This window comes from Henckelia pumila, chromosome 2 (assembly GCF_033568475.1).
Source record: "Henckelia pumila isolate YLH828 chromosome 2, ASM3356847v2, whole genome shotgun sequence".
NCBI classification, from domain to species: domain Eukaryota; kingdom Viridiplantae; phylum Streptophyta; class Magnoliopsida; order Lamiales; family Gesneriaceae; genus Henckelia; species Henckelia pumila.
In genome coordinates this window covers 189928670-190072848 of record NC_133121.1, presented here as the reverse complement: position 1 = coordinate 190072848, position 144179 = coordinate 189928670, and the positions used below count along the sequence as shown (strand labels likewise).

Genomic DNA, 144179 nt, shown 5'->3' with positions numbered 1-144179 from the left:
TCTCTAACTCACACAAGAGAACCCTTAAGAAAATACCTAGAAACCTTTTTCTTTTGTTTCTTATTTCCTATGTTCTCTGATTTTGGGATATATAAACAGAAGAACGAATGACCCTATTTATAGGCATCATCCTCCAATGTGAAAGCCTTCAGAAAAGAAATCAATTTTGATTTCTTTTGCCACGTTTAGACAATGCATGTGAACACATTAAAATGGTTGGTGGGCTGTCGTCAACAATTTCCAACTTTCAACAGGATAATAGGGACGACCATTTCCTGGTTAATGCGGAAAAAATAGCGAACCGATATGAGACACATCATAATTTTCTCAACCCACTCCGCTGCAAAGCCCAACCGAATCATAATATCCAGAAAGTCTCATTCCACTCGATCATAGGCTTTGATCATATCCAAATTAAGCGTAGCATAACCACTACGCCCCGAACTCCTACTGCACATACAGTGGATAGTTTCAAAACCCACAATAATGTTGTCTGTAATCAGTCTGTTCGGCACAAAATCACTCTAGAACTCATCAATAACTTTTGAGAGTATAGGCCGAAGCCTATTGGTAAACGTCTGGGATACAATTTTGTAGCATACATTGCATAAACTGATGGGTCTAACTCCTTCGTTAGCACCGGGTTCTTGGTTTTAGGGTTTATAGTGACAATAGTTTCATTCCAAGCATCAAACGGGGATCTATTATTGAGGATTTGGATTGCAGCCATAGTAACATCCTCGCCCACCACATGCCAGAATTTTTGATAGAAAATAGGGGGTATACCATCTGGCCCGGGAGTTTTACCCGGATGCACATCGAAAAGGGCTCAATGGACCTCATTCGTTGTAGAGGGGGAACAAAGGGTTGCATTCATATGGCTGTCCACTTTTGGCTCCAGAACCACCAGTATCGGTCGCATGTCCATCCATCTCATTTGGATAATCTGATGTAAACAAAGATTCAAAGTAATCCAGGACAATTTTTTGACATTTCGTTGTTGTATGTACACCAATCACCATGTGCCAACACCAGTCCATTTATTGAGTTCAGCTCTTCGTTTAGATGCCGATAGGTGAAAGAATCGTGAGTTACGATCACCTTCCTTTAGCCAAGTAACTCTACTACGCTTCTTCCAATAAGTCTCCTTCTGTGATGCCAAACTTTCTACTTAAATATCCAAATCGCGGATATGGTCCCTAGAGTCATGCCACATACTTATTGTGTGCATACTTGTTAAGCGCTCTCTTTTCGCCTTTAGTTGCTTAGGGATACTATGGAAGCGGGTACTGGCTGGACCAAACCTGTAGATCATGTTTGCATGAATGAGTTCGATTCTGAACTGTCTTGGTGTGATTTGGACCACCCCGTCCTGACTTAACCACCTCGATGCAGTCCTCTTCCAAAAAACAATATTTTTCAATACGAAAAAGTGTGTTCGCAAGCCTCTGCATTGGCTTGTGAGATGGACGGTCTCCTTTCATCTCGAGATATATAGGGCGGTGATCAGAGTGGTAAAATTCAAGAGAAGAAGCTTTGGCATTCGGAAACCGCAATCTCCATTCCAAATTCCCCACAAATCTATCAAGCCATTCAAAAATTAAATTGTTTGAGCTCCGACGGTTGGCCCAAGTGAAAAGAACACCATGACAATGAATATCCTTGAGTTCACAAAACTCCATAATATCACGAAAATCTTGCATTTGAGCTGTAGCTCTCCTACTTCGACCTATCTTTTCACTATCATAACAAATTGCATTAAAATCTCATCCAACTGACCATGGAACACCAAGAAAATTCGACATACCACTAAACCGATGGAGTAGGTCCCAAGAGGATGGGTGCAAGGAGACAATAGGGTGTCCATAAAAGCCTGTAAATCTCCAAGTATCGTCAGAATCCTGGATATTGCAAACAACGTGTCCGGAGGAGAAAGATTTTCTAGAGACTGAAAGTGAATCCTTCCAAATCATCACCACTCTTTCCTCTACTGTCAATCGCAAAGTGTCCAGAAAAGCCTGGCAAATTTTTCCACAATATACAAATCACCTCTCTCATCTTAGTTTCATGAAGAGATACTAGTATATAATGCAATACTTAACTAAACTGATCTAGGTAAGTCGTTTTTTATGTTTTAGACATCAAAACTTGAAAATATTTCCATGAGACATCTTAAAAATATTTAAAACACCTTAGAAAACTTTAAAATGAATTTAGACCCTTGAAAACCTGAAAATCAATTTCTAGGACAGAAACCGTAGCTCTGCCTACGCGACCCTCGACCTCGAAATTGGTTCTTTTCAGTGTTTTTCTCGCAATTACACACTCAACCATTGAAACTTTTGATCATACACATGAAAAACTTCAAAACTTGAAAAGGATTCACCCAAAAACTTTCAACTTCAAAAGATTTGAGTCAAAATCTGCATATCACGTACACACACACACAAAAAAATCTAAGTTTTCAACATCTATGATCCTCTTTTGACATAAAAATTAAACACGTAATATCAAGAACGATTCATGCTTTACGAATCGACAGCATGCTCTTCAAAATCTCTCAATAATCATGCATTATACAATACATACATATCAACACACATGTTTTTATATAAAAATACATATACCCTTTGAATAGTGATTTTAAAAGCGTTCAAAACTAGTCTGATCGTCGTAGCTAGGGATAATATTGTAGTGACCCGCACCGTGATTACATACGAATCAGAACTTAAGCATGCAATTTAAAACAGTAATCGATCATAGTCAGAGTTATACTGCGGAAACTTAAACTTAAATAAATAAAGTAATACCAGCATGGTAAAATCTAGTGGCTGACCCTGCTATCCTGTCTTGGTCATCACCCAATCTCCAGATCCCTAAGAGAACTACCTACAACTGCCTCGTCGAATGGGGTGTCCAAAAACAGTATGAAGACGTGAGCATAAAACACTCGGCACGAGAGGATGATTAGACAAATATTATATGTGCTTGAATGCAAGTGATCTGGATACCAAGACACGAGGGTCAAGAAACAAACTCACAAGCTGGGCATAGGGTATATAGCACGTTGCGTCGTCGCATCAGGAGGTGACTCCTATACCCAATGGATAATGATGACCTGATATTAGTACTAGTATCCAACAATAACGGTGAATTGATAGAAGACTTATGTATCCAACCATTCACTATTCGTAGGGTAAGCGCCCTACTACAGATATCTCAAGAATACATGATCAATATGCTCATGGATGCAGCATAATATCATGACAGGTATATGCAGATAAAATCATGCCATATAATCAAATAAACCATGCAAACACATAATACATGTATACTCAGTCTGGATATCTCAAAGAGTACTTTCGTACCTTTTTAAGGCAGATCCTAGAAGCTCCCGTCTAAGTCTGGATATCATCACCATTATTATTATTATTACTAGCGGGATAGGCTAACGCGTTGCGTGTAAAAATATTAATAAACGTGTTGTGGTTCAGTTTTTTTTAGAAATGTTGATGGTTCAATAACTGAATTTCACTTTTTGGGGATGGTGGGGTGTAAAGGGTAAAATGGGCAAAAAACTTGGTGTCCCCAGATTAGGTCAGAAGAAACAGTTATTATACATATCTCAACTTTAATAAAATACTAGCAACAAATACGCACGCTCATGCGTGTGTAAAATAGATGTTATTTTTATATGTATTTTTTTGTGGGTAGAGTTCAGAGACGTAGCCAGAAAATTTATCGGCACTGGGCTATAATGAAAAATCCGTTGATCAATCTGGAGGTTCGGCCAAGCAACGAAGCCGAAGAGTGAAGTTTCATCGGCAACAAGAAGCTGCCATTTTTAGCGTAGAAGAAGACAAATGACAAATCCATTTTGAAAATGCGTGAACTAATATATTTTACAAGTGGGCTGAACAACATTTTAAAAAAAAACAAGTGGACTAAACAAATTCAAACACAGAGAATCAAAATATTTATGTAAGGGCTAATCCCAATAATAAAAACAAAAGCCCATATATACTACTAACTTAAAAAAAAGTGGACTGGGCTGGAGCCCACCCTAACCTTTGGGATAGCTCCGTCCTGGTAGAGTTGGTGGGAGGTTTAGTGGGATAATGGATAGGAAAGAAAAAAAAGGGTAAAATCGGAACAAAAGTTGGTGTCCTCTTGAGAGCAGTTTTTAAGAGTTTCTCAACTATTATTAAATAGTAGAGATAATAGAGATTATTATTATTATTATTATTATTATTATTATTATTATTATTATTATTATTATTTGATTTGTCGGGTCGATTATAATTGTAGGGATTTTTATATGATTTTTCAATTGCATTCGAACGGCTCTTCAAACTCCTATTAGTGCATTTTAATTAAATTACACATTGACGTTCAAATGGAATTTCATATAATTAACCCTAAAAAATAAAATGGGAGTGGTATTTAAACTCCAAAAATTGTTAATCACACTCTATTTTATATTTTTATTATTTTGTTTGACAAAAATGCCCTTATATATGACTTTCTTTATATACATAATATTTGATTGATTGACATTCCAAACTTAAACTTTCTCATATTAACTATTATAATTTTTATTTTATTTTATAAATTTTTAATTATACGTTTAATTAAATAAAATAATAATAAATCTACACATTAAGTTTACAATATAATTTATTTTTATTTAGATCTCGACTTTATTGAAAATATATAAAGTTTTATTTATGAAGTTTTCATTAAATAAAATCTGACATAAAATATTAAATAAATTTACATTTATTTAGTTATCTTACTTTGTTTTTTAATTTTTAAATACATGTTATTTTATTTTTATTCATTATTTTTTCTCAAGAATTGAATAAGAAATCAAATAAAGTTCGAAATGAAAATAGTTTTAATTAGATTATTTTTTAAAAAAATCAATTATCTTGATTTACTTATATTATTAACTTGATTTTATTTGTTCGAAATAAATTCACCTAATTTCATTTCATTAATAGTAGAGCCGTCAATTTGGGTTAGGCCCGTCGGGTCTGCCCGGCCCGTCACATAATTTAAGTGGGTTGGGTTGAAATTTTTTTTACCCAACAAAAGGTGGGCCTAGATGGAACAACCCGGCTAGGCCCGCGGGCCTGAAGAATTAATAATTTATTTTTATTTTTATTGTGATAGATGTATTTTTTAATAAAAGTTGTGAATTTTTTTGTATTAATTACTTTATATAAAATTTACACACATGAAATCAATAATTAAAATTTTTATTTATATGTTTCTATTAATATTTATTTATGAAATGATATTTATAATTAATTATAATACTATTTATTTATTTTTATTTGTCATGAGCCAACTCGCGGGCCGGCCTGCCTAACCCGCAACCCACCTTGGGTTGGGTTGGGTTGAGAATTTTCAGCCCGCTAGGATGGTGGGTCGGCCCGCTATCAACCCGCCAAAAAGTGGGTTTTTGGTGGGCCGGCCCGCCCCACCATGGGTTGGCCCTTTTGACAGCTCTAATTAATAGTCAAATCAAGTAATATACATAACCATGTAATTATATCATACAGACTTGAGGACAATATTACAAAATCACAAAAAAACTTAAAAAACTTATAAAAATATAATATCACGATTGATATTTCACTGAATCAAAAAAAAAAAAAAAAACTAATAGTGTATAACTATATACTTTTGCATATAATATCCTTTTAAAAAAAATCATAAAATTAGTTTTATAATTAAAATATTTTGTGACATAATTTTTAAAGTTATTTTAAATTAACATTTTTTAAAATCAACTTTATATATTATAATAATATGATATTTTTTTATGTTGTAAAATAATTTTATTAAAAAATTATTAACATTTATGTATATATTATATATGGAAGTTGTATTTTATATTCATGCTAATATATCTAATAAATAAAAAAATATGTAAAATTTAAATAGATCAATTGGCTTTACAAAATAAGAAAGAACATGTAGGGATATAAATGTCAATTTATAAAATAACATATTTTATTAGTGTGATTAATGGTTGGGGTAACATAGACTTTCCCGTGATTAACATATTTTGGAGTGTAAATATCATTTGCTCAAAATAAAAACCAAACTACTTTCAATATTTAATCCAAATATCAAAATTCCAAAATTTTGTCTTTTTTGCAAAATTTTGTTAACTTTGGATATGGTTTCTTTTTTTATAATTTTCCACATTCCTGATAGAATTCAAATTCCGGAGAAACTTAACAAACACCTCTTCTCTCTTTATAAAATCCAGCGTCAAAACTCAGAAACAAAAGTTTGTAAAATCTTGGAGATTGATTCCCTTTAATTTTCTTTGATCGAAGATGGCACTGCAGCAACACCCAACCTCCCTGGATATTTCCAAAGATAATAATTATTCCATTACAATCTTTTGCAGACCACAATTTTCGCACGTTGAGAACAAATCCATGCCGTATACGAGGTTACCCCACCAAGTTACGTTTAAACTCGACGTTCAAATATTGGTGGTATCATCCTCCAACTCCAAAAACGCCATCCATTACCAGCGGACAGATGAAATGATATCGTTGCCTTCCCATGAAGTATTTTCCGATACCGATGATTGCCGAAAAAGTATGAAGAAGTTGATTATAGACCTGAGGGCCGGCCCTCTAGTCTCTCTCAACAAGAGAAAACTCCAATGGACCGCGGAGGAACATGACGACTCGTCCGGAAGTGTTTTCCACGGCGAAAAGTCGCTGGACGACTCGGAAGGAGTGATATCTGAGTTGGTGGAGTACGTGAAGTAGACGAGGGATTCTCCGCCGTTGGCGGTGGAGCAACTGTGTTTCAATATAACGATCAAGAAACTAGTGACTCAACCAGAAAGTGTGATCCAGACGTGGAGATCTTGGTGTTCGACCTCCTGGGGCGAGTATCACGATTCGTTTACTGTAAGCCGATGAAGTATGTGTGTGGGCTGCGAAGGGGATTGAAGGCGTTGGAGAAGATGAGGCAGCGGAGAGGCGACTTTGATGAAGCTGATAAGTGTTGTATTTGCTTGGACAAGCTGTCGGAGAGCGGCCGCAACGGTGGTTCGGAGGTTACGAGGCTCCCTTGCCGCCATGTTTACCATGAATCTTGCCTTCTGGAGTGGCTCAATGTTACCTTCTCCTGCCCCTACTGTCGAGCCCAAGTGCCACCACCAATTCACCATTAATTTTCGTTTTTTCATTTGGGTATAGCTATAAGTTTTAACTTTGAAGTCTATATATATTGTTAATTAGTATTGAAAGGAATATTTATTCCTTAAATCTTGTCTTATTTTGAAAGATTAAATATGATTTTTTGTTTTTTATTTATTTTCTTGAATAAGTAGATTTGAGATATTATTATGCTTAATTATAATATTTACTTATCTCATATCTAACTAATCTTTTATTATTGTGTAGATTTGATATGAACAAATCTTGAGGGATCTCACGCCTACAAGGAAACCAAGACAAAAATGATTCTTGTCTATATATGTGGTTAGGCGTGTAAACCAAGGGAGATAGATCGACCGAGAGAGTTTATCAAAAAGCTTCATACACGTACGTTAAGAGAAGATCTTCTAAAGTCAGTATCGGTCGTGTTCACTTGATGCTTGAAGAACACTTGAAGATCATTGATCAAAAAAAGTGTTTTTGTCTCTACATGTTTTGGCGTCGATATTTTCAACTCCTTGCTCCATTTTCTTTATTTTATTTCATATAGAATTTTTAGGATTTATTTTTATTCGTTTTATTTTCTCATATGTTGGAGAAAATTGATTTTACAATAATCACCAGTTTTAGGGTTTGTAAAACTCTTTGAATTATTTTCTAGTGAAGTTTTGCCCTGATGCGTTGCAAGAGTATTTTATACTCTTGCTTAAATCATTCGAGTCTATTTATTTGGTTGTTTGTTTATTTTATTTACGTTTAAATTATATTCCGCTGTAAATTACTCTAGGTGTTATTGTAGGTGTTGTCAACACCTTGTGACAACACCTCAAACCGTTTATGTGCAACCCTAATTCCCTTACAAGTATCTTGTTGCTAAAAAAATTACAAAAGTTTTATCCTATATATATATTAGTCCATCTTACGATTTTAGCTTGTGAAATTTCAGTTTTATTCATTTGTAATTTTAGTGTTTTTTCGATATCATCTCAAGTCAATTCGTGTAATTTAAATATATCATATTAATGATACACCTAGCTAAATCAAATTGAGATATCCAAGTAGCGATGTAATCGAGCAAAACCGAACTGTGAATGTTTGAGTTTGATTCATTCATTATCGTTGTGGGGACCTCGGGTTGCTAATCTCTTCTTAGGGCAATTATCGATTAATAAACAATTAATCATGTATTTAAAAGAATACTCAAACCAAATAAAAAAAATATTTTTTTTAAAATATTGCACCTCGCTCGATCGGTAAAATCCTACCGATCGAGCGGGCAAGGGATCTCATCCCTTGGGTCTGGGCAAATCACGGCCTCGCTCGATTGGTCAAATCTTACCGATCGAGCGAGCAAGAAAATTGAAGTTTCTGTTTAAGAAAAACAGGCCTCGCTCGATCGGTGAAATCCTACCGATCGAGCGGCCACTCTACCCAGAAAATCTGCAGAAAAGTTGTGCTGTCAAAACTTGAGCATTCAATCTAAATCACCTCAAAATGATACAGAACATGGTTGAATATATTAAGGAACATGCATATAATGATAGTACTAAACATGAAGCATAAATCCATGCCTTTATTACATCAAACTAATAATATCAAAGGCAATAAACCATAGACTACACAATGTGTACTTCAAGACATAATTCTTTCACAAGTTTGATGCTAGTTCAACTATCATATATCCTCTAAAACCCGAGTCCTCACTTGCTAGATCTCGTTCCCAAGCTATCAATGACGTCGTTGACTAGCTCCTGCCCCCTCTGTTGCCATGCACACTGATAAGTGCATTTTGTGTGCATTATTTCATGTTATTTTTATGTCTATTTTATGTGCATTCATATTGCTTTTATGTGTTTTTATGTGTTTTAGTTCACGTGTGTGTATTTCACTCCTCGGGTTAATTTTGTAGGAAAATGGATTTTTGAAGAGTAAATTACGGAGCAGCCTTGATCGAAAAATCATATTTAATTTTAGAGAGATCGAAATCCGATCTTCACTATTCAGAATGAAGTTTAAGATGTTTTAAAGCTGTTGTCAAAATTTTAGCTTGACGACGGCTAAAACTTAAGATATGAATTTTTCAAAATTGTCGCGCGGAGCAGAAAAATCCAATCTACAAACACTAATTGTGAGGCCTTAAAACCGGAGGCTTCACCGTTCATAAATGTGGGGTTTTATCATATTTTTTCAAAAAAAAAAAAAGTTTTCGTTTTTTTACATTTGTTTAAAAAATTTTAAAATTTAAAATATTTAGTTAAAAAAAACCCAAATATATTGGGACGGGCAATTTTTTTCAAAATAAAAAAAAAAAATTGAATGAGCTATATGAAAAGGTCCATATTATTTATATATTCGTGAAATTTTTTTTTTTTTTTTTATCAATTAATCAAATTATGTATAGCTTGTATTTTATCTTACGAAATAATTAAATATTATACTTCGTATTAAATAATTTTCAATTAATTTGATTAAGTTTAAATAAAATTTATAATTATATCCTCATATTTAAAGATCATAAAGTAACAAATTTATTTATGATTTATCTATAATTATAATATTTTGTAGTGACATAGTTTATAGTCACCTACTAATCAAAACTTAAGTTTGCAATAAATCTTAAATAATACTAATCAGATAAATCAGCGAAAAGTGGAATACATAGAAAAATCCAAATTGAAATTATCAATCTGAAATACTGGTTAAGGTAAACCATATCAAAAATCATTGTATCATAATACAACCCAAGTAAACAACAGAACTGTAGTGACCCTACCCAGATCACGTACTACTAGCCTTATTAAGCATGCAAACAAGATACTTAAGCAACATATTAAACAACGGAAACTAAAACCAGTTTACCAACCAAACCGGCGGTATACAACCGATGACTAAAACCAAAGGTAATAACTATTTAATCAGATAAATCAGCGAAAAGTGGAATAAAAAAAAACCCAAATTGAAATTATCAATCTGAAATACTGGTTAAGGTACAACCATATCAAAAATCATTGTATCATAATACAACCCAAGTAAAACAACTGAATTGTAGTGACCTACTCGGATCACCTACTAGTCTACTACTAGCCTTATTAATCATGCAAACAAGATACTTAGTAATAGATTAAACAGTGGAAACTAAAACCAGTTTACAAACCAAACCAACGGTATACAACTGATGATGAAAACCAAAGGTAATAATGGTTTAAACAACCATATCGAAATAAGTAATAACAATACTGAACTAATGAAAACTTACTACATCCACAGCACCAGCTCTCAACCCTATCTCGACTCACCGGCGTCGTCCAACCTGAGACCTTCACCATAGAATAGGGTGTCCAAGAAACAAAACACTAAAAATTTATAGATAGTCTTTTTGAATATTGGGATATTCATTGATATTTTTTAATGGATCTAGGAGAAGTAGTTGATCTTTTAAGAGCATATTTATTTGACTTTCAGTTTTTTCACTGGTTGTGTTTAATTCATCAATCTGTAAAGATTTATCTGAATTATAATTCTCAAGTAATGTATTTTCATAAGAGTTAGAGGAATCGATTAAGAGATTATAAATTTTATTTAATAATTCTTCATCTAGTATAGTTCTAATTCATTCAAATTTTTGTTTAGTCTATAAGATTAATTTGCAGTATGACTCATTAGCATTTATAAAATTGAATATCTTTAAAAGATTTTTCAGAACTTTGTTTGGAATTATTTGCTTTTCTGAAAGGTACTTTTCTATAAGGTTTTTTGTAAGATTTTCTATAATATTCTTCTTTTGATTTATTAAATTTTTGGTTTCTCCTAACATTATTTCTATATGATTTTTTGTAAGTTTTTTTGACAATCTCCTGAGCATTTTGAAGACGATAGTTTATTAGTATTTATATCAAAATGTTTACAAAATGTTCCTAATTCTTGTTTTATTTTTTTCATTTCCCATTTTAAATGTTTTTGTAGTTTTAAATCTTGATAGATTTTTAAGTTTTCCTGTTGAGTCAAACTTATTAATTGACGATAAGTAAATTCATGGTAAGATATGTAACACCCGGAAATTTTAATACGTAAATTCGCATGCATAATTAGGGAAAATAATTATTTAAAAATTTATATTTGGGTTAAATGACATTTATGTGTTATTATGTGAATTATATGCATGATTTAAATTTATTTTAGCATTTAACCCGCGATTTTAGAATTTCTAAATTTTTCAGAATTTTATTGATTTGATCGCGTAGACGGGACCGTGAACGGATGAGATATCAACTTTTGAGCCAAAAATATTTTATGAGATTTTATGAGCTTTAAAAAAATAATATTTTATGGTATTTTGTCAAGAAAATTTTAGTATTTAATTATATATTTATTTAAGGGTTGATTTTTAGCCAAAATAAGTCATTTTAATGACTTTTATTAATTTTTAAAAATAGGCTATTTATTTATTTCGGGATTTTGGTCTATTTATCAGATTGGTAGGTATTTTAAGAGTTTAAAATTTTAAGTTTATGATATATTATCTTTTTAAATAAATTATATTAGTTATTATCCTAATCTACCCAACATTACACCCAAAATCTCTCCCTACCCTACGCTCAAACCCCATCAGCCGCCAATCCCATCTCCTCCACCTCCTCCCTCACGATTTTCAGCAGATAGCAGCCTCCTTAGCCGAGTTCTTCAAGGATTATTCAAGTTTTTGGCCCGTTCGTCGTCTCGGAGCCCCGTATACGCATAAATCTTCGTTATAATTAACAAGGCATGTTTAATTCCTTTCCTTTACCACCATATAAGCTACTACTCACGTTTTTCATTAGACTATATGGATTTGACATGATATTTACTGAACTTCTTCTGAAAAATTTCATAGACTCCTTCACGTGCATGAATTTTCTTGTTTTCTTCAAGGTTTGATCACGTTTTTCTCATGTGGCTCGGGTCCAGGCTGTTGGCTGTGGTTAGGATCGTGTCTTAGGTTCTGTAGGATTGAGTGAGGCAGGGGGTTTGTGCCAAGAAGGGCCGGAACCGAAGCCAAAGAAGTTGGGTGCAGCAGATCGCGCAGATTGCGCAGCGTTGGGAGATTGGCTCGTTCTCGGTCCATAGGGCGTATTTTAGGTTTATTCCAGTGGGGTTAGAACCCCAAGACCTTGGGGAAGATATTTCAGGTGGTGCTCCGGCCGGTGGTTGCCGGATATGGGCGGCCGAATGGCCTGAAGTTTCTGGTCGCGTTCTGCGCGTGAGCAGAAACTAGGGGTAGATTGTTTTGGTTCGTTCTCCTTCTACAGAGCTCCGTTTGAGGTAAAATTTGTTGGGTTAGAACCGTCTGGATGTTGGCTAAGTATGGGAATTGGTTTCACGGCCAAAGGTTGCCGGAGTAGGCGGCACGGTCAGTTTTTCCAAAGTCGCTCAGGGCTGCCGTGAGTTAGGATTAAGGAAAAAAAGGCTAAGGTTGTGTCTAGGCTTTAGGCGGGTCGGGTTATGGGTCAGGGTTGAGTGCTGGGTCGGGTCGGGTAGTCATGGGTCGGGTTAAGTCGGTCCGGGTCCGGGTTAGGTGGGCCGGGCTTGAGTATTTTAATTTTTAAATGTTTAATGTTTTAATTGGTTTTTGGGCCAATTAATTAGAAATAAAATTATTTGGACCTCTAAATAATTTTATTTGGGCCTTAAATAATTTATTTAAGTTAGCACAATGATTTTTATGGGCTTGGGAGTCCATGAGAATATTTGGGCCAGTCAGTGGATTTTGGACCAGTCTAGAGTTTTATTGGGCTTAAGTTAAGTAATTGGGCTTAAATATTTTATTTAGGTCAAGTTAAGTTTAATTAAGTTATTTGGGCTAAAATATGATTATTGGATTTTATTTAAGTTTAATGGGCTTAGAGTGAGTGATCAGCAGTTTGGACCAACCCATGAAAATAAACTAAGTCCGTAATATATATTTAATTATTTTTATGCATGAAGTCTATTTTAAGTAAAAGTATATTTATTATTAAAATTAATTAAATATATATTACGGACATATTTTAAGTGCATGCATACATGAAATATTTTATGATGTGTTTATGATTAAGAATTGAGCATGAAAAATATTTTTATGGAAATTGAAGTGATGTGACAGCATAGAAGTGGTTTTACCACTGACACAGAGGTAGTTCTACTACCGGCATAGAAGTGGTTTTACCACTGGCACAGAGGTAGTTTACTACCAGCATAGAGGTGGATTTATCCACCGCCACGTACGATGGTTCTTTAGACTGATCAGTCGGCACAGTTATTAGTCACATTCATGGATATGACCATACTCAATTTTTATGTTTATGACATGCTCAATTATGTTATGTATGATGAAGAAAGTTATGTTATGTTTATGATTTATGATTCAGCATTTATGTTATGAAAAATGTTTCCATGCATGCTCATGTACATGTATATGTATTAGTATCTACGTGATGCATTATTTTTAACCTTGTTATAAAGGATTAGACATGTTGAGCCCCTAGGCTCACTACGCTTATATGGTGCAGGTGAGCATGATGACATTTATGTAGCTCCTACCGGTGGTGAGGACGTATGAGCTCACGGAGCAGTGGACCCCGTGACCGTCGCAGTTATTTAGTCTATTATGATGGAATTTTGAAACATGTTTTATTTTATTATTATTCCGCATATGAGATTTTTCAGCAGCATTGTTTATCATTTTAAATTGATGCATGAAATATTCTTAAGGACTTATTTATTTATTTAATATTTTTCAGGTTATTTAAGAAATATATGTTATTTTTATATACATATATGTATGGGCGTATATGTATAGTATTATAAAAAAAAAAAGTTTTTCCGCATTTTATTAGTAGTAGGCGTTTCAATTGGTATCAGAGCGCGGTCCTTGGAGGGTGTCTACTGTCACGTGAAGCTCAGAAATCCTGCTACCGGTCTGTAAGTTTTAAATGTTTTCTTATGAATTATAAGAAGCATATATAATGATTTAAGATTTTCATGTTAGTAAAGTTTTAGAACCCTTAAGTTATGCATTGCGATTTACGTTTAAATAAATAGATTTGGGAAGGATAAAATATTTTGTTTATCAGAGTGCGCAACAGAAGCATGACTTTTGGGATACCGAAACTTGGGAACTAGATATGTAATAGTGGATTTAGTAAATTGGATTTTTTTAGAGACTTCGTTATTAGAATTTGATGAGTCAAATTTCGAGGACGAAATTCAATTTAAGGGGGGGAGAATTGTAACACCCGGAAATTTTAATACGTAAATTCGCATGCATAATTAGAAAATAATTATTTAAAAATTTATATTTGGGTTAAATGACATTTATGTGTTATTATGTGAATTATATGCATGATTTAAATTTATTTTAGCATTTAACCCGTGATTTTAGAATTTCTAAATTTTTCAGAATTTTATTGATTTGATCGCGTAGACGGGACCGTGGACGGATGAGATATCAACTTTTGAGCCAAAAATATTTTATGAGATTTTATGAGCTTTAAAAAAATAATATTTTATGGTATTTTGTCAAGAAAATTTTAGTATTTAATTATATATTTATTTAAGGGTTGATTTTTAGCCAAAATAAGTCATTTTAATGACTTTTATTAATTTTTAAAAATAGGCTATTTATTTATTTCGGGATTTTGGTCTATTTATCAGATTGGTAGGTATTTTAAGAGTTTAAAATTTTAAGTTTATGATATATTATCTTTTTAAATAAATTATATTAGTTATTATCCTAATCTACCCAACATTACACCCAAAATCTCTCCCTACCCTACGCTCAAACCCCATCAGCCGCCAACCCCATCTCCTCCACCTCCTCCCTCACGATTTTCAGCAGATAACAGCCTCCTTAGCCGAGTTCTTCAAGGATTATTCAAGTTTTTGGCCCGTTCGTCGTCTCGGAGCCCCGTATACGCATAAATCTTCGTTATAATTAACAAGGCATGTTTAATTCCTTTCCTTTACCACCATATAAGCTACTACTCACGTTTTTCATTAGACTATATGGATTTGACATGATATTTACTGAACTTCTTCTGAAAAATCTCATAGACTCCTTCACGTGCATGAATTTTCTTGTTTTCTTCAAGGTTTGATCACGTTTTTCTCATGTGGCTCAGGTCCAGGCTGTTGGCTGTGGTTAGGATCGTGTCTTAGGTTCTGTAGGATTGAGTAAGGCAGGGGGTTTGTGCCAAGAAGGGCCGGAACCGAAGCCAAAGAAGTTGGGTGCAGCAGATCGCGCAGATTGCGCAGCGTTGGGAGATTGGCTCGTTCTCGGTCCACAGGGCGTATTTTAGGTTTATTCCAGTGGGGTTAGAACCCCAAGACCTTGGGGAAGATATTTCAGGTGGTGCTCCAGCCGGTGGTTTCCGGATATGGGCGGCCGAATGGCCTGAAGTTTCTGATCGCGTTCTGCGCGTGAGCAGAAACTAGGGGTAGATTGTTTTGGTTCGTTCTCCTTCTACAGAGCTCCGTTTGAGGTAAAATTTGTTGGGTTAGAACTGTCTGGATGTTGGCTAAGTATGGGAATTGGTTTCACGGCCAAAGGTTTCCGGAGTAGGCAGCACGGTCAGTTTTTCCAAAGTCGCTCAGGGCTGCCGTGAGTTAGGATTAAGGAAAAAAAGGCTAAGGTTGTGTCTAGGCTTTAGGCGGGTCGGGTTATGGGTCAGGGTTGAGTGCTGGGTCGGTTCGGGTAGTCATGGGTCGGGTTAAGTCGGTCCGGGTCCGGGTTAGGTGGGCCGGGCTTGAGTATTTTAATTTTTAAATGTTTAATGTTTTAATTGGTTTTTGGGCCAATTAATTAGAAATAAAATTATTTGGACCTCCAAATAATTTTATTTGGGCCTTAAATAATTTATTTAAGTTAGCACAATGATTTTTATGGGCTTGGGAGTCCATGAGAATATTTGGGCCAGTCAGTGGATTTTGGGCCAGTCTAGAGTTTTATTGGGCTTAAGTTAAGTAATTGGGCTTAAATATTTTATTTAGGTCAAGTTAAGTTTAATTAAGTTATTTGGGCTAAAATATGATTATTGGATTTTATTTAAGTTTAATGGGCTTAGAGTGAGTGATCAGCAGTTTGGACCAACCCATGAAAATAAACTAAGTCCGTAATATATATTTAATTATTTTTATGCATGAAGTCTATTTTAAGTAAAAGTATATTTATTATTAAAATTAATTAAATATATATTACGGACATATTTTAAGTGCATGCATACATGAAATATTTTATGATGTGTTTATGATTAAGAATTGAGAATGAAAAATATTTTTATGGAAATTGAAGTGATGTGACAGCATAGAAGTGGTTTTACCACTGACACAGAGGTAGTTCTACTACCGGCATAGAAGTGGTTTTACCACTGGCACAGAGGTAGTTTACTACCAGCATAGAGGTGGATTTATCCACCGCCACGTACGATGGTTCTTTAGACTGATCAGTCGGCACAGTTATTAGTCACATTCATGGATATGACCATACTCAGTTTTTATGTTTATGACATGCTCAATTATGTTATGTATGATGAAGAAAGTTATGTTATGTTTATGATTTATGATTCAGCATTTATGTTATGAAAAATATTTCCATGCATGCTCATGTACATGTATATGTATTAGTATCTACGTGATGCATTATTTTTAACCTTGTTATAAAGGATTAGACATGTTGAGCCCCTAGGCTCACTACGCTTATATGGTGCAGGTGAGCATGATGACATTTATGTAGCTCCTACCGGTGGTGAGGACGTATGAGCTCACGGAGCAGTGGACCCCGTGACCGTCGCAGTTATTTAGTCTATTATGATGGAATTTTGAAACATGTTTTATTTTATTATTATTCCGCATATGAGATTTTTCAGCAGCATTGTTTATCATTTTAAATTGATGCATGAAACATTTTTAAGGACTTATTTATTTATTTAATATTTTTCAGGTTATTTAAGAAATATATGTTATTTTTATATACATATATGTATGGGCGTATATGTATAGTATTATAAAAAAAAAGTTTTTCCGCATTTTATTAGTATTAGGCGTTTCAAGATATTATTTGATTACTATTATTTTCCCTAATCATATTTCTTACTTTTTCTCCTAAAAGAGTAAGTAAACCTGCAAGGAATTTTTCTTTTTAAAAAGGTTGATTAGAGTCTTCTCTGAACATTATTCTAGTTAAGAAAGTATTTTTGTACAATTGAAAATCGCTTAATTTCTTACATTTTAGATTTGATAGTAATTCAGAATTTTTATCTCTTAAATGTATGGCGTCACTTATAAAATGTAAGGAAATTGTTAATATTAAAGTTGTTACAACATCTTGTTGAGGATTACCATATTCATCAAGAATTGGTATTCCTTCTTCATCTGTTTTTATGGAATTTAAAATATCTTCTTGTTGATGGCTTATGAGATAATAATCACACTTATCTTTTATCTGAACAGAGAACCCTGAGAAGTTCCACAATGATTTTATCATGGGTCTCAATTTGAGTTTTATAAGCATTTGCAGTAATAATCATTTGTTGTAAAAGACTATGAATATTATATTATGTCATTCCATCTATGTTCCAATCATAAACGAAAAAGGCATTGAAACGATATTGTGTTAAAGTTTTAACTATCCCTAAGTCTGAAGCAGTGATTATTTGTAATGGTTGTTGTATGGGTTGATTCCAAGTTATTTTATTAACTTTTGTAGGGTTTTGAAATTTTTCTAAGGCTTCACTAATATCGGATTCATTACTAAATACATTTACTCTTAAATTGGAAATAGGGTAACCAGAAGTTATTTGATCTATTGGTTCATTAGAACTACTAGTTGTAGCTGTTAAATAACTCAACTGATCTTGAATGGTTTTATAAATTCAGTTTTATTATCTTGAATATTTAACACTATTTTTAGATATTTGAAATGGTTTAAAAACTGAAATTTTAAGTTTAATGTCCATTTTATTAGGGTTTTCTATATTAACTATAGGTTGTTTTTGTAAATGTTTTTCTATCCTAAGTTATTGTTTTCCTATGGTATTTAGATTTGTATTAGTAAAATTATTTTGTGGTACAATATTTTTAATATTATTTTATCATTTTCTCCTGGATTTTTTTATCGGAATGACTTCAATTTATTGAATTTGAATATTTATTTTAATTTTTTGTAGAGGAGGATGATTTGATTTTATTTTACTAGCATTAAAAATAGTTTCTCATTCTGTTATTTTAGTAAGGGGATTTATATTTTTAGAGAAAGGATAATCTAAGGAATTCTGAGAAACATAGATTTCAAACCAATCAAAAATAGGATATGTATTTTATTAGCATTAATAAATTCATAAAATCGTTCTTGGATAATTTTTATATAATTTAATAATTTTTCAAAAAAATATAATTTTTTTTTAAAATTATATTTAGCATAAAAATCATCATGTAAGAATTTGTTTTTTACTTCAAAATCTTTTTCTATAACATTTAATTCATTAAACATATTTTTTGTAATTGAAGAGAATGTAGGACTAGTTGGTTTTTGGTCTTGATTATTAGATTGAGTCGAATAGCTTTCTAATCTAGTACGGTTATAAACTGGTCTAGCAATTTCTGAAGTATAATCGACATTTCTTAAAATTGAATTTAGTAGATATACAATTCAATATCTATGTTGGTTTTTACAAGGAGTGTTTATGACTGAAATAATTTATGATATTCTACCTAGATCTATTGTATTTGGGAAAATGCTATGTGTACATGGAGGGTTACACGTTGGGTTACACACTACACATGAAATTACAAAAGTATCCCTCCACTTTATTTGAAAAAATTCTTTCCAAAATACATTTATGTAATTTCAAGTACTACGTGTAACCCAACGTGTAACCTTTCGTGTACATGTAGCATCACCCTTGTATTTGAGGTAGATGAATTATTGGATTTATCACTACTATATTTTCTATCAAATGATAGTTTAACTCTTCTATAGGTTCGGGCTAGCAACTCCTTCCAAAACTCATTCTTCTGGCAAAGTTATATATTTTCATTGAATTGGTTTAAGAATTACAGTATTGGATCTAGCTAAATTTGTTTGTAATAAAAAGATTTCGCTTTTTCTATTATGGTGTTTTACTTTTGTAGAAAAACCAAAAATCATTGTTTTATAATATATTTTAAAGATTATTGCTACTGGAATTCATCCTTTAAGAATATAATTATGAGTTTTTTTTTTTACATATATATATATATATATATATATATATATATATATTATAATATGTACCTATGAACTGAATAAAAAAAATTCAAATTTTATGTACTGATATTGAAACGGAGTAAATGAATATAATAACGTAGAAGTTTTATTAGGAGAACCTAACAAATTATGTACATACCTCTTGGTTTTTCTGATTTTAAAACAAAGTTTGGACTTAGAAAATTTTTCTAGTACTCCAATATTCCAATTCAGATTGTGCAAAATGTAAATGGACCCTGCTCAATGATATGAACTAAAAGTAAATAAGCCATTACTAATACACAATTTCATATTCAATTGGACCTTACCTAAAAACCAACGTGGATTGAGTTAATTTTTATCAAAAAAATAATATCCAAACTGATAACCTGAGCTCTAGACTAATGATGTTAGTAATATTAATTGTTTAACAATTAAATTACAAAATAGTGTTAATATTTCATTTATAATATAAAAAAATATTAGGTGTTAAAAATAATTTGTATAAACTGGGTAGATTAATTATTTAAAATCAAGTAGTCTTTTTATATGAATATATATATGATTCTGATTTCGATATCTGATTTTTAGGAACAACTGAACAAGAACTAATCCTGAACTACAACTCCTTGGTGCGATTCCGGTTTAGAAAAATTACCGGAAAACTGTTGTAACTTTGATTTTAAAAATTTCCCGTAAGAAACTCATCTGCTGTAAAATAAAATCATGTGAAATTCCCAATGAAATAACCAACAATCTCCATTTTTTCCGTACGATTAAGCATGAACATATCCATCATTTTGAAGGAAAAAATAGAAAACAAAAAACAAAAAACAAAAAACAAAACCTCTACAATCCTAGAACGTAACTTAAAAGATCATTTCTAATATGGCATCAAGAAAGCAGAAGAATCTGAATTTTCAAAGAACGACCATCAATCAATCTTTGGTTCAATGGCAGCATCGAAACGCGACCCCATTGTCATCATAACCTTAAACTCATCGAAACTGATGGTCCCATTCCCATCGGAGTCCACCCCACTTATCATTTTCTTGCACTCAGCCAAGGTGCATTCCTCACCCAGACTCATCAGCACATCCTTCAATTCCTCGGCGGAGATTGACCCATTCTTATCGATGTCAAATACCTGAAATGCATCCCTAAGACTATCCAAAATCTCGTTGTAATCGACGTCTTTCGTGTTCAACTCCACGAATTCCTGCAGGTTGATGAAACCGTCCCCGTCAGAATCAACCTCACGAATCATTATGCTCAGCTCCTCCTCCGTGGCAGGGCTTCCGAGGCTGCCCATGATAGAGCCGAGCTCAGAAGCAGAGATCTTACCGTCGCCATTCACGTCGAATTTCTTGAAGACTTGCTCCAATTCTTCCTCGATTCGTGCACGTGAGGTCTGAGATGAGGATCTAGAGTGCACGGATGCTTCCAATGCCGACGTCAGCGGCAGGCCACCGTCAATTACTTTCTTCTTCCGGTTGAAAAATTGCTTGAATCCCATTACAATAATTTAATCGAAAATTATCAAAGCAAACAAAGGGTTGTTATTAGTTATGGAATTAGATGAGCCTGTGAAATGAAAATGGGAGGAAGAAACAACATGGGGTGAAGAAGGATTGGAGGAAGCTTAGCCAAGAGAACGTTCGGTATAACGTGGGAGATTGAAAGTATACTTAATTTGGGCCAGACAAACGAAGGTCGAAGAGTCAGTGCTAGTTTGTTTAACTCACTACAATCTCAAACCATTGAAATTATTCATGACAAATACATGTCAGAATAAATACATAAAAATAAATAAATAATTATAAAAACGAGAATTCTTACATTTCAAGACACAAACAGGATTCAAACAAATGTTGGTTTGGTCACCCACCATAATCTTTTTGCTATTTACTTCCGACTAGTTTCGACTTTGCCATGCATAATTAAAAAGAAAAAGAAAACCTTAGAACAGAGACCTTTTTGAAGCATTCTTCCCAAGAATAGCCTCCCAAACCATAGGCGAAAAAGGTCCTTTCTTATCCAAGTACTCCCTAACCGTTTTCTCTTCGACGAAGAAACCCTTCTCTTTCATTGAAGCAATCACACTCCGAGACTCCTCCAGGCCCTTCTCCCGGCAATACCCATCAACCAAACCCGTAAAAGTTGCTAGATTCAGTGAATGCCCAGCCTCGAGCATTTCAATAGAGAAAGTGTACCCATCCTCCAACCTATTCCCTCTGCAAAGCCCTCCAACCAGCACCCCATAGCTAAATGCATTCGGAACAATCCCATTACTCTGCATTTTCCTGAATATTCTGACTGCATCATCGAACTTGTGTGCTTTACAGAAGCCATCGACCACAGCAGTGTACACAACCACCTCAGGAATCGAACCCTTCTCACGCATCAACCCAAAGAGCTTCATTGCCTCTTGCACCAATCCATCTTTACACAAACCGTCAAGCATAGCCACTGCATTAGGGATCAGCCCTGTCTCCTTCATCCTCTTAAATATCTCATCTGCATCCTTTGGAGACGAAAATGACTCAGCCTTTTCATTTTCTGATGACTTGCTACCATTATCTGTGGATTCAAGTTTAGGGTCATCCGATTTGCGATCAACCCGAAGTTTAAATCTTTCAAGAAACTCGTCATCACCTATGCTTCTCGATGAATTCATACTTGCATTTTCACTACCGCCATTGAATTTCGGAAATCTATTATTTCTAGAAGGCGGTGACTGCCTTCTCAAAGGCCTGTTCGGGATTGGATCTGGAGGATGATCATAAGCCCCGCCATCACCTACAGAGGAGAATGAGCGCAAATGCAGCAATAGGCGACCATTGGAAAGCGATTTATCGCAACGAAATTTGTTCCTGAGCAAAGTGGACATTGTATCTGATATCCTGCAGGAAAGCCAACAAAACCATCTCCTTTTGTCACTTGCACCCATAAGTCAAAAAAAAAAAAAAAAGTTTCATCAACAAAATGAGCATGACTTGAGGTCTGATGAGAGGACTCTTACACGTGCAGTGTTGCAAGTGAGACTCTACGCAGTAAGGTATGCAAGCAGCGTCTTTATACCTGTAGTGGCATCAAAAAGAATTGTATCACATTGCCAGAGAAGTCGATTCATAGGAATCCTTTCAAACTTATCTCTTGGACGAAATAATAGCAATCATATTCCCTCCCAGACATTTGATCGAACATATTGGGTACAACCATAATCTCACACAGTCAACCATCCACACCTCACTGTAACATAACAAAACAAAAGCTCCAACCAACTCATCAACTGTAATAATTTCCATACATCGACCAAAACCCAAAACCCAAAACCCAACAAATTCGAGCAACTAAACAACAGGTACCTTCAATTCAGACATCTAAAACCAAAATTTGAAATCAATATCTAACTGAAGGACGAAAAAAGACTGTAGCAGCTATCAAATTATACTACCTTAGGGAAATGGAAGAGTTCAAACTCTTTACTGTTTTTTTTCACGAAGCTTGCTCCAATTTCATTCGAGGGTACAAGTTTCTTTGATTCTGCTTCGTTTTGGTTTTTGCCTCTCTGTGTGAAAGGTTCAGACACTGTTAAATGTAAACGGGCCTTTTAAAAATTTCCTAGGTCCCGCTAACTCCATCCCACGTTGAAGTACGACCCAAGTTGGCCCAAACTTGAATCTAGGCCCACTAGAGTTGGCGTACATTAAGAATCGACTAACCAACCTCTTTTCTTTCTTTTTTTTCCCTCTGAAATAAAGGTCATAACTTTAAACTGAGTCAACCAAAATAGCATCCGAAATAAAAAAAAAAAAAAAAATATTACGAAAGGGTAACTCGATCTTTCAAATCAGATATAAAACCTACTGTTCTGGTTTAAACGTGAACAATTTGGTTCGTTGATATCTTAGCAAAAATAAACAAACAAGATTCAAATCATTCGACAAGGAATTGACAATCTTCAAATAATAAACTCATGTGTATTTAAAGCATCTAAGACATGTTTCGATTCTAACAAAATGTTCTGGCCAAGGGCGGACCTACTCTATGGGTAAGAGTAGGCTCTTGCCCAGAAGACATTGTCCAGAAATGCATTGAGTTAATGCTTTTACATGCTGATTTCAAGATTGTACTTGCTAATTTGAATTAAAAAATTAGTGAAAGTGTACATTCTCATTCCTAATTAATAATAAAAATGTAATATGTTTCAATAAATTAAAAAAAATGTATTATGTATCATGTCAAGATGTCAATATGAGTAAATAAAATCACTCTAGGTTTAATAAATATATGCTATTTTTTTAAATAAACTTTTTATCATATAATATTTCAAAGTAAATAGTATACATTACGAAATTTTGACTCAAAATTTTACGATACTTGCTTTTATGCTTACATATTTTAAAAAAAAAAATGTTTATATTTTAAATTGATTGAGATCATCAAATTTGATATGCTATATATATCCAATCATTTCATTTATATACTAAACGAATGAATTTTGAGCAAAATTTTAGAATAAGTTGCCACAAGAATGACACACTTCACTAAAAAAGATGAAAAGAAAGAAAAAAGAAAGAAAGAATGACACTCGTAATAAAAATGGGATATCATCTCCAAATAACATATTTAAACATTTATAATGTCACGTTTTATGTTCCAAACAAATTCACCCACCAGATTTAAAATCTCTTGCTACGCCCTGCTACTTCAATTCTTTAAAGCCAGCTCAAAGCCTCCCGGATTCCCAAAGTTTCCGCTAGAGTAGAGGATCTTGTATCCCTGGAATACTACCTTGAATAGCTCCTACAATTTTCCCACGATGATCCCTGAGAATGCACCCATAACCCATGCGAGGAGGATTGTGAAACAGCGCTGCATCAACACTACACTTGACATAGGAAGCTGAAGGTGTTTTCCAATGTACAATCTACTAATGGCTGAGATGGAGCGGGGGTTGAATCGTGCTATTATGCGCCGCAAACCATTTAGAATGAATATCCATAGCAAAAGAGAAAATGAAAGCTGCTGGTTTGCTCTTTCCATTCCATACCACATCGTTTCGATTTTGTACGTCAAATACTCCACATTAACACTGATGCCATCTCGATCTCGAATGGATCTCGAGTCCACCATTCAGAAAGAGTATCCACGGACCCAATATTTCTCCATTCGAAGTAAGATGCCAAATATTTATCACTAGAGGGTAGGAAACCAAAGCACTTATTCCATCTTCTTCTTCATGGCGGCAAAGAGGACACCACGCAGGGACTTAATTGACTCTACGTTTTTGAAGTGTCTTCATAGTTGGCAATTATTATTAGATAATCTTTTCGAAAGAAAATTCCGTATTTTTCCTGTAACATTTAGCTTCCAAATCTGACTCCAATTTACACCTACAATGGGAGATGTCTAAACTCGGCGCTTCATAAAGTGTACCCACTTTTAACATATAACAACCTCTCCTATCATCCCCCAAATCCAACAATCATCATGCACATGCCTACTCAATGGAATAGAAAGAATTAGATGTTGATCTCTTTCATTGAAAAGTTCACGTAAAAGATCCAAATTCCAATTGTCACCCTCATTTAAGCGCAAAGAGCTAACTATGGCCATTCGTAGCTCTGAAGGACCTTCGAATTCAATATACATATTTTCAATATTTGGCGACCAATGATCACCCCATATATTTTTTTTGTAAACCAGATCCTATTCGCATTACATAGCTAGGATTTGGACCATCATTTGCATCAAAAAAATTCACTTGTGGGTAGTATCGAGCCTTTATGAGAAACCAGAGATTGCGGTTCAGACACAAGTCTCCAACTTTGCTTTGCCAATAAGACCATGTTTAATTCATGGATTTTTTGAAAACCCAATCCACCTTCACTCTTATGCCAGCTTAACTTCTCCAAAATTTTCCAACGTATACAACCTCTCCTGTCACTTGTCTTTCCCCACCAAAAAGAGTTCATCACTCGCTCTAATTCCTCACACAATAACAAAGGTAAAGCAAATACACTCATAACATTCGAGGGAAGATCTTGAACAACTGACTTTAATAAAATTTCTTTCCCTGCACGAGATAATAATTTATGCTTCCACCCATTCATCTTGTTCCAAGTATTTTGATTAATAAATGCAAAAACATAATGCTTATTACGACCAATAAGAGAGGGGAGGTCAATATAGTTTCCATGATTGTTAGTATATCACACTCCCGGCAATGTGCAAGGTTTATGCTTCATCTCCGAGGTCACATTCAAGATGAAGGAACCAGAGGATTTTACAAGATTCACCAATTGGCCCGAATATAGGAATATCGGAACTTTCGAAAGTTAGGCCATGCGCACTATTGACGTGTCAAGTGTAAGTAGACATGTGGGAAAACATGCAGATCGGAACTTTCGGAGTAGGTGTATAGACAATTAAATTTGTCTAGCTTAAATTTATGGAAAATATCAAAAGAAATATATATATTAAATATCAATAAAAAAATAATTGACTATTTATTTATTGGAAATTAAATTCTTAAAAAAAATAAATAGTTAATTAAATTGATATTTTAATATATTGTATGATCAAATCAAGATTTTTAAATCAAGATTGTATCTTGCAATAAATGAAATGAAATATTAATATTTTTATTATTTCAAATCAAATTTTGAATCAAATGGGAAAAAAAATACTAATATTTTTAGTATTTAAAATCAAATATTGTGATTAATGGAAAATAATCACCAAATGAATTAAGAGAAGCCAATCAAATTATGACACCTCATCAAATGAAAATAGAAGGAATCTGCATCCTTCAGCTATAAATAGGGGCAGGTGACCAAGAAAAAAAACACAACACATAAGACTGAAGCAAATGAGTAGAAGAATTTAAGATTTTTCTCTCAAATCATCTTCAAAAAGTTCAAATAAATCAACGAAGATCAAGACGAAATTCAAGGCGTTCTTCGTCAAATTCATCAAATTCAAGAAGATCAAGGCGTGATTAAAGAAATTAATTACGTTATTCTTCAACATATTCAAATACAAGAAGATTTTGTTCTTCACCAAATTCAAGATCAACAAAATTCAAGGCACGATTCAAGGCATTCATCGCATTCTTCTCAAATTTTGAAGGTTAATTCGATAACAAGGTGTGAACCCATCAAATTAACGTTATCAAGATATCAAATCATCTTCCACGAAGATCAAATACTCAATAAATTGTCATTGAAGAGGAAAATCAAGGGATTATCTAGAGATCGCATCCACGAATCTTTATTTAATTTCTCAAATTCACTTTGTATCAATTTTCTATTTCTTAATTTTAAGAAATAAAGAATTTTGCGCTACAAGTTTTGGCACACCCAGTGAGACCATCTCTACCCTTCATCTTTTCTCTTCACCAAAAGTTCTAAGTCATCATGTCCACCAATGAAAAGATCTCCAACATAAAGATTTATACTACGAAGTCAACTGAAAGTCTTGGAGTCATCACAAGAAGTATGTCGAAGAAATTACAAGAATCTTCTGAGCGAGCTCGTTTCCTAGAAACCCATCAAAGCTCGCACATAGCAACAGTGATGGTAACAAATGCCACAACTTTAGAAGATCAAATAGCAAATGTGACGAAGGAAATTGAGGGACTCTCGAGACATGTTCAAGAACAAGACTCCCAAATTATGAAGTTGATGGATAGACCATACTGATGCAAGTCACATAGACAAACAAGGTGAAACTAATGGTGAAACTGAGTCATCGTTGAAGAAAAAGGGAAAGGAACATACCCAAGATTTACATTTTTCTCCTGATGGGTCAGTTCATGTAGACCAGTTAAAAGACTTCATCATGGGTACTATCAAAGAAAAACTTTACAGAAGCTCCAAGTCATCTCTCACCTATGCCAAGCCATACTCGCAAAATATTGATGACTTGAGGATGCCCAGTGGTTACCAACCTCCAAAGTTTCAGCAATTCGATGGCAAAGGAAATCAAAAGCAACATGTGGCACATTTCGTCGAGACATGTAACAATGTTGGGACATACGGAGATTACCTGGTCAAACAATTTGTCCGATCACTAAAAGGGAATGTGTTTGATTGGTACACTGATTTGGAGCCATGCTCGATTAATAGTTGGAAACAGCTAGAAAAAAAATTTCTCAATCGATTCTACAGTACTCAACGAATAGTTAGCATGATCGAGCTAACAAACTCGCGAGAATGGAAGAAGAACCCGTCATTGACTATATCAATCTTTGGAGAAATTTGAGTCTTAACTGCAAAGATCGATTGTCGGAATCTTCCGTCATTGAGATGTGCATCCAAGGTATGCATTGGGGGCTTTGATACATACTTCAAGGAATCCAGCCAAAGACATTCGAGGATCTAGCTACGCGAGCTCATGATATGGAATTGAGCATGGCTGCAAGTGGAGCAGAGGGACCTCCATCTCATGAATCTCATAAAAGCAAAAGAAAAGGAAGACTTCAAGAAAGGAAGCAAGCCTTTCACAAAGACCCCGACCAAAGAATCAATGACATTTAATGCCACACCTATCAAATTCAAGGGAAATATAAGTGATAAAAGCAATGACAAGAAAGAAATATATCAAGAAAAAGAGCGAAAAAATTTGAGTTTAAAGGAGATGCAATCAAAATAGTACCCTTTTCTTGACTCTGATGACCCAAAATATTGCAAATATCAACGGTTGATCGGGCATCCTATTCACGACTGATTCATATTCAAGGATAAAATCATGCAGTTGGCTCGCCAAGGAAAAATATCACTTGAAGAGGATAATGCGACTGCCAATCAAATCGAAATACATAACCATGATATTGCATCATGCTACGTAACAGGTTTGCAAGGAAGTCTCTTCAACCAGATCGGTCAGTCTGAAATAAGAAAGATTGTGCGGCGACCTTAGCATTCACTGACGAAGATATACCGTTTGGTTCTGACTTTCACAATCGGCCTTTATTCGTCACGGGCTATAGTCGCGAGCAAAAGGTGAATAGGATATTAATTTATGGATGCTCTGCAGTTAATATTATGCCTTTGCGCACGATGAAGGAGTTGAATATTGCCACAGAAAAACTTGAAAATATCCGCCTGATGATCCAAGGATTCAATCAAGGAGGACAAAGGGCTCTTGGGGCCATAAGATTAGAACTAATAATGGGTGACATGAACTCAAGTGCATTCTTTCATGTCATAGACTCCAGGACATCATACAACATGTTGCTTGGTCGACCATGGCTTCATGAAAATGGGGTAGTTCCTTCTACATGGCATCAATGTTTTAAATACTGTCGAGACGGAGTGGTAAGAAAAGTACTTGGAGATGAGAGACCATTTATCGAAGCCGAGTCACACTTTGCTGATGCCAAGTATTACTTTGAGAATGATAAGATATCGAGAATTGAAGAGTGTTCACCTCATAGTGAACCCGAAAGACAATATGACAAAGAAAGTAAGATCAAAGAAATCTTGGAAGTTCATAAAGACCAATCAAAAGGTAAATTGCCTGTCCAAGAAGAAAATCCTTTGAAGAAGATGGTATTTCCTTTGACAAAGCTTGATGAAAAGCGACCATCTGTCATCGAATTTGTCCGTCCAACTCAAGGAGCCAAGGTAGAACATGGGGAATACTCAGAACTTTAGGATGCAAAGGGCTTTGATCCAAAAGCTTACAAACTGCTCGTTAAAGCCGGATACAACCCAAATGAAAACCTCACCTTGGATAAACTCCCCTCAAAAATTTCTAACAAACAAACTAACTGCCAAAACGGCTCTTGAAAAAAGTGTGCGTACTGCTCAAAAAACTCGATCAGGCCTTGGGTTCATTCCACAAAGTCACATCTGTTTTACCATCAAAAGAGTCAGCCTTAACTATATTGCTGAAGATGAATACTCGTCAAACAACGTTGTTGACGAACGTAACAAAAAGGATCGACGAGTGTCTCTCTTTGATAGGCTGGGCCAACATAAAAGGCAAAGGAATATGAGCAAGGATCGACAAAGATGGAACTTTCCCAAGCATTTGCATGAGACACATAATCAGCAAACCTCGGAAAGATTGCGAAGTTTGATTCCATCCGCATGAAGCGATGCACCACATTGATTATATCATGTGATAAGATCCTGAAGGCTAAGATGCAAACAATGGTTTACACTCGAACTCAAAAAGATGAGGATGATATAGAAAGTGTGGCTTCATGTCACATCACTTCAAATTAAGAAGAAACTCCATCAGAGGAAGATGCTGGAATCGCCCCTCTTGAACTCGATGAAGGGGTAAAAGCCACTGTGGATGAACTGAAAGAGATTAATCTTGGCGACGATGATAACCCGAGACCAATATACCTCAACGCCCTATTGGCCATCCATGAAAAGAATAATATATCAAGTTACTGCGTGAGTTCAAAGATATATTTTTATGGTCTTACAAAGAGATGCCTGGGCGGGATCCAAAAGTGGATGTCCATCAATTAGCTGTTAAAAAGGGAGTTCGTCCTATCAAGCAAGCTCAAAGAAGGTTCCACCCTGAGTTAATCCCGCCAATCGAAACCAAGATTAACAAACTCATTGAGGTTGGATTCATCCGCGAAGTCAAGTATCCTACATGGATATCCAGCATAGTTCCTGTAAAGAAAAAGAATGGACAAATTCGAGTTTGTGTTGACTTTCAAGATCTGAATGATGTATGCCCAAAAGATGACTTTCCATTACCTATCACCGAACTCATGATTGACGCCACTATGGGTCACGAAGCATTGTATTTCATGGATGGATCTTTTGGATATAATCAGATTCTCATGGCTCCTAAAGATGAAGAGTTAACTGCATTTCGCACCCCGAAGGGCATATATTGCTACAAAGTGATGCCATTTGGATTAAAGAATGTTGGAGCCACATATCAAAGGGCGATGCAGAATATTTTTGATGACATGTTGCACAAAAATGTTGAATGTTATGTTGATGATGTTGTTGTCAAATCAAAACTGAGAAATAATCATTTGTAAGATTTAAAAAGCATTTTTTAGCACCTAAGAAAGTACCAACTTAAGATGAATCCATTGAAATGCGCATTCGGTGTCACATCAAAAAATTCCTTGGATTTATTGTCCGACATCGAGAGATTGAAATCGAGCAAGCCAGAATTGATGCAATCTTAAAAATGTTTGGACCTCGAAATATCCACGAGCTGAAAAGTTTGCAAGGAAAATTGGCATATATCAGGAGGTTCATCTCAAATTTGGCTGGGCGTTGTTAACCATTTAGCCGCCTCATGAAAAAAGGAGTTCCATTTACGTGGGATGAATCTTGAAAGAATGCTTTTGAGAGCATTAAGTCTTATTTGATTAAGCCTCCCATGTTGGCCGCCTCGGTGCCTGGACGCCCATTAACCCTCTATATCACTGCTCAAGAGCGTTCTGTTGGAGCTATATTAGCTCAAGATAATGATGATGGGAAGGAAACTGCACTATACTATTTGAGTAGAATGATGGCGCTAAATGAATTAAACTACTCACCAATAGAGAAGTTATGCTTAGCCCTTATATTCGTCATTCAGAAACTAAAACACTACTTTCAAGCCCACACTATTCGGCTTGTCTCAAAAGCAAACCCGCTAAAATATGTGATGTCAAGACCGGTTATTTTTGATAGGCTTGCAAGATGGTATCTCCAATTGCAGCAATTTGAAATCCTATATGTTCCTCAGAAGGCTGTCAAAGGGAAAGAATTAGCTGACTTCTTAGCTGACCACCCAATCCCTGCCGATTGGGAGCTATCTAATGAATTTCCAGATGAAGATGTTCTTGTAATTGAAGTTAAACCTCCATGGAAATGTATTTCGATGGAGCTTCGCATAAGGAAGGAGCCGGTGCTGGAGTTATATTTGTGACATCTGACGGGGAAGTGTTGCCATACTCGTTCACCTTGACTCAAAATTGCTCCAATAATGTTGCTGAATATCAAGCTCTAATCCTTGGACTATAAATGGCGGTCGAGATAAATCAATTACATCTTCAAGTATATGGGGACTCAGCTCTGGTGATTAATCAGTTACTCGGATCATATGAAGTCAGAAAGCCTGAATTACTCCCATATCATAATTAAGCTATGAGGCTTATGGGGTGACTCGGTGATGTGGAGATTGAGAATGTGCCGAGAAAGGACAATAAACAAGCTGATGCACTGACCAAACTTTCTTCTACAATTTCCATGCCAAACAACGAAGCTCTTGTGCCAATCTGTAAAAATTGGGTAGTACCACCACTTTTTGAGGATGAGAGTGATGAAAAAAAAAGATGATAATTACACTGTTGAAGTACTCGAAATTGAGAAAGAAGATTGGCGTCAAATATTTGTTGATTACTTGAAGCATGAAAAGTTGCCAAATGATCCGCGTCAAAGGATAGACATTCGAAGGCGCGCAACACGCTTTATATACTACAAAGATACCCTGTATAGGCGCCCATTTGATGGAGTTTTCTTACGGTGTTTAGGGGATGAGGAAACCATCCAAGCGATGGAAGAAGCTCATTCTGGAATTTGCGGAGCCCATCAGTCAGGTCCAAAGCTACATTTTCGAATAAAAAGAATGGGTTATTACTGGTCAACAATGGTGAAATATTGCATAGATTATGCACAAAGGTTTTAAGCTTGCCAGTACCATGCAAATTTCATTCACCAACCACCCGAGGTGTTGCATCCTGCAGTAGCCTCTTGGTCATTTGACGCGTGGGATTTAGACGTAGTCAGACCGCTGACTAAATCTTCAAGTAGACATTTGTATATCTTGGCTGCAACAGACTACTTTTCAAAATGGGCTGAAGCGGTGCCTCTCAAAGAAGTGAAGAAGGAAAATGTTGCTGATTTCATTCGCACCCACATTATATATCGATATGGGATTCCTCGGTACATGATCACAGATAATGGAAAACTTTTTTGCAACACTTTGATTGATAAACTCTGCGAAAAGTTTGGCTTTAAGCAAAGGAATTCTTCTATGTACTACGCTGATGCTAATGGTTTGGCCGAAGCTTTCAACAAAACCTTGTGTAATCTCCTGAAAAAGATAATTGCAAAATCAAAGAATGGCTGGCATGAAAGGATCGGAGAGGCTCTATGAGCATATAGAACCACTTACAGAACGCCTACTCAAGCAACTCCTTATGCATTGGTATATGGTGTGGAAGCCGTCGTGCCACTCGAGCAACAAATTCCATCACTAAGGATATCTATACAAGAATGCTTGACAGAAGAAGAGAATGCACGCTTGCGCCTCGAGGAGTTAGAAGCTATCGATTAGAAAAGTCTGGAAGAGCAAAAAAGACTTGAATGTTACCAAGCTCGTCTCTCTAGAGCATTCAACAAGAAAGTGCGAGCGCGCTCATTTCAAGTCGGTGATTTAGTACTCGCAATAAGAAGACCCATCATCACAACCCATCGAATCGGGAACAAGTTTACATCAAAGTGGGATGACCCGTATGTTGTCAAAGAGGTTTATACTAATGGCGCATACAGATTAGTGGCCGAAAATGGTTTAAGGATTGGTACCATAAATGGGAAATTCTTGAAGCGTTACTATGCATAAAAAAAAATCAAGCAAAAAAAAAAAAAACTCCTGACCCACAAGAGTATAAACTGTGAAAGGTACCCACCGAAGGTATTACATGTGGTTAAACTGTTATGTCCCCACCAATAGTGAATTCATATGGTTAAACTGTATGTCGCCCACTTATGACATTTTATGTGGTTAAAATATTAAATCCCCACCTAGTCTAGGGTGGTTAAAAAATAGATACTCCTGGCCCGCATAAGTATAAACTGTGCACGGCACCCCCCAAACAATCAATTTTTTTTTTTGAACTACGTTATGAATTGATCTCTATATTGGGTACGTAGGCAACTTAGATATTTTTTAAATACAGTCATAAATTTGTTGTTTTATTTTCACATGAAATAATAATTTATTTTATATTTCAAGTGGAATATAAACACAAAAAAAAAATGAATCAAAGAAGCACATGTATAAATGTTTCAAAGTGATGTTCATTACAAAAATATAAAAGGAAATGAATGTCATAAACAAATGCTAAACAAAGGGACTAAATTTCATTAAGTATTCTTTGGAAACTTCAAGATGGATCGTCGACATCTTCAAATTCTCGACGGCCCCATCATCCAAAGGGGAAACATCTCCGATGGCAGTGACTTCTTCCTCAATCTTTATGAACCTCTGCTTGATCACTAGAAAATAATCGTTGCTGCCTCTTTAAGGAAGTAGATAAGCTCTTCTTTCTCTTCTTCAAATCATCAAGTTCTTTGGTAATGTGCTCTAACTCCTCATGAGTAGATTGAGCTTGACTTGCCTCTTTGCTCTCCCTAGTCTTGGCAGCATTAAGACGATCTTTGGCTTCACTCAGTTTTTGTGCAAGAATCTCCTTGGCAGTCTGTTCGGAAGATTTTGACCAAGCTTCATCAAATGCAGCAGCTTTGTCAAAAAATGATCCCAATAACTTGTCCAAACCAGAGAAATCAAAATCATGGAAACTCTTCATAGTATCAAGCACCAAAAACACGTCGCCTTTAAGAGAAGAGATACAATCAATTGAAGTATTCATTATCTTTTCACGAAGGTCGACCCACAGTCTTTGAAGAAATTCCTTTTGATGATCAAATAAAAATTTCCCTCCATCAAATGCAAGAAGGGCAGCAGGCTTGGGAGTTGCATTGGGAATCGTAAAAATAGAACCTTTTTTTGGTATTGCTTCACCGACTGAAAGAACTGCAATTGATGTGTTTGGTCACATGATCAATTTTTGGATGCCTTGTGAATCATGATTATCATCAGCATTCAATAACTCTTTCTCCACCTAAAAAAAATGAATGGCAAAAGAGTGTGTTGGAAAACAAATAAAAAAAAAAAAAGGAAGGAAATAAAAAAAAATTACCTCTCCCACAAAGCTTCCCACAAGTCTCGGGTCTCCGATTACACTATCAATGTCAATGACTCTTGGCTCAGAAGGGTTAGAGTTCTTTTTGGCCCTTTTCCAATGATGGTCCGCAGTGCTACTCTCACTATCTTGAAAGTCCTTTCTCTTGTTAATCTCTAAAAGTTCGATGGCACGAGCACTATGATCTTTGGGACGAGAGTCTTTCACCAAGAAACCCATTTTCATCCTCACAAGTTTTGCCTTCTCGCAAATTTTTCACAAGACTTTGAGATAGTCAAAATCGTGATGTTTTCTTCCAAATAATTTCCATGAACTATTGCCCACCACTTCTTATACTCATCGGAGTAGAATCACTTTGCATTTGGGGGCATGGATGGAAATTGCACTCTAGACATTGAATTGGAAAGAGTACACAACCACAAAAAAAGAAGCCCTTCATCCAAAGAAGCTTTGCGGATGTCTCGAACAAGAACCCCTGGTGGTATCTGATAAAATCCAAACTGACGACTGAAGCGGTGAGGACTATAAGGTTCAACAAAGAAGCGGCTTCCTTGGCGCAAAGACAAATAGCTGGAACGGATGGCAATAAAATAATTCTGCTCAAGTTCCTCCGTGTTTCCATTATCAAGATATAAAAAGTCCTTACTTCTTGTGATCATGGTGCAAGTCCAAGAAGCAAAATCTCCTTTGTGAATTCTTTTGTGAGTTTCAATTGAATCATAATGTTTTGCGCTCCCTTCGCCAGAAAATCTTGCCATTTTGGGGCCACGTACTCCTTGCAAAACTTGGGTGTGAGTTTTAAAGTAATGCGCAAACCAACCATAGATGAAGTGTGTAGGAAAAGTCTCACATGCACGAGATGGATTTGAAGAAGCAGCAATTTTGTTGAGGCCTCGATAAATGCTCGTCAATGTTGGAACAGCAAGACCCACCTTCCGCCCACTAGCCATGATGCTTGCCATCTTGAAAGTACTTGGACGAATCATTTTGGCACCACTTTGAGGAAGGACAAATACACATAACCAACAAGATAAATATGCCGCCAAGTATGTCTCTTCTTTTGAGTTGTCTCTGATGCCAAGCTTTGAAAATATAGTCTTCTATGCAGGGGACCATTCTTCGTGTGTCTTGAGATCGCCAAGTGAATTATATGTGGATTCAGGGGGCGCTGGCATTTTATTTCTACGTGTGGAAGGTGAATGATATCGAAAAGCCTTCTTGAACCAAAATCTAACTCACTGATCAATAGTCACTTGAGAGCACGGATCATCTTTTGAACTTCCTCGAAGAATGTGAAAGGAATGTAGTAAGTGATTGCAAGATCGAGGAAAGAATCTGCTACCCGCTTCATCAACGCCGGTGAGCTCCTTGGCACTAGGAACAACTTCATCATATAAATTACCGGTGATGGACAGGCCTGACAAAGAGTGCAAATCCCACAAAGAGATAGATAATTCGCCATGTGAAGTCAATAAAGTATTGTTGAGTGGACACCACGCCTCGCAAAATGCTTTCATAATGTTGGGATCTCGATCATATGTGAATAATGAAGCATAAATTGGGTCATATATTTGCGCCGCTCGAAGCCTATGATCACATCGGCTAAGAATATCTTCAGTTCATTCCCAACATCCTTTGATGTAATGAAATTCGCCAAGAAATTGGATTGTGTCATTCCACTTTGCCTTGCCTTCAATAATACGTATTCCCAATGATGGCAATGGAACATGCTTTTGCAATTGCTGATGGTGAGTTGTCCGCAAAGCCCAAACTTTAGAATTTTTGGTGAAATGAGTCTCGATGGACCACTCGGGAGCATAAATCAAGTTTGTTAGTCGGGGCCATGGTTTTGCATAACGACCGGCCACGGGCTCATCAACAATCAAAATAGTGTTTTTCTCTTCGGGTTGACCTTCGTCATCAAGAATCATCAAACATTGAGTGCCGGAAGAAGAAGATATGTCTTTTTGAAGAAGACCATTGTGCTACCTAAAATAATAATAATAAAATTGTGAATATATGTAAATATTATTACGAAAGTGTAACACTAATAAAGGAATACGTATATACAAAATAATAGCAATAATTAAAAAAAACTGAATACGTGTAAATTTTTAATAACAACAGTAATAATAAAACTAAAAAAAAAGAACAAACAAAACAAAACATATGCATATGTAAACTATATAAAAAAAAATTTGTAAACAGAATAGTTCGTACATAATAGAACATGTGTAAACATATAAAAATAATAATAATAATATTAAAATAATAATAATACATAATTAAAAATAGAGAGTTGAAAACGATTACCCATGTATGATATATGTCTTTAATTAAAGTAATAATTCTTCAAAATAAATAAATACATGTGGAAAACAGTGTATATGTATGAAATTTTTTTTAAGAAACAATAATAAATGAAAGGATACACATGTGTATATAATAATTCAAAATAATAATAACAAATAAGGATGTATAAAAAGTTTATTATGTATGTAACAATCTAATAGTTTTATATATATATGTATATATATATATATATGTATATATATATATATATGAGGAATGCTCAGCTGCCCAACCATGTTTCCCCACTTGGTCCGCGATCACTAAAACCCGGTAGTGGGTTTTAGTGGTTTTTGTTTTTTTTTGCATCACTAAAACCCACTACCGGGTTTTAGTGGTCGCGAACCAAGTGGAAAAACATGGTTGGGCAGCTGAAAATTTCTTTATATATATATATATATATATATATATATATATATATATATATATATATATGGAAAATTATTTTAAACTCCCCACTACCAAACTTCTCTTTAACTTAACTCCCTACCCACCCTTTTTTTTATTTTCACTCCCTAGTGGTTTCCATATTTGAATTAAAATATAATTAAAACTAATACTTTGTACGTGGCTTTGTTATACCTATCGAACCAGTCCCGGCCATGCAAGACTATTAGTTACGCAAGGTTTCCAGCCGATATACTCCAGATTAGGGTCCAACATGCTTCCGTAAGATGAATTAAATTTAAATACCTCTTTGACCATAATGTCGTCGGGTCATACCTGCCGAATTTTACGAAGTGCTCCTCACACTCCAACCACGCAGTCGCAACAGATGGTTTCTGCACAAGTTCCTTCAACGACACTCAGCACAGCCTTAATTCGTTTTCTACCTTAAGGCGTATGGTATATAAATTTAATTATAAAATATGAGCATGAAGAACGAGAGATTTAGAAAATTTATTCAGACATAATATTATTACATAAATCAACTCCTTTGAAGAGGAGAAGACAACTTGTTTAGCTACTCATAGTAGCCTTGTTCTTGAAATACATAAAAGAAAACTTAATACAATAGAAAGAGAAATATTACAACAATTTATTTGTAAGAAAACTGAAGGGAATGATCGATATCTTCAACTTCTTCCAATGCCTGTATTTATAGCTGTAGTTCCACTCGTTTCACCGAAAAACTTCAGGGAATCTCACAGCTGTCTTGTATTTCTTTATGCCATTATTGATGACATCTTTTACTAGTGGAGGAGGCAGCTGTCTGGAATTTTTTATGCCATTATTGGTGGCATCTTTTACTAGTGGAGGAATCACATGCCTGCCACTTTTTTTTGGCTTTATTCTCCTCACATGCCTGCTTTATTGTTGTCGGGGCATCTTTTGCTTTTGAAGTAGGCCCCTGTGAAAACGCATCTTCGGTGGTCCTTGTCCACCTTTGCTTGTCTCGGAAAAATCCTTTCGATCTGTTCGAGGTCTAAAGGTTTTTCCAAATTCTGGCTCCTTCTGATTTGGGAATTCTGGACAGATATTCTCTGACCATCGTCCAATATGAGCCATGTTACAAAATTTTCGGCGAGTTTCTTTACTCCCCCGGCAGCTTGCTGTTCCACAAAAGATTTCTCTTCTTTTCAAAGAGTTCTTCCGCAAATGCTGTAGTTTTTCCTGTCATTGTGTTCAACAGGAACGATCCATTCACAGAATTCTGATAAAATTTGAATTGAAACTTGACTTTGTCCATCTCAGTAAGACAGACCCAAATACCCCCTGCCCTTCTGGTTGAGATCTCATTTTCCCCGAAAGTGGACACCAAGGGTATTTCTTCAGTTTTAGGATCCTTGATAAATTTATGACTGTTTATATCAGGTCTCCTCAGCTTGATGAAATGAAAGGGTTCATGTGATCCTTTCACTGTTGGTTCTGGAGCTGCACTAAAAAAGTATAACTCAAGCACATCTCCTCTGGACAAATGATCATTATTTGCCCATGTTTCTTGGACTGCTTCCTGGATCCATTTTGGTAACTGTGATATCTTCGGGAAGCTTGGTGACGTTGTATAAACTGATGCCAAAGCCCCAAATTCATTCCAGAGTTTTATATCTTTAGGATTGACATTATTTTTTAGCCAAACCCTTGGATATATTCCTGCAACATCAACCCTGCAAGTGTTCGGGTTGATTTCACTCCTTGTATTCAATTTCTCCCACCTTTGTTGATAAACCTGGAATGGAGAAATAATAGATGGATTAGTATCAATCTTAGATTTGCCCTTGTCAGTGTTGGGCCTAAGATTGATCTCTTCCTCTTTTACCCCAGAGGCGGAGGGTTGACTTGATGAGTTATCCTCATCAATTGTTGCTTCATCCAGATCATCAAAGGCTGATGATAGATTAGCACTTGTTTCTTGAGTTTTGGATTCCTCAACATCTTGTTTCACAACCAGTGGTTGTATTTCTTGTTTTTGTAAAACCAATGATTTTAGCATATCTTGTTTATGAGAAACCAATGGTTTTTCTATAGCCTTCACAATTGGCCCTTGAATAGCAGCCCATAGTTGTGTTTGAGCTTGCATACATCCTGTAATTCGATTAGATACTTTGATCCGATCAGCTTGTTGTAACCTGCCGGCCATTTCAGCATTAATGGATAACTGGTTGAACTCGTTTTGAAGCAACCCAAGGTGTTCCCTGAGATGCCTCTGCATTTTCATGATGGAATCAACGTCACTGCCTTCCATCTCTTGTTAAGAAATCTGCAAGAATATTTTCATGAGATTTAATAATAACAATATCAAAAATATAATTTTGACATAATGCTTGCCATCTTAATAACCTAGCTTTCTCAGGTTTAGATTCAATCTTATTTTTTAGGAAAGCTTTTACCTGGGTATTATCAACCTTCAGAGTGAATTTTTTAGCAAGTAAAAATAATGGCCATTTTTCAAAAGCCCTTTTAACTGCATAAAATTCCTTCTCGTTAATATGCCATCTAATGGCCTCAGATTCTGAAAAAAGACCGCTACAGTATCTGCATGGTATTTCCCCATCTGGAGTGATCTTGGTAAGGACTGCTGCCACCAATCGTCGCTGACATCCGTAAATAATACCAGATCATCTTCATCTACGGGTATAGCCATTTTTGGGAGATTCTTACATATCTCTTTTAATTGGTTTACCCCTTTAGTATGGTCATCGGTCCATATAAACCTAGCATCCTTTTTTAACAAAGGACTGAACACTTTTCTATACATTGCTAGATTGTTAATGAACATCCCTGCAAAATTAACTACTCCAAGAAAATTCTGGAGTTGTTTTATATCTTTGAGTTTATCTGGAAAATTCTTTACCTTTTCAACAATATGGGGTTGTAGAATTATTCCAGTTTCATCAATCTCAATACCGAGGAATTCAATTTTCCTCGTTGCTATGACTGCTTTCTTTTCAGATAAAACCAGTCCTTCTTGTTTATAAATTTTAGAGAAAATCTCTAAGTGTTTAACGTGTTCGTCTATATTTTTTGATGCTATAAGAATATCATCAATATAAACAAACATAAAGTTGAAATAATCTTTAAAAAGGTTATCCATCTTTCTTTGAAATATCTGGGGTGCATTAGCTAATCCCATAGGCATAACTTCCCAAATATAGTGTCCTTGTGGAGTAGAGAAGGCTGTGAATTTCTTACTTCCTTCTTCCATTCGAATCTGGTAAAATCCAGACTTACAATCAAATTTTGAGAACACTCTAGCATTTCGTACACATCTAATTAGGTGTTCTCTACTCGGTATAAAGTACCCATCAAACTCTAGGATTTTATTAATACCTTGGTAGTTAATAACTAGCCTGGGTTTCCCTCTTTTTATTTCACCATGATTTCTAACCAGAAAACCTGGGCTGCTATATGGTGAAACTCCTTCTTTGATTAAACCAAGGTCCAAATGTTCCTTGATAATTATTCTCATATCCCTTTGATCTGTTATGTTCATCGGGATAGGCTTATATCTGACGAATTCATACTCTTTGCCTTCCTTTAGAGTAAGACTGGCTTTGAGTTGATTTCTATCCCACCATGCCAATGGATGCTCGTTGTAACTTTCTTTGAGCCTCTTTTTGACATCTTCAAGGGATACTTTATTCTCTAACTCTATATCTCTGTGATTTAGAGTTACCTTGAGAAGCTCCATATCTTCTATTTGGAGTTCTTGTTCTGTTGTTATTTTCAACATGGTTTCTCCAAACCTTCTTGGATCTTTCATTTTTGGGTGAAAAAGTTGTCCTTTATCACCACGCTGGCTGCGAAATATTATCGGCAATTGTCGATAAAAAGCAACCTTGAGTCTTTGAACGATAATTTTATGCTCACAAATTGTAGTGAACATAAGTCTTCTTGACTCATTGTCCTTTGTGTACTTCTTAAACATTTGTAAGAAGTTATTTCCTAACAGGATATCAGCTCCTGTATCATGAAAATATATTGGTGGTGTTTTTACCTTGTACCAAGGTGTTTGACCTGCACCTCCCATAAGGATCTCTGCTTGTTTTATTCCTTTGCAAAGAATTAAAATTCTTCGAGAGAAATCTCGTCCAGCAATTTTTGGTAATTCCTCTTCACATTCTTCAGGGAAGACTCCTCTTTTTGATGTACAAATTCCTGCTCCTGAGTCAATATAAGCTGCAAAATACTCAGCCTTATATTGTTCATATAACATCCCTATCGGAATGTATATGGAGAAAGGACTTGTTGTCATTTTTTAAAGGGATTACTAAATGGCCCCGCCATTTTTTACAGGCTGTGTTGTAACTCAGTAATCCGATTAAGACTATTTAACTTTAGTTTCCCTAAGGCCTCAGAAGGTAGAGTATGGTTACTCCTTTCTACTTTTTCAATGCGTTCTAGTAAATCATGTTCATGACTTACTAATTTCAACTGTTGCTTCTTCCTCTGTTTGTGAACAGAGTTCTCGAATCTGATTAAGGGATTGTCCCTTATCCAATTCTCTTGGTTTTCCATTTCGTAGAATTCTTATTGAATTCTCCAAGTCTTTTCTTTTGCCATGAACTCTATTCCTTTTTCAAGGCGTTTCCATGGTTTATGGTCCTCCAGGAATTCTAGACCAAGAATGAGTTGATCTATTTCTTTTCCTGGAATTCCCCAGATTTGAACTTCCAATTCTCCAATATTTATCACTCCTTGGTAAGTTCCTTTTTCCTGTTGTTCCAAATAGTAAATCGAGTTACAAGGGAACAAGTTCCGATGACTTGTAATTTCGAATACTATTTTCACTTCTTTCCATCATTCTGGAGATCTAAGTTTTCCTATTATAGAAAACTCTTTTTCTTCTGGTGAAATTTCTTGAATAGGAGATTTGTCCCATCTCCTGCTTGTCATTCTGTCTCCTTGGAAAGATAACCTTCGGGGTTCTATTTTAAGGTCTCTGTATAGAACCGGTCTGTCTTGAATTTGAATGTCTGTTTCCTGAATTAAAGGAAACTTGATTCTTTCCGGATATATTGCTTGAGCAACTTTCCCAAAGATCTCTGGAATTTCAATGAACTCATTTCTAATAAATAATTCAGAATGGTGAGTATTAGAAAGAGCATATGAAATTTGATACGTAATAGAATATGGCCTATTACCTTCCTTCATTAGTCTTTTTTCCTTGAAGTTTTGATGCAAAGTCAAGGCTCGACTAAAATCTCTATCAGCTAAATTTTAGGCTATTCTTGGATAAATAACTCCCACAATTTTTCCTGCACATAAATTTCCCGAGATAGTTCCTAGAACCGCATCTTGTATATTCCCCATTTTTTTATCGCATACTACGATATCTATGAGTGAATCTATTCCCTCTTTAAAAGTAGCCTTGATCATAATCTGGATTGCTCCAATATGAATCCAAGACATTGTCTTTGCTACTTCTGCTTTTAATTTTTGTAATTCTTCTCGAATTTCTTCAAAGGGAATTAACTGCATTTCAATTTGATTACTGGTTAGTTCCATAGGGATCGCCATTTCCCTTCTGGATACCTTATAAATCAAATTATGTCTTCTTTGTCTTAGCCCTAGGTTTCCTAAGACTCTTTCAACTTGTCCTGCCAAAAATCCTTGGTACTTTTGTAATGTTGGATTTTCTCTCATAATCCTTTGAAACATATTATGAGATATCGTGGTTTGACTAAAGAACCCAGCCAAACTTTCATGTGTTTCATATGTTGGATTTTCTCTCATAATCCTTTGAAACATATTATGAGATATCGTGGTTTGACTAAAGAACCCAGCCAAACTTTCATGTGTTTCATGGCGAAACACTTCCTATTTACTCTGATTCTGATTTTGATTCATCTTCAGAAACTTCTCGACTAAACAATATCTTTTCTTCGTATATGCTTTCATCTGAGGGGATATCCTCAAATTGATATACTTGGACTAGATCTTGAAAGAAGACCGCATCATCCATATCTGGTGTTGCTTCAAAGAGTTTAACTCCTTTTTTCTCGTTTTCTGGACAATTTGTAGATATATGTCCTCTTGCTCCACATGTCCAGCAGTTGCAATCCTTGAAACTTTCACTTGCTCTTGTATGAGTTCTTCTGAAAGTTCTTCTTGATGGTGTTCTTCCCTTGCTTTGTGATGAGCCTGTTGCTGGGGATGTTCTTGTAGGTCCACTTCTTCTACCTGATCTATAGGATCTGGCCTTTTGTTTGGACCAAAATGTTCTTGGTTTCCAAGAACTTTTCATTATTTTATTATAGGGATTATTTCTGAATTTCTTCCTTTTAAATCCCTGTGATCTGTTTCCAATGATCGTTGGAAGATCATTTTCTCTACAACACAAAGGTGTACGCTTATCTATACCCCTTATTTTCTTGTAGTTCTTCTGTAATGCTGCCATATGGTACCATTCTGCTAATTTTCCTTTCAAAAAGGAGGCACGTCTTGCCAATGTATCAAGATTGCCTGAAACATATTCTTTAATCAGCATTTCTCTCCAGGAACTTGGCATTTTTGCAAAAAATAGCTGAATAGCTATATTTTTCTCGACTCCCGAATTCCATCTGTATTTAGTGAATAACATAATGTATTCATCAACTAAGCAGATATCATGTAACTCGAGGCTATAAAGAGCTTGAGTATATCTTCTCTTTTTCTCTGTATCTTGATTATTGAAATAGTCTACCCCTATGAATTGTGCTTTAAATAGGGTGGTATTTCTTTCTCCAATCTCGCTGAGGGATTCTCCTGCTAAGATTGATTCCTTAGTTTCTGGCATAGTCATCTCCCATGCGATCTTAACAGATCCCATTAGACTCATTTCTAGAAGTTTAATGAATCCTTCTTTATTGAGATCTAATGTCCTTGCTGCTATTCTCATAGCTGACGTCCAATCATCTATAAGATCTTCTCTGTTTTTGAAGTCCAAAACATCAAGGTTTAACATAACCCCGTAAGGATGTATTGGATCTAAAACAGTTTTTCCGTAAGGAGTTTGATGGAGTGGGATTTTACTCCTTCTTGATCTGGTTCCTGCTGGATGTGAATTTTCTCCAACCTGGAACTCACTATGTGGTTCTTCTGTTTTAACCACATATCTTGGGGGATTCCCTATGGGTTGTTCACCCTCAGGGGAATTCATTTTTAGATCTACTACTTTGAGATTCGCAAAAGAATCCGCAAGATCTTGTAGATCCTCGAGATTTAATCTTTCTAAAGTAGTCATCAGATAGTGTTTTTCTCTGATACTGCTTTTATAAGATTAATCATCATTTCATCATTGGTTAATGGTTTTTGGACCATTTTGGTTTTACCTTTCTGATGTAACAAAGGTTCGGTACCAAATGAGAGTGGTAACCTTCCTCCTGTATTTCCTTTTCTAGAACCCGAAGTGTGTTCTAGATTTATGATTTTATTTTGAAGATCTTTTAGGTTTCCAAGAATTTCTTCTTGTTTCTTAAGGATTTCTTCAATTTGCCGAGGTATTTCATACAGCTGATTGCTGTAATATTGTACCGTCTTTTGAATTTCTCTAAGATCTCCGAAGAGTTTAGAGGAATCTGGAGTAATCTCTAAAAATTGAGAGTTAGAAATTATTTTTCTTTATCTCTTCAAAATTAAGAGCATTAATCACAACCTGTTGTAAGTAATCTATTGTGAATAGATTAACTTGTTTATAGGATTTCATATGAATAAAATCCTCTTGATTCAAACCTTCGTTTGAAGTCATCTTTTTTTTTTAAAAAAATCTTCTCCTCAACAAAGAAAAGCATGAATTATCAAATAATATTATGTCTGAATATTTAACCTAAGGCTTTGATACCATTTTTACGGATAATTCTTTGTACCATGAATAAGCACAAAATCTTCAGATTTTAGCATAAAGTCTTTAGATTTTAAGCATAAAAAATCATAAATCCAGTACAAGAATTAAACAATTAAATATTCAAGTTTTGTGGTCCTAGGGAGCTATTGCAAAGAATTTTATGGGTAGGGAGTTAGGGCAAAGTCAAGTTTGGATTTGGAGATTTATCACCAATTTGCTCATAAATATAAACAAAAACAAACAAACGAAAAAAAAAGAAAAAGAGCAAGGAATTAAATAAGTGTCTGATGTACGTGTTTGCATAGAAAAACAAAAAAGAGAGAGATGGAAGCCGCTTAGCGACGTACGCGAAGAGAATTTCAAGCAAATACAAAGTGGTGGAATGGTCTTAAAAGCCCGTGAACCTGCAATTATATGGGGTCAAATTAATTAGATAAAAATAAAAAGAGTGAGCGACAGACGAAATAAAAGAGAAAAGAAAAGGGGCGTACATGTACTTGATCAAGAAAAATCTGTCAACCTTTTTATAGTAGAAAGGTTGTGCATGAATGAAAGAAAAAGATTTTCATTCAAAGAGAATATATGGAGGGGAATAAAAAAATTTGTATCTTTCAGAAAGGGAAAACAATCCTAATTACAAGGAAATATGATATGATGCAAGATTCACCCACATGCATGGGTCCGTATATATGTTTCCCTTGCTTCCACATATTATATATATATAATCAAGATTTTTAAATCAAGATTGTTATATCTTGCAATAAATAAAATGAAATACTAATATTTTTAGTATTTCAAATCAAATCTTGAATCAAATGGAAAAAAATACTAATATTTTTAGTAATTAAAATCAAATATTGTGATTAATGGAAAATAATCACCAAATGAATCAAGAGGAGCCAATCAAATTATGACACCTCATCAAATGAAAATGAAAGGAATCTGCATCCTTCAGCTATAAATAGGGGGCAAATAACCAAGAAAAAAAACACAACACAGAAGACTGAAGCAAAGGCGTATAAGAATTCAAGATTTTTCTCTCAAGTCATCTTCAAGAAGTTCAAATAAATCAACGAAGATCAAGGCGAAATTCAAGGCGTTCTTCGTCAAATTCATCAAATTCAAGAAGATCAAGGCGTGATTAAAGAAATTAATTACGTTATTCTTCAACATATTCAAATACAAGAAGATTTTGTTCTTCACCAAATTCAAGATCCACAAAATTCAAGGCGCGATTCAAGGCATTCATTGTGTTCTTCTCAAATTTTGAAGGTTAATTCGATAACAAGGTGTGAACCCATCGAATTAACGTTATCAAGATATCAAATCATCTTCCACGAAGATCAAATACTCAATAAATTGTCATTGAATAGGAAAATCAAGGGATTATCTAGAGATCGCATCCACAAATCTTTATTTAATTTCTCAAATTCACTTTGTATCAATTTTTTATTTCTTAATTTTAAAAAATAAAGAATTTTGCGCTACAAGGTGTTCGGAGCTTTCGAAGTCGATCGAAACTTCCAAAGAGGCAGATCAAAGCATCTGATCAGAGGCATTTTGAGATGTGGCATCCACGCAAGTTCGGAGCTTCCGAACCCTTGCCCATATATAGGGGTCAAGATCCTTACAATTAGTGTGTGTTTGGATGTGTTTGAGTGTGCATCAGTTTATATTTTTAGAGTTTTAGCCTTATACTCGATGGCCGAGTGATAGCGAGGTGCTACGGGGCTTGTAGCAGAGCTGTGTGATAAGTGTATTTTTATTCATTATTTTATGATATTTTTTAGTCCATTTTGCATGGTCTTTACGTCATTAGGTTAATTCTTGTTTGATTATTTTGTTATTCACGCATTCGGATTAGTCCTCACTATTTTTGGTTGAATTTAAGGTAATATGAGGCAATTCTCGGAGTTAGGAGGGCGCAAATGGGAAATGTGAGAGCTGAGGCAGAAATTTTTGCGCTCGAGTGGATGGTTTTACCCGCTCGAGCACGCCTAAAGATAATCTAAAGTCCAAAGACATAATGTTTTGCGCTCTAGCGGACGTTTCTTGTGCTCAAGCGTGTATGCACGGACCCGTGTCCGGACTAGGCATGGAGGTGGTCAGGACCTATGCACGGACCCTGCACGGATGTGGCATAGGGTCTGGACATGTCGTAGAAATTTTCATACTCGTGCGCAAAATTTTGGATTTTTTGTAAACCTTGGATTGCATGCGTTTTTATTCCTATTTGTGATCGAATTAGAGAATTCTTTGAAGGCTTTTGAGGAAAGATATAAAGGGAATTGCGGCCTAACTTAAGAGACTTTTATTTTACGCAGAAACTTGGAGAGATTGGAACACGCTTGGGGTGGCTAGGGCTTGAATATTTTGAAGGCTTTGAAGAACATCTTCTAAATTCTTCTTATTTTTATGATTGAACTTGTTTCTTGAATTATGTTTTTGTTTATTGAGTAGTTTTTCTTCAACTAAGACCACGAGATTGGGTCGAGATTGATTTATGTTTGACATGTGGTTGCATGTTTGAGATATTTTGAATATTTTCAATTATTTATTGATGTTATTTTAATATTTTTTTTGTGAATAGCTTGATCACCTAGTCTCTTCAAAGATGTCAATCAACATATGGTTAAATCGACTAGAAATAGTATTCGGTTTCAGTATGTGATTTTAGTTAAAAACTGAATTTTCATTAATATTCAATGCGTTTGAGTTTGATTAAAATTAATTAGAAATAATTAATCCTTCCAACTCGAATAGGTTTAGCAAGAGTAGAAATAGATTGTTGAATAATATAGGAAAATTCACCATGATAGGAATAAACATAATTTTCAGTTTGTGCCACGTGGATGGATAAATTAGCTCGGTATCTTCGTGTGTCTTGGTTGTCTCTTTTTAATTGAATTTATCCTTGAGCTCTAGTTGTTAGATAGTTTCATAATTATTTATTATTTTAATTCTTATTTTTTTTTACAGTAGTTGAATTTTTATTCAAATCATTACACCCCTTTTTATTATTTTGTCTAGATTAAGTAAAATAATTAAATCTTGAGAATTAACTACAGTCTTCGTGGGACGATCCGGACTCAAAACCCGATTTATTATAATTTGACCTCGTGCACTTGCTAGTCCCAACTGATTTTGTCTGTCAAGTTTTTGGCGCCGTTTGCGGGAACTGTTTAGTTAATATTAGGATAGATTATTTACTTGAGACTAGATTTTTTTTTTTCAATTAAATTTCCGCGTTTTGAACTTTTCCTTTTCTTTTGGCTTTCAGTTCTGTATCTTCGTGCATGAGCCATGCTCGAAACACCAAAGACGTCATACCGCTTGACTTGGAAATCGAGGGCACACTTCGACGTATTCGAAAGGCTCAAAAATAGTTAAACTTAGTGCTTGAGTCACAGTCAGAAGAAGAGTTCGACAGGTATACTAAGTATGAATTAGATATGGCCAACGCAAATTATATTCGTACTGTTCTGGATCTCATTCGACCGCCAGTCAAAGGATATGGATACAATATCGTTTTCCCTACTGTTGAGGCGAACAACTTTGAGCTTAAACCTGTTATAATTCAGATGATACAGCTTCAAGCTCGGTTTCGAGGAACTACAGTTGAAGATCCTTACGCTCATCTGGAGCGATTTTTGTCTATCTGCAACACATTCAAATTCAATGGAGTTACAACTAATGCAGTGAGACTATGTTTTTTTCCATTCTCCTTGCAAGGAGACGCGACTGAGTGGCATATAGAGTTGCCTGTTGGGTCTATCAAGACATGGACGTAACTTGTTTAAGCCTTTTTGAACAAGTACTTTCCACCAACCAAGATGTCACAGCTATTTTCTGACATCATATATTTTAAGTAGAAAGACAGAGAATCACTTAATTCAGCCTGGAACAGATTCAAGAAGATTTTGAGGATGTGTCCTCAGCATAATCTGACACAAAGCCAGCAGATTTCTACAGTGGTGTCGACCCGTCAGTGCGATCTATGTTGGATGCAGTAGTGAATGGAAAAATGTTTAGAAAAACTCCAGCGGACGCATGTGAGATAATTGGATATATGATAGAAATTAACGTGGGATGGCCGGATCTGAAAAAGGAGAAAAAAACAAGAGTTCTAGAAATCAATGCTTTAACAGCGTTGACTGCAAAAATTGAAGCTTTATCTCATCAAATATCTCAGATGAAGTCAGCTCCTGTTAATCAAGTATAGGGGATGGTCGTTGAGGAACAGCTGAAGTTTGAAGGCGAGGCAGCAAATTTTGTGGGGAATCAAGAGAGGCAGCCATACAACTCGTATAGTAACACCTACAATCCGAGTTGGAAAAATCATCCTAAATTCAAATTCTCTTGAAAATACTCTGAGAATGCCGCAAATGCATCACAACCCAAGCAAGAAGAGAAGAAGTCGAGCTTTGAAGAGGTTATGATGAATTATGTAGCTGGGACTGAAAAAAGTCTACATAATCAAGAGGCGATGTTGCATAAGTTAGAAACTCAGATGGGTCAATTAGCCAACCAGTTGACTTCAAGAGCACAAGGAACATTGCCTAGCAATACTGAAAATAATCCTAGGGATGTGAATGCTATCATGGTCGTGACCAGATCCCAAAAAGAGGAACTTCAAAAGAGTGCTAAGGGAAAGGAGGACAAGCGCAGCTCTGCAAAATCCTCGACTACAGGTAAAAAGGGTAAGAATTTAGATTCTGATGTGAATATTGATGTTGATATTTCTACTCTTCCTTTTCAGCAAAGAGCTAAAAAATTACGGTTAGATTATCATTTTCAAAAGTTTCTTGAAATTTTCAAGAAACTGCATATTAACATTCCTTTTGCAGATACCTTAGCTCAAATGCCAAGTTATTCTAGATTCTTAAAGGACATATTGGCAAACAAAAAGAAGTTGAATGATCTAGCGACAGTTACCCCGAATGAAGAATGCTCTTTCATGCTCCAAAATAATCTACCACCAAAGTTTCAAGATCCAGGGAGTTTCTCTATATCTTGTAGTATCGGTTTTTCTTTCCTTTGATAACGTGTTATGTGATTTAGGAGCAAATATCAATTTAATTCCGTATTCACTTGCTAATAAATTAGGTATAGGAGCTATTGAACCCACCACATTCTCTCTAAACTTGTAGACCGCTCAATAAAATATCCTAGAGGGATATTGGAAAATGTCTTAGTTAAAGTGGACAAGCTCATATTCCTAATTGATTTTGTTATTCTTGACATCGATGAGGATTGTGAAGTTCCTTTGATTTTAGGCCGCCTTTTTTGTTGCTACAAGTAGGGAATTAATCGATGTAGAAAAAGGAGAATTGGTCTTAAGGATGAATGATGAAAATTTTGTTTTTAATATGCTTCAGCCGGTCAGAGATAGCTCCATTGTGAAATCTTGCTTTGCGATTGATGTTGTTGATGCATGTGTGATTACTGTATGCAGGTCAAAGACACTATTTTTAGTGACCCGCAGCGTGATCACCTACTAATCAGAATCTTAAGCATGCATTTAAATTAATAAAACAAATAATCAGAAATAACAGCGAAATCCATAAAAAATCCTCAAGAAAACATAATTATTGTACAACCAAATCGAAATCCAAAATGTATCAACCCGAATACATTAAAAACAAAAGCTTAGACAATCATCTCTGCTGGTAATCAATTGCCTAAGCCCTCCTGGAACCACTCGCCTCATCCAACCGCAAACCTGCCCCATGGAATAGGGTATCCATAAACAAAGTACGGGACGTGAGCATAAAACTCTCAGTACGAGAGTATGAGTATACGATATTATAAGTGCATGTATGAAAATGAACTGGGTACCAAGACACTCAGGTCAAGAAACAAGCTCATAGATCGGGCCCAGGGTATATAGCACTCTGCGCCGTCGCCTCAGGAGGTGGCTCCTATACCCAGTGGATAATAGTGACCTGATACTAGTGAAAGTGTCCAACCATAATGGTGACCTGACACAAGACTTACGTATTCAACCATCCACAAACTCGTAGGGTGAGCGCCCTACTACATGATATCTCAAGGATATGGGATCAATATGCTCATGTATGTAACATATAGTCATGACATGTTGTATCATATAAATCATGCAATCACATAATACATACATACTCAATCTGGATATCTCGAATGATACTTCCGTATCTCATATACTAAGGCAAGCTAGACCAGCTCTACTGTCCAAGACTATATTCGGCACTACAATGCAAAATACTCATGCATAATAATATTATTCTAAAAGTCTTAAATAAGCTATATCATACTCCCTATTTTCTATAAGGAGTTAGAGCTATACCTTCGTCCATTGTCAGCCCTTTGATGTCGTTAGCCCCAGAACTTGGGCACAACTCTGCTACGACTTTGGGACGACTCGCCAAAGCCTGACCCTAGACTACTATGACTAGAAAGCCCCTAAAAAACTCAAGAGACGAGAGAAATACTGTATGAATTGGCAAGAATTTTTATTTTTGGACCTTATATTAATAGGCCTAGATCGGACGGTCCGATTTGACCAATGGACGGTCCGATCTGCACGCATCCAGCCACATGTTGCAATCTCGGACATCTGTCCTGCCAACACATTAGACTGTCCGATCTCTAGATCGGATGGTCCGATCTTCGCCATATGTCAGCTCCAAGTTGACACCTCATTGGACAGCTGGGTTTGAGTTCGGACGCTCCGTTCTGAGGGTTCTGAGAACGGAAGGTCCGATCTCACTTGAGTTAAATTTTCTAATTTCTTTAATTAAATCCAATTAATCCCTTAATCTTTTCCTTAATCATGTTCAATCAGTTAATCTTGTAAAAACCAAACCGGGCCATTACATTCTCCCTCACTTAAGATATTTTCCTCCTCGAAACAAATCTTAAGTAGTGAATGCAGTTAATACTTGAATAAACATCTTTTATTCAAAATGAAAATTTTACAAGATAAAATTGAAATACAGCACAGCTAAAAAAACTCTGGATAGTCTGTATGCATACGACTCTCAAGTTTCCAAGTGGATTCCTCAGTGCCTCGGCGCTGCCACAAAAATAGAACAAGAGGAATGATCTTGTTACGCAACACCTTGTCCTTATGACCCATGATACGCAAAGGTCTCTCCACATATGTTAAATTTGTATCCAACTGGACCTCAGATGGCTGCAAGATGTGGGACTCATTATCTACATACTGTTGCAACAGTGATACATGGAACACATCGTGGATACTTGACAAATATGGCGGTAACACCAATTTGTAAGCCCAATCTCCAACACTTTACAAGATTTCAAATGGACCAATGAACCTAGGAGATAGCTTAACCTTGAAACCGAATCTCAAAATCCTGCAAAATGGTGAAACTTTCAAGAACACCTTCTTGCCTATTTCAAACTGCAAAGGCGTGCGCTTAACATTCGCATAACTAGCCTGCCGATCTTGCGCAGTCTTTTAATTTGTTTCTTGATCTGTCCAACAATATCAACAGCCTGCTGGACTAACTCTGGTCCCTCAACCTTTCTCTCTCCCACTTCTTCCCAAAACAATGGAGTACGACATCTTCTTCCGTACAACGCCTCAAATGGTGTCATGCCAATACTGCTATGGTAACTGTTGTTGTACGCAAACTCAATCAATGACAACTGATCTTGCCAAGCGAGACCAAAATCCAAAGAACATGCACGCAACATATCCTCAAGAGTACGGAAAGTGCGCTCTGATTGCCCATCAATCTCCGGGTGATGTGCAGTACTCAAACTGAGAGTATTACCCATAGCGCGCTGAATACTCCCCCAGAACCTGAAAATAAACCTAGGGTCTCGATCGTTGACTATGCTCACAGGCACTCCATGCAATAGGAAAATTTCTTGGATGTACAAGCGAGTCATCCTGTCAAAATTGTAGTCCCGATTATAAGGAATGAAATGTGCTGACTTGGTGAGTCAGTTCACCACAACCCAGATAGCATCACAATTCCTCGAGGACATCGGTAAATGGGTCTCGAATTCCATCGTGATCAACTCCTATTTTCATCAGGAAAAGGTAGACTGTGAAGAAGTCACCCAAGTCTTTGGGGCTCTGCCTTGACCTGCTGACACACCAGACATCTCAAAACATAGTGATACACAATTCTCTTTATTCCCTTCCACCAGAACCTAGTATGCAAATCCTTGTACATCTTGTTGCTTCCTGGATGAATAATCAACTTAGATCGATGGGCCTGAGATAGAATCTCCTTTCTAAAAGTATCATCCTCCGGAACAACAATACGACCAGACATACAAAGAAAACCATCTGACTGATAGTGAAATCCAGACGTACTATCATCTCTGGCTAAACGATCCAAACACCGGGTCTTCGGGTCAGACATCTGATCATCTCGAATCCGAGAATATAAAGCTGGCTCAGATAAAATTGCAAACATCTGGATACTCTACATACGTTTCTTATGCTTGAAGGTATATCCTGAAAAACAACAATTTTCAATGACATTGGTTACAAAACCAGTCTGGAGTGCTGATTCTCGCACCTTGCGACTCAAGGCATCAGCAGTGAGGTTAGCAGTTCTTGGATGACATTTAATTTCACAGTCATAATCTTTCAGAAAATCCATTTGACGTCTATGTCTCATGTTCAACTCTGCCTGAGTGAACAAATACTTGAGACTCTTGTGATCTGTGAAGATCTCAAATCTCTCGTCATATAGATAATGACGCCAGATCTTCAACAAAAAACAATAACTGCTAACTCAAGATCATGTACTGGGTAATTGTTCTCATGAAATTTCAAATGTCTAGAGGCGTATTCAATCACATGCCCATTCTGAATCAGGACACATCCCAGTCTCTGAAGAGAAGCATCAATGTACACCACATACCCTCCATGTCCAGATGGTAAAGCCAACACAGGCGCAGAAGTCAACCATCTACGAGGCTCACAGAAATTTTCTTCACATTCTGAAGACCACTCAAAATTCACGCCCTTTCGAGTAATTTGTGTCAGAGTTCGAGCTAGCTGCGAGAAATTCACGATAAAGCGACGATAATATCCTGCTAGACCCATAAAACTACGAATCTCAGCTACCGTCGTCGGACGCGACCAATTCATTACAGCCTCAATCTTGCTCGGATATACAGAAACTCCATCCCTGGATATAATGTGGCCAAGAAATACCACCCGATCCAACCAGAACTCACACTTATTCAGCTTAGCGTAAAGCTGTCTTTCCCTTAGAGTCTGCAACACAAGTCTCAGATGATACTCGTGTTCATTTACATCATGTGAATATACCAAAATATCGTCAATGAACATGACGACAAACTTGTCCAAAAATTCTTGAAATACTCGATTCATCAAGTCCATGAATATAGCCAATGGCATTACTAGTAAATCATAATGCCCATATGTGGTCCTGAATGATGTCTTGGCTATATCCTGTTCTCTGACTTGCATCTGATGATATCCAGATCTCAAATCAATCTTCGAGTAAATTGAAGTATCCTACAACTGATCAAACAGATAATCTATACAAGGCAAAGGATACTTATTCTTGATTGTTACCCTGTTCAACTTGCGATAGTCAATGCACAGACACATAGACCCATATTTTTTCTTCACGAACAAAACAAGCGCTCCCCAAGGAGAAACACTAGGATGAATATAACCCTTTTCCATTAGATTCATAAAGCTACTTCTTCAACTCACGTATCTCTGACGGAGCCAAATGATATGGTGCCCGAGAAATAGGCAAAGTCCCTGGAATTAACTCTATGCCAAACTCAACTTTGCGCACTGGAGAAAAACATGGAATCTCATCTGGAAACACATCTGGGAATTCATTCACAACTATCAAAGCTTTTATACCAACACTTCCAGCGGATGTATTGACTGCATAAATGAGGTAGCCTTTCCCACCAGACTCCAGAGCTTGACAAGCTCTCATGGCGGATACCAAAGGCATCTGAGATCGCGCTCTGTAGTGACCCGCACCATGATCACCTACTAATCAAAATCTTAAGCATGCATTTAACTTAATTAAATAAATCAGAAATTAAACAGCGGAAAACTTAAAAAACAATAAAATATTTCTTACAACCATATCGAATAAACCAGTGAATTAACCCAAATACATCAAAAAACAAAAGCCTAGACAATAACCCTGCTGGTCCTCCATCGCCTAAGTTCTCCTGGAACCACCCGCATCGTCCAACCGTAGACCTGCCCCATGGAATAGGGTGTCCAGATACAACAAAGTACGGGACGTGAACATGATAAGCTTAGTACGAGAGTATGAGTATACGGTGTTATGTGTGCATGTATGAAAATGAACTGGGTACGAAGACTTTCAGGTCAAGAAACTAGCTCATAGACTGGGCCCAGGATATATAGCACGCTACGCCGTCGCCTCAGGAGGTGGCTCATATATCCAGTGGATAATGGTGACCTGATATTTGTACATGTGTGATATGAATCTTGATGTGTAAGATTAGCAAACACGATTACAATTTGAATCGCACTCTCTAATCAATAAACAAAAGACCCAAAGTTTTGCCCATTCTTTGAAATAAGTAAAATTGATAGGATTTTGGATTTCCACCTTTAATCGACGTTACGATTAACAACAGAAATCACGACAATTGAAACCAAAGAAAACTTTTAGATAACTTGTATCTGACAATCTTCAGTGAGAAACAATCGACAAACGCTTACAAGTAATTAAACCAGAAAAGGTTTGATTTGAAAAGCAAAGCAAAGCTTTGAACAAAATTCTTGAGAGAATCTCAATAATTTGTGTATAAACTGAATCTGAATTATTATTAATGAAATAAACAAAAGTATTTATAGTTTACAATCAAAAATAAAAGATAATGCAAAATATAGCGTAAAGATATCAAAGATATCATCTAGAAAGTTTTCTAGTATAATTAAAACTCTCAAAAAAAGGAAAATAACATCAAAATCCCGAATACACACACAACATGCCGAAGTATGTGTAAATTTCCGGAAAAACTCGCTCGCTCGAGCGGATGTGCATGCTCGCTCGAGCAAGGAAGACTCTGCCTTGAACTTTCCCCTGCGCTCGCTCGAGCGGATGTGGATGCTCGCTCGAGCGAGAAATACTCTGCCCGAAAACTTTCAATGCACTCGCTCGAGCGAGACTTGGTTGAGCTCGAGCGAGACCTCTTCTGCCTCAATGCTATTTTCTTCACTGTTTTTTACTCACAAAACTTCAAGAACACATAGGCAACTTCCAAATTGATCTTCAAGTGCTCCAACTCCATCTTGATAATGTAACATCAACATTTAAAGTGTCTTCTTGAATTTATTTGCTCGACTCCTCGTGATTGGTCATCGTGGCAACTCCAATGGATCTCGAACTCCCCTTGCCACTCGATCCACATGTGAGCTATCCATGATCGCATCATCCTCCCCTTCTTGAAAGTGATTTGTCCTCAAATCTCGTTCGTCTCCTACATCAAACAAAGATAAGTCAGAAACATTAAATGTAGTACTCACTTTATAATCACCTGGCAAATCTAGTTTGTAGGCATTGTCGTTGATTCTCTCCACGACTTGAAAAGGACCATCCCCTCGAGGTAACAACTATGAACGTCTCTTCTCCGGCAAACGCTATTTTCTCAGATGCAACCAAACCCAATCACCGGGTTCAAATACAACCTTCTTCCTTCCCTTATTCGCTTGCTTGTATACTGCAAATTCTTTTTCTCTATCTTCGCACGTACTTTCTCATGCAAAGTCTTCACAAACTCATCTTTCTTCTTGCCATCCATATTAACCTTTTCACTCATAGGTAACGACATCAAATCCAATGGAGTCAATGGGTTAAAACCATACACAATTTCAAAAGGTGAATAATTCGTAGTAGAATGCACACTACGATTATAAGCAAATTCAATAAATGGCAAACAATCCTCCCAATTTTTCAAGTTCTTTTTAATGATAGAGCGCAACAATGTCCCTAAAGTTCTATTAACTACCTCAGTCTGTCCATCAGTTTGTGGATGACAACTAGTAGAAAACAACAACTTAGTTCCAAGTTTACACCACAATGTTTTCCAAAAGTAACTCAAAAATCGAGTATCCCGATCAGAAACAATAATTCTAGGCATGCCATGCAACCTAAATATCTCATTAAAGAACAAATTTGCAACATGCGAAGCATCATCTGATTTATGACATGCAATAAAATGTGCCATTTTTGAAAACCTATCAACCACAACATAAATAGAATCTCTCCCCTTCTTAGACCTCGGTAACCCAAGAACAAAATCCATAGAAATGTCTACCCATGGTTCTTTAGGTACTGGAAGTGGAGTATATAACCCATGTGGTTGTGATCTAGACTTTGCTTTCTTACAAGTCACACACCACTCACACATTCTTTAAACATCATGCTTCATATGCGGCCAATAAAAATGTTCATGCAAAATTTGATATGTATTAGCAACACCAAAATGCCTCATTAAACCACCACTATGCGATTCCCTAACAAGTAACTCCCTAATTGAAGACTTAGGAATGCACAATTTATCCTCTTTAAACAAATAGTCATCATGCAAGTAAAATTTATCCTTTGGACCACGCATACATGACGCATAAATCTCTCCAAAATCAACATCACTCACATACAACGCTTTCACATGCTCAAACCCCAAAAATTTAGTCTAAAGTAGTTAAGAGCACGTACCGTCTTGACAATGCATCTGCCACTACATTCTCCTTACCTTACTTGTACTTGATTACATAAGGAAAAGTTACTACGAACGCTACCCATTTGGCATGTCTTTTATTCAACTTTTGCTGCCCCTTGAGATGCTTCAAAGACTCATGATTCATATGAATCATGAACTCTTTTGGCCTCAAATAATGCTGCCATGTCTCGAGTACCCTCACCAACGCATAGAACTCCTTGTCGTAGGTAGGATAATTCAAAGACGCTCCACTCAATTTCTGCTGAAGTACGCCACGGGCTTTCCCCCTTACATCAAAATGCCTCCAATTCCTACACCTGATGCATCACATTCAATTTCAAACGTATTAGTAAAATCAGGTAAAACAAGTAAAGGAGCATTAATCAACTTTTGCATAATGATATTAAAAGACTTCTCTTGCTCCTCGCCCCAATGGAATGGAACGTTTTTCTTGATGACCGCAGTCATAGGCGCCGCCAATGTGCTAAAATCCTTCACGAACCTCCTGTAAAAAATCGCAAGCCCATGAAAACTCCAGACTTGACCAATCGATGTAGGTGTCGACAAATCTCGAATGACACTTACCTTCTCTTTATCAAGCCTCACACCTTGTGCACTCACAACAAAACCAAGAAACAGGAGTTCGTTTGTACAAAACACACATTTCTTCAGGTTAGCATATAAATGTTCAGCACGCAATGTGATTAAAACAACTCTCAAGTGTTCCACATGATCATATAAGTTTTTGCTATATACCAATATATCATCAAAATAGACAACCACAAACTTCCCAATATATGCACGCAAAACATGATTCATTAAACGCATGAAAGTACTAGGTGCATTTGTCAAACCAAAAGACATAATCATCCATTCATACAACCCATATTTTGTTTTAAATGCAGTTTTCTACTCATCTCCCTCTCTCATCCTAATTTGATGATAACCACTTTTAAGATCAATTTTTCTAAACACACAAGCACCATGCTATTCATCTAACATATCATCAAGTCTAGGAATAGGATGCCTATACTTAATGGTAATGTTATTTATAGATCTACAATCAATACACATACGCCCAGATCCATCCTTTTTAGGTACTAACAACATAGGTACAGCACATGGTGACATCGATTCACGCACAAAACCTTTATCTAAAAGCTCACTTACCTATCGTTGCAACTCCTTAGTTTCCTCTGGATTGCTCCTATAAGCTGGACGATTCGGCAATGCACTCCCGGGTACCAAATCAAATTGGTGTTCAATTCCTCTCAAAGGTGGTAATCCTTGAGGTACCTCCTCCGGAAATAAATCATCGAATTCCTGCAATAGAGAAACAATAACGCTCGAAAGATCTTAGACTATATCACTTGTGTTAAGGAGTACCTCCTTATAAATCATCAACACAAGTGGAATTTGAGAATTCATAATATCTCTCAACTCACTCTTTTGGGCTATATATATCTTTTTTTCAGCCTCTTTTCGCTCAATTTTTTTTTCATCTTTTTTTGTATCATTCATTTTTCTAAGGTCGTCTCACTTTTTTGATCACTCTTTCATTCGGCCTCATCTCTCTTTTTATTTTTCACTTGATTCTCCAACACATGCTTTGGAGTCATAGGCAACAATACAATGGACTCTTTTTTCATTACAAACGAATATTTATTTTTAAAGCCATCATGAACCACTCTTCTATCAAACTGCCATGGTCTACCCAATAAAATATGAACGCTTGCATAGGGACCACATCACACAAAACCTCATCAACATATTTGCCAATATAAAATGGTACCACAACTCGCCTATTAACTCTCACCTCCGCACAGTCATTGAACCATTGCAACCTATATGGTTGAGGATGCTTCAAAAGAGACAACCCCAATTTTTCCACAAGTTTGTAACTCGCTACATTGGTGCAACTACCCCCATCAATAATAAGACTGCACACCTTACCATTCACAAAAAAACGAGTATGAAAAAGATTTTCTCTCTGACTCTCCTCTTCCTCTCTAGGTTGTGCATGTAACACTCTCCTACTCACCAATAACTCACCAACAACAGCACCGAATCCATCCTCATCATCAGGATCTACCAATGCAGGCATATTCTCATAATTTTCCTCCTCACTCTCTGACTCAACATCACCACAAGCATTAATAATCATCAATTTCTTATTTGGGCATTGGCTAGAAATATGGCCAATACCTTGACACCTAAAACATTTAATATCTCTAGATCGAGTATTAGAAGTTTTAGATGTACCTTTAACCACTTGTTTTGGTGCCTCCGATTTGGTGTCAGATTTTGGTTTGAACACCGGCTTGTTGTCCTCCCGTTTTGCAACGTTTTGACGCCAAGAAGTCAACGATTCTCCACCTGAATGGAATCGGCCAGCTTCTCTTCTCTTGAACTGTTGCTCCACCTTCATGGCCGTCTGCACCATCTCATCCAAATCAAAACAGTGGCGAAGCTCCACTTGGTCTTGGATTTCTCTATTCAAACCGCACAAAAATCGGGCCATTATAACTTCATTATCCTCCTCAATATTGGTCCGGATCATCGTGGTCTCCAACTCCTTGTAATAATCATCCACGCTCCTTGGACCCTGCCTCAAAGTCTGTAGACGCCTGTACATTTCACGATAATAATGGTTAGGAACAAAACGCTTCTTCATGACACGCTTCATCTCCTCTCATGTCTCAATAGGCGGCTCTCCACACCTTCTTCTAGTGGTCACTAATTGATCCCACCAGATTAATGCATAGTCTACAAACTCCACCACTTCCAACCTCTCTTTCTTAAGATCAGAATAGTGACGGCATTCAAACACAAACTACACACGCTTCTCCCATTCCAGATACTCCTCAGGGTCAGATTTCCCATGAAATGCTGGAATTTTCATCTTAATGCTACTAATATTCCCATCCTCCTTACGGCCCTCGGTATATTTTCCTCGCACCGCTTCTCGCCTATGTCTACCCCCATGTACTCTTCTTTCCCCATCCCAATTCTCATCAAAACTCTCCTCATCATCTTCAAAATCATTCCCCTTCCTACTTTTATTTTTTTTTCCACTACCACTACTCCCCTCCAATTTAATCATCCGCTCATGAAGAGTCTCTAACTCCGACCTCATCACCCTAGTCAACTGCCCCATCAACGCCTCCATCTGAACCTTGAAAATTCCTTGGTTCACACTTTCACTAACATCTTTATTGGGATTCATGGTACCTGCAAGAAAATCGTTAGTAATAAACTTCCTCACACAAATTCTCACAGTTCACTCCAAACGAATCACTCAATCACTCCTTTTTTCACTCAAATTTATGGAGAGGCTTTGCTTTGTAAAATAAAATTCAAACCTTCAAGTTTAAAACTTTTAAACGCTTGAAAATTGACCCACAAAGATTGCACAAACACAAGTAGGGAATTTTATGGACAACTTGACTCTGAATCGCTTCAAGGATGAATAAAGACAAAGGAATTGGCCACAAGTTATTTTGCTTCCCTCTTTTTTTTTTAAGCTTTTTTTTTTGAAATTTTTGATTTTTCTCTTTTTTTTTTGAATTTATAACTTGTAGCATAAGACACGAGACTTGGATAACAAGTTTGAAAAAATGACACAGAAATTTGATATGAGATAGACGAAAAACAAAGAACGAAGGATGAAGAACGACGAACACAAAGAAAACGAAGAACAAATGAAGATAAGATACTTACTTGATTCAAAACCTTGGCTTTGATACCAAATGATATGAATCTTGATGTGTAAGATTAGCAAACACGATTATAATTTGAATCGCTCTAATCAATAAACAAAAGACCCAAAGTTTTGCCCAATCTTTGAAACAAGTAAAATTGATAGGATTTTGGATTTCCACTTTTAATCAACGGTACGATTAACAACAGAAATCACGACAATTGAAACCAAAGAAAACCTTCAGATAACTTGTATCTTACAATCTTTAGTGAGAAACAATTGACAAATGCTTCCTAGTAATTAAACCGGAAAAATTTTGATTTGCAAAGAAAAATTCTTGAGAGAATTTCAATAATTTGTGTATAAACTGAATCTGAATTATTATTAATGAAATAAAAAAAAGTATTTATAGTTTACAATCAAAAATAAAAGATAATGCAAAATATAGCCTAAAGATATCATCTAGAAAGTTTTCTAGTATAATTAAAACTCTAAAAAATAGAAAAATAACATCAAAATATCAAAATCCCGAATACACACACAACATGCCGAAGTGTGTGTAAATTTTCGGAAAAACTCGCTCGCTCGAGAGGATGTGCATGCTCACTCGAGCGAGGAAGACTCTGCCTCGCACTTGCCCCTGCACTCGCTTGAGCGGATGTGGATGCTCGCTCGAGCGAGAAACACTCTGCCCGAAAACTTTCAATGCGCTCGCTCGAGCGAGACTTGGTTGCGCTCGAGCGAGACCTCTTCTGCCTCAATGCTATTTTATTCACTGTTTTTGACTCCCAACACTTCAAGAACACATAGGCAACTTCCAAACTGATCTTCAAGTGCTCCAACTCCATCTTGATAATTTAACATCAACATTTGAAGTGCCTTCTTGAATTTATTAGCTCGACTCCTCGTGGCAGCTCCAATGGATCTCGAACTCCCCTTGCCACTCGATCCACATGTGAGATATCCATGATCGCATCAATGTGTCCAACCATAAAGATGACCTGACACAAGACTTACGTATCCAACCATCCACAAACTCGTAGGGTGAGAGCCCTACTAAAGGATAACTCTAAGGTAAAGGCTCAATATGCTCATGTATGCAACATACAGTCATGATATGCTGTATATATAAAGGCATATAAAACATGCAATCACATAATCCATGCAAACACATAATACAAGCATACTCAATCTGGATATCTCGAATAGTACTTCCGTACCTCATAAACTAGGCAAGATAGACCAGCACTATGTCCAAGCCTATAATCCGCACTACAATGCAAAGTACTCATGCATTATAATCTTATTCTAAAAGCCTTAACTACTCTATAGCATACTCCCTATTTACTATAAGAATCCAAAGCTATACCTGCGTCCGTTGTCAGCCCGCTGATGACGACTGCCCCAGAACTTGGGCACCGCTCCGCCGCAACCCCGGAGCACCTAGCCAAACTCCGGACCAAGCCTAGGAAGGCTGGAAACACCCCAAAACCCCTATAAAAGCCTAAGAACCAAGTGAGAAAACTTGATTTTGGTATGAAATTCTGAATTTTGGAGGGCCTATTTATAGGCGGAGTTCGGACGATCCAAACTGGGTTCGGATGGTCCGAACTGCCACTTGTCCGAGCCGTTTAGACACCTGGACCCTGCGGAGTTCGGACGGCCCAAACTGGTTCGGAGGGCCCGAACTGGTCCATATGCTCCGAACTGTTTTGGTCCTTCTAAACTCATTTTTGGACCCCCGGGAACTACCCTACCATTTTTGGACGTTCCAGATCTGATTTTCCACTTATTTTCACCAAATAAGGACTCCTTAAACATGTTTTGACACTTTTAAAATTATATTTCATTTTATAACATGTTTAAAATCACTTAATCTTGTAAAATGGTACCGAGCTACTACATTCTTCCCCTACTTAAGATATTTCGTCCTCGAACAATCTTTAGTATTGAATGCAGTAAAATACTGAATAAACATCTTTTATTCAGACTGATTCATTTTACAAGTTACAATCTGAAAAATACAACAATTCAAAATAACTCTGGATAATCTGTACGCATACGAATCTCAAGTTCCCAAGTGGCCTCCTCAGTGCCTCGGCGTTTCCACTGAACTAGAACAAGATGAATGGTCTTATTGCGTAACACCTTATCCTTATGACGTAAGATACGCAAAGGTTTCTCCATGTATGTCAAATTTAAGTCCAACTGTACTTCAGACGGCTGTAAGATATGAGACTCATCTGCTACATACCATCACAACATTGAAACATGAAACACGTCGTGGATACTAGACAAATACGGTGGTAAAGCCAACCTGTAAGCCAAATCTCCAATACTTTCCAAAATCTCAAATGGACCAAAGAACCTAGGAGATAGCTTACCCTTGAGACCGAATCTCAAAATTCTGTGAAATGGGGAGACTTTCAGGAACACTTTCTCTCCAAATTCGAACTGCAAAGGTCTGCGCTTAACATTCGCATAGCTAGCCTGTCGATCCTGCGCAACCTTAATTCTTTTATTGATCTTCCCAACAATATCAGCAGTCTGTTGGACTAACTCTGGTCCCTCTATCTGTCGCTCCCCCACTTCTTCCCAGAACAGTGGAGTATGACATCGTCGCCCGTACAACGCCTCAAACGGAGCCATCCCAATACTGTGATGGTAACTGTTTTTGTACTCGAATTCAATCAATGGCAATTGATCTTGCCATGCTGGACCAAAATCCATAGAACATGCTCGCAACATGTCTTCAAGAGTACGGGTCGTGCGCTCTGACTTTCCATCAATCTCTGGGTGATATGTTGTACTAAAACTAAGAGTAGTTCCCATAGCGCGCTGAAGACTCCCCCAGAACCTGGAAGTAAACCTGGGATCTCGATCACTGACTATGCTCACAGGCACTCCATGAAATCAAACATTATCCTGGATGTACAATCGTGTCATCCTATCAAAACTGTATTCCCGATTATAAGGAATGAAATGTGCTGACTTGGTAAGTCGGTCCACCACAACCCGGATAGAATCACAATTCCTCGAGCTCACCGGTAAATGGGTCACGAAGTCCATCATGATCAACTCCCATTTCCACTCAGGAATAGGTAAACTGTGAAGCAACCCTCCAGGTCGTCGGTGCTCTTTCTTGACCTGCTGACACACCAAACATCTAGAAACATATAAATACACACTCCTCTTCATTCCTTTCCACCAGAACCTAGTACGCAAATCCTTGTATATCTTGTTGCTCCCCAGATGAATACTCAACTTAGAACGATGAGCCTGGGTTAAAATATCCTCCCTCAGAGTATCATCCTCCGGAACAACAATACGGCCAGATAAACAAAGAAAACCATCTGACTGATAATGAAATCCAGACAAACTATCATCCCTTGCTAAACGAGCCAAACGCTGGGTCTTCGGATCAGCCATCTGAGCATCTCGAATCCGAGAATACAAAGCAGGCTTAGATAAGATCGCAAACATCTGGATACTCTGCATACCTTTCTTATGCTTGAAGGTATACCCTGAAGAACAAAAATCTTCAATTGCACTTGCCACAAAACAAGTCTGTAGTGCAGACACTCGCACTTTGCGACTTAAAGCATCAGCAGTGAGATTAGCATCTCCTGGATGGTACTTAATTTCACAGTCATAATCCTTAAGCAAATCCATCCAAAATCTCTGTCTCATGTTCAATTCTGCCTGAGTAAACAAATACTTGATACTTTTGTGGTCTGTGAAGATCTCAAATCTTTTCCATAAAGATAATGATGTCAGATCTTCAACGCAAATACAATAGCTGCTAACTCAAGATCATGCACTGGGTAGTTATTTTCGTGAACTTTTAACTGTCTAGAGGCGTATGCAATCACATGCCCAATCTGAGTCAGGATACATCCCAGTCCCTGAAGAGAAGCATCTGTGTACATTACATACCCTCCATATCCAGACGGCAAAGCCAACACAGGCGCAAAGCCAACCATCTACGAAGTTCACAAAAATTCTCTTCACATTCTGAGGACCACTCAAAATTCACGCCCTTTTGAGTAAGTTGTGTCATAGGTCGAGCTAACTGCGAGAAATTTGCGATAAAGCGACGATAATATCCTGCTAGACCCAGAAAACTACGGATCTCAGCTACCGCCTCAATCTTGCTCGGATCTACAGACATTCCATCCTTGGATATAATGTGGCCAAGAAATACCACCCGATCCTGCCAAAATTAGCACTTACTCAATTTGACGTACAACTGTCTATCCCTCAGAGTTTGTAACACCAGCCTCAAATGGTAAGATTGTTCATTCACATCATGTGAATACACCAAGATATCATCAATAAATACGACGACAAACTTTTCTAGAAATTCTTGGAATACACAATTCATCAGATCCATAAATACAGCCGGTGCATTAGTCAATCCAAATGGCATTACTAGGAACTCATAATGCCCATACCTTGTCCTAAATGTTGTCTTGGCTATATCCTGATCTTGGACTCTCATCTGATGATATCCAGATCTCAAATCAATCTTCGAGTTAACCGAAGTACCCTGCAAATGATCAAACAGATCATCTATACGAGGCAAAGGATACTTATTCTTGATTGTTACCATATTCAACTGGCGATAGTCAATGCACAAACGCATAGACCCATCCTTTTTTTTCACGAACAGAACAGGAGCTCCCCAAGGAGAAACACCGAATGTAACCCTTGTCCAACAGATCCTGAAGCTGCTGCTTCAACTCACGCATCTCTGACGGATTCAGACGATACGGTGCTCGAGAAATAGGCGAAGTCTCTGGCATCAGCTCTATGCCGAACTCAACTTCGCGCACTGGAGGAAATCCTGAAATCTCATCTGGAAATACATTTGTAAATTCATTAACACAGGAATAGCTTCTATACCAACACTTCCATTGAATGTATCAACTGCATAGATGAGGTAGTCTTCTGCGCCAGATTCCAAAGCTCGACAAGCTTTCAAAGCTGATATCAATGGCATCTGAGATCGCGCTCCCTCACCGTAAAAGAACCAGCTATCATCGCCAACTGGATGAAATTTTACCAATCTCTGGTAACAATCAACTGAAGCTCGGTATGTAGTTAACACATCAATTCCCAAAATGCAATCAAAATCTTCTATTGCTAATATCATGAGATTCACCATCAAGACATTCCCTTCAAACTCTAAAGGGAAACCCAACACTAGACGCTTAGCCAACGAATACTGAGCCGTCGGAGTAGAAACAACAACCACTGTGTCTAGTGAGATGTGTGACAACTTATATTTTTTAACAAAACGTGCAGAAATGAAAGAATGAGATGCACCAGTATCAATGAGTGCAAAAGCAGGTATATCGGATAACAAGAACGTACCCGCTATAACTTTCTCATTCTCATCCACCGCCTGATCATGCCTCAAGGTGAACACTTGACTGGAAACATGAGATTTCAGATTAGAACCCCCTGCCTACTGTCCTTGTGGTCTCTGCTGCACTGAAGCCTGAGAACCAGAACCTGAGCCAGAACCAGCTCCCCCGGCCTGTGGACAATCCTTCTTCAGGTGGCCAATCTCTCTGCATCGGAAACATGCCCCGGAAACCTTTCGACACCTGTTGGCAGAATGATTCCCACCACAATGTCTGCAAGGACCTTGATTCTTCCTGCCAAAATGCATCACATCACCGGATCCTGAGGAAGAAGAAGTAGAACCAGACTTCTTGAAAGACTGAGCACGGGGACCCAAAGAACTCTCGGGTCTATAGGAAAGGAAGGATCTGTTACGGCGGGTGTTGTCCTCTGCCTGGTGACATCGACTCACTAGTCCCTCGTAAGTCATGTCATCTCCCACAGCAACTCGGTCATGAATCTCCGGATTAAGGCCTTGAAGTAACATATTATACTTCGCCTCCGAGCTATCGGAAATCTGGGGGAAATAAGGCAGAAACTCAAAGAACTTCAATTGGTACTCTTCGATCAACATTGATCCCTGACGCAAACCCAGCAACTCGCTTGCCTTCGCCTCTCGAAGAGCAGGAGGAAAATATAGCTTATGGAAAGCCATGCGGAACTCATCCCAGGTAGCAACTCCTCGGGCTGCAATAAAAGGTGCTGAAGTAGAATCCCACCACTTCCGAGCTCGTCCTTCGACCAAAAAATCAAGAGTCTCCATCTGCTACTCCTCAGTGCATCGAAACTCCCGAAAACAAACTTCCATACGTCGTAACCAGTTCCCCGCATCCTCCGGTGACTCTCCTCCGACTAAAGGTTTCGGACCCATCTGCATAAACCTATGCATGTTGAAATGCCTGAGATCATTATGGCGATGGTGATGATGGCCCCGACGATGCTCTCGATCGTCCTGATCACCCCAGCGTCCACCTAGGCTATCGTGGTTACTCTTGTTACCATGACCCGCCATCTACACGATGATTAAAGGTTAAACCCAATTCCAACAATCTAGATCCCAAGATTACTATGCATGCTCTGATACCATATATGTAGTGACCCGCACCGTGATCAACTACTAATCAGAAGCTTAAGCATGCATTTAACTTAATTAAATAAATCAAAAATTAAACAGCGGAAAACTTAAACAACAATAAAATATTGTTTACAACCATATCAAATAAACCAGTGAATTAACCCAAATACATCAGAAAACAAAAGCCTAGACAATAACCTTGCTGGTCCTCCATCGCCTAAGCTCTCCTGGAACCACCCGCATCGTCCAACCGCAGACCTGCCCCATGGAATAGGGTGTCCAGATACAACAAAGTATGGGACGTGAGCATGATAAGCTCAGTACGAGAGTATGAGTATACGGTGTTATGTGTGCATGTATGAAAATGAACTAGGCACGAAGACTCTCAGGTCAAGAAACTAGCTCATAGACTGGGCCCAGGATATATAGCACGTTGCGCCGTCGCCTCAGAAGGTGGCTCATATATCCAGTAGATAATAGTGACCTGATACTAGTACATGTGTCCAACCATAAAGATGACCTGACACAAGACTTACGTATCCAACCATCCACAAACTCGTAGGGTGAGCGCCCTACTACATGATACCTCTAAGGTAAAGGCTCAATATGCTCATGTATGCAACATACAGTCATGAGATGCTGTATATATAAAGGCATATAAAACATGCAATCACATAATCCATGCAAACACATAATACATGCATACTCAATCTGGATATCTCGAATAGTACTTCTGTACCTCATAAACTAGGCAAGCTAGACCAGCACTATGTCCAAGCCTATAATCCGCACTATAATGCAAAGTACTCATGCATTATAATCTTATTCTAAAAGCCTTAACTACTCTATAGCATAATCCCTATTTACTATAAGAAGCCAAAGCTATACCTGCGTCCGTTGTCAGCCCGCTGATGACGACTGCCCCAGAACTTGGGCACCTCTCCGCCGCAACCCCGGAGCACCTGGCCAAACTCCGGACCAAGCCTAGGAAAGCTGAAAACACCCCAAAACCCCTAGAAAAGCCTAAGAACCGAGAGAGAAAACTTGATTTTGGTGTGAAATTCTGAATTTCGGAGGGCCTATTTTTAGGCGGAGTTCGGACGGTCCGAACTGGGTTCGGATGGTCCAAACTGCGACTTGTCCGAGCCATTTTGACACCTGGACCCTGCGGAGTTTGGACGGTCCGAACTGGGTTCGGACGGCCCAAACTAGTTTGGAGGGTCCGAGCTGGTCCGTATGCTGCGAACTGTTTTGGTCCTTCCAAACTCATTTTTAGACCTCCGGGACCTATCCTACCATTTTCGGACGTTCCGAATTTGATTTTCCACTTATTTTCACCAAATAAGGACTCTTTAAACATGTTTTGATACTTTTAAAATTATATGTCATTTTTTAACATGTTTAAAATCACTTAATCTATTAAAATAAAACCGGGCTACTACACACTCCCTCACCATAGAAGAACCATATATCATCACCAACCGGATGAAAACGCACTAGTCTCTGATAAAAATCCACTGAAGCTTGGTATGTTGTCAACATATCAATTCCCATAATTCAATCGAAATATTCCATTGCTAATATCATGAGATTCGTCATCAAAACATTCCCTTCGAACTCTAAAGTGCAACCAAGAACTAAACACTTAGCCGACGCAGACTGTCCCGTCGGAGTAGAGACAACAACCACTGTGTCTAGAGATATATATGGTAACTTATGTCTCTTAAAAAACGTGCAGAAATAAAAGAATGAGATGCACCAGTGTCAATGAGTACAAAAGCAGGCATATCAAATAATAGGAGCGTACCCGCTATGACTTTCTCATTCTCATCCACTATCTGATCATGCCTCAAAGAAAACACCTGATTGGAGGTACGAGGTTTCAGATTAGAACCTCCTGTCTACTGTCCCTGTGGCCTTTGCTGCACTGATGCCTGAGAACCAGAACCTGAGCCAGAACCAGCTCCCCCGGACTGTGAACAATCCTTCTTCATGTGGCCAATCTCTCCACAACGGAAACATGCCCCTGAAACTTTCCGGAACCTGTTAGTAGGATGACTCCCACCACAATGCCTGCAAGGGCCCTGATTCTTCTTTCCAAAGCACATCACTTTCCCGGATCCTTAGGAAGAAGAAGTAGAACCAAACTTCTTGAAAGACTGAGCACGGGGACCCAAGGAACTCGCGGGTCTAGACGAGAAAAAATATCTATTACGGTGGATACTGTCCTCTGCCTGGTGACATCGACTCACTAATCCCTCATAAGTCATGTCATCTCCCACAGAAACTCGGTCGTGGATCTCCTCCGATTATATCTTCTAAATCATCCACACTAACAATCCACGGATTAAGGCCTTGGAGAAACAGATTGTAATTCACCTCGATGCTATCAGAAATCTGGGGACAATAGGGCAGCAACTCAAAGAACTTCAGCTGGTACTCATCGATCGACATCGATCCTTGACTCAAACTCAGCAACTCGCTTGCCTTCGCCTGTCGAAGTGCAGGAGGAAAATACAGCTTATGAAAAGCTGTGTGAAACTCTTCCCAAATTGTTACTCCTCGAGCTGCAATAAAAGGTGCAGATGCAGAACTCCACCACTTCCGTGCTCGTCCTTCCACAAGGAAATCAAGAGTCTCCATCTTTTGTTCCTCAGTGCATCGAAATTCACGAAAACAAACCTCCATACATCGCAGCCAGTTTTCCGCATCCACCGGTGATTCTCCTCCGATCAATGGTTTAGGACTCATCTGCATGAACCTATGCATAGTGAAACGCCTGCGATCATCATGGCGATGGTGATGACGGTCCCAACGATGCTCTCGATCGCCCTGATCACCCCAGCGTCCACCTACGCTGCCATGGCTACTTTCATCACCAAACCCCGCCATCTACACGATGACTAAAGGTTAATACCAATTTCAACAATATAGATCCCAAGATTACTATGCATGCTCTCATACCATAAATTTAGTGACCCGCATTGTGATCACCTACTAATCAAAAGTTTAAGCATGCATTTAACTTAATAAAACAAATAATCAGAAATAACAACGGAATCCATAAAAAAATCCTCAAGAAAACATAATTATTGTACAATAAAATTGAAATCCAAAATGTATCAACCCGAATACATTAAAAACAAAAGTTTAGACAATCATCTCTGCTGGTCATCAATCGCCTAAGCCCTGCTGGAACCACCCGCCTCATACAACCGCAAACCTGCCCCATTGAATAGGGTGTCCAGAAACAAAGTATGGGACGTGATCATAAAACGCTCAGTACGAGAGTATGAGTATACGGTATTATACGTGCATGTATGCAAATGAACTGGGTACCAAGACACTCATGTCAAGAAACAAGATCATAGACCGGGACCAGGGTATATAGCACTCTGCCTCGTAGCCTCAGGAGGTGACTCCTATACCCGGTGGATAATGGTGACCTGATACTAGTGAAAGTGTCCAACCATAATGGTGACCTGACACAATAATTACATATCCAACCATCCACAAACTCATAGGGTGAGCGCCCTACTATAGGATATCTCAAGGATATGGGATCAATACGCTCATTTATGCAACATATAGTCATGACATGTTGTATCATATAAATCATGCAATCACATAATACATGCATACTCAATTTGGATATCTCGAATGATACTTTTGTACCTCATATACTAAGGCAAGCTAGACCAGCTCTACTGTTCAAGCCTATATTCGGCACTACAATGCAAAATACTCATGCATCATAATCTTATTCTAAATGTCTTAACTAAGCTATAGCATACTCCTTATTTTCTATAAGGAGCTAGAGCTATACCTTCGTTCGTCGTCAGCATTTGATGTCGCTAGCCCCAAAACTTGGGCACAACTCTTCTATGACTTTCGGACGCCTCGCCAAAGCCTGCCCCTTGACTACTACGACTAAAAAGCCCTTAAACAACTCAAGAGACGAGATAAATACTGTGTGAATTGACAAGAATTCTGATTTTTGGACCCTATATTTATAGGCCTAGATCGGACGGTCCGATCTCACCAACGGACGGTCCGATCTGCACGCATCCAGCCACGTGTTGCAATCTCATACATTTGTACCGCCAACACATCAGACGGTTCGATATCCAGATCGGACGGTCCGATCTCTGCCACATGTGAGCTCCAAGTTGACACCTCATTGGACATCTGGGTTTGAGTTCAAATGCTCCATTATGAGAACGGACGGTCCGATCTCACTTGAGTTAAATTTTCTAATTTCTTTAATTAAATCCAATTAATCCCTTAATCCTTTACTTAATCATGTTCAGTCAATTAATCTTGTAAAAATGGATCCGGGCCATTACACTATTGATGTGGCTCCACAGCCACAAGTTCCAAAGACTTTTGTCAAGATGTTTGTAAGATTTGGAACCATGATAATGCTAGATGGAATCACAATTGGTGGGACGCGCAGCATTGACAGGCATCCATCCCAAATATAGTATGATACACCTTGAGCTTCAAAGGGAATCACAGTCAGGCTATCGATTATAAATTTAGCGCTGACTGGGAGGTAACCCAGTGTATTTCATTCCCTCTTTTTTATTTATTTTTTGTTTTATATCTATTATCTTCTGCTGCTCCACCATCGTATCCGTTGCCTTTCCATGTCCAGTATGCTGCCCCGCCAAGAGAATTTGATGCTGGTGCTCCACCACCTGAGGAGGATGAAGACAAATGACCAGGGGAGTTTTCTTTTTAATTTTTTGTTCTTCTTATTGCATTTAGTGTCATTCATCACTGCATTGTCTATTTTTGTGATTGTTTCGTTTGTTGTCTGTGTTTGAAGCAGTGGGGGCAATGCTTTGAATAAGTATGGGGGGTTATTTTCTTGCATTTTGTTGTGCATGATGTTGAATAAAGTGCATTTTGTGTTTTGTTGTTTTTCATGTTGCGATGTGTAAGTTTGGATTTATGAAATGGGATCCGATGATGATATTAAGCATAAAAATTTGTTTTGATGAATATTTTTGCCCTTGAATTGAATTAAAAAACTTCTTATTATACTGTGAACAAATTTTATGATTGTTAAACCGGTGAAGTGTACAAAAAGTGATGAAGTTGTGACTGTTTTACCATTGCACGACACTAGGTGTTTAGGGAACTCAAAATATAATCTTGTGAAAATTGGATGCATTCTAGTATTTCATGTATGATCTCGGCATAACCTATGCTTATTCTATACTTGATTCATATGCGCACCAGTGAAAAGTGATTTCTTGCAAAAAGAAATTCTAAAAAAAAGAGAAAAAAAAAAGAGATTGTAAGGTGGGGGGGAGGCCTTGGAATAGGGATTGAAATCCTAATCCAACCAATTCCAAGAGCTACGTATGGGGGGATGTATGGAGTTAAAGTTAACCGGATGTAAAATTCGGAGATGCGTTAAAAATATGGATCATCTTTTCTTTTTGTTCATGCCAGCCTTCATTCTTATACATAATAAGCTTTACTTCTATTGATAAGTTTGAGGGATATGTGAATTCTAGGTGTAGTTAAAAGGAATAGATACATGCGAGATATATTTTCACCGATGTGTTAATTAGGTTTTTTGCAGTCGTGATAAGTGATTCAACTTGAACTACATAACATCGGAATAACATCATACACACACACACACGTTCACGGTCAATATTACAGATATATTGTAAAAATATTAAGGGTGTTTCTAGATGTTGGGTGTTGGATTTGACTGAGGCTCGACTACTAGTCATGGAATCATCCGTGTTTTGATTTTCCATCATTTTGTGTTTTGCATTTGCAATTTTCACTTGTTCTTGCTTGAGGGCGAGAAAGACTTAAGTATGGGGGAGTTGATAAGTGTATTTTTATTCATTATTTTATGATATTTTTTAGTCCATTTTGCATGGTTTTTATGTCATTAGGTTCATTCTTGTTTGATTATTTTGTTATTCATGCATTCGGATTACTCCTCACAATTTTTGGTTGAATTGTAAGTATTATGACACAAGCAGCTGGAGAGATTGTCTTAAAGATCCTACATCATCTACCAGGTAATTGTACCCCTCAATATTGGAAGGATCCAGTAGATCTTGCCAGGAAGAGGTTTCTGTCAGGGAATTGTAATAAGATAGGCATCATGAGGCAGTCATCAATCTCAAGTGCATGGACAGATGTATGCACTTCAGGGAGATCAGATGTGGACTAGGATGGATGATGATACCAAGATGATTTCAATGGTTGAGTTGTCCGGGCTATTATAGACAAAATGTAAGATTTCCGCGTGTATTCGAAATTGTAAGCATTGTATCTTATAAAGAAACAATTTGATGTAATAGGTTTTCTGGTATTAGTATTTGAATCATTCTTATTATTGATTCCAGACACCTGATTTAATAGTTATCAATATCATTGAACATCTTTCGATGTGAATGGATTAAGTGTATCCAATTTTTATTTGACTTGTTTCTGTTTTGTTACCTTGGGATGTAATAAGAATTTTACCGAACCTGGATTTGTAGTTCGAATGTTTTCAGTTCTGGATTACCCTGTTTTAATTCCAGTGTATATTTTAGTTCATTAAGTGTTCAACTACGGTGGCTCTTGGAGTATTCATGTAATCAAATTCAGGGTTACATGTTTTTTAAGTGGATAGTTGAGATATTTTCCTAAGAACGATCGAGTTAGTATGAGACCTTGTTGATTAGTGTCAAGGATGACTACTTGCATCAGGGGCACAATCGTGTCTATATCAAGTGTTTTGTACTGTGATGATTTGAGATTAGACATTGAGGATGAGAGATCCTATGTCAGTGTTTACTCTGGAAGGCCTTCGTGCTTTAGAGATGACTTACAGGGAAGGATATCTCAGTCTTATTTTTTTACATATTCACATAAGGGTATATCTAGCAAGAGCATTTCAGTGACAAATGAATTCTCTTGATTGAGATGTAGCTTGATACTGAGTTTAGTTCCTAGGGAATCTAGTGCTTTTATCGTCTGAATTCGTCAAAAATACAGATTGAGGTTTTCTGTTGACAGAATGGTCTGGGAAAGGGTATTCCTTGACAAGCAAAATTTTGGTGTTCTATACAGTCTATATTGGGATTGGACTGGATGAATTCTGTAGAATAGATCTAGTCTGGTGCTGGATTAGGGCCAGTGGTTACTTGCAGTTATCGTCTGACACCGTCAGAGATAAGTAAGGTGAAATCTTTGGTATAATATTTTCATGATTCCAGCATTCTTGGATTAGGTGTCTTCTTGTAGAACGCGATGTTAAGAATTGATCAATGGGGAAACTCTAAGTTCATTGTATGTTGATAAGTGGTATTAGATTCAAGTAGAAATCAGGAACCGGTCAACCATTCAGGATGACACTATTTTCTCCGTGTAAACATATTTTCCAGTTGGATTGACAGATATTCTGTGCTTTTGGGTTGTGATTTAGTGTAGTAGATAAGTACACAGTGCTTGAGGACAGTTAGTAAACTGTGTTGTTAGCCATTTGAGATAGACTGTTTCTATCTTAAGCATTATGTTAAGAGCCAATACAGTGAGTTATGGCCATGATTGACAAGATTTTAGAACTGCGGTATTATATGTGTGCAGTGAATTTTGTATGATGACCTCAGTGATTGGCTATAGTACGGTTTCTAGAATGTTTCAGTTGACTGGTTTTGGTCCAGGTGTTGGGCATGTTATGTTTCTCAGTGTCAGATTGATGGCATTTAAGAGTGATTTTATGCAGTAACTCGATAGTATTTTCAGGTAAGACCTAGATCTCATTTCAAGGACGAAATCCTTTTAAGGTGGGGAGAATGTAGTAACCCGAATCTCATTTTACGAGCTTAAATAATTAAACATGATTAAGAGATTTTAATATGATTAATCGGACCATCAAATCAAATCCAGGATGTTATAAAAAGGTCCAAGAGTTAAAGTTGACTCGAGTAGTTCGGAAGGTCCGAACATGGACCAATGTGAGTTCGGAAGGTCCGAAGAGTTCTGATCAAGCGATGCATTCCGAAAGATGAGGAAGAGATCGGAACCACCTAACATAAGATCGGAACTTCCGAAGTGTTAGGCCATGCACACTAGTTACGTTTCGCCAGCTTTTTGACACGCAATCACATGCATGAGATCGGAACGTCCAAAGGGTGGGATCGGAGATTTCGAACAGGATAGTTCGGCACGTGGAAGACATGCGAGTTTGGAGCTTCTGAACCAGGGATCGGAGCTTGCAAACCCTTGCCTATAAATACATGACGAGATCCTCATAATTAGTATATGTTTAGATGTGTTTGAGTGTGTATCAGTGTGTATTATTATGGTTTTAGACTTATAATCGAGGGTCGGGTGATAGCGAGGTGCTACGGTGCTTGTATTGAAGCTGTGATTGGGTCAGGGCCTTCGACATCAATGGGCTGATGGCAGATGCAGGTATAGTCCGAGATCCCTATTAGTTTTAGGGAATATCTATTAGCTTAGATAATTCTTATAGACCAATATTAGTAATATTGTATTATCATGACTTGTAGACTTGTATTGTAGATACTTTTACATCTAGGCCAGTGATTGAGGTACGTAAGTACTAACTGAGATACCTAGTGAGTATGCATGCTTATGTGTTGCATAATATGTGACATGATACATATTTTACTGCTTTGATATTTATGTTGCATGTGCATATTCATGTTGAGCCGAGTCTCTTTCGAGATAGCCTTTGCAGTAGGTTCGCTCAGCCATATATTCCTTGTTATATTGTCTAACACCGAGAGACGCCGTTTGATGGGGACTAACGTAATGGTTGTTCGGACGAGTGTGTGGACTTACACAGTAAATTTGACCCCAGATGATACTACATACTCATTGGTGCCTAGACTGAGCAGATGTTATAAACACCAGTACCCAGTCATTTGCATGGATCATATTAGGTTTATATACTCGTGTTTTACGTTCTAAGAGTAGTCGCTCATGTTCATTTGTTGTATTTGTTGGAAACCCCATTTGACGTGACAGATATACAGGTAGACCAGGAGTGAGACTAGTGATTAGTCGGTGATCAGGGCTTAGTAGCAGGAGTCACCGGTGGTTTCTAGATTAAGCTTGTAATTGGTATTTTTTTCTATTCACTTTGGATTGTATTATTTTTCATAGTAACTCTGATTAAAAGCGGAATTCCACTACTGTGTTGGATCCCTTGTAAGGTAGACAAAATCCGCATTTCAAAAGCCTTCGGGTAGGGTCACTATACCATTAAATGAGGCAACTAATTTGAACAAAGCCAAACGCCTCAATTCACAAAACATCATTGCTCTGAGACCTAAGGGTCAACTGATGAATGTTTCTCCAGTAGAGCTTCTGGAAGTCGCGAAGGAGATTTGGGAAGAATAAGAAAAGGCCAAGCAATCTACCAAACATGCCAAGAAGAGTTCTAAGGATAAGGCAAGTCCAGTTTCCAAGACCAAGCCTAAGAAAAAAACTGGTCACTTATGAGAGTGAGGAGGAAGTTGAAGATCCTCCCATAAAACCGTTGGTGAAGAAGGCTAGAACAACTAAAAGCAGACCAGTCACTTATCCAAAAAAATTGATTTCTAAGTCTTTGGAAAAGGTTATTGAGAAACAGACAGAAGACGTGAAGTCAACTGATCAAAAGGAAACTGAGTTAGTTGAAATTCAAATTGAGGAGCCTACAGCAACTGCAGCCAAATTTTCTAAGGGTAAAAGTTCAGATAAAGGAAGACTAATTGGCACCATTGCTCCAGTTCAAACAGTTAACAGGCTAACAATTCTTCCTGGAGCTCGACCAAGTAGAGTGATGGTCATTAGAGATCCAATACAAGCTACTTTGTTTGGAGGACTCCAACTGGAGTAGTAAGAAAGGCAAGGAAAAGTATAGAGAGGAAGAATATTTGAGAGGAAAATCATCAGTACAAACTCAAATTGACCTGCTCATGGATGATTTCAATGAATATGCATAGAGGAATACCGATATTTATTATGATCGGTATCAGTTCATAAATGTTACTTTTTCCAGGAAGCTGAAGAAGGATAAAATCTGAAAAATTTTGTCTCTTAGGAAAAGGTTGTTTTGAAGATAGTCAAGGTAGGTAAGATCACACTGGCATTGGAATGGAGACCTTACTTCTTTGACTTATGAGAATCAGGAAATTGACTGCAGTATGAGAAGAGTTGAAAAATAATTATGACCCAACTATTCCAACAACACATGATGATTGGGCAATGTTCACTCAATTGGAAACTGATTTGAGTACTCTTCAAACCCGTGTCAAGTTCTGGGAAATGGACCAAGAACTATACATAAAAGTTTAGCACAAAAGCTCAAAGTCTAAGGAGTTCACCCTGATCAAGAAAATACTATCACAGAAAATCACTCAAATATATTTATCAATTAAGCTCGAATAAATTGCAAGTGCACGAGTCAAGTAATAATATAGTGCACAAAGCACGAGTATCGATCCACAGAGATTGATTTATGACAAAATTACCTCAAGTATTATTATTTAGTTAATTGGGAAGAGAAGGAGAATAAATTAATAAACGAGAAAATATGATAAAACAAAAGCAAAATAAATAAATTAAGTTCATAAAATAAATAGACGATTGTTAGGATCTCGGTTCACCTACCCTTTAATCTTTTCTAACGATTGAATTTTAACTCTCAAGTCATGCTTTTGACGGAATTATCTAATCTATCAATATACTCTGTCGAGCTATATTAATCTAATTAACAAAATTCAATAACCAAGTGTCCTTGTGTTATTTAACAATTGAAATTGCATTAGCGAATGGTGGAATCCTCTAACTTTCGAGCTATTGAACTATGGCTATCAACATGTATCCAACCTCATATATCTATGCAGGTTGTAGATCCATGGATTATATTACTCTATCATGTTATAAAATCTCCTTTCAGTATTAATTATAACACATAAAATCAATTCGAAGTTGACCAATCTCCAAATAATCAATAAACACAATAATATAATCAAGAATGCATAAAAACTAAATTCAATCTTCAAAAAAAAATCAAAACATAGTATTGGGGATAGGATCCTCTAAATCCCAACAAAATACAAGAGAAAATAAGAAAACTAGTGTTTGTGGTTCTTGATTCTTCTTGAGTTCTTCATGCGGCGTCCCTATTCTCACGTTCCTCCTTCTCTCCTTGGCGGCTCGTTCTTCTCTCAATTCTGCCATCCAAAGTCCCTTGTTGTGTTCTTTTCTCTCTTTTTTATATGTCCTTGAAGCCCATCAAATAATGCCCGACAAATCTTGTAAGGCCCGAGATTATTTAATTTTAATCCGAGAATATTTAATTTGATAATTTTTAGAGTTTAGATTTAAATTCCAATATTCTTAAATTATTTAGGATTGAAATTGAATTAAAAATATTGACCGAGGACTGATTTGCAAATATTGAAGATTTCATGGTCCAAATTGCAAATATGGGATTTTGAGTGGGACACTTGTCATATATAGATATAAGAGTATATTATGTATTTGGATCAGATTTTAGCAGCAAGAAACTGAAACCCCTTCATATTTCAGATTTCAACTTCAAATTTCATTTTTAATCTTAGATATCTCAAGATCTGGCTATCCGATTTCAAATTCGGGCATAGTTCTGCGATCCTCTCTTCAAGAGCTACAAAGTGATGTAAGTATTCTTTTGTTTCGACTGGTTTTGATATTTTATATGTTTGAGAATTCAGAATTGATCATGAATATGTGTTCTTGAAGTTATATGCATTGTATATTCGAAGACGGAGCGAAGAACGGATATCGTGTGAATTAGCTATAATTTTCAGAAGTTATTTTTGAAATTCCTACCATCTGATATGCTGGTTTATTGATGATATTGAGCTTCTATGAGTTGTATTAGATTGTGAGATTTGATAGAAATTAGTTACGGTTGCCGGTTTGTTACCGTTATGCCGTCGGATTGGGATTAGTTGCATTGTCGAGATATTGATTGAGTTGTGATATAGTTGAGTTGCTTGTTGATATTTGTAGCACGTTGATACTTAATTTCTAGATTTGGTTGAAGATTGAAGAACTCGAGAACTTTTACTTCGAACCGATAGAAGTTTGATCAAGGTTAATTTGTAGCATATCTACATTGAAGATTGGATTGAGTCTTGAGCAGAATTGTGATAGAGTTTTGTTGTGTTGCTTTTCCAGAGTTGGAGAATCTTAAAGACAATACTAAAGGTAAAAATCAACATCACCAAAATGGTACAAAACACTCAAGATAGACTAGTTCTTGAGTTGTCCAAAACCACATACTTATTTGTATTCTTGCTTATTCTTGCTTGACTACTTGATCTTTGTTGATTGCTTGCTATACTAGCATGTATTGATATGTTGGTTCTTATTCTAATGATTCTAGATTAAGTTGCATTCATATTGAGCCAACAATCTTTTGGGATTTTGAATGGCAGATTCGCCTAAAGAATACGGACATTTGGACGTATATTGAGGAGCCTAGGAGATAGAATTACTTCTATCGCTGAAGATCAATATAGTGGGCCAAAGTCCGGGAATAAGAATTCAATGCCACCTCGAATGGGAGAGTAGGTGGGAGAGTTGTTGCATTCTTCTTCCCCGGGATCCCAAGAACTGAAATTGAATAGATAACCAAGTTTTTAAATCATGCATTGCTTTAAGCTTGTTATAGAAGATCTTCTATTACTTTAAGACTTGTTGATATGTTATATGTTGAATTACCTTTAAGTATGTGCATGATTATGTTGTTTTATACTGGAAATTATATTCTCACCGGAGTTATCCGGCTATTGCTTTGTTTGTATGTGTTTATTGCAATATGTGGGGATGGAGATGGACAGAGACGTCATGAGTAGCTTGTGATTGAGAGAATAAAGATGGAAACTTTGGGTTAAGAAGTAGAATTTTTTGTCAAACCTTTGAACTTGAGATTATATTTTTATCACATGTGTATCTTGTCATGTATATAGTTGTTGTTGAGAACATACTAGCTCGACTTGATTGTGTAAGTACCAACTTTTGTAAGAATAATGTAGCTATACTTGTGTAGATTGAGTTTTGTTGTTGTTAACCCTATTTGTATATATTTTGAGTTGTTTATAGGGGAAATACATCAGAAAACTCTCATATGACAGCAAGAGCAGATTTTTAGACGTTCGGGCAGAGTTTCTCTCCCTCGAGCGCAGCTTTGTGCGCTCGAGCGAGGCCCCTTAAGCTTCGGGGCAGAACTGCGCTCGCTCGAGCGCAAGATCATGCGCTCGAGCGAGGCATGTTCGAGTTTAGAAAAAAAAATTTTGAATTGATTTCTTGTAGGTCCGGTTTGTAATTAATATTGATTGCCCTAAAAGAATTGAGATTAGCACCCAAGGTCCCCACAAACCAAGACTTCCAAACTTTCAAAATCCAATTTTTTCCTTCTTCACGCATCTAGCGCCTAGGCGCTAGTTTTATTTTTCTTTGGTGCATGGGTAGCGCCTAGGCGTCTATTTCTAGCGCCCTGGGATCCACCTATGCGGAAAATGTTCTGTCCGGAGTTTTGATTTATGCCTTCCCAAGCTCCGATTTCCGTATTTTTCCTACAAGAAGTCTTAAATATATTAACAGAGACCATAAATCTCAAAAACTCGAATTTCGGACAAAAACACGGAATACTCAAAATTAGATGCCTATAATGTACCAAATATTGTACTAATTTTGCATGAAAATTACAACTCTATCACACCCCTGCAACTATAGAGTCAACTGCTTAGGAGAAAGTTGAAGACAAATATGAGTCTTTCGAGCTAGATTTGGACATAACGGATGAAGTCCAACAAGAACTCAGGCAACCTGAGCCTCTGATTAGTCAAACTCCTGAAGCTCAGTTGACCACAAGACCAGCTAAGGAGGTGTCCTTGATAAATGTGGATAACATCTTGCAGCAAGTAACTTCAGAGATCAACACTGAGGTTCAAGTGCATGTTGAGGCTGACCACCTTGAAGATGTGACATGTGACGTCCGGGGCTGAGGAGGCAGGGAGTGATCGCCGGTGTCAAGAGGTTGCACGGACAATGAGCGGCTCCTGGTAGGCTTCTAGGCGGAGGGAGACATGAATGAACCGATCCCGTGTCGGAATGAGAGGGGATTCTGAGACTGTGTAGGTATGGGACTACATAGTCGAGGAGGGCTTAAAAGATTTCATATGTACTGCTCATATCAAGAAGGTGCATCTTCTTTTCGGAAGCTCATCACATAAGAACTCCAAAGTTAAGCGTGCTTGACTTGGGGCAATTATAAGATGGGTGACCCCCTGGGAAGTTTTCCAGGGTGCGTGTGAATGAGGACATAAGCACGCTGAAAAGATCCGTCTTGATACAGTGGGACGTTACATTTGGTATCAAAGCGCGGTCCTTGGAGGGTGTCCTACTGCCACGTGAAGCTCAGAAATCCTACTACCGGTCTGTAAGTTTTAAATTGTTTTCTTATGATTTATAAGGAGCATATGTAATGATTTAAGATTTTCATGTTAGAAAAGTTTTAGAACCCTTAAGTTATGCATTGCGATTTACGTAAAGAAATATGTGATGGTGCAGAATGCCTCCGAGACAGATGAATAGGCGAGGGGGACCTCCACCTCCACCTCCACCTCCGCAGAATCCGCTTGCAGCATTGGAGCAGGCCAATGCGAATATGATGGCTGGGATTACTGCTCTGTTGGAGCAGCAGGCGGCATGTCCTAGGCTCACCCATGATGAGGATGTTACCGAGAGGTTCCAGAAGAAGGGACCTAAGGAGTTTGTCAGCACCACTGATCCACTCATTGCTGAGGGGTGGATTCGATCACTGGAGTCCATATTTGACTACATGGGGATCACTGATGCTGACAGGGTGAAGTGTGCAGTGTATATGATGAGAGGTGATGCAGCCTCTTGGTGGGAAGGTGCGGTTCGAGGTGTGAATCTACCTACATTGACTTGGATAGAGTTCAGATGCATGTTCTATGCCAAGTATTTCACTGAGGATGTGCGCAGTCGCATGATCCGGGAGTTTATGAGTCTCCGCCAGGGAGACAAGTCTGTGGTGGATTACATCACCCAATTCGAGAGAGGGTGTCGTTTCGTGCCTCTTATTGCTGACAGTGCGCCGGATAAGTTGAGGCAATTTGTGGATGGTTTGCGGGCTGACATCAAACATGACGTTCGCATGTTGGATGTCACTACTTATGAGGCGGCAGTTAGCAGAGCATTACGTTCTGAGGAAGGGAGGCGAGAGATGCAGCGAGAGTAGCAGAGTAAGAGGCAGTTTCAGCCAGGGTATCAGAGGGCGACTTTGCAGCCTCCTGCGAAGAAGCCGTATACTGGGCCGTCTAAGGGCCCGAATCAGCAGGGACAGCAGCAGAGGCCTCAGGGGCGTCAGCTACAGCAGCAGCAGAGGGGCGGGGCCCCTAATACTGGAGGAGTTCCGATCTGCCCACAGTGTCAGAAGCCGCACACCGGGAAGTGTCTAGTGGGGTCCAATGTATGCTATGTTTGCAAGGAGCCAGGGCATGTTTCATATAACTGCCCGAAGAGGAAGAACACCACTGGGCGTGTGTTCATCATGCAGGCTGAGGAGCCAGACCCAGATACCTCCTTAATCACCGGTATTTCCTAAACTTCTTCTTTTAAGAAATTTTTTTGGGAATTTACTTCATGATTTTAAATTGCATGAATTATCTATTTGTTTGGTTAGAGTAGGATGCTCATTTTATTCGTGTTTTATTAAGAGAAATAATTTTGTAACTTGTATTGGGAGAAAAGTAAGTTTAGTATGCGATTATTGGGATTTTCTGCATCCAGGGAGAATTCTAGTGGGAGGAAATTCCACATTTGCGTTGCTAGATTCAGGAGCCACGCATTCGTTTATTTCCCTAGAGTATATCAGGCGGGTAGGCATCAACCCTGAGGTTGCTGTTACAGGTTACGATGTCACTATGCCGTCTGGTCAGATTCTTACTACCACTAGCGTCTGCAGAGATTTGGAGATGGAGTTACAGGGACATACTATCAGAGCAGATTTTGTGGTTTTACCGTTGATTGGATTCGATCTGATTTTGGGTATGGATTGGTTGTCAGTCAACGGAGCAGTGATTGATTTTTGACAGAGGACAGTGGCAGTGAAACCAGTGGTAGGCGACCAGTTTGTTTTCTATGAATCTCCGAGCAGTGAGATCTCGCCTGTTATCTCTTATACACGTGCGAGGAAGTTATTGAGACGTGGTTGCCAGGGGTTTCTTGCCAGTGTAGTCACTTCATCAGAACCACCTAGCAGATCATTGTCAGACATAGAGGTGGTTTGTGACTTTTCAGATGTCTTTCCGGAGGACGTTTCGGGAGTCCCACTAGCTAGAGAGGTGGAGTTCAGTATTGATCTGATACCAGGTACTGTGTCTATCTCTAAGGCACCGTATCGACTTGCTCCTACTGAGATGAAAGAGTTGAAGGAGCAGATTCAAGAGTTGTTGGAGAAGGGCTTTATTCGTCCTAGCTTTTCTCCTTGGAGAGCTCCAATGTTGTTTGTGAAGAAAAAGGATGGTAGCATGAGACTTTGTATCGATTACCGAGAGCTCAACAGGGTCACTGTGAAGAACAAGTATCCACTTCCGAGGATTGAGGATTTGTTCGATCAGTTGCAGGGAGCTTCGGTTTTCTCCAAGATCGATTTGCGATCTGGCTATCATCAGTTGAGGATTGAGATCTTGACAGAGGCTCATCTCCGTATTCCATTCACCCCGGAAGTACGAAGATGTATAGAGATTTGCAGTCATTGTATTGGTGGCCCGGCATGAAGAGAGATATTGGCCGATTTGTATCAGAGTGCTTGACTTGTCAGCAGGTCAAGGCAGAGCATCAGCGTCCTGCAGGGTTACTTAAGCCTCTACCCATTCCGGAGTGGAAGTGGGAGAACATCACGATGGACTTTGTAGTTGGCCTTCCGAGGAGTACTAGAGGATGTATAGCTATTTGGGTGATCGTGGATAGACTCACCAAGTCAGCTCATTTCTTGCCGGTGAGGACTACTTACTCATTGACGCAGTATGCAGAGCTTTACATCAAGGAGATTGTTAGACTGCATGGCATACCAGTGTCGATTGTATCGGACAGAGATCCGAGATTTACGTCTGCATTCTGGAAGAGTTTGCACACAGCTTTGGGGACTCGGCTATTATTCAGTACAGCGTTCCATCCCCAGACAGATGGTCAGTCGGAGAGGGTGATCCAGATTCTTGAGGATCTACTGAGAGCTTGTGTCATTGATTTTCAGGGCTCTTGGGAGACTAGACTGCCATTAGTGGAGTTTACCTATAACAACAGTTTTCAGTCATCTATAGGTATGGCTCCTTATGCAGCTCTCTACGGGAGGAGATGTAGATCGCCAGTGCATTGGGATGAGGTTGGCGAGAGGATTTTATTTGGTCCCGAGATTGTACAGCAGACTGCCGATGTTGTGACACAAATACGGGATCGTATGAGAACAGCTCAGAGTCGTCAGAAGAGTTATGCTGATACTCGACGACGAGATCTTGGGTTTGTAGTAGGTGATCATGTGTTTCTGAAAGTATCACCTATGAAAGGGGTGATGAGATTTGGTCGCAGAGGCAAGTTGAATCCGAGATATATTGGGCCATTTGAGATCTTGGAGAGAGTTGGAACTTTGGCATACCGTTTAGCACTACCGCCAGGGCTTGCAGCAGTGCACAACGTTTTCCATGTATCCATGCTTCGGAGATACATCTCTAATCCGACGCATGTGTTGGATCATGAACCTTTGCAGTTAGCACCAGATTTAGCATTTGAGGAGAGGCCTGTTCGTATCTTAGCCAGAGAGGAGCGAAGATTGAGGACGCGGGTCATACCGATGGTCAAAGTCCAGTGGCAGAATCATTCCGAGGAGGAAGCCACTTGGAAGACTGAGGCAGACATGAGGACTCGCTACCCGGAGTTATTCGAGTAAACACTTTAATTTCGAGGAAGAAATTCAATTTAAGGGGGGGAGAATTCTAACACCTAGAATTTCTAAAACGTAAATCCGCATGCATAATTAGGAGAAATTAATTTTAAAAATAAGGGTTAAATGAATTTATGTGTTATTTTGTGATTTATATGCATGATTTAATTTATTTTAGCATTTAACCCAAAAATTAGTGATTTTCATGATTTATGGAAATTAATTGTTTTGATCGCGTAGACGGGACCGTGGACGGACGAGATACCAAATTTTGAGCCAAAAATATTTTATGAGTTTTATGAGCCTTAAAATAATATTTTTAGATATGTTGTCAAGAAAATTTTAGTATTTAATTATATATTTATTTAAAAATTGATTTTTGGCCAAAATAAGTCATTTTAATAACTTTTATTAATATTTAAAAATTTCCTAATTTTATATTTCGGGATTTAGCTTTTTTCCATCAGATTATTATTATTTATTAAAGGTTTTAAATATTTAGTTAGATATGATTTTATTTCTAAATTATTAATATCCTATTTTAATTCTAATTATCAAAATTTTAAAAAAGAAACCTAAACCTACCCTACCACAAATTCTTTTAGCCGACAACTCCCTCTTCTTCCACCCTCCTTCACGCTTCCATCTTCATTTTCAGCAGAAAACAAGCCACCATAGCTGATCAACTTTTATTTGAGGATTTATTTGGTCGTTCGTCGTCCCGGAGCCTCATATACGCGTCTTTCTTCGTCAAATAAATAAAAGGCATGTTTAATCCTTTCTTTTCTCACCATATAAGCTATTATTCATGAATGATATTCTTGTTTCAGAGTTTATTAGTTATGGTTCGATTTTCTTGCATGATGAGTTCGAATTTATGAAGGTTATTGCATGAATTCATAGTCTCTACACGTTTTCTCCTTCTTTGCATGCATGATGCTCACGTTTTTTTTTTATCTGGAACCGGCTAGGACTGTAGTGGGTCTATTATGGTCCTTAGGATCGAACCAAGGCGAGGCTAGAGTCTGGGAAAGAGCAAGTCGATCAAAAAAAAAAAAAAACAAGCTATGGGTCTGTGCGAATCGGCAAATTTCGGGTTTACCAAAACGAGGTTTGCTAGGGTGGTGTAGGGATCGGTTTCAAGCGAGGCATGGTTCATTGGAATCGCACGGACGTGGGCTACGTTTGGGCGATGGTTCTCCGACCGGTCGGTGGCCGGAGCTGGCCGAAGCTGGCCATAATTGCCTGCTGCTCACGGCCGAGAAAAGGAATAGGGGCTGTACGTACGAGATGGGCTTGGGGATTGGATTATGGGTTTTCTGACGGGCCGGGCTTGGGTCTTGGGTCCGGGTCGAGTCTAAGATGATGTGGGTTATTTATTTGGGTTCGGGTCCGGGTTAAGTGAGTCGGGCTCGGGAATTTTAATTTTAAGAATTTAATAGTTTAGGTGTATTTTGGGGCTTTAAAAATTAGTTAGAAAATTATTTGGACCCCCAAATAATTTTATTTGGACCTTAAATAATTTATTTAAGTTAGCCTAATAATTTTTATGGGCTTGGGAGCCCATGAGAATTATTGGGCCAGTCAGTGGATTTTTGGGCCAGTCTAGAGTTTTATTGAATTTAATTAAGTTAGTGGGCTTAATATTTTTATTTAGGTCCAGTTAAGTTTAATTAAGTTATTTGGGCTAAAAATATGATTATTGGGCTTTATTTAAGTTTAATGGGCCTAGATGAGTGACCAGCAGTCTGGACCAACCCATGAAAAATAAATGAGTCCGAAATATATATTTAATTATTTTATGCATAAAGTTTATATTTTAAGTATAAGTATATTTATTATGAAAATAAATTAAATATATATTACGGACATATTTTCAGTGCATGCATTCATGAAATTTCTTATGTATATAATTATGTAAATGATGAGCAATAAAATATTTTGGTGGAAATTGAAGTATATGTGACATAGGGGTGGTTTTCCACCATATGATTCGGTAGTTTTACTACCATAGGGGTGGTTATCCACCATATGATTCGGTAGTTTACTACCATAGGAGGTGATTTATCACCGTCATCGTACGTTGGTTTATGAGACTGATCAGTCGACACATGAGCGTCACACTTATGGATAGGACCATTTTCAGGTTTCAAATGCATTGCTCAATTATGTTATATATGATAAAGAAATAATATGTTTATGATTATGGTTATGATTCAGTTTATAATTCAGCAGTTTTATTAGGTGATGAAAATATTTCCATGCATGCTCATGTACATGTATATGTATTAGTAATTATGTGATGCATTATTTTTAACCTTGTTATAAAGGATTAGACATGTTGAGCCCCTAGGCTCACTACGCTTATATGGTGCAGGTGAGACAGATGACTTTTATGTAGCTCCTACCGGTGGTGAGGACGTATGAGTTCACGGAGCAGTGGACCCCGTGACCGTCGCAGATTTTAGTTGATGTTTAAGAAACATTTATTTTATTATGCTGAGTTTTTTTTAACAAGTTCTTCTTTTTATCATTTTAATTATGGGGATGTTGAATTATCAAACTTAGTATTTTTATTTCTTGCATAAGGATATTTTCAGCAATTAATTTAGTTATTTTTATGTAGTAAAATTATTTCTTTTATGTTTATACATATATGTATGGGCGTATATGTATAGTATTATTTAAATATTATTTTAAAAAAAAATCCGCATTTATTATTAGTTCGGGGACGAACCAAGCGGAAGCTGGTGGGCATGTGACGCCCGGGGCTGAGGAGGCAGGGAGTGATCGCCGGTGCCAAGAGGTTGCACGGACAATGAGCGGCTCCTGGTAGGCTTCTAGGCGGAGGGAGACATGAATGAACCGATCCCGTGCCGAAATGAGAGGGGATTCTGAGACTGTGTAGGTATGGGACTACATAGTCGAGGAGGGCTTAAAAGATTTCATATGTACTGCTCATATCAAGAAGGTGCATCTTCTTTTCGGAAGCTCATCACATAAGAACTCCAAAGTTAAGCGTGCTTGACTTGGGGCAATTATAGGATGGGTGACCCCCTGGAAAGTTTTCCAGGGTGCGTGTGAGTGAGGACATAAGCACGCTGAAAAGATCCGTCTTGATACAGTGGGACGTTACATGACAACTCAAGAAATTATTGAATTTGTGATAAACTCTGCAACTGAAAACCAAGCTAAGAAAGTGGAGTTTCTATGGGAAGATGTTGTCTTAGCTGAACCAGTTGTGGTTCCAGCTCCATCTGTATAAAAAGTGCTCCATCCGTAGAAGAAGTGTTCACTGAATTTGAGGTTCCAAAAACTCTCTTTTTAAGTGAGGAAGCCTCAAATATACTTCTTTCCATGCAGAAAGTTGACCAAGCTAACAAAACAGTTCTTGAAAATGTGATATTTGAAGATTCAACAACAGTTGAGAACAGAAAAGATGAGAGTAGGTCAGTCAAGCAGAAGTAATCTAGAGATCAATCGGTTCAAAAGGTATCAGTTGAGGCAGTGATAGTTCAAGATCAGACAGTTTAAAGGCAAACGGTTGAGTTCAAGTCAGTCGAAGAATCTTCAGTAGTCTAAAAATCATACATTATTTAAAACATTCAAGTGGATGGTCGAGGCCGGGAAATTTTGTTTTTCAACGCTCCTAATACCTTCACTGCTCCTGATACTCCTGAACTTGTTATAGAAGATAACTCAGACATTCACAACATTTCAGTGATCTTGTCTAAAATCAACTCTTCTCTCAATCAGCTCAAGACTAGCTAAAACTTTACTGCATAGATTGAAAATATAAATGAGAAGGTGTTTAGAGATTTGGGCCTAATGACTAAGGAGGTCCAAATCTGTTTGTCAAATTAGATACCACGAAAAAATCCTCAACCAATGAACTGATCAGCACTCAAGAAAATATCTCTGAAACGATGAATCTTTTCTATAATAACTTGAACACCAAGATTGACTTTGTGCATACTCATCTCTTGGCACAAATGAACACCATATCTGCTCAAATGAAAACCATGGTGAACTTAATGGGGAAATATAGTGCTACCTCAATTGCTGCCTCTCGTATTAGTGAAAAAAATGGGTGAAGTGATTCAAGTAAGCCAGATTAAGCCTAGAGAACAAAAAGACATCAATCAAGACAAAAGCAATCATTCCAGAGAATGAATTCTTATTTTATCTTCACTTTGTATTATTTTATCTTGGATCATTATTCAATTCAGTTTATCAATTCATCGTAGTTCTTTTTGCCCAGAGATAAGGATATTGCTTAATTTTGTCAGACACCAAAAAGGAAGAAATTATTGGGAAATCAATTATATGTTTTCGTGTTAAACAAATAACGAAGGCAGAGAAATAATATAAATTTAACTGAACCATTCAAGGTCAACTTAATGAAATTAACTTGGTCCATGATATAAACTGGATAATACTTAACTAGACAAGTTCTCAACTGAATGGGGTTAACTAGATAAAGTTCCTTAACTGGTTGGAATTCCTCAACTGGACAGAGTTCTAAACGGGATAAAATTCCTAAGACTGAACTAGGTTCCCTGAACTTCACATTAGATAAGCTAAACTAAAAAGGAACCAAGACTGAAGTACTCACAAGGATATTCAGATTATCAGAATACAATCAGTTGTACCAGCTATTTTCGGATAATATTTTCCATACAAATCAACATCTACTCAGAATTCAGGCGCACTACCTCTTACGATTGTCAGGGAATGTTGACGTGTACTACAAGACAAAACAACGTCTACTATTTTTGGAAGCAGGATCAATTTTGAAGTTAGTGACCATTGCAAAAGTTTGTCTATAAATATAAGACCAAGATTAGTTGAGAAAGCTGCTCCAACTCTACAGAATGTTCAAGAAATCTACAAGCTTTCAATTAAATTGAAATTCAAACGCACTCAAGCTAAACTGATTGAAGAATATAAAGAACACTTTACAAGTTGTGTATCCGATCGTTGAGGAACATGTTGTGCTAAGTATTCAGGTTTAAATAATTGTAATTCAAATCAATTGTGTACTATATCTATTCAATTAAGATACTAGTAGTTTTCATTTTGGCAGTGTTAAGTCCAAATTTTTATTTGGGTTTTATAATTTGTTGTAAGATTCAAAGTCTTCTAGTGATATCCTTCCAACCTTGAAAGAAGGGGTGACGTATGAGTTTTTAAATCTCCAAACATCCAGAAAAAATCTCTTGCATACTTATTTTCAATCGACCTTTCTTTCTAGCCATTACATATATTGTTCTAATCTATCAGTTGAAGTAATTCTGCATATACATTTGTTAGTTAACTGATATTGTAAAAACCCTATTCAGTAGGACTTATTAATGCCTAACTAAAACTCCTAGTATACTCATTACAATTTTGAATAGTTTTCTTACTGTCATTTCTCGATTATATCTAAAAATAAATTTTAAGCACAAAAAGATCATTAGTGATCAGATTACAATATGATAAATTGTGCTGAAAAAATTTAATCATTTTTGTAGTAACCCATCCCATATCACCTACTAGACAATACTAACTTGTAGTTAAGTTAAGATAAGAGTAATCAGATAAAAAAACGGAAACTTAAATTATTACAATCCAATCGAAAAGATTGTAAATAATATAGTACTAGAGTCCAAACTGAAACAAGACAACGCCACTACTCGGAAAGCTGCAATCACCACCTCAACGACCACTCTTATTGGATCTGTCCAACCTAAGTCCTGTCTCGTGGAATGAAGTGTCCAAGACAAAACCAATGACGTGAGCAATAAAAGCGCTAAAAACAAAGTATGAGTATACACATGTTATGAGTGCGCGAATGCTAATGTACAAGATACTAGGGCTATCTCAATCAAACTCTACTCATTCAAGAGACACCATGGTATATAGCACTCTTGTGTCTTTGTACTAGGAGGTGGCTCCCACACCAATAAACTGTGGATATAGGTGACCAAACTCCGTAAACGGGTCCAACCATCCACTGAAGGACGAAGGGCTGAGAGACCCCACTACAGGCTATCTCAATGATTCAAGCTCAACATGAAAATATATGCAGCATAATAGTCATGGCATAATATATGCACATAAAACATGCCAGATAAAAACAACACATAAAATATGCATAATCAACCAGGATATCCCGGATAGTACTTTTATATCTCTAACAAGCAACCTAGCTAGCAGTACTGGGCCAAAAGTCCAAGCTTATAATCAAGCGAATTTCATAACTAACGTGTAAACTTGTAAAAAAGGAAAAAGATAAAGTCTAAAATTAAAAACAAAAAGATAAAACATAACTAAAAGATAATGGAGATATTGTTTTCAATAAAAAATCTTCAACTATCTTTATTTATCTAAAAATCTTCTCTTAAAAAATCTTCCATAAATTTAATACCATATTTATAATTCCTCAAATATGGTATTTTCTTCTCAAATTCTGAAATCTTCTATTTCCACCAGACAGTAACATCCTAGTCACACAGCGCGCCACGCCTTGCTTCAGGACCTCTTCTACTTTGCTCAATTTCTAAAAATTTCCTTTTGTTAACTCAAAATGTGATAGAATTCAACTTTTTAGCCCAAATTTTTGCCAAGATCATCAAACTTCCTCCAACTACAAAACACGACAAAAACGCACCAATAACATATGCAAAAGATAAAAACCCGAGAAATATGATACTAAAAATATAAATATTATGAGCCTATCAGGAACGCTCTTGATAGCTCGACAGAGTAACAACGTATGTTGTAAAAGTAAAAAATAAAATTTTTATCGCCCTATTTATAGAAGGAGCAAGTCAATCTTGACCGTTAGATGATAGTGCCGATCAGCAGTTGGGGCGGGCCACGTCATTAAGGTAATATCTCGGAAATCATATCGTCGAAAGATCTTGAACTTCCAGAGAAAACACATAACGAGGATCGAAATCCGGACCGTTCAAAAAAAGTACATTGTGATAGATTACATAACGGGCATAATATATCGGGCTCGGGTTCCGATCAGATTACATGGTCTAAACTTCATGCTTCTTTTAGACCAGAAGGGGAAGGTACTATTGATTTCCATAAAAATATATGGGTCTGATCCGACCCAAACCCAATAATTCATGTTCTTGGAAAGGTACTTTGAAGCTCATCAAACCCTATTTTATGAGGAGCCTAGGCTGGAATAGCCCAGCTAGGGTAAAAAGCGATGGTTTGAAGATCAAGCCTTAAACATAAAGGCCCATTGGGCCGAGTTCTATCTGGGCAGGGCAAATGCCCGACCTGGGCCTGACAAGAGGTCTAAGGGTGGGGGGAAGGCCCAATCAACTATCAAGAGTGATTCATGGTACACCGCCTTAGTTACCGAGCCCATTTGGTTAAGCCAAAATTGGGTGGCATAGAGGCCCGACCCGGGTTCAACATCTGGAAGCTTCAATCGTATGAAATATCTGAAGATCTTTAACAGATAAGGATAAGATCCAATAAATCTGTGATTTGATACGGTTTGTAGGTTGGTTCAAGACTCCTAATTGCCATGGTGACTGAGTTATACTTGATCTAGGATCTTACTTTGAGTTGAGTTCTACTCTAACACACATTCTACCTCAACAAGGTAACTTATCTCTCCAACCCCTATAAATATAGGTATGGTTTATGGTTTTACACATTCAATTCTTTTACTCACGCACTCACGCACATATATTCTATTGTTCTTACTTTGGTCATACTCTTTGTTTTCGAGCACTGACTCAGGCATCGGAGGGGTCATGCCGAAAACACCTTCGGCACCCCCTAACAAAGTTTCTGTCTGTGCAGAACACCGTCGTGCCCGACCCGGTTTGTTGAGGATTTGAAGATCCTCTCTACCAGACCGAACCCGAGATAAAATTTTGATATCATTAGATATAGATATACATTTTTAGGTCAAACACATAAGCTTAATTGTAGGAATGTAAACAGCTGGTAGAATTTTAACCATTTTCAGTAAATATTTTTATTTTCGCAAATTTTTCACGAAATGTTTAAAGAATGTATGTTCAATAATGTCCTCGAGTTTTGGGACGTTATATTCTTGGCTAGAATTCTTTTTTGTTAGGAGAATCTAAGAATAAAATTAACAAGGTTTAATTGTTAGTTAGATTTTTTTACTTATTTTTTGTGATGAATTCGACATTGTTCCCGATTATTTATGTTCTTTTATTGTTATTTAAATTTTTATATAAATATTATTTGGATTATTCTTGGTTTTTTATTTATATTTTCTAATTATATTTATATATATATATATCTATATCTATATATATATATATAAAAACAAAAAAGTATGCTAAAAAAAGAAAAACAAGCATTTTTCCGCCTAAATTTTATTCTAAAATTAGTAAAAATATTGCATAGATAAAAATAAAGATATTGTTTAATTTAAACTAGGTAAAGATAATATTCAAAATAAAACAAATATTAGATTATAAGTGATAAAATATGTTATCCAAAAATTTTAAAATCTATATCTATATATATATAAAAACAAGTATGCTAAAATAAGAAAACAAAATTTTTCCCGCCCAAAAAAGGTTACTAAGTATATAAATATTGCATAAATTTTGCATAGAAAAAATATTAACATAAATTATTATGAGATAATAAATAACCGATATTTTTGCTTTTGAAGTAGAAAAATTGTTGTTGGATAAGAATAAATTTGATCTATTATTTTAAATTTATTTAAGGATTATATTGTGATAAAATAATAAATTAAATTTTTGTCACCTTACAGCCGTTGACTAGATAATAAAAATATTAAATATTTCTTTCTATCAACAATCCATTTCAAGATCATGTTGAATTTATTTTTTTTAAAATTTAGTAATCAATCTATAGATTAATATAAAACTAAATATTTTCTTTAAAAAAAAACAACCAGCATGATTTTAAAATCCATTTCACGTTATAATTCAATAAGTTCCAAGATAATACATTTAAAAAAAATCTAAAAAACTCATTTTAACGTGATATTTAAAATTTTAAATTTTTAACAAACAAAAATCCATTCCAATTAAGATCATGTTGAATTTAAAATTTTTAAATTCAGTAATCAATCCATAGATTAATATAAAGCTAAATATTTGCTTGAAAAAAAAATACAATCAGCATGATTTTCAGTGTCATTTCACGTTGTAATTTGAATACTTCCAAGATAATACATTTTAAAAAAAATCTGAAAACTCATTTTAACAAGATATTTAAAATTTAAATTTTTAACAAACAAAAATCCATAGAAGATCATATTTAAATCAAATTTTTTAAATATGCTAATCAATCCATATAGAATAATATAAAGCTAAACATTTGCTTTGAAAATAATCAAAGCAAACCGATTTCCTTTTTTCATCTCACGTTATATTTCAGCTCAACCGAGATTTTGATAAATGACACCCATCTTGAGAGCAATCAGTGGGTTTCTCCAACCATGAGTTTATGTGCTAGGAAGTCGCGTTTAGTTCATCTATATGAACCCGATTCAAAGAAAAACGAAATTTTCAGTATAAAATGTGTCTTCCATGACCGTGAGGTAAAATTTAGCAATATAATTGTTTGTTTTCTTGCTGAAACATTAGAAATACAAATATAAATTGTATACATGTCGTATTTTACAGGGTTCACGCATTCATGCATGGGATGATCACAAATACGGTTATCGACAAGTTTAGAAAAATTGTTAAAGAGGGACATTTGTTTGCTCTTAAAGATATTATAATTGTTCAAAATCACATGTTTTACAAAACAACACAAAATAAATACAAATTTTTTGTTGTTAAGAATTCTCGCGTCTGTGAGATTTTTGAAAAAACATTTTCGTCCTACATGTATGAATTCAAATCATTTGGAGAGCTGAAAATCAAAAAATGGTGGATGAGAAGATACTTTTTGGTTAGTCAAATTTATTTATTGTTTAATTACTTTTTAACGTAATATTATCAAACAAAAATTTAAATCTAATCGTTTTTTTTTTCTTTTGTGTTTCAGATGTGATAGGTAAGATAGTGACGAGGGAATATCCGCGAAATAAATAAATAGATGGACGTGTTACAAAACTCATCAATATCATCATTGAAAACACATAGTAAATATTAATATTTTCAACTTCTTACGTGTTATTCATGCTAATTCATTTTTATTTACTCTCCATAAATAATCGATTAACATGTACACCTTGGGAAAGTTTGGTTTATGATTTAATGACTCACTTTGACAAACATGGTGAAGAGTCTGTTGTGATTATTCTTTAAATGTGTAAGTCAAGAATATTTCAAGGTGAAATAAGTGTATCTACTGCCTACCAAATCACCACTAGATGTTGGTGAACAAAGATTTGGATGAAATCAAAGATTTTCGAAGAAGGTATTTTTTTATATATTTTATTGATTGATTTATTGGTAATGACATTAAATTGTTTTTTGTTTGATAAGCAATTGTAACCATTTGAAAATAAAATTTATTGCATGTACAAATTGAGCACCGAGTGCAACAACCCCAGCACTATAAGCACAACCTCTCTAACAATTGAACATAGTTTATTAGAAGAAATTACAACTTCGAAAGGAATTTTCAAGGCCATTGAACAAATTTATGAGAACAATGAGGTATAGTTATGAGATTAAATATAATGTTAATCTTTCTATATGTTATTTTTGACTTATGATTATTTTTCATCATTTTTTGATTTGTAGGTCGGTAGCTTTTGTGTTTGATGCGATCATGGATGATTCGCGTGATGATCGAGTGGCTAAGGATCTGTTGGAAATGCCAAGAAGACCAGTTACGAGAGGCCGAACTCAGAAGTTTAAGGAAGCACTTCAATCCTTGATGTTGAAGTCACAAGAGGGCGTTGGATTTCTTGATATTCAGTTTGGGGGCTGTTATAATCTTATTAAGGTCAAAGGAGGTCAAGAAAGTAAAGAAATTGAAGACCAAGCTCGAAGCTACAGTGCGCCCGCGCCTTGATTAGCGAACCTACAGCGCGCCCGCGCGTCCGGATGCCAAATTGAAGAAGTTTTGCGAAACTTCGGCGCGCCCGCGCCTCTCCCTAGCGCGCCCGCCCCGACGTCTTTTAAATGCACCGAAGGTGTTTGTGTGTGTGTATGAGAATTTTAATATTTTGGCATTATTTTGTTTATTTTGGGTCTTTTATTCCTACTAAAAAACTTTTAGGAGATATCTTTGATATATTTGGATATACTTTGAATTATTTCGCGATATCTTTTATTATTTTGTAGTTGTATTATAAATACAACAAACATTCATTATTGAATAACAATTAAGATTTTCTGATTATTGATTAATCAATACATAAAATTCTCTCTAGAATTTTATTGAAGCTTTGTGTTTTATTCAAAATCAAACTTATCAAAGTTCTTCAACTTTGTGGCTTTTATCAATTGATTTTTCATTTGGGAGTCAAAGTCAGGTTCCTTTGAAGGTATAATTGAATTATTGATTGTTTTCTTTTGTGAATCTCTGTTGCTAGTTACGGTTCAACTAGAGGTGGAGATCCAAATTTGTTACTTGTTTCAAAAGTTGGGACAAAATATTTGATTTCTTTTGTATTCGAATTGAGGGTGCGATTCGCTATAATCGTTCTTGCCTTTCATTCATAAGAATTCATATCAGTTGGTATCAAAGCAAAGGTTTTTGAATCAAGTAAGTATCTTACCTTCATATCTTTTCGTTCATCATGTCCTTCGTGTTCTTCGTCTTCATCTTTCGTTCTTCATCTGAGTCTATTCTATTTCAAATTTCTAAGTCGTTTCTGTGTCAACCTTGTCGCCCAATTTTTTGTGTCTTGTGCTACAAGTTATCTCGAAAAAAAAAATGGAAAGTTCGGTCAAAAAAAATACTGAAGGACCGAAAAAGCTTCAAATATATATATATATATATATATATATATATATATATATATATTGAAGCAAGATAGCTTGTGGTCAATTAATTATTTTGCTCTTGTTCATCCTTGGGTGCAAGTCAGAAATTCAAGTCCATAAATTCCTTCTTGTTTTTGTGCAACCGGTGGGAGTCAGTTTTCAAGCGTCTACAAGTTTTGGATTTGTGAGTTTGATACAAAATCATAAAGCAAAAAAACCTTCGACATAAATTTAGAGTGGAAAGGAAAGAGTGATTGAGTGAATTTTTTTGGAGTGATTTGTGAGAATTTGCGTGAGTTAATTTTATTACTAACCGTTTCTTGCAGGTACAATGAGTTCTAATAAAGAAGGAGGTGATATTTCCAGCCAAGAATTTTCCAAGACCCAAATAGATGATTTGTCTAAGATGGTGATGGAAGCAATGGGGGCTGAATTGGAGACGATGCATGAGAGAATAAGTAAACTTGAAGTTGGTGGTAGTGAGGATGAAGAAATTTTTGGTGAAAATTGGGTTAGAAATAGGAGGGCTCATGAGGGTGAAAGAAATAGAAGGGGGGCGATGAGAGGGAGATACATTGAAGGGGGTCGAGAAGATGGAAATATTAGTGGGATTAAGATGAAAATTCCTTCGTTTCATGAGAAGTCTGATCCGGAGGCTTATTTGGAGTGGGAGATGAGAGTGGAGTCCATATTTTATTGTCACAACTACAGTGATGCGAAAAAAATAAAATTGGCGGTTGTTGAGTTTGTGGATTATGCTCTTATTTGGTGGGATCAGTTTGTTATTTCTATGAGGAGGAATCGAGAGCGTCCTATTGAGACATGGGAGAAGATTAAGCAAATTTTGCGGAAGATCTTTGTGCCAAATTATTACTATCGTGACATGTTTAGGCGGCTACAAAACTTGAAGCAAGGTCCAAAGAGTGTTGAAGATTATTTCAAAGAGTTGGAAGTTACTATGATCCGGGCTAATATTGAAGAGGATCGTGAAGCAACTATGACACGTTTCTTATGTGGTTTGAATAGGGAGATTCAAGACCAAGTAGAGATTAGACATTGCATGGATCTTGAGAAAATGGTGCAAATTGCCATGAAGGTGGAACAACAGCTCAAAAGAAGGGGCATGGGTCGAAATTCTACTGTTGGAGGTGCTTCTACTCCTTGGCGTCCAAACGTTGCTAAACGAGAGGATATCAAGCCAATGACCAAACCAAAATTCGACACCAAGCAGGAAACACCAAAGCAAGGATTGCAAGGTAAATCTGAAACTCCTATTAATCGTTCTAGAGATATTAAATGCTTTAGATGTCAAGGTGTTGGTCATATTGCCAGTCAGTATCCTAATAAAAAATTATGATTATGATTGCTGGTGGTGAGATTGAGTCGGAGAGTGAGGAGGAAAATTATGATGGTATGCCTGCGTTGGAGGATCCCGATGATGAGAGATATGATGCGGTGGTTGGAGAGTTGTTAGTGACTAGGAGAGTGTTGAATGTGCAACAAAAGGAGGAGGACGAAAATCAAAGGGAAAATTTATTCCATACTAGATGCTTTGTGAACAACAAAGTGTGTAGTGTTATTATTGGTGGTGGTAGTTGCACTAATGTAACAAGTTATGAGCTTGTGGAAAAGTTGAGTTTGCCTACTATAAAGCATCCTCAACCATATAAATTGCAATGGTTTAATGATAGCTCGGAGGTGAGAGTGCATAAGCGAGTGGTGGTACCGTTTTCCATTGGTAAATATGTAGATGAAGTGTTGTGTGATGTGGTGCCTATGCAAGCTTGTCATATTTTGTTGGGTAGGCCGTGGCAATTTGATAGAAAGGTGATACATGACGGTTTTAAAAATCGTTATTCTTTTACCTTGAAAAATGAGCCTATTGTATTGTTAATTATGACTCCAAAGCAAGTGTTGGAGGACCATTTGAAAAAGAAAAATAAATAAGAGGCCGAAAAAAAGAGTGAACAAAAAAGTGAGATGACCTTAGAAAAAAATATTGAGAGAAAAAAAGATGAAAAAAAAATTGAGCGGAAAGAGGCCGATAAAAAAATATGTATGGCCCAAAAGATTGAGTTGCGAGAGATTTTACATGTGCATACTCCACTTGTGTTGATTTTCTATAAGGAGATTCTCCTTAACACAAGTGATATAGCCGGAAATCTTTCGAGCAGTGTTATTTCTCTTTTGCAAGAATTTGAAGAATTATTTTCGGAGGATCTACCTCAAGGATTACCACCTTTGAGGGGAATTGAACATCAAATTGATCTTGTGCCCGGAAGTGCATTGCCGAATCGTCCATCTTATAGGAGTAACCCGGAGGAAACGAAAGAGCTACAAAGTCAGGTAAGTGAACTTCTCGATAAGGGATTTGTGCGTGAGTCTATGTCTCCTTGTGTTGTACCTGTTTTGTTGGTCCCTAAGAAAGACGGTTCATGGAGAATGTGTGTAGATTGTAGAGCCATTAATAACATTACCATCAAGTATAGGCATCCTATTCCTAGGCTAGATGATATGTTGGATGAATTGCATGGTTCTAGTATTTTTAGTAAAATTGATCTTAAAAGTGGTTATCATCAAATTAGAATGAGAAAAGGTGATGAGTGAAAAACTGCTTTCAAAACTAAGTATGGGTTGTATGAGTGGTTGGTTATGCCATTTGGGTTAACTAATGCACCTAGTACTTTTTTGAGATTGATGAATCATGTTTTGTGTGCTTATATTGGAAAATTTGTTGTGGTTTACTTTGTTGATATTTTGGTATATAGCAAAAGTTTGAATGAGCATGTTGAACATTTGAGAATTGTGCTAATCACACTAAAAGCTGAATATTTGTATGCTAATTTGAAAAAATGTGTGTTTGTACAAAATAACTTGTGTTTCTTGGCTTTATTGTGAGTGCACAAGGTGTCAAAGTTGATGAGGACAAGGTAAGTGCAATTCGAGATTGGCCAACGCCTACTTCTATTGGTCAAGTTCGAAGTTTTCATGGTCTTGCAAGTTTCTATAGGAGATTTGTGAAGGATTTCAGCACTTTGGCGGCTCCTATGACTGCGGTGATCAAGAAGAACGTTACATTCCATTGGGGCGAGGAGCAAGAGAAATCTTTTGATATTATTAAGCAAAAATTAATTAATGCTCCTTTACTTGTATTGCCTGATTTTTCTAATACATTTGAAATTGAATGTGATGCGTCAGGTGTAGGGATTGGAGGTGTTTTGATGCAAGGAAGACAACCAATTGCATACTTCAGTGAGAAGCTAAGTGGAGCAGCATTGAATTATCCTACATACGACAAGAAATTCTATGTCTTGGTTCGTGTGCTTGAAACATGGCAGCATTATTTGAGGCCAAAAGAATTTGTGATTCATACGGATCATGAGTCTTTGAAGCATCTCAAAAGACAACAAAAGCTGAACAAGAGACATGCCAAGTGGTTGGCGTTTGTAGAAACTTTTTCCTACATTATCAAGTACAAGCAAGGGAAGGAAAACGTGGTAGCAGACGCTCTATCATGAATGTATGTACTTCTATCTACTCTAGATTCTAAGTTTTTGGAATTTGAGTATGTGAAGGAGTTGTATGCTAGTGATCTTGATTTTGGTGAGGTTTATGCGTCATGTTTGTATGGTTCAAAAGATAAATTTTTCGTGCATGATGGATATTTGTTTAAGGAAGATAAGTTGTGTGTGCCTAAATCGTCCATTCGTGAGTTACTTGTTAGGGAATCACATGGGGGTGGTTTAATGGGACATTTTGGTGTGGCTAAAACTTATGATACTTTGCATGAACATTTTTATTGGCCACATATGAAGCATGATGTTGAGAATCTTTGTGAAAGGTGTGTGACTTGTAGGAAAGCTAAGTCTAAGACACAACCACATGGATTGTATACTCCACTTCCCGTTCCTAGTGAACCATGGGTAGACATTTCTATGGATTTTGTTTTAGGATTACCAAGGTCTAAGAAGGGGAGGGATTCTGTGTTTGTGGTGGTTGATAGATTTTTTAAGATGACTCATTTCATTTCTTGTCATAAATCTGATGATGCATATCATGTTGCGGACTTGTTCTTTAATGATATTGTTAGATTGCATGGTATGCCTAGGAGTATTGTGTCTGATAGAGATACTCGTTTCTTGAGCTACTTTTGGAAAACATTATGGTGCAAATTTGGTACTAAACTACTGTTTTCGACTACTTGTCATCCTCAAACGGATGGTCAACTGAGGTTGTTAATAGGACGTTAGGAACTTTGTTGCGTGCTATAATTAAAAAGAATTTGAAGAGTTAGGAAGAATGTTTGCCATTTGTTGAGTTTGCATATAATCGTAGTGTGCATTCTACTACAAATTTTTCACCATTTGAAATTGTGCATGGTTTTAATCATTTAACCTCGTTGGATTTAATGTCTTTGTCTATGAGTGAAAGAGTTAACATGGATGGAAAGAAAAAGGCTGAGTTTGTGAGAAATCTGCATGAAAAGGTGAAAGCAACATCGAGAAAAAGAACTTGCAATACACAAAGCAAGCAAACAAAGGTAAAAAGAAGGTCGTGTTTGAACCCGATGATTGGGTTTGGTTGCATTTGCGGAAGGAGCATTTTCCGGAGAAGCGGCGTTCTAAGTTGTTACCAAGAGGCGATGGACCTTTTCAAGTCTTGGAAAGGATCAATGACAATGCTTACAAATTAGATTTGTCAGGTGAGCATAATGTCAGTGCTACTTTTAATGTTTCTGATTTATCTCCATTTGATGTAGGTGATGATCAAGATTTGAGGACAAATTTTTCAAGATAGGGAGGATGATGCGATCATGGATGATTCGCGTGATGATCGAGTGGCTAAGGATCTGTTGAAAATTCCAAGAGGACCAGTTACGAGAGGCCGAGCTCAGAAGTTTAAGGAAGCACTTCAATCCTTGATGTTGAAGTCACAAGAGGGCGTTGGATTTCTTGATATTCAGTTTGGGGGTTGTTATAATCTTATTAAGTTCAAAGGAGGTCAAGAAAGTAAAGAAATTGAAGACCAAGCTCGAAGCTACAGCATGCCCGCGCGCCCGCGCATTGATTAGCGAACCTACAGCGCGCCCGCGCTTTCTGATCGCGCGCCCGCGCGTCCGGATGCCAAATTGAAGAAGTTTTGCGAAACTTTGGCGCGCCCGCGTCGTGTCCTGCGCAGCTTCGGCGCGCCTGCGCCTCTCCCTAGCGCGCCCGCCCCGACGTCTTTTACATGCACCGAAGGTGTTTGTGTGTGTGTATGGGAATTTTAATATTTTGGCATTATTTTGTTTATTTTAGATCTTTTATTCCTACTAGGAAACTTTAGGAGATATCTTTGATATCTTTGGATATACTTTGAATTATTTCGCATATCTTTTATTATTTTGTACTTGTATTATAAATACAACAAACATTCATTATTGAATAACAATTAAGATTTTCAAATTATTGATTACTCAATACATAAAATTCTCTCTAGAATTTTATTGAAGCTTTGTGTTTTATTCAAAATCAAACTTATCAAAGTTCTTCAACTTTGTGGCGTTTGTCAATCGATTTTTCATTTGGATTGTCAAAGACAGGTTCCTTTGAAGGTCTAATTGAATTATTGATTGTTTTCTTTCGTGAATCTCTGTTGCTAGTTATGGGTTCAACTAGAGGTGGAGATCCAAATTTGTTACTTGTTTCAAAAGTCGGGACAAAATATTTGATTTCTTTTGTATTCGAATTGAGGGTGCGATTCACTATAATCGTGCTTGCCTTTCATTCATAAGAATTCATGTCAGGGTTAATGTTAAAATAACAAGTGTTGAAACACATGGTAAATGGTATTATTTGTCATGTGCAAATTGTCCAAAAAAAATTTACCCCCATTGGTGAAAGACTCTATTGTGAAAAATGTAATCGTTTTGATTCGAATGGAAAAATGAGGTTCGTTACAAAACTCTATTGTCATAAGTTTAATTTTTTAATACTGATAAATATGATGTATAATAAACTGAATTCATTTCATAGTTTTAAGATACAACTTCGTGCAATGGACCACACGAACAATTTCATTCTTGCTATGGGACAAAGAGTGCATTGAGCTTATTGGAAAACAACAATAGATATGAGATCTTCGGTACTAAATGAGGTTTGAGAGCCATATGCAATTTTTTAAACTCCTTTTTAATTATAGTTTTATAATATAAATTGAGACAACTGACAAAATGTATAGGATTCAAATGATGAAAAAATGCCTAAAGAGATACAAGATTTGGTAGATCGAAGAGTAATGTTCAAAATTCAAGTTAAGCCAGGACAAAATAATGGATTTAGAGGGTCATATACTATCATCAAGCTTACAACAGACACTGAAATTATTAAAAAATATAGTGGAAGCATTCTAGACAATCAAGTAAACTAAGAACTGATGAATTTTTCTATACATTATTATCATTAATTCGCAATACATCAATGATCTTACTCATGTCTTTAAATTTATTATTATATAGGAATCAATTGTTATTTCCAGATCAAAGAATACTGAACAAGAAAACTTCCAGGTGGTATTTAAAGAATTGTTTTCATATATTAATTAATTTATAATTTAATTAATGATTTTTTGACAAAAAAAATAAAGTTAATTAAATGTAGATTTGTTCGGATGACGATGTGGTCCCAACGTCAAAAACATCCAAAGTCGTGTCAAATGATGATATGAGCGACAATGCTTTGATATGAGCGACAATACTTTGACAATTCTTTCAACTCCCATTTGGAGGCAAGACAATTGTATTCGGTGGTGATTTTCAACAGATTTTGCATGTTATTCCGAAGGAAAGTAGACAGTATATTGTTCATGCTACTATTAATTCTTCATATCTATGAAGACACTGCAAAAGTTTTGAGATTGACTAAGAATATGCGACTGAATTTGGCTTGTGATGAAGGTGATGAAATTAAGAGATTTTCAGATTGGATTGCAAATATAGGAGATGGAAATATTAAAGAACCAAATGATGGTTATGTGAACATTGATATTCCGGATGAAATGTGCTGAAAGTCTGCAATGATCATATTGCAACAATAGAGGAGAGTACATATCCGTTTTTTGGTACTACGATAGTCGATAAGTGATACAACATACTTCCAGCAAAGAGCTATATTAGCGCCGACTCTTGATGTTGTTCAATCCATAAATGAATACATGACATCGCTAAACAATTCAGAGGCAAGATTGTATTTAAGCTTTGATTTTGCGTGCCATTTGGATAAAAATGTTGATCTATTGCATGATGTCCATACGCCCGAATTCTTAAATGGAATTAGATGTTCTGGAGTTCCGAATCACGAGCTAAACTTGAAGGTTGGAACTCCGGTTATATTGTTACGAAACATAGACCATTCTCTTAGATTATACAATGGAACTAAATTGATTATAACGAGACTTGGGAACCATATTTTGGAAGGGCATATTCTTACTGGAAGTAATGCTAGTCATATAGTTCTTATTCCAATAATGTCATTAACTTCTTCTGATCCAAGACTTCCTTTCAAGTTCCAATGAAGACAATTTTTGTTGATTGTTTCGTATGCAATGACAATTAACAAAAGTCAAGGACAATAATTATCTCATGTAGGACTTTTTTTTAAGAAACCTATTTTCAATCATGACCAACTGTACGTTTCTTTATCCAGAGTTACAAGTCCTAAGAGCCTCAAACTTTTAATATGTGATGCAGATGGTAACCATGAAAATTCAACGACAAATGTCGTATTCAAAGAAGTTTTTCTTAATTTGTAATTTTTTTTTCCCATGTCAGATGTAGTAGTCACTGTTAAGTTAGCTTGTGTATACATTTTAATTGAATTGCCAAAATTATAGTATTATTTAATGTTTAATAAAATTATATACGAAATAAGCTCTTTTCATCGCACGGGTGAAATACTAGTCTATCTATATATAAAAACAAGAAAGTCATCAGAAATAGAAATAAAAGAGTTTTCCCGCCCAAATATATTTCCAAAAATAGAAAATATATCTTAAAAATTTTAAAAAAAACAAATAAGATAATATTCAATTTAAAGTTATAGATATTAGATAGAGATGATATTGAATATTCAGAAACTAAGATGATATTATAATTGATAAACTATTTCATCTAAAAAATTTAGAATATAGATAGAAATACGATTTAATTTTTTTAAAATATGAAGTATATTTTATTGTGATCAAACAAAATTTAATTATTGTTTTGAACATTGGTTATTTGTCTATCTATGCATTTCAAAATGAGTGAGGCTACATGCACAATGAAATTTGTGTATCAACTTTTATAACACATAAAATTCAATATAAGAATTTAATGTATCAAAATCTCACAATACATTAAATATAAAATCTCGCTATAAAATAGCAAAATTTAAAAATATTGTTGTTGTAAATATCTTTGCACAAGATATGTTAGGATCGAAATACGTGTGTAGAGAGGGGGTGAATACACACTAAAAAATATTTTAGAGCTACAATAACTCGTTCTTGAAATGTTCAAAAATAAACCGAGCACCGATGAATTATATCGAGTTTGGTTTTCAAACCAAGCGGAATACACTCGAAATAATCCTTCGTAAAAACCAAATAAACATTTTGAAAGTCATTTGAAATAATGCAAGTTCAAATAATAAAAACAGTTTGGTTGAAGCATTTTATCAAACACTTTGTGTGTAATATTTTGGTCTATGAAGAACACATAAAATGCTTCAACAATGCATCTTAAAAACAATGGCAATAAGAAAGTAAATGCAATAAATAGATACGGATTTGTTTATGGATGTTCGAAGCTCAATCTCCAACGTCACCCCTTCTTTCACCTCGGAAGGATCCACTAGAAGACTTTGATTTATACAAACTCATTTGTACAAACTCAATCCAATTTAGGATTTATCCAATGCCTAAACGAGAACTCCTAGCCACTCTCGATTGTAGGTCTCAACCTCACAATTCGCATAATGTTTTACGTCTTTATGACAAGACTACAAACACAATGTTTAATGTCTTTGTGCTAAGACTCTCACTCAACTAATCTTGCAAAGCATATCTCTCGTATGTGTGTAAGTGAGCTCTCTTCAACTCATATACAAAGATATTGAACATGGAAGAGTGTTCTATAAAGTGGGTTTGGTGTAGAGGATTTAACGTTGAAAGCTCATTTCTTCTTCTTCTTCTTCACACCTTGGGCTTGCTCTCATTCTAGCTTCTTTTTCTTCTATAATCTGCCCATGCTTTTAATCCTCATTAAAAGCTTGTGTTTGATCTTCAAAGTCTTGTATTTATAAGCTCCAAGAATGATTTGAACGTTATATTCAATAATATGACCGTTTGGGATGTTTCTGGACACTTTCTGAAGTTGCAACGGTCATATTTGAGTAGCTGGCCCTTTTCTAAGTTTGAGCTGAATTTACTGTTCATCGAGCTGGTTTGACCGATTCGATCTGGTCAAACTCATATGGTCTAGTATGTATAAAAGCAAACAAGTCTTCCAAAAAAAGAAACTTCAATTTTTCCGCTCAAAACATATTACTTTAAATAGTATTATCAATAAAAAATAAAAAAAATTAAATTTATATCATTAATTTTTCTCTCCATTCTTCATTGGATAATTTTAAAATATCTCATGATTGTTTCTTCGATTGTTGTGCAACTACCCTAATAAAATTTATAAAATTTGGGATATCTATTGAAAAAAATTATTATAAACATTAAAAATAACTCAAAAATAAATTATTTAATTATTTTTATTATATCTATTAAATATTATTAATAACATACTTTTATAATATCAATGATTAATTTGAAATAAATTTATCAAATTCTCCCGTCTTCAATTTATCTTTTATTTTTTTAATTATTTAAGTATATATATATATATATATATAAATCTGCTAAAAATAAAAAGCTCAATTTTCTCCGCCTAAAACTCATTATTAAAAGTAAAAAAACGTAACTATAAAAAAATGAATAATTATGTGTGAAAAGTATAATTAATCATTAATACAGAAAAATATTACGAAATAACAACAAATTCATATTTTAGCTTTTAAAAAGATGAAATGTAGTTTCGGGATAATAATAAATTCAAATTTTAGCTTTAAAAATATGAAAATAATAGATGCATTTATTAAATTTAAATTTTTACGATGATACGCATGAAAAAAAAAAATTCAACAACAGATTTAAAAATGTTACACAAAGAAGCTAAAATATATAACATCATATTATAAAAACAACAGAATCTTTTTTACGAAATAATGCTAAATTTAAATTTTATACTCTTTTTTTTATTATATATTCAACAAAATATTACGCAAAGATAATGTTAAATTTAAATTTTATAAACGGTATAAATTTTTTAGGTGATATATTTCAACAGGTTTAACAAAAAGTTAAAGCAGAAAAATTATAACATAATTAAAAAACAGCAAAATCTAATATATTTTTAGATGCACATATAAAAATATATATTAAGTAATAGTACCCAAAAATATAACAGAATACTCAAAAAATAGTAAATCCTTTTACGAGATAATATTGTATTAAAATATTTTTAACAATATAGATCCATTTTAGATTATATATTCAACAGCAACTTAAAACAATGTCATGCAAGAAGACAAAAAAATATTAGTATATTTAAAAAACAACAAAAATTTTTAACGAGATAATATTAAGTTCATATTTTTCAAACAATCAAATCTATTTTTAGATAATATTACGTTATTTTATGTAAAAATTATCTAAAAAAATATAATACTCTGAAGGTAATATAAGTAATTATATATGTACAAAAATTGTTTTAGAATTTATCATAAATTTTTATATAAAAAATAAAAAAAATTATAATATTAGGTTAATGAGAAAAATGAATGGCTATTAAGTTTTTAGTTTAATGTGAAAATTTGGCGAAAAACATAACAAAATATACAAAGATAACATGAGAAAGTAAAATATTAAAATAAGACATTTTTTCTTTAAAAGTAGGGGTGTAATGATTTTTTTATATAAAAAAATATCTTATAAGATTTCAAATAACTTATTTCGACAACTTTAAAATGATTTTTAAAAATTTGCCAAACAAATTTAAAGAGCATATAAGCATTCCAAACAATTTTTAGCACAATAAATTTAAATTGATTCTAATATTCTAAGTATTTGAAATCAATTGTTATTTGTTCAATTGCAGTGTAAATAAATAACAAAATAAATTTGATATTTTTTATGAAGATAAGTTTAAATACATAGATTTCAAATACTTTCATCAAAACTCAACTTTAATTTATTTGTATTTTAATTATTTATTCAAAACGAAGACGCAAGCACTTTTGTATCAAAAAAGGACAAATTGCAAAATAAGCAGAGCTAGCATATTAAAATTGAAATTTGACTACTCAAAAGGACCACAATCGCAATAAATCTAGTTTGCACGACAGAGCATGTAATTTTTCCCTAAAATAGCATGAAGAGGACTCCAAAAGAGGGATCCAAGTTACTCGATTGGCAAAATCATAATTCAACACGCTGAAGCCCATGCAACAGCCTTGCATTCACTAGAGGAAGAAGAGCAAAAGACAGTAAACAAATCAATGAGCTTCGTATCATGATACCTGAAGCTGTAGGCCCTGATCAACGGAATGATTGAAAAGCGGCCCGAAACTAAGGATGTTTATTTCAATCCAGAATGAAACTAATCAGAATCATAATGAGGTTCCATCACAACAGAATATCTTGTGTGATAACACCTACAGAGTACCACCAAAATTATGGTTCCACTAATGTAGAGTTGTTCTACTGAAGCTCTGGACGAATCAAACAACCGGACCCATTTTCACATCCGGAGAAACCTTGATCACGATCTTGTTAGGGTATGAGTCTCACTTCATGTTGTCGTAAACAGATATGGGCTCAAATCACTTCAATCATATATATATAATAATAACTCAATACTTGACGGATCAACACTTCTCATAAAGCTAAAGGTTGGTATGCAATTAGAAATGGTATCGCAAAGCTAATTCACAGAACAATTAACCAAACTGAGAAACTACGTTTCCACATGAAGTTACCAAACTTACTCGGTTTCTGAAGGAAGCAGTAGTAAAATTGTCCAGAATCTCGACATGCTCTTTCCGCTTATCTTCCCAACTCGAGTTGTCACATGACGTAATTGAATTGAAGAGGACACTATTCAATTTATATGATGTAATTACAGAGGAATAGATACTGTTATTGAAAGAGTTGTTTCAGCACAAGCTATTTTTACAACAAACCTGTAAGAACAAGCTCAAAACCGATCAAGGGGAAAAGGGCTCAAGAGTGATTCTTCGAGCTCCTTAAAACCCCGGTAAACAGCCTCTGTTTGATTCTGTGGAAGGGCCAACCTTCGCACCTCAGTCATATACCTGTTATTTAACAATAGAAGAGTTACGCAACGAATAAGAGGATAAAAAGTCACTACATGTGCATTTTGAAATTCTCAATGACATTGGGGGAAAAGAAAGAAGAAAGATCAGAAAGAAGAATGGAAAGGTGAGTACAGCTTGGAAGAAAAACAAACCTATTTGCCGCACTGCTGATCTTATCGTGAAGCCCTTGATTTCTTAATGTTGTTTGCCCCATTGAAAATGGTCCACCAAGAATCAAAGAAGCTCCAACAGCACTCGTGCCCATTTTCTGCGCGACAATGGACATCGCCCACTCACGAAGAAGAGCAAGCACAGACCTAAGAAGACGTAACCTTAAAATCGGAGATGGTAGAATAGCTCCATTGGATAAAACCTGATCATAAGTATTCAATACAGGCTCTATTGCACTCTTGCAAGCAGCGAGAAGAGCCCTGGCTATATCTTCATCTCCAACAAGTTCAACCCCTGAAACCACTCGCTCCTACAGAAATTAAGAAAAAACGTTAGCATATTAGATATTGAAATTTGTCACAGCCGTGAGCATATAATAATTGTCTTAAAAATCCTAGAAACACAAGTGAAAATTCAAGCAAACATAATACACAGAATGAACAGCCAACAATAACTTTTTTACCTGTGCGGCTTTCTCAAGGTGAAGGCATAGTGTATCTAATGGTAAGATAGCTCCATCGCCAGGGAAAACATGGGAACCAACCCTCTTCAACACAGCACAAGCTTCAGCAATGCCACCTCTTGAAAGAGCTTGATCAATGAGCCTAGCCCAGGTTTCTCTGACAATGCCGGTATCAGCATCACCAGAATAGCTTGCAAAATATAGCATTTCAAGACAAATCTGGAATCAAAGGAAAATGAGATTGTGCCGGGTTCTTAATATGAGAGGTATCGAATAGAGGCATTAATTGATGCAAGATAGAATTTATATCTAGCGGAGAGAGAATTAGAAAACTGATAAAGTGTCTCATATAAAGCAAACAAGTATACAAACTAAATATGGCATTTGTAAACAAGTGTGAGTTTTAGCAGAGAAAGAATCAATTTCGAAATAATAGTGAGACGTCCCACTTCTCCAAGTTTCTTCTGGAACTCAAATCAACAAAGAAACTCACGTTCGACCATCGGCAATCTCATATTTCAAAAACTGTGATAGCAATACTGCCAGTTCCTTCACCTAATTTAAACTTTGCATTTTATGAGACCTAAATTTAGGGAAACCAATTAAAACAAATTAACAGCAAAAACAGCTAAATGCGTATGAACGTAAGCTGATGAGCAGCTGCCATTGTTATCAAGGGAGGCTGCGCTGTGGATCCTAAAGGTGGTATACCGTATTGTACCGAAAAACAACAGTATAATAAAGTATATATCGATAGTCGATACTGTACCGAAGTTTTCGTTATGCCGGTGCGGTATAATGAGATTTCAATACGGTATCGGTATATATCATTCTACACCAAAAAAAAAACATATATATTTTTAAATTTATAGCTTTATTATTTAAAAATATTATATATTTTAAATTATATATATTGTTTCGGTATTTCGATATATACCGAAATTTCATACCGTTGTCGCACCTAAAAGTTCGGTATCGTTATACCAAAAATTTCGACAAATTCGGTATTTTTCAGTATGGTCACCTCATCATACAGAAATTTCGGTATTTTTTCCCACCCCTAGTGGAACCTAGGACATGATCACAACCCCCCAGCCATTCTATAAGTCAAAAACAAAAACGATCACAAATAACCACACTAAAGGAGGACAATACCGAGGACATGCTGCATGCTTTTCCAGCTAGAACGCAAATAACATGAAAATTTAGCTAAGAAATAGATTTAGTTTATGTAACTCGTACAGAAACAGTCAACCTCCGCCTATATTGTAACATAATGAGAGTCCTACGTCGTATTTTCACAACGGAGCCTCATTTGTTTATGCAGTTTTACAATGATTCTCAAGATATCAAGGATGGTTGAGACAACAGTAATTCCTTAAGAGGTAAAAGTGAATTACAAACCTCCCAGAATTCAAATGGCACAGCAAACTCATTATATAATTGAGTAATGGTCTTTAATTCCACTGATAATTCGTTTGCCTTTTCACGTAGAGAAAGCACAAAAGCAGCATCACCGAGGCAATTATTATCAGGCAATGAACCGTTCATGATGGATTCAGATGTGCTAGGAGAAGCCTCCAACTTTGAAGTCAGCGCCTCCATTTCATCTTTAATCTTAATCTGAAATTGAAGAACAGCAAGTTTTGCTTCAAGTAAGTCAAGAAGCCCATTGTCAATAGCACCCCGGACAGAGATGTTGTCCATCTCATAGGCACTCTTAGCTTGCAGAACAGCGTTACTCAGGTATTGACATCTGACATCAAAACAACAAGATGACCAACTGTTAGAAGGAATCAAATGAATTATCAATTGAGCCAAGAGGAGGTCCAATCTGCAGCAAATACTAACCATATGCATGTTAAAGATGTCGCATGGGAAGATGTGAAGTTCTTGTCTATAAAATGGGACATCAACCATTGAGAACAAGTAATATAGAGAACAAAACATGGAGAGTGGCAACCTATAAAGACGTAATCGATATAATAAATAAACATAACTGGATAGTTACTTTATCAAAAATCAATACCTTTTGTTTTGTACTAACTTAATAGTTATAAACTTATACTTCAAAATGAACACAATCTCCTTTTTCGTGTCACTGGATTATTTATAACCACACAAAGATAACTTGATGACCGTGAGCTGGTAGTCGATACGTTCAGCACCACAACATTCAAAAATGACTGACAGTGTAATTTTTATCGATATAAAGTGGCCCAAGCAACTGAACCTTTTAGTAGTTCATGCTGTACGTGGGTAGTAAATGGTCGGGGTATTTCAATCACAACCATCACATGCAGCAAAATATTGGTTGCTTGGGGATCCAGCTCCATATTTGCACTTGATAGTAACCTCTAATCATACAAATTCTTACTTACACCAAGTAATCTTTAAGCAATTTGCAACTGGTACCCTATTCTAGTCAATTTTCCACGCAACAAATGAATTAAGCAAGTAAAAGTGAGAACCTTTGATCAAGAGTTGGTGTATCACCCGCTTCACTGGATCGCCTTTCCGCCAGGCTCACTAATATTTTAGCAGCAAGCATGTGCTGCCGCTTTGACACATAATAACGTGCAAGAAGCTCGAAGTATTTTATCTGGTTAGATTGTAAAGGAACTCTTGAATGGCCCGTTTGAGGAATCAACGATAAAATTGAGGAGACAGTCCGAACCTTCACGAAAATTACGAGGCAAGTTAATGGAACAGAAGATTATACTCACTGAAACAGATGACAAACTCCTAAGTGAGAAAAACAATGGACATCCAAAACAAGTGTTTGATAATAATTCCAAGACAGATTGAAGCATAGTTATTTAGGGCGCAAGGCACACAAAAGCGCTAGGGTGCCTTGGAGCCTGAGGCGCAAAGCACAAGGCGAAGCACACGCTTTATCAAAGTAAAATACATTTGACATAAATTTTAAAATTAAGGATTATAAAGTGATTTATACAATAGTATTACATAAATTAATTATACAACGTTATTAAACAATATAAATAAAAAAATTCCAATGATATATATAATATAATGTAGCATAAATCATAACTAAAGAAGTTGAAATTTTTTTCACCAAAACAAGCTCTAGAGGAGATAAGGGCTGAAGAGAATGGAAGTGGGATGATGGGATTTGAAAAATGCGATTATGAGCAATAGTAAAAATGAAAAAGAAAAGGCGACTGTTATTTTGAAAAAACTGCAAGAAAAAACTAAGAAAAGTTGTTGTCTTCTACCTGATTTAAATTGCTTCTACTGAACGTGATTGTTAGAAACTTAGTTTGGAAATTATAATTGAAAGATTGAGGGAGATGAAAAGTCCAGGTCCTTTATTGTTAAATAGCTATGGGCTTTGGCTATGTAGCACGGATACTTCTGTTTTTTTTGTTTGGAAGTATCGGATACGGATACGATACGCAAATACGCGTATCGGACAAGGCAAAAAACGTGTCATTGACTTTTTTGAAGTTTGACCAGTCGGATACGGCGAGGATACGGCACGGACACGGCGAGGATAAGGCATGGACACGGATGGTATACGTTTGGGCTCAAATTGCAAAGAATTTAAAATTTCTAGGGTTAAATTGAAAAGCAATAAAACTTCTTAGAACTATTTAATAAATATACTAAAATTAATTGGGCCTAAAAAGCCCTAATCAGTATTCTTCCTTCTCCGATTATTTTTCTGCCCATCCATCGTCAATCATCCGACTCATCCCAAATTCCCAACACCGGTCGCCAGACGCTATCCCGCCACCACTCGCCGCCGCTCGCCGCTGCTGCACTCCACTCTCCCCTTCTGGTACGTTTTTTTTCTCCCTTTCTGGTAGGTTTTTTTTTCTTTTTTCTTCTGAAATCAGTGGCCACTGCCTAGACTAATTTTTCTCCCGCAGCCCGTCGCTCGCCGCCGCTCCCCTCTGCTCGCCATCCCCTGCTGCTGTATCGTGTCTTATATTTTCATACTAAATTTATATATATTTAATATTTTTATATTATTTAATATTCGTTGTATCCTAGCCGTATCGTGTCTTATATTTTCAAAAATTTTCGTATCGCCGTATCCGTGTCGTGTCCGATACGATACTCGTACCCGTATCCGTGCAACATAGGGCTTTGGTAATTGAGCTTCAAAATTGGTTGGGCTAGGGTTAATTTTTAATTATAGAAATATATTGAGTGCTAGATTAATGAGGCGCTCGCCTCTGCACCTCTCTCATGTCGTGCGCCTTTACAAAGGCGAGCGCTTTAGGTGCGCCTGTTTCAAGGCATGCACCTGGTTAATCACCAGGCGCAATGGGTGCGCCTGGCGCCTAGGCGCAGCCAGGCATACGCTTTTAACAACTATGGATTGAAGTTCAATAATCACAGCTTAATGCCAGACCTTGAACAAAATTAAAGTAAACAAACGGCATAGGGGGTAGGGTCTAACCTCATTAGTAGGGTCACGCCCCGCATTTTGCAAAAACTGCACCAAGTCTGGACCACCATATTCCAATAACTCATCTTCAAGGCCTATGTCAATCAATATTTTGTACAAGTACTCATGGAAAATTTTATCGGAGGATTGAACGCCAAGTTGAATGATTTGGCTTATGTAACTTTTGCGAGAGGCCAGATCAAGAACGGATTGAGAATAAGTGCCGGTTGGCGATCCAAATTCCTTTCTTGAAGCTTCGCCTTTAAGAGACTGCAAAGCAGCAGCGACAATCTCATAGCACTGCAAACGTTGAGCTAGGGCATGCTCTCGGATCCCTGAATCTACTTGATCGTTGAAAGCATCACCGGCCGGATCAAGAGTCAGGGCTTTTTGCAATGGTAACCGAACAACAGCTTCATAGAATCTGCAATTGCATTACTGTGTTATCCTTGAATCTTGATAATCTAATAAAACATGGGCATAAATAAGAAATAAAAATAAGGGGAAAAAAAGGTCCAACATAACAAACCTCAAATCTTCAAACCGTTTGCATACATTATACAAATCCGCAGACTCTGGGACTTTACTTAAATTTTTGAAGGCCTCCCTCGCAAGATTTTCCCGTTCTTCGGTGTCAGGGGTCGCAGCAGCTCTCTCGAGGCATTCAACAGCTAAGTAGAACTTGTAGTCAGTTTCTTTGTAGTAGCTTGGACAACCATCCCTCAGTCTATTACTAACATCATCTACCGTTCCCTTGCCGGTAGGACCAGTGTAGTGCTGGAGAAATTGAGGAGACTTTGATATGAGAGATGCATATATAAGCTTTATATGTTGAATAAAAGAAAGATGGATGCTATCTTAAAGGAAGATTAAATAATGGAAAGGGCGTTGGTGATCAAAGTTTATTCAGAGAATAACAAATTACTTCACAACAAATATCTAAGTACCTCCATTAGACAAGAAATAAGCCTCGTTGCCAATCGATCTCCATCCTCTGAACAAACTAAATGGTAGAATGTCAACTGAACTAAAGCTTGCTTAGCATTTTGATCAAAACTCTGAACCAGGCGTGCTACAATGTGCTGTGAAAGTAATTGAAGAAGAAATAAGGCTTCAGCGCATCTGAGAAACAACTGCCTTACGCACTCCATCGCTCTCACCTACAAAACAACCAAACAAATTATCAACAATAATAATTTATGCTAACACAGTCAGTTGACAGGATTAATATCGGGCGAAAATCTTGTATTTACCTCCATGGCCGCGAGTTCCCCAGAACTATAAGGAAGCCGCTGCCTTTTATTTGATGATCCACTCCCACTGGAGCCAACATTCTGAGAATATGAACCAAATAAGTTCCGCACCATGCTTCTGTCACCAGCACCCAGATCTGATCCAGTACCAATTAAAATTGAACCAGTTATATCTCCTACACCAGCAACACAGCCATAGAGCCCCCGCCTTTGATTCTTTCTGGACCTTAAGAACTTCTCTAAGGAGCGAATTTTGTCTTCAAGGACATGCATTGCCCCAACTGACAGTCTGCAAGCTACAATCGCATCTTCGGCCATTGAATCTGAAGATCCTGAGCCACCTTTGATGATGAAAACAGGAAGCTCCCATAATGGTAAGAGTAACCTTGATGAGCACAAGCATAGGCCTTCATGAGCACCTGAAAATAAAGGCTCAGCCTCTTGAACAACCTGCCCCATGCTGAAACCACTAGCTGCAGTTCTAGTGTTGGACAATGCACCACTTCCTCCGAGTTGAGGCATTCCAACAAGTCTAGGGTCCTCGAATGCTTCAGCTGCTTTCTCAGAGGCAACATTGCTAATGAGGGTATCAGTGTAGGCAATCCTTGCAGCGAGCATCAAACACATTGCAGCTGACTCTCCAGCACCAAAACGATTGAAGAAATCTTCTAGTAATGATCTCGGTGAGCTAGATTCCAGCAATCTCCTCAGGATATCAATTGGTCTGTTAAAAACTACTTCCATCATCCCCATGGTACTGAAAATGACAATTTTTCTTCTTGGTAAAATATGCTGGCTAGACAGATCTCCTCTTGCCCATAGATTAACTGACGTCTTTTCAAAAGATTCCCATGAGTTATGAAATCTACACAGTTCTAATCCTGAATATAGTGACTGTACAATTGACGCCGCCTCTGGCAGGGGAAAAACATCTGCCACAAAAAGCATTCGGCCTTCTAAAGGTAGAGATGATACTGATTCTCTAAGCGCACGAGAACCCCTTGCCCCTGCTCCCAAGGAACCAGATGAAGCAGAGTGCATGCAGGGATCCCGGTTAACAATTAGAAGTGATGAAGCTGCAGATGGAGATGGATCAGAAAGGACAAGAGTTCCAGAAGAATAAAATGCTGATTCAATCTTCAGTGATAGATCATCACTCTGAGATCTTCCAGCAAGAGATAGCGCCCCAAGGGAAAGGCTGCCTCCCACACCAATGGGAGGAGAAGGCCGGGTGGTCACAACTTTTAAGCAGCTTGGTCTTTGGTGATTGGTTCCAATCCCACTCAAACCTCCAACAGCACTATTAGTTCCACCAGATGAAGTGGAAAGGTACATCCTCCGACCATCTGATAGAATAGCTACCAGATGCAACCACTTAGATTCCAAAGTAGATAAGGGTGAAATGCAAACTATAGTTGATTTGGTTGATCGAGATGGAACTCTTGTCCCTGCTTGTTGTCTGCCACTGTAATGAGAGTCTCTCTGAGTGATCAAATTTCTTTCTTCAGCCACCTTCTTGAACGGACCATCTCCATTTGGCCCAATAGAGAATACTTGTATTTTCATATCTTCTGTACGTGCATATAAAGCATGCCTCTCAGAATCAACTACCATTTCAACAATTGGGTCAGCCGCTCCAAATTTAAACACATTAGGGACAACCCACCTGAAAAAATAAAATGAAGTTACAGACTAAGAAATGCTAGATAAGCAAGAGATTAAACTTCAGGTACAGAACTACAGATTAAAACACTCAGGATCATAATGAGGCGAAAATCGCATGGCATCGTCTGAAAGATTAAATCATTTTCACCATAGCAAATTTTATTGTCTAAGAAAAATCCTAGTTAGAAAACTACTGAAGGAAACAAGATTTTACTGATCATGATCAAAAAAGAAAAATTACCTCGAGATGACACTTCCAATACCAGAAGTTAAGCAAATTTTACGACAGCGTTTGTGCCAACCTGAACCAGTTGTATATTGCATTTCATAAATGTGACCATCACGCCCAGCCAGAAATATATGACCCTTTTCGGTGCAAGTTATGCATGTCATTGTCACACCATCTGATGGAATCGTATATTCTGGCAATGGTTGAAGCGAAATCTCTGCATAAGGATCAGTACCATCACCTTTCGCAGAACAACATACCCCCACAAGGATCAGCTGATTGACAGAAGAAGCATCAGTTAAAAAATAAAATAAAAAAAAGGCAAAAGAAACCTTTTATTATTGAAAGCAAGGGAATGAGAAAATAACAGGTAAAAAGGCATCATATCTATGTTCAATGAAAAGGGACACGCCGCAATAAAGCAGCTAGTCAGGAATAATAACATGCATTGTATGATGAAAACGTTGTCTATCTTCGATTAGCCTTAAATTGTTTTTAGCTATTTTTTAATTGCCAATTATTATTTAAATGAACAAAAATTTTTAAATTGCAAAAAGCTTTCCGTATTTAACATATATATTTATTAGAAGCATAACGCAAACATGAATATCACAGAACCTAGGCACAAGGTGCAATACAAGGCAAGTACATTAACCAAGTGAGGAGCCATGAAACATTATATACCAAAATCTTAGCACGCGAGGGCCCCAAATTTCGTTGGGGTGCCCAGGAAATTCAATATGGGCGATACCGAACATGTCTGCAGTCAGGACATAAGTCATCAAAAATGTGTGATTTCTGAAATGCTAATTGTTTAATAGTCAGGATAAGCAATTGGGAGTTCAGCTATCAGTAAACTCTGGAGATCGGGCTAGGATCACGCAGAAAACTTTACACCTTAAAAAGTGAAGAAGCCAACAAACACGATGTGGGTTGTCTAACAATGCCAAGGCAGTTACAGTCAGTCAATCAAACTGCAAGAAGGAAAAGAAGACAGTTTGAACTGCAAAACCCGATAAGCGGTGGAGACAAATACAAAGATGTAAAACTGCGAGCTTTGGCAATAATTTACGTCACAAAGCATGTGCACCAAGTTTATAAAATCAGTATCCTTAAGTTGTGAAAGCTGTGTTAGAATTATATGAGATTTTGCAGAAGAATAAAATAAGAGACCTCTTGATATGCCCGCTTTATTTTCTAAAATTTCAGGAATAAATATTAAATATGGATCTCAAGTAGAACTTAAGACCATAAATTCAGTCTTAAAATTTCAAATTAGTATAATGGTCTGTAGATAGAGAAGTAGCATTGTGCTAAGGTGGGCTAAGGCGTAGAATTGTACGGAGAAGTTCAGTTTAGCCCAGAATCTAAAATTAAGTCTAAGCATTTTGACTCTATTCTAAAGATCTTTTGGCAAATAATTTAGACTTGACAGTAAAAATACTTTCTAAATTCATGTTCTTCTGTGATAACAGCCATGAAGCTCTTTTCTGAGAGAAATACTTATGAAAATTTTTTAAGCCCCATTTAAGTATGAAGCAATGTTTTAACCATATTTCTGTGTTGGGTATAGACGTATAGTGGTTGTGGTCCCTGGTATGAATATCAAGTATGCGATGATTAAGAATATTCCAAGCCCTAGAATAATAAATTCATATCTGTTGACAAGAACAATTACCCACATGACATTACAATTCAAAAGAGGTTGAAAAGTTTAGGCTTTACTTGCTCTTCCTTGCACCTTTTCTTGTTTCAAAATTCTTGAAAATTCAACTTTGCATTGGTAAGGCGCAAAGTTCAAAACAAATCAGGCAATAAATGTGGGGCCGCGATAGAAATATCAATGCAATGAAAATAAATGAACAAAACAGAAGAGGAAGAAAATCCCCTTGCATCTGACAAAATTCAAGAATTTAGATTCAGGGTTCAATGGCATAATCACGAGAAAGCTTTGAAAGCTCTGTTACCAAAAAAAATAGCATTCGAGGTAAGAAGAAAGTGTGGTCGGGCATTGGCCATCACATCATTGATAGAATTTCCAAAATAAAAATGGTAGAGAAAATTAACTACCTCAACAGGAGTTGCCAAAACTAGTAAATGTTGAATGGATTCAACAAAAATGCCCGACTTGGTTTTGGCCAGACCAACAGCACAGATAGCTTGTTCATCCCCACTATATTCTGGACATTGGCCGTCCCTGTATGCAAAACAAGTACGGAGATGAAAGTGTGGAAAAATTATTGTTATGGAATAGAAGTAGTCAAACAGGAATGTGAGACAAATACTTGTTGAGGAACATTCAGCATCTTTGGACCGGGTCCATGACATTTAAATGTCCCCTTTTCATTAAATGATATGGATCTGTGAACTGTGATGTCAATTAATCTACGGAACCTAATTTCTTATGCAATTAGAATCAGATGAAATCTGGATTATCTCATTTAGTAATAGGCTCCAACCCTGGAAACCTAAACCCAGTGGTCCCAGCCCAACTTGGATGAGTTGATAGCGCTAGGATGGCTCCACCATCGCTTCATTTTTTTTGTCCTGCTAAGAAATATAAAAATTTGACTTTGTCCCCTAAACCCTTTATTTCCACTAAAAATCATCATTCTGCTCCTGGATAATTTCCCTCTAGCAAAAATATTGGCTCCACATAGGATCCTCGTCAATAACATTATTTAATGTCATACATCAAACCTAGAAATAGTCTAAAGGGAATGAAAATGATTTCATACCAGTTCTAACTAAAAATAAATCACCCACTTCAGTTTGACTAGCCTTTAATTCTTACACTCATCTTCCATTCCAAAAAAACATGCAATTACCCTCGCAATAGCCTCTCTACTCAATAACATATTCTGAGACTACAAAATCTTTCTTAGTTTGATGACAGCATGTCAACTTGTAATGCACAAATTTTGCAGACGAAATTCCTTTTACATAAATCCGACGAAGATAAAATCGTGAAACATTTAAATTTAATACAGTTTCTTTCTGGTTGACAAACATTTATTCACCACAATTAGTGGTTGTGAACAAGTCTAGATGTCTATCTGTCATAAGATCCAACCACTGCACAATACTCACCACTTATCAAAACGCCAAAGAAATATAGAATTATCCACTGATGCCCATGCACGTCTAATCTCTGGAAATATTCCACATAAAGCTGTTCCCTCTCCACCGGCTGCATTGTATCTCTCAATCAGCACTGGAGGCAGCTCCCAAGTGTCCACGACTTCAACCAAAGGAGGCCACTGAAATCAAAGCATGAAAGTTTAACAGCCAATAATTTCCAAAATAAACAAAACATGTTTGGCAGAACATTGTTAAGATTGCTCAATTCGAACGACAACATGCAAATAAGAAAAAAATTCAGATAAGATTAACATTTTACATGATAATGAACATGAAATTTCAATGATGGAAATGAAAATAGTAACTACAAAAGTTATCAGATAGCCTAGGCAGTAAGCACGCACAAGGAGAGGCAAGTGAAGCACCCTAAAATAATATACTCAAATATTAACATCTAGAGAAAATTTCATCACATACAATTGGACAAGTATTTTATAAATTATTACAGGATAATAAAACAATGTAGTATATATGAGAAAATGCATTTTTTTGTGTTGCAATTCATCATGAATCTACAGTCTCTGCGTAGAAGATATGCTTAAATTTGGCTTTGAGCTCTTAACACACACCAAGACGTGGGCTTTATGGTTAAAACTTGCTCCATTCAAGGACCGCGCCTTACCTTGTGTCGAGGAGCAAGCACGCCTTGTAGGCTTTTAAATTTTAATAACCATGGTAATTACCGTTTGTCTTACAATATTCATCAAGGCAGATCTTTCTTAACCATTCACAACATAGTAAATTAATTAATAGCACTAATGTCATCAAAACAAAACTTAAGAAGTAAACCCAACTCATTGTTACTTTTTGTTCAGTTTTGGTTCTATCAAGGACTTCTAACACAAAAAGAAGCCCATTCCGCGGTTCCCCCTAATGTTAAGACTTAAGCCACCACTTTATCCATTAACGACATCCTTGTTCACATGTGGCCTGCCTTCAATTTTCCACCACAGGTCTCCGCCACATACCAAAATCACTGTTAGATACACAGCATTCTTTATGCCAATGTTAAACCACCGCTTCATCCATTAATGATATCGTTATTCACAGTTGCATATCTCAAGTCTCCAACACACACCTAAATCACTGATAAATAGACAGAAAAACAAATATAACATCTGCTTTGCTTTTTTTCCCCTTTTTCAACACAATTCCTCCAACCAAACTCAAAATAAAATCAAAGTGACAAACTTTAACCACACACTGCTTTGAACACAAGCTAAACCTTTTCTTTGTCTCAGTAGTTTAGCCATAACTGCGCATTCTTTCTAATGAAACCAAACACCATTTTTCAGCATTCTCAGCAATTGATTCTCCAGTAAATTCATATTCCAAAAACACTCGAACTAAATTAACTCCAAAAAAATATTTCAAAAATGCAACTATACAACCACAATCTCACAAATGTCTAGCAATCCCCGCATACTTGAACTCAAACCAAGCATAAACCTTTCACAACAGTATTCTAACGAGTAGTTTCTTTAACAATCTTACAGTACACATACCTCGCGTGGGTGAGTGGAATAAGGATGACTAATGTATCTAGAAGCTTCCAGGGCTTCTTCCAGATCCAGCTGCCCAGCCACCTCCCTGCCAATCCGATCGCTGACCACTAGGCCGGCATTTGTGACGTCGCGCATCACAATTTCGTTTCCCCATGCTGCCATGTTGAGTAGGATACAATTGAACTTCGTTTATCCAAAGGCCTCGAGAATTTCCCCCGTGTTCGAGGGATTTAACAGTAGGTCTTGAAATTGAAATTCAATAAGAAAAAATTACAAGCCTATAGTTGATAATACATTGAAGTTTAGGCACGCGAGAATTTGGGGGTTTTGGCCAGAAAAGGGTTTTGGAGGGGAAGCCATTCTAGGGTTTTAATCAATAGGAACTCCGGCGGGTAAATTCAACCCAAATTTTCAAATACTTGTTTTTGTTTTGTAAAAAACAACCTATAATAATTTGAGGCATTTTTTAGACAAGTCTATGCTGAACTATCTTAATCAATTTTGATCTTACATTTTTCTATTTTATATCAAATTAATTCTTTTAATTATATTTGAGTTTCAAATATACCCATAAATTTATTTCTCACACCAATTTCTTATTAGATTTTCTCGCAACCTCATAGAATTTTTCTCTTCCACACTCTTTTTATATTTTTCAGTTGTCCAACATTTTCTCATTTATCTTTTTCTTCAGAAATTTTCTTCTTTTATTTTAACTAGAATTTCACTCGTGCGAGGCATGAAATAGCATTTTAATAATTATCTAAAAATATCGACATAATTTAATAAATATATTTAATATTTTAAATATTATTATAAAAAATTATTATAGCAAAAATGTTTGTGTCATTAGGGAAAACGCTTAAATGGGAGTAACAATTTTATTCCGTTAAATTGAATTCTTTACCTTGGGTGAGTTGGACTCTTACTAATAGAAAGAATAGAAAAAGATATCTAAAAAATATGATAAGGAAAAATTTTATCTTGGTGATGATATAAAACTCGAACAAGTTTAAGCATACCAAATGATACGCTTAATAATACCAAGAACACATTCAATATTTATTAAATCGAACTTATAAACATTTGATCTAAACAAGAATAAAATGATATCTTTTATCAGATTAGTAATTTTATTGGATCAAGATTTCGGCAAAAAAGAACTAGTATGGTCCTTCCAGATCGATCTTCACTGTCAGACCAGTTCAGATAGCTAGACCAGTTCAAGACAATCCAGACAAGTTCAAATATGTCTTTCGAACAACACTCAGTGTAAATTCAAGATTGATATAGGTTGTCGCAGAAAAATACAAAGAGAATAAAGATGTTATTCCCATATCTAGCTACATTCCAATTGTCTCATACTATCTTTACTATATTGGGAAAAAAGACAAAGACGCATGGCGCATTCTGATGAATTCTCGGCTATTTGTTGAACAAATTCTCACCGGACAGATTTTTAAACGTTGGACATTATCTCCTATAAATACTCGAAGATATACGTAGTTGCAGCTCTCCTGAATTTTTTAATCATCAAATAGTACAAGAGTTCTCAGAGCTTTTGCAATCCTCATTCAAGCAAAGAATCAGACTGAATACTTCGAGATGCTATCACGCGCTTATTGTTATATCAGATCAATATCAGTGATCAACTTGTGATACTAAGCCAAGCTTCGAAGAGCATATTGTATTCTTATTATAGTGTTGTAACTCTATCAGAAAATTATCCGATTTGATATTGTGTTACTGGGAGTTCCAGTCAAGGGTTGATTGGATTGGATTTGTGCAAAGTGTTGTATAAATCAAATTTTTCCAGTGGAAATCTTTTTGAAAACATAAGAAGGAGAGACATATAAGTTTTATCTTCAAACTTACATAAAAAATCTCTTGTACCTTTTACTTTCATTTACTTTCAGTCTGCCTAAGCCTCCAACTCAATTTAGTGCGTGAGAGAATTTCAGTCTGACCAGATCATTTCTCACAAACAAATTTTGTTAAGCAAATTATTTTGACAATCGAGTTGGTAACTCAACTCAGTTGTAAGACAAATTTTGAAAATATTTTAAAGTGTATCCACCCCCCTCTCTCTACACATATTTCGATCCTAACAAGTTGTATCAGACCAGGGTTTTTGCTTAACTTGAACTGCTCTTGATAGCTGTGGCACCCTTTAACAAGATTCCTATGTTTTCAAAGGAAGAATATGATGATTGGAAATTTTATATGTAGGCGCACCTATCTGCGTATGACAATTATATGTGGTACATCATCACTGATGGACCAATGAAGATATTAAAAAACAATACTGCAGTGGCCATAACAGACGAAGCACTCCAGATGATAGAAAAGCCCAGATTAGCGTGGATTACCGAGGAAAAAAACAAGGCCAATCTAGTTAATGTGGTAAAGGGCATATTGTACAAAATTCTGGACAAAAATATGTTTAACAAGATCAAGACATGTACTACTGCCAAGAAAATTTGAGAAAAACTCACATAATTTTGTGAAGAAAATGATCAAACCAAAGAGAACAAACTGAACTGATTCAAACTTAGAATAAATCTTCAGACACCTCGAGTGCAATACATGAACTATAGATCAGACCAGATAATGAGAAGACTGGTCTAGGATTTAAAGAAGATAAAAGCAGTTCTAAGGTTGATACTCGGCCAAAACTGAATATGTGCAAAGGAAATATATTCACTTTGTCAAATCTAGTCTGATTCATAAACAAAGTAACCCTATTCCGCAAAATGACAAACCTACTGAAACTAAGAACAATGGCAAGAAGTTTGGAATAGGTTGTGTGCCAGAAAGTTCTTGTGTAAGACAAGATTGGAATTCCAGTCAAACCAAGCACATCTCAATGGTTGGAAAACGCAACTATAGACCTTATGAATGGACAGTTCAAAGAAGATATAGACAAACTTATAATAAGAGATGGGTGAAAAAACACACTACATCACATACATATCAAGAACATTCACAATCACATCAATCATAGTTCAATGCATATTATCACGCACACAAACTGCACAAGTCATCAATCTTATGGGACACTCAATGATTGACTAGTTAGGTTAATCAAGGTTTGGGTTTCTAAAGGACAAATCGATTCAAGACCCACAAAGACTTGGGTACCATAGTCCAATTTGTAAGGGGAAACTGGAGTAAGGGGGAACATCCATTTTGCAGATTAATACAAAAAATTGTTGGTTGACATATTGAAGACAGTGAGTGAATGACACACCACAAACTATAACCAAGCTTTCTCATCACTATCTTTTACTTTAATATCGATAATGAGTTTCTTAAGTTTGTTTCTTATTTGTTGATATGCTATTAAGTTTTAAGTTCTATCAGTTGAAATAATAATGATTCGCATGAACTAAAATGAACAAACAAAATATAATATAAATAAACTTTATTTATAGATTATTTTTTACAATGTCAATCTCTCACTCAACTTCCATCCTCCAGAAGGACATCCAGGTTCTCAGCACACCTGAATATGTATCTAGAAAATTTGGAGAAGAGGAGTTTTGTCCAGTCTGTCTTTTATGAGCATCAGGAGGAAACACCTTGGGAAGTGAAGATGACCATATACTTGGATGTGCCAAGCCACATTTTGAATTTTCTTTATTCTAGCCAATTTTTCGGCTTCTGCTAGCGGAAGAGGTATAGCTCTGTGTGACTGCAACCTTTCCACTTTAGACTTTGTAGACATTTTCTTAAAATGAACAATATTCGTGTACTCCTTATTTATCTCTTCCATAATATCCTCTCTTGCAGATCTCTTCAAATCGTTACTCTATGAAGAAGATGAAGAAACTGTTTATGTGTTCAAATCTATGCAGATCATATCTTTTTTATAGACATATTTAGGGAATACAAAGAGTCATATATGTTCACTCTTTCCCATAACACTTCAGGATACAAAGAGACGCAATAAATGTTTCTGAAAAAATTTGAACTAAAGTCATCAGAAGGGGAATGTCATAAAAGGAAAGTTGTTGAAGAAAACAAAGTGTAAGTGAATACCAGTTTCAGGAGAATTACTCAAAAGAGAAGCAGATCAGGCGAATCAACCGAGATTTGAAAACTTTATCAAAAATAAATTTAATCCAAACTCGATGGAGAATCTGATACTCGACCCGAATGGAAGAGGGTATGGAGGTATTTTTGGACCCGATTAAAGAAATGGGTAATTGGGTATGGGGATTTCGGATTTTGTGATTGAGGAGGATGTAGAACATCCTACTCATCCCCGACCCGAATACCTGATTTAATATATATATATATATATATATATATATATATATATACACATCAGTGTTGTAAATGGCGGGAGGCGGCGGCGGTGCGGTCCGTGACCGCCTACCGCCTCGGCCGCCTAGGCGGTTGAATTTTTTTTAAGCATTTTTATGGGTAATCATATATAGTCATGCATAAAAAAAATCTTCATAAATAAAATACCATCTATACAAGGTGCAAATAAATATATAAACTCAAACTAACAAGATAATCAATAAAGATACATCATCATATTAATACAAAGTAATATAATTACTTTGACAAAAACACTAAGTTTAAAATTCAAAGTTTCAATCCACTAGGACATTATGTCAATAAGTACTAGACTAAACACAACTAATCTTCTAAATCATCCACATATGCACCATCAACAACATTCATAATCCTCTCGTCATCGGACTCAAAATCAACATCTTCTTCCTTCTCCTCCTCCGATGTATCTAAATCTTTATCAAGTTCTCTAATGGGGTGTTCCTTGCACTCCTTCTTGGTTGTAGCACTTCATCCGCTCCGGAGGCCTCCGCTACCATTCTCCAAGTAAGTCCGGAACCCGACTCGACCTTATCTTCATCACCACCATCAACAAGCCAACCTTGAGCTACACTAGCTTGTGAGGATAGAAGCGAATCTCCTCCCATTTCTCTTTTACTTTTCTTCTTCATAAGATTGGCATTTAATTTGACATATACAAGATCATTCAATCTTGATGTCTCGAGCCTATTCCTCTTTTTAGTATGTATCTCAACATTTAAAGTTTTAAACCATTGTCATTAATAAAATAAATGGTCTATAACATAATTTACGAATTACTACTTAACATTTACCCCTTCAAATTGACTCCAATTTCTTTCACATCTCGATGAACTACTTGTCAAAAAGAGAAATCTCATTGCCATTTTTTCTAAGTTTGGAGTGTCACCACCATAATTGGACCACCATCCAACTTCAAAAATTAAAGAGGCAAAAAAAGTAATTAAAATTTAAACCAAAGATAGGTAAAAAAAAAACTACATGTATGTTAGTGAATAGAAATAAAGGAAAGAGATTTACCCGGATCAAAGTCATGGTACACATCTACCTTCTCATATGCCGTGATTGCCATTTTTCTTCCAAAGTTATCGAATTTATTCTTATACTTCAACAATTTATCATTAGCAATGGTAGATTGCATGTTCTCATCGGTGGGAAAAAATGATCTCGACACAATTCAAGAACTCATTCATAATCTTGGTGTCATTTGACAAGCTTGAATCTTTGAAGTAAAAGACCGGATTCAACAAGTAAGCGGCATAGTGCAAAGGACTATCAAGTTGTTAGAGTGGGTGCCCATAAGACCAACTGTTGGCAGGACATTATTGACTCTATGTAAAAACAATCTTTATTTAATACAATTTATATTCTATATATATGGCAATCTTTATCTCTATACCCATGAAAGCTGCATTGATAAAGACCTTGAATATACTATAGTGCATGAAAGATGAGACATCATTGGATGGTAGTAATGAAACACATCTTTATTCCACTGTATATTCTAAACATAGTTCATAGTCGATTAAGCCGTCCAAAAGAAGGATAAGGGTCGCTTAAGATTGAGACTATCATCTGTGATGTGGAGTACCACGTTTCATTGGTAATGAACATAGGATGTTTGAAGCATACAGATGGTGACACATAGGATGTGTTCATAGAACTACCCTTGTAGGACTTTCCAAGTGGTTATCAGTTTTTCGAGTGGATGAAGTCCTGATTATGGTTGTACACCATTAGTCCTTATGACCCGGGACAACACTAGGCTCTATGTACTAATACTACACTTTGATCATCTTACTAGCTCTAGGAGAGCACCACAGTGGTATGGTTGGGTGTAGCTATGACATACATGAGAGTCAGTGGTTGTCGTCGGAGATTCACCACACATTTGAGAAATGTGGATCCTATATGATTTGAGGAAATGAATGTGTATTCAGTCTCTGGCCAGAGCATGATATATGCTTTAGGGAAATGGTTTCTCTAGTTGCATATACAATACCACTATGCATTATCCAAGATGATATAATATAGTTATTGAATCATAAGCAACTCTCGATATACCAATGGTTGCTGATTCGATCGGGATATATGAGATTAAGGGACTGTAATGTACGCTAACCATAATCCACTAGTTCTTGCAGGAACTATCGGTGATACCTAGGGAATCATGGGGCGATGTTGCTAGGCGCTCATACCATGATTCGATGGGTCTAATCAAAATTGTTATGACGTTCAATAATCTATAGTTGACTATTGAATGGGGCAATAAGGGTAAGTCCGCATAATGAATAAATGTTATTCCGAATCACAAAGGTTGTGAACCCATGGCTAGTTGTATCCCTGAACCATTGAGGGTCACACAATTACTAGATTTGAGAATCCCGTTGAGATAGTTAAATTTAATGGTTGAATTTAACGACCAACGTTTAATTGGATTAAACATTCATTATTTTCAATCGTTGAAAATTCGAGAGAAACTTATAAAATAAATCGAAGTGTTCCATTTATTTTAGAAACTTTAAAATCATTGAACTTGAATTGTTCAAGCCCAAGTGAGAGTTAATGGACTTGAATTTTTCAAGCTCATTATGCATTGGACCTTGTATGACAAGTCCATTAGATTGTGATCCATATGAAATGCAAAGTCCAACAAGAGAATAGCCCCAAAATGTTGTAGTATGCAGATTTTTGTGGTCTTCCAACTTGCCACATGTTTTGCATTAATGTTTGGGAAACAAACTCGCATGCATTCTCTATTATTGATGGACAACTCTTTCAATGACATTAAAAGAGTGTTTCCCACATTGGTTGAGGTTTATGACACTTCTGATTGTTCAAGATAATAAAAACAACCAAAAACACTCCAAGTAGAGAGCATCTCTTGAAAGAAGAACAAGTGCAGAAAACTGTTTTGAGTTCTTGTGCTTCTTACTCCATTCTCTTCGAAAATTTCTTTGGTTTTTCTAGTGCAAAACCATAGAGGAACCTCTTATCTAGTAGTGGACTTGATTTGAAGTATATCCAAGGTGAATCAAGCCAAGAACGAAGCCAAACAACTCAACATAGCTGCTGGAAATTCTAGTGCAGAAAATTTCAGATTGTGTTGCTGTTTTGCTTGAGGATTAGGAGACACTTCAAGAGCTTATTCTTTTGAGAATAAGTTGGTTTCCATCAAAAGTGATTGTCACTTGTAGGTATAAGCTTAATCTCTCCTCTTTTAACTTTATAAGTTGCACAAGCCATACACATGTTCAAGTAAGCTTCAACTATGAAAACCAGAAAACGTTTCTGAAAGTTTTTGTTTCTTCCGCTGCCTTTGCTTGATCTTGAGCATACAAGGGCTTGTTGGGAGTGTCCTAACATGTATATCCTTCAGTGGTATCAGAGCTTTAAGGATCCCTTGGTGTATGGTTTGAGGAATCAAGCTAAACATCACTCACTTGCACAAGCATACATTCTTAAATTTCTGCTGTCAAATGAACCTACTGTCATGTTGTTTTTATTTTGAATTCGGTTTTATGGTGTTGGACACCTAAGGACCACTTTTATGAAATTAAATACAACCTAACATGCTGTTAAGACGTTAATAAGCAAGTATAGGTGATGGAGGAGTCATGAAAACAACCTAAACTTCCAAACAAAAATCTGTTTTTGTTGTGCAGAAAAATCTGTGCACTTCCTTGCGCTTGATTTCGGTTTTAAGGTTATGAGGGTGTGTTGGATTGACTCTCCACATGCTAAAACACCATTGAACATGTATATAGAACACTTAAGTGTTCAACCAACAGATCCATTTGCATTGAAAGTCAATGAAACAAAATGATATGCCATAGAAACACATGAATGTCATTTGCTAAATATTTGAGTTGTTATGGAAGGAATGAGGTTGTGAACTTCATCATTCATGGACAAATTTAATATATGGTAGATCTACTGTCAAAGTGATGTTTACACTCTAATGGGTTGGTTGATAGATATGCAAAAAGAAAATAATGTAATACAACAAGCCAAAACACAACAACAAGCAAATTATAGTTGCTGAATTGTTTTTTCAAACTTTTTAAAAATGTTGTTGCCTTGTTTATGCTTGGTTAATATATTATTGTTCTTGTGATGGTGTATTTGGTAGGGGTGTTCAAACTTCGGATAAAACCGAAAAAACCGGAAATCCAAACCAGAAAAACCAAACACCGAACCGAACCGAAAACCGAAATTTGAAATTCGGATATAAATGTTAAAACCGAAATTTATTTGGTTCGGTTTCGGATTATATATCTCAAAACCGAACCGACCGAAAAAACCGAAATTTAATTAAATTAATAATTTTATTTATATAATTTTTTATATTATATATTTTTTGAGATGATACCTAGTGAATAAATAATCATTTTAAATAATTTTTAGTTGATTGTTGTTTATTTAAGTCATTTAAACTTTGAATTTAAATATTTTACAAAAAAATCAGTTAAAAGATAACATATTATATTTTAAAATAGATTTATAATATTAATTAAAATAATTATATCAAAACCGAAATAACCGACCGAAATAACCGAACCGATTTAGTAAAAAACCAAACCGAACCGAAGGAAAACGGTTCAGATATCGGATTATATATTTCTAAAACCGAAAACCGGAAAAACCGAAATAAAAAACCGAAAACCGGACCGAACCGACCGATGAACACCCCTAGTATTTGGAAATAATTATTGTTGAATGGTTCAACAAGTCATTGAAGCAGTGGATAGAACGATACGATCGTATGACATCCGGTTTGGGTTAAAACGTTTATGCCCGTAGAACTTGACATCAAGTGTTTTTTGAAAAATATGATTTTTCAAAATTAATCACATATAAATCAATTTAAAATTAATTAAATTGTTTAATTAATTTTTGATTTGATGTGTGATGTTTAATCAAATTAGATTTGATTAACAATAATATTTTTGTGCAAATTTTTGTGAAATGGTTTCACACGAGTGATATTATACTTGATACTAATAATTAAATTGGATTTAATTATTCGGTTATAATATATGATATTATTATTATTATTATACCATGGATGATCGAGAATCATGACCAATGTGCTAGGTGAATGCTAGGATTTTTTTTTCATTCGGTTATGTAATAATGAATTATCATTACATAATGAGCTTGTTCTATGGCTCAATCCCCACCCCTTGTGATGTATCTCTTTATGTGCCATGGAATTTTTAATGTACGACATTAGAAATAGTGGGAGCTCGAAGGCGATGGAAATGATGATCAAGATTGAAGACCGAAGATATGTAAAATAAATTAAACAATGTAATAGGATTGCATTGCATACCTACATTACCTAGGGTACGACCTAGATCCTTGTCTCGGTAAAACAAGGATCGACATAGCTCTCGGTGATCGATCATCCTAAATATTTATGATATATATGCAATATATATAGTAAATTAGTATGTATGTTATACGATAACAAAATTTAATGAATCCGGCAACATACTACAAACATGGCACGATTTTGAAATGTTCAAAAGATGAGATAAATTTCAAAAATAAAATCCCTTATTTTGAATACGATTCAAAATTTATATCAAGACCATTAAAGGGAAAATTAAATTGCTTAATAATTCCTGCCTTCCATCAACAGTGGTTGCATGATGAACGCTACCCATGGTCAAGTCTGGCTCATATTATTGGGGAGACTTGAACATCGGAAAGTTATGACCTCCACTGACATACATGATGTGAGTTAAGTGGGACTCCCATGACTTCGGCTCATATTATTGGGGGATCTTATGGGACCATCGGCAGTAACTCAAATTGATGGGTATGTCTGACATGAAATTTATATGAGGCGTCATATTATTGGGCTCATATATAATCATGAGGCGAATAACATGAAGGTTACATTGGATGTAATTGGAAACTACCTTTGGGAATTGAGATCGGCTGATATTATTCAGGGATCAAAATTAGTCAAGTGGACTTCATGCTCTCACTGAGGAAATATGATTTCTCATTTTCATTAAAGGGTGGTGAAAATGTCAAAAACAGTGGGAGGGTAATTCATAAAATAAAAGACCATATTTTATGTCTTATTAAATTGATTAAATAATCAGTAACATTTTATCTGTTTCCATTTTCAGTTAAAATTTCGAATATGTCTAATCGCAATCCATTATCTGCTATCCTCGATACAAACAAACTTACTGGACCAAATTACTCTGATTGGCTAAGAAACCTAAAAATCGTACTGGCGTCGGAGAAGTTAACATATGTACTAACAAAAGCACCTCCAAAAGAGGCAGCTAAGGACATCAGCCCTGATGAGCTGAAGAAGCTTGAGACTTGGTGGGACCATGATCTTAAAGCAAAGTGCTATATGTTGGCTTCGATGTCAAATGAATTACAAAGGCAATTTGAGGAAACGGTGAATGCTGCTAGCATTCACCTACACCTACAAGAGTTGTATGGTGCACAAACAAGAGCTGAAAGGTTCACAACTGTAAAAGCACTCATGACTGCACGTATGCGAGAAGGGACTTCGGTTCATGAGCATTGTGTTCGCATGATTGGGTATATTGAGCGATTGGTAAGCCTTGACATGGTACATCCCCATGAGCTTTTAGTTTACGTCCTGCTATTGTCTTTACCAAATTCATTTGATGGGTTTGTGGTAAACTTCAACATGAATAAGATTGAGGCCACCCTTGAAGAGTTGGTCAACATGATTACTTCATTTGAAGCAACCATGAAAAAGGAGAAACCAGTTCTCCTTGTTGGCTCTTCGTCTCGTGCGAAGAAATGGACTAAAGGAAAGGGCAAGAAGCGTTCTGCTCCAACCCGAAAAAACAAACCCAATAAAAAGCATTTGTTGAATGCTCCCAAAACCGACAAGAAAGACGATGTTTGTTTTCACTGCAAACAACCTGGGCATTGGATGCGCAATTGCAGGGATTACCTTTCTCAAAAACGTTCTGAAAAGGGTATGTTCTACATAGAAATAAATGTCTTGATTAATACTTCTTCTTGGGTATTGGATACCGGCTGTGGTTCTCATCTATGCAATGATTTGCAGGTGATGACAAGAAGCAAGCGACTCAGGAAAAGTGAGACTTTCTTGAGGATGGGCAATGGAGCAAGAGTTGCCGCAAAAGCTAAAGGAGGTGTTTATTTAGTGTTGAATAATAACTTTAAGTTGTATCTTAAAGATGTTTTGTATGTTCCTGATCTTGTGAAAAACATTATATCCATTCCTATGTTAGATAGAGATGGATTTGTTTGTACATTTGCAAAAGGGTTTTGCAATATTTACAAAAATGAATGTTTGATTGCAAATGGGGAATTAGAAAATGATCTTTACAACTTGAAAATCAAAGAGATCCCGATAAAAAATATGCAATTACATGAATCAACAACATCAAAACGAAAGGTTAATAGTTTCAACCCAGCACACTTATGACATGCTAGACTAGGTCATATTTCCCCAACAAGGATGTCAAAGCTAGTGGGAGTTGGCATGTATGACATGTCAAATATAAACTCCTTGCAAACTTGTGAATCATGTCTGAAAGGAAAAATGACTAAGTTGTCATTTAATGGTAAAGTCAAACGTGCACATGATCTGTTGTGTGTGGTCCACTTAGTATTGGTACTAAGTATGGACAGACTTACTTCAAATATAGAACATTGATGGACATGGTCCGATCAATGATGAGTTTCACTGAGTTGCCTTCTTTATTTTGGGGCTATGCGCTTGAAGCAGCTGTAATGTTATTGAACAATGTACATACTAAAACAGTGAATAAGACACCATATGAAATATGGAAAGGAAAGGTTCCTAAATATTCATACCTGAAGGTATGGGGGTGTCCTGCTTATGTAAAGAAGGAAGTGGGGAATAAATTGGATAGTCGATCCATTTTATGCTACTTCATAGGGTATCCAAAGAATTCTATTGTATATTATTTCTATATCCTAAAGAAACAAATGTGTTTGTTTCTAGGAATGCCACCTTCCTCGAGAAGAAATTTCTATTGGATAGAAAGGGAAATATAGTAGAGCTTGAAGAGGTTCAAGCACAACCCACTGAAGATCTTACACCCCAACAACCAATACCTGAGATACACGTACGTAGAAGATCCGAAAGGACTTCAAGACCACCTATAAGATATGGTCTTCTTCTTGAAGGTGATCAGGTTGGACCTGAAGTTGGATGTGATCCAAGAACTTTTAAGGAAGCTATTTTTGATGTCGATTCATCCCAATGGCTTGAAGCTATGCAATCAGAGTTTGACTCGATGCATTCCAACCAAGTTTGGACTTTAGTAGATCCTCCTGATGGAATCGTTCCTATAGGTTGCAAATGGATTTACAAAAGGAAACTTGGAGAGGATGGGAAGGTACAAACCTTCAAAGCTCGCTTGGTGGCAAAAGGTTTTACTCAAAGGCCATGCATTGACTATGAGGAAACTTTTTCACCGGTAGCGATGTTCAAGTCTATTAGGATACTACTTGCCATAGCAGCATGGTATGACTATGAAATATGGCAGATGGATGTGAAGGCAGCATTTCTTAATGGCAACATTAAGGAAGAGATTTACATGTCTCAACTTGAAGGATTCACAACCATAGGAAGTGAGCATAAGGTATGCAAATTTCAGAGATCTATTTATGGTCTCAAACAGGCATCAAGAAGTTGGAACTTAAGATTTGATGGCACAATCAAAGAGTTTGGTTTTGTTAAAAATCTTGAAGAACCGTGTGTGTATAAAAAGGTTAACAGTAATGTAGTGACATTTTTAGTACTTTATGTTGATGACATTCTTCTCATTGGGAATGATGTAGGAATGTTGCAATCAACTAAAGTGTGGTTATCCAGTAAATTCTTGATGAAAGATATGGGTGAAGCATCCTATATTTTGGGCATAAAGATCTATAGAGATAGATCAAAGATGATGTTGGGTTTGACCCAATCCACCTATATAGATACCATACTGAGAAGGTTCTCTATGGAAGAATCCAAGAGAGGACATCTACCAATGTGTCATGGAATTTCTCTATCTAAGTCAATGTGCCCTAAAAGTGATGAGGAGATAGAGATGATGACACGCATACCGTACGCATCAGCCATTAGTAGTGTCATGTATAATATGATTTCAACAAGGCCTGATATTGCATTTGGTCTGAGTGTCACAAGCAGATATCAGGCAAACCCCGGTCCAATGCATTGGAAAGCTGTGAAAGATATTCTGAAATACTTGCGAAGGACTAAGAATATGTTCATGGTATACGGGGGAGGAGAATTAAAATTGGAAGGCTATACTGACTCTAGCTTCCAAACAGATGTGGATGATTCGAAATCAACCTTTGGTTTTGTATTTATTCTTAATGGTGGCGCTGTCTCTTGGAAGAGTTCCAAGCAAGACACCGTGGCGGATTCCACTACTGAGGCAGAATACATTGCAGCATCGGATGCATCAAAGGAGGCAGTTTGGTTGAGAAATTTTGTTCAAGAATTGGGCATCATTCCTTATGCTGTTGATCCAGTACCGGTTTACTGCGACAACACTGGTGCCGTTGCCAAAGCAAAGGAACCCAGATCTCATCACAGATCCAAACATATACTAAGGAAGTTCCACATCATATGGGAGATTGTGGGAAGAGGAGACATCATTATCGAGAGGGTAGCCTCTGCAGATAACCTTGCTGATCCACTTACCAAGCCCCTGCCAGGACCATTGTTCGAAAAAAATCGCGAATCAATGGGTTTAAAACTAATGAGTAGTTGGCATTAGGGCAAGTGGGAGATTGTTAGAGTGGGTGCCCATAAGACCAACTGTTGGAAGGACATTATTGACTGTATGTAAAAACAATCTTTATTTAATACAATTTATATTCTATATATATGGCAATCTTTATCTCTATACCCATGCAAGCTGCATTGATAAAGACCTTGAATATACTATAGTGCATGATAAATGAGACATCATTGGATGGTAGTAATGAAACACATCTTTATTCCACTGTATATTCTAAACATAGTTCATAGTCGATTAAGCCGTCCAAAAGAAGGATAAGGGTCGCTTAAGATTGAGACTATCATCTGTGATGTGGAGTACCACATTTTATTGGTAATGGACATAGGATGTTTGAAGCATACAGATGGTGACACATAGGATGTGTTCATAGAACTACCCTTGTAGGACTTTCCAAGTGGTTATCAGTTTTTCGAGTGGATGAAGTCCTGATTATGGTTGTACACCATTATTCCTTATGACACGGGACAACACTAGGCTCTATGTACTAATACTAAACTTTGATCATCTTACTGGCTCCAGGAGAGCACCACAGTGGTATGGTTGGGTGTAGCTATGACATACATGAGAGTCAGTGGTTGTCGTCGGAGATTCACCACACATTTGAGAAATGTGGATCCTATATGATTTGAGGAAATGAATGTGTATTCAGTCTCTGGCCAGAGCATGATATATGCTTTAGGGAAATGGTTTCTCTAGTTGCATATACAATACCACTATGCATTATCCAAGATGATATAATATAGTTATTGAATCATAAGCAACTCTCGATATACCAATGGTTGCTGATTCGATCGGGATTTATGAGATGAAGGGACTGTAATGTACGCTAACCATAATCCACTGGTTCTTGCAGGCACTATTAGTGATACCTAGGGAATCATGGGGCGATGCTGCTAGGCGCTCATACCATGATTTGATGGGTCTAATCAAAATTTTTATGACATTCAATAATCAATAGTTGACTATTGAATGGGGCAATAAGGGTAAGTCCGTATAATGAATAAATGTTATTCCGAATCACAAAGGTTGTGAACCCATGGCTAGTTGTATCCTTGAACCATTGAGGGTCACACAATTACTAGATTTGAGAATCCTGTTGAGATAGTTAAATTTAATGGTTGAATTTAACGACCAACGTTTAATTGGATTAAACGTTCATTATTTTCAATCGTTGAAAATTCGAGAGAAACTTACCATTTATTTTAGAAACTTTAAAATCATTGAACTTGAATTGTTCAAGCCCAAGTGAGAGTTAATGGACTTGAATTTTTTCAAGCTCATTATGCATTGGACCTTGTATGACAATTCCATTAGATTGTGATCCATATGAAATGCAAAGTCCAACAAGAGAATAGCCCCAAAATGTTGTAGTATGCAGATTTTTGTGGTCTTCCAACTTGCCACATGTTTTGCATTAATGTTTGGGAAACAAACTCACATGCATTCTCTATTATTGATGGACAACTCTTTCAATGACATTAAAAAAGTGTTTCCCACGTTGGTTGAGGTGTATGACACTTCTGATTGTTCAAGATAATAAAAACAACCAAAAACACTCCAAGTAGAGAGCATCTCTTGAAAGAAGAACAAGTGCAGAAAACTGTTTTGAGTTCTTGTGCTTCTTACTCCATTCTCTTCAAAAATTTCTTTGGTTTTTCTAGTGAAAAACCATAGAGGAACCTCTTATCTAGTAGTGGACTTGATTTGAAGTATATCCAAGGTGAATCAAGCCAAGAACGAATCCAAACAACTCAACATAGCTGCTGGAAATTCTAGTGCAGAAAATTTCAGATTGTGTTGCTGTTTTGCTTAAGGATTAGGAGACACTTCAAGAGCTTATTCTTTTCAGAATAATTTGGTGTCCATCACAAGTGATTGTCACTTGTAGGTATAAGCTTAATCTCTCCTCTTTTAACTTTATAAGTTGCACAAGCCATACACATGTTCAAGTAAGCTTCAACTATGAAAACCAGAAAACGTTTCTGAAAGTTTTTGTTTCTTCCACTGCCTTTGCTTGATTTTGAGCATACAAGGGCTTGTTGGGAGTGTCCTAACATGTATATCCTTTGCAAGTTTACCCTTAGAATTCTCATCAATAATCTTCAAAATAGGGGTGGCATTTTCCTCTTTTTTGAAAGACTTTGTAATGTCTTCTTTGGCTTGTTTAAGTGCACCCAATAAAAATGCCATTGAGGGCTTCTTGTCACCATCAACAAGACGTAAAACTTTCACCAAAGGGGTGAAAACACTCAAAGCCAAAGAAACACCATTCAAAAAAGATATACTTGTTACCGTCGCCTCCGCCGCTTTCCCCTTCACACTACTTCGTAATTTTGTTTTTCTCCACTCTTCGGATGTGAACATAAGTCTCAATTGATCTTTCTTGTCTTTGAGACTTTCCAAAGTAAAAAATTAAGTAGCAAATCTAGTCACCCCGGGCTTCACAATGTCCCTCTTCTTGGTATATTTCCTCATAATAGCCAAAGTTCTATGATGTGCATAGATGAATATGGTTAAGGCCTTTGCTTTCTCAAGCATTCCACTAAACTTTGGTAGTTTTCCAATTGCTTCAAGCATGAGGTTGATTGTATGGGTAGCACAAGAGGTCCAAAAAATTTGAGGTTGTGTAACCTTCAATAAATCCGCCGCCGCCATATCGTTTGTGGCATTGTCCGTCACTACTTGAACAACATGTTGCGGGCCAATATCAATGATATATTTTTCAACAAACTAAAAGATGTAAAGACCGGTGTGTGCCTCCATGGATTCTTCAATCGAACCAAGAAATGAAGTGCCTAGCTTGCAATTAACACATATATTCATAATGTTTCTCCTCTTGCGATCGGTCCATGCATCGGTCATTATTGAACATCCATTTTTCATCCACTCTTCTTCATGATTTTTTAAAGATAATTTAGTCCTCTCGACTTCTTGCTTCAAAAGTGGCTCTCTTAAAAGATATTGACTTGGAGGTTCGTAGCCCGGACCGAATTGTCCAATTGGCTCTACAAGTTGTCTAAAGCTTTGATTATCAATTGCATGAAAAGGAATTCCCTCTTCATAAATCCATCTAGCAACATACTCATGTACATCATTTGTAAACTTTAACTTCAAGGCATCATTTATGTTTTGTTGTCTTGCCTTTGTTGGATCAATTGCGGACGTCCACTTATCAATAGGCCCGAGGTGCTTTGACTTTTTTTTTTGAAGAATCTCCTATCACTTGACAATCACCGTCCTCTTCAACAACACATATGTTTACCTCCGCTCTCTCTTCATTTAGTTCTTCCATTATTTCTCGCTTCTTATTCTTGTTATTTTCAAGATAAGATTTCACTCTTTTTTTGTCCTCATCGGAATCTTTAGGACAAGCTTCAACTTGTCCTACAATACCCGCAATATGAATTTTCATCCTATAAACTCCTCCTTTAATAAGCCTCTTACACAACTTACATGTTATCCAATCTCTTTTTTCTTTATTATACAATATCCCATAATCCCAAACAATATCTTTTGACTTTGGCTTAAATTCCAACTCCGGTTGGTTATCATTTTCTGCCATTAATCTTCAACAAATAAAAGAAAAAAAATAGTAAATTTCAATTTTGAAATAAGAAATCTGAAATTACATGTAAAAGTTGGTGAAATATGCAAAACTAACCTAAAATGCTTGCTGATGGCGGTTGGCAGCTGGCGGCTGGCGGCTGGCGGCTGAGGTGTGTGGTGGAAGGTGGGAGAGCAAAAATGAAAAAAAGTGGTTAGTGTTTTTGAAATGAGTCAAGATCTAGGGTTTTAAAATAGATAAACTTTGACTAAAATTTTAAAATTTATTGACTTTTGACTAGAATTTAAAATTAGTTGACTATGGACCTTGACTGAATTTAAAAAGCCTCGGCTGCCTCAACGGCTTCAACCGCCCGAGCACCCGCCTCGCCCGCCTCGACCGCCTCGACGCCCGCCTCGCAGCTTGGGCCGCCTGAAACGACCGCCTCATGCCGAGGCGTGGCGGTCGAGGGCCGCCTACCGCCTAGGCACCGCCATTTAGAATACTGATACACATATATTATATATAAATATTATATTTATTTATGTATTTATTATATTAAATAAATGTTAATTAAATTTTTTTTTGAATTTGGTAGTTGGATGGAACATAGAAAATTATTAGTGTAATACTATTTTGTATAATAATGGTGTTGGGATAAATTATATATAATATATTTTTATTTCTTATATTATGTTTACTTTGCTAATTTTTTTATCTTTCATATTTTTCTTATTGTTCTTATAAAAATTTGGTGAATAAGCAATTTTTATCTAAATAATAAATTTTGAAAAATTCAATTGTATGTAGTAATAGGATATTTGGGTAGGAAATGGGTATCCATCCTTCGATGGGTATGGGGATGGGGATTAAAGTTAAATACCCAACGGAGATGAAGATGGGTATGAGATAGATATAATAAATGGGGATGGATACGGATGTATGAAATCCTACCCGAACCCGACCCATTATCATCCCTACCTTTGTACACATATAACTTGTATTGATTGTCTTTTCATTTGACCATTCAGGAGTAAAATGAAATTTTGTGGTAGTGTTCATATATCAAAACCGTATAAATATATATGCTATGCATATTTTATGACTCAGATGTAACTTGTAAGTAGCTCACGAGGTATATCTTGTCAAATGTAACCAAGGCAATCCCGGTGAGGTATGCAATCACTCTTTTTGCCTCTACCCAGATTTCTATCTTCTCGTGTATCATATGGAAACCCTTAAACTACTGACAAATGATTATTGAAATTGACAGGGAATGAAGAAAACGAGAGCATCGGTAAAGTTGGTTGAGTGTGAAGAAACCATAATCAAGCTGGGAAAGCAGCTTAACACACTTGGTTCAGCCAAAGAAATGACGGTAGGAAAGTGTTCTATCCATCACAGACATAAGTAGTAACAAGTTTAAGCTGCATCCATCTTTACATGATGAAGCACCTAGAGTCCCCTAAGATGAAAGAAATCATAAGCATGACCAAATCAAACATCCAATCTATCTTCTAGATGAAGCACATTTGGGGTCGAAGCACGAAACTAGAAGTTATATCATATGAAAGTAAGAACAGTACATTTCAGCTACAAGCATTTCTAACTGATAGCTCTTTATTTGATAGCTTGTAATCTCTTTGCCAAAGTGGATCTATCTTCCATATTGGAATCAAGACAACTGAGTACCAAGTTAATAATCTCTCTGGCATCCAATTCTTGGCAATCGGATGATAAAATACTGGGACGCAGAAACTGATCCACTGGTTCAGTCCGTGACACCACTTGTTTTGCCGGTGATTGGGTGTTCAAGCAACATATATGGTTGTCTAAAATGCAACTATCAGTTTACATAATTAAAAATGTACCTTTTTTGGTATGCAGATCTACGAGTCTCTTCTACATCTGAAAATAAAATTAGAAAGAAAATCAAAGTAAATATCTGAGATTTGTATATAGGTAAAAAAAATTCAATCCACATAAAATACCTACCATCTTTGTATGGTTTCGTTTTGATGATGAATGGACTACCCTCCAAGCACATGGCATCCAAATCACATATTATTACATCGTCTCCCTGAGAAAAATTTATTGTCAATCTGTTAGAAGGAATTGATCATTAATATAATTTATATTCAATGTAAACCTTACATCGAGAATAAAATTTTCTGGCTCAATGTCTTGATATAAAACTTTATCTGGTAAATTTTTTTGTGTGAATTACGTTAATTATATTCGTGATCCTTGTCAAGATGTTGAGTGCTTCCGACCCTTTTATTTTACTTTTTGAAATTAAGCCAATATGCAAACTAGTATATATTTATATTTAAGGTTGTACTAACTAAAAAACAAAATTAATTAAAACTACAATCGAATTTAATGTTAACAGTGCATCCAATCCGAGTCCAGTAGTAAAATTTAAATGAATTTAAGTGCCTAAAAATAAATATATAATTACCATGTATATTTTTTTTTTACAGTAAATCACCATCAGGGTAAATTTTAATCATCAAACAATTTATGTCGCTATTTTTTGTGTATGCCTTAAGACGTGGTGCAATTTTTTATTGTTGGAATCGCTCCAAATAAAATTTTATGTTCGGTTATAAGAAAAACAAGCATAACTAATAATGACTATCTTTATGAGTTAAAATTTTGATATAATATGGAATAAAAAGTGAAAATATAATATATAAACATAAATATTTCAATTTAAATGATAATTTAACATATACAATGAGTTCTCTCAAGAAGAGGAACTGGTGGGAGGTAAGTGAGGTCGGGTTACCTAGTGAAATGGGAAATTAACATGTGTAGTTTGCTAGGGGTGAGAAGGGTCGGCGTACAACATAAGTTTTAACAATCCAAGTTCAATCCGGCAACCCGTAGTCATTGTTGCTTGAAAAAAAACAGATATAGACCGAATGCTCACCAATATTTTGACATTCATAATTTAAAAAATATCTGAATAATCCCTTGACAAATTCACCTATCACTGTTCCAGATAAATCTATTATCTCTAAACAAACAATGAAAAATACAACAACAAGGGACACCACAAAACTTAATCAAAATGAAGCCACCGTAATAACTCAGAAAATCATAAAGTGAAAGATTAAAAAGAAAACTTACTTTCATCTGCATCCATGGAAAATTTACAAAATAAATAAAATAGTTAGATTTAAAATAGGCAAAACCCTCAAGGAATGGGAAGGTAAGAACTTCAAATAAATGACTTACTCTTGTTCTTGTTCTTGCTCTTGCTCTGTTTCTTCTATTGGACCTACAATGTTGAAAATATATAAAAATCAGGAAAATGGTTAGATTTAAATAGGGAAAA

The 144179-nt window shown here is 36.4% G+C and overlaps 4 protein-coding genes and 1 pseudogene across 8 annotated transcripts; 1 reads left to right on the top strand and 4 right to left on the bottom strand.

Annotated features, from left to right (window-relative positions):
* Positions 1-20189: 20189 nt before the first annotated feature.
* LOC140882637 (probable calcium-binding protein CML25) lies at positions 20190-20969 on the bottom strand. Its single transcript, XM_073288753.1, has one exon. It carries the CDS (start codon positions 20945-20947, stop codon positions 20366-20368), a length of 582 nt encoding a protein of 193 aa, XP_073144854.1. The 5' UTR covers positions 20948-20969; the 3' UTR covers positions 20190-20365.
* A 285-nt stretch (positions 20970-21254) lies between these two features.
* Positions 21255-23019, bottom strand: LOC140882636 (uncharacterized). The gene is made up of 3 exons (XM_073288752.1): positions 22889-23019; positions 22454-22512; positions 21255-22334 (listed from the first exon to the last, which is right to left on the bottom strand). Exon 3 carries the CDS (start codon positions 22319-22321, stop codon positions 21392-21394), a length of 930 nt encoding a protein of 309 aa, XP_073144853.1. The 5' UTR covers positions 22322-22334; positions 22454-22512; positions 22889-23019; the 3' UTR covers positions 21255-21391.
* A 68534-nt stretch (positions 23020-91553) lies between these two features.
* Positions 91554-123534, bottom strand: LOC140881122 (nuclear pore complex protein NUP155). 5 transcript variants are annotated; one of them, XR_012149808.1, is made up of 15 exons: positions 123128-123534; positions 121572-121741; positions 120552-120678; positions 118494-118756; positions 116588-118253; positions 116282-116494; positions 115864-116111; positions 115347-115758; positions 113389-113594; positions 112322-112673; positions 110918-111136; positions 110436-110764; positions 110149-110280; positions 109954-110062; positions 109146-109791 (listed from the first exon to the last, which is right to left on the bottom strand). XR_012149808.1 is itself a non-coding variant. In XM_073286173.1 (14 exons), exons 1-13 carry the CDS (start codon positions 123287-123289, stop codon positions 110163-110165), a joined length of 4485 nt encoding a protein of 1494 aa, XP_073142274.1. In that variant the 5' UTR covers positions 123290-123534; the 3' UTR covers positions 109803-110062; positions 110149-110162. The 5 variants fall into 5 exon arrangements, 2 of the variants coding, with proteins under 2 accessions (XP_073142274.1, XP_073142273.1); XR_012149807.1 differs by lacking the exon at positions 109146-109791 and adding an exon at positions 91554-91657 and having other exon boundaries at positions 109954-110280; XR_012149806.1 differs by having other exon boundaries at positions 109145-109791; positions 109954-110280.
* Positions 123535-133631: 10097 nt separating this feature from the next.
* LOC140879233 (uncharacterized) lies at positions 133632-137842 on the top strand. Its single transcript, XM_073282906.1, has 6 exons — positions 133632-134504; positions 134550-134770; positions 135477-135873; positions 136024-136108; positions 136319-137213; positions 137812-137842. The coding sequence occupies exons 1-6, from the start codon at positions 133632-133634 to the stop codon at positions 137840-137842; spliced, it is 2502 nt and encodes an 833-aa protein (XP_073139007.1).
* A 1406-nt stretch (positions 137843-139248) lies between these two features.
* LOC140879232 (uncharacterized) lies at positions 139249-140854 on the bottom strand (annotated as a pseudogene).
* Between the last annotated feature and the right edge of the window lie 3325 nt (positions 140855-144179).

Excerpts from the sequence above, each read along its gene's own strand:
- LOC140882637 (XM_073288753.1), bottom strand. The coding sequence starts at position 20,947 with ATGGGATTCAAGCAATTTTTCAACCGGAAGAAGAAAGTAATTGACGGT.
- LOC140882636 (XM_073288752.1), bottom strand. The coding sequence starts at position 22,321 with ATGTCCACTTTGCTCAGGAACAAATTTCGTTGCGATAAATCGCTTTCC.
- LOC140881122 (XM_073286172.1), bottom strand. The coding sequence starts at position 123,289 with ATGGCAGCATGGGGAAACGAAATTGTGATGCGCGACGTCACAAATGCC. Across the intron at positions 112,674-113,388 it reads ACACCAACTCTTGATCAAAG|ATGTCAATACCTGAGTAACG; the intron begins GTTCTCACTTTT and ends TTTTGATGTCAG. Across the intron at positions 111,137-112,321 it reads TGCCATTTGAATTCTGGGAG|ATTTGTCTTGAAATGCTATA; the intron begins GTTTGTAATTCA and ends CTTTGATTCCAG.
- LOC140879233 (XM_073282906.1), top strand. The coding sequence starts at position 133,632 with ATGTCTAATCGCAATCCATTATCTGCTATCCTCGATACAAACAAACTT. Across the intron at positions 134,505-134,549 it reads TGATTAATACTTCTTCTTGG|GTGATGACAAGAAGCAAGCG; the intron begins GTATTGGATACC and ends AATGATTTGCAG. Across the intron at positions 134,771-135,476 it reads GTTTGTACATTTGCAAAAGG|GAATGCCACCTTCCTCGAGA; the intron begins GTTTTGCAATAT and ends GTTTGTTTCTAG.